This window comes from Pagrus pagrus, assembly GCF_965226575.1.
Source record: "Pagrus pagrus genome assembly, chromosome: 13".
Taxonomy (NCBI): Eukaryota; Metazoa; Chordata; class Actinopteri; order Spariformes; family Sparidae; genus Pagrus; species Pagrus pagrus.
In genome coordinates this window covers 21,162,421-21,270,806 of record NC_140197.1, presented here as the reverse complement: position 1 = coordinate 21,270,806, position 108,386 = coordinate 21,162,421, and the positions used below count along the sequence as shown (strand labels likewise).

The 108,386-nt window shown below is 43.6% G+C and overlaps 3 protein-coding genes across 9 annotated transcripts; all 3 read left to right on the top strand.

Moving 5' to 3' along the window:
- Positions 1 to 818: 818 nt before the first annotated feature.
- On the top strand, positions 819 to 37,407 carry syt3 (synaptotagmin III). The gene is made up of 13 exons (XM_084372108.1): positions 819 to 1,092; positions 5,922 to 6,289; positions 7,818 to 8,228; positions 12,413 to 12,799; positions 15,501 to 15,609; positions 17,046 to 17,222; positions 22,832 to 22,958; positions 26,470 to 26,688; positions 29,045 to 29,165; positions 31,032 to 31,203; positions 31,893 to 32,022; positions 33,519 to 33,612; positions 34,126 to 37,407. Exons 3-12 carry the CDS (start codon positions 8,078 to 8,080, stop codon positions 33,606 to 33,608), a joined length of 1,683 nt encoding a protein of 560 aa, XP_084228234.1. The 5' UTR covers positions 819 to 1,092; positions 5,922 to 6,289; positions 7,818 to 8,077; the 3' UTR covers positions 33,609 to 33,612; positions 34,126 to 37,407.
- A 5,531-nt stretch (positions 37,408 to 42,938) lies between these two features.
- Positions 42,939 to 61,873, top strand: med25 (mediator complex subunit 25). 3 transcript variants are annotated; one of them, XM_084370548.1, is made up of 20 exons: positions 42,939 to 43,076; positions 44,107 to 44,256; positions 44,360 to 44,405; positions 44,530 to 44,654; positions 44,775 to 44,873; positions 45,348 to 45,468; positions 45,629 to 45,785; positions 47,162 to 47,286; positions 47,438 to 47,513; positions 47,762 to 48,024; positions 49,308 to 49,409; positions 53,053 to 53,135; positions 53,225 to 53,282; positions 53,393 to 53,500; positions 54,097 to 54,273; positions 58,347 to 58,460; positions 58,676 to 58,747; positions 59,626 to 59,796; positions 59,916 to 60,036; positions 61,366 to 61,873. In XM_084370548.1, exons 2-20 carry the CDS (start codon positions 44,111 to 44,113, stop codon positions 61,467 to 61,469), a joined length of 2,268 nt encoding a protein of 755 aa, XP_084226674.1. In that variant the 5' UTR covers positions 42,939 to 43,076; positions 44,107 to 44,110; the 3' UTR covers positions 61,470 to 61,873. The 3 variants fall into 3 exon arrangements, with proteins under 3 accessions (XP_084226674.1, XP_084226673.1, XP_084226675.1); XM_084370547.1 differs by having other exon boundaries at positions 53,050 to 53,135; XM_084370549.1 differs by lacking the exon at positions 58,676 to 58,747 and having other exon boundaries at positions 53,050 to 53,135.
- A 5,042-nt stretch (positions 61,874 to 66,915) lies between these two features.
- Positions 66,916 to 106,440, top strand: lrrc4ba (leucine rich repeat containing 4Ba). 5 transcript variants are annotated; one of them, XM_084372615.1, is made up of 3 exons: positions 66,916 to 66,936; positions 96,079 to 96,616; positions 100,677 to 106,440. In XM_084372615.1, exons 2-3 carry the CDS (start codon positions 96,371 to 96,373, stop codon positions 102,642 to 102,644), a joined length of 2,214 nt encoding a protein of 737 aa, XP_084228741.1. In that variant the 5' UTR covers positions 66,916 to 66,936; positions 96,079 to 96,370; the 3' UTR covers positions 102,645 to 106,440. The 5 variants fall into 5 exon arrangements, with proteins under 5 accessions (XP_084228741.1, XP_084228742.1, XP_084228738.1 ...); XM_084372616.1 differs by lacking the exon at positions 66,916 to 66,936 and adding an exon at positions 68,105 to 68,156; XM_084372612.1 differs by lacking the exon at positions 66,916 to 66,936 and adding an exon at positions 68,428 to 68,651.
- Positions 106,441 to 108,386: the final 1,946 nt, after the last annotated feature.

The window sequence follows — 108,386 nt, the reverse complement described above, 5'->3', positions numbered from 1 at the left end:
TACGTTCCTCCCCTCTCTCCCCATATGAGGCCTGCAGGAATATCATAATCCAATCAGGACTCCAATAAGACTGTGTCTCATTCTAACTAGATCATGGCCTCCGTATACCTCAGCTGCTCTTCTCGTTGAGGTTTCCATGGTTCACACACACACACACGCTCTCACACACACACACACACACACACACACACACACACACACACAGGAGCCGTGTCCTTCTTTTCGCTCTGAGCCGAACAACATGGGCCCTCTACTCCATCTCTGCTCTCCAACACTTCCTCCTCACACTCCCCCATCCTCAGCTGCACCCCAAACTCCTCTCATCTCAGGGATGCTGTCATAAAACGAGGTAACATTTTATGTGCCCCCCTCCCTCGCTCCCTCGCTCCCTCGACCCACCCACTACAACCACCACCACCACCTCTCCAGGGGCATCTGCAGGAGTATTATTATCTAATCACATCTTTAATAAGACCAAACAACATCCTGGGTCCTTTTAACCCACCTATGTACCCTCCAGGCTGAGAGTGGCCATTACCCTCCACGCCATCCACGCCAGCCCCCCTCCTCCCTCTATGGGTTCCACACAAACACACCAGCACACACACACCAACTCGCATCCCTACACGCCCCACATACATCAGTATGTCTTTAGCATTGGCCGGGCTGTACAGGCAGTGAGAGGAGAGACACAGTATTAGTATTCAGAGCACAGGGAGGAAAAAAAAGGGAGGGAGCGAGCAGCCGAGTGAGAGAGAGGGAGAGAGAGAGAGGGAGGGAGGGGATAGTGAAACAGAGAGGAGGAAAAAACACAAGGAGGGGGGAAAAATATAAGAGAAGAATACAGGAAACGGGAGGGAAAGAGGGGAGGGCAGAGATATCATATTGTTCATTTCTCCCTCTCAGTCTGCCATCCCGGTTGCGGGGTTTATTGCTCGGTGCGTCTTGGAGAGAAGCGAGAGAGGAGAGAGGAGGGGGTGGACAGAGCGAAAGAGGGCGGAATGCCCCTTTACAAGCGTCGCATCTGACTAAAACAGCGGAGGAGCCCGTGCATCGGACAGAGAGGGAGACAGTGCTTTCTGCAACGCCAAGGTAGGCTGACATTCCCTTTGTGTTAGTCCGGTGGCCAGCATGCATTCGGGTCCGGCGGTATCTGCGAGGCGTGCGTTATTCGCATCATACCTCCTTTGATCCCGCATCCCGCACTGGGCTCTGCTGAATGTGCCCTAAATCCAGCAGCATGTGTCTGTTTCCCATTAATATTTAATGTATATTATTCGTGCATCACCCCGGCTCCTCCATATCGCGTTCTGCCATGAGTAGGTATGTGTTCCGAGCACATAGTGGGATGCATGTTGTGCGTGGAGGCTGTACCATCCTGTAGGAACAGAGAGCAGGCTCCTATCTGTATTACAAGTGTATCAATGGCTGACGATGGTGATTTAACTTTTTTTTTTTTCTTTCCCCCCCCAAGCAAACGCTATTAGATGTGAGGCGATCAGACAGTGGGGTGCGCGCACGAGCACGCAGAAAACACACAGAAGACAGGTTGACGTGCGTAAGACGTGCGTAATTCCCCCTCCACCCACACCCCCTTCACCCCACCCACCCCTCTCCTCTCCTCCCCCCCCACCCCTCAATATCAAAGGCACAGTTGCTCTGGCTTCTCACCACAGAGAACCATATTTATGCAAATGGACACACACACACACACACACACACACAAAAAAATCCCCAACGCACTGAGACACACTGACTCACCGACTCTGACATAGCAGTAGGTGAAAAATGAAGTGAGGGCGGACGTTGTCTGTGTGTGTGTGTGTGATCACACTCCCTGTCTGTAAATAGGTCCCACTCTGCAGCTACACTGGCTGTGCAAGAGACAGGAAGAGCAGCACCGATATCCCAGGGTTCCTGGCCCGCCACTTGCTCTCTATTTCCTGTCCCGAGTTATAGATAATTTAGACACTGGCAGCTTCAGCAGGCCCAGAGTGGTAGAAAGCTGTGAGAGCGTGAACAGCAACCTTTGATATGTGTGAATGTGGGATAGAAATAGGTAGAGATAAAAGGAGACAGAGTCTGCCTGGTTGTGAACGGGTGTTTGATTGCATGTTTATAGAGATATATGGTCTTAAGCAGTTATTAAGGCCCCCTCTCCCCCACCTCGTGTTATTTATTTGCTGAGAGGGTGTCCAGGAGCTATTATAGGACGGGCTAAATTGGAACAACCTCGAGGCTGAGGCTCAGGAAAGCTATTACCTCTAGTCAATAGACATTAATATCCCCATGCTCAATCTTGGCCTCATACGGTGCCGTCTCTGTCCCGGCTCTACTGGAGTAACCAAAAAGATGTGTTGTAGTAGCCCTATCTGTTTACCCCTGTGCATCAATCCGTCACAGTCGAATGAGCAGAGAGGAGCGATGATAGCATTGTCTCCGGTAGACATCGCCGTGGCCTCGAAAGGAAGTGATGCAGCACAAAAAGGAGGATATGCCAGCTCCGGTGGAGAGAGGTCACGACCTCTATGAATCAGGGATAGTCCTGACGAATGGCGGATGATCTAAGGGTACATGAGTACATCGATTTGAGATGGTACACAACATGATACGGCCCAGCAGGGTACGGCAGAGCAGATAGCATCAAAGTCTGGAACAGAGAGGAGCAGGTCACAGGGCAAAGTCGCCGGTCTGTAGCGCACAGCAGTCTGGGAACGACACGTCGTGCCGCTCATGAAAACACTGGCGTAAAGGCACAGAGATGGGAAGTGTGAAACTCGCTTAAACACTTAAGCAAATTCGCAGACTTTAAACAAAGAGCGACAACAAAAGCAGTCGTGGCAAGGATGAGAGGTTCAATTAGAGATGACTTCCAGGTACAGATGAAAACAAAAGACAGAGCGTGGCGGCGGATAGGGGGACTTGAAAGCAGGTTCAATGAGATCCGACTGAAACATCCTATTAGGTATAACCAATGGATTAGTCTCCTTTGTCTACAGAAGCGTTATGTTCTCACACAAAAAAGGGTCTGACTGTTCTCAGTTCAATTTTGCAATTATGAAGGTGTTCGGTTTCTCCCTATAAAGTAGTTTTGAGCGATACACACTGTAATTCTTATTAGTCCCAGCTTAATAAAAAGAGACGAGAAGACTGAAAGGGATTTTTATGAAACGTGAATAAGTATATCTTAAATCTTCCTCATTATTCAGGGATCTCGAGAACCTCAACATAATACTTCCACTACTGTATCCTCTGCTACAACTAATAATATTGATCCATGTCGTTCTGAACTGGGAAAAGCTAAAAATTAGACGTACTTTATTCGGCCGAAAGACAAATTCATCATTTGACTGGAAAATGAAATGCCGAGTGATGATACGGGGTTGCAACAGATCACAGGTTTGTGGTAAGCATCTGAATGTCGTCTGCTTGTTATTCAGCAGACAGCAGCGTTTCAAATGCCTTATCACTGTAATTCCCAAACCCAGCTGAGGTGTGTGATTCATCCCTCGGAGACAGATCTCACATACAGATTTCAGTCGCACTCTCCAACATGATCCTTGTTACTGAAAAACCGGCCCCCCCTGGGTTTTAGCAAATTCACATTCGCCCTGCTCCAGGATTTTTTGTTTGTTTGCGGCTGATTTTTCGCCGGAATATTCTGAGCAGCCGAGTAAAACCGCTGGAATTCTCGTACGAGGAGTGCAGAGCCGAGAAATAAGAAATGCAACGTCCCAAAAAAAGAGTGAGGGATTGCATTCAATATTAGATAAATATTTATCGGTGTGTGCCCCAGCAGTGTCGAGTTTATTTCCTCACATTCTGGATGTGCCTCCCCGCTCTAATTTGTATTGGATTTGTTGGGTTCTTCTTCTTCTCGGCTCTGCGGGCACCTGAGGGCGGCTCCGAATCTGTCCCTTCTGTGCAAATACGAGAATGATCCCTTCATTATGAGGGGATACAAACATAAACGCCTCATCTGCTTCATCGCCTATAAGCTAGATTGAGGATGTAACGGCTGGACTGAGTCATTAAAAATGAGACGTTTGGCTGATGCTCTTATCTTTAGTGATTAGCAGGAGGGGCCAGCCGGGGGGCTCATGGTCAAGGACAGCTGTTGAGGGTTGAACTGGCAGCCGTCTATTAACTGGTCCTACTTTCTCATCCAACTGGCCTTTGTTCCCCAGATCTAACTCGTGATCTGATCGGACAGCTTCTCCCATGATTGCCCCCTGATCTCCTCCGGTCCCCCTTTTTATTCTTGATTGGATAAGACCTCCGTATACGGATCCTCCTTTCTCCGCCGCGTGATTAGACTGTGACCTTGCACGCCGTCCTGTCTCCTCTGTCCGATCGGACAGTGACCTTACTGGTCGACTGGTCTGTGTTGTGGTGTATCCGTTCCCTGAGAGTATTGATCCCAGGCAGAACAGCAGTCAATGGAGCGTCTGTGGGAGGTTTAGTGTTGCTCTGTTCACTACAGTAGCAATGTGCGTTTCTGGGCATGGCACTATCAGAGAGGAACGATTCGTCGAAGGCGTGTGTATGTGTGAATAACAAGGCCCTGCAAATATTTAGCTTGAAGTAAATTGTGTCCCGAAACCCTTGATTACCATTGTTGCTGTGTCACCCTCGCCGCCAGCTTCCTATGTGTTGTTTCTGCCCTTCTCTGCTCCATTTTTTTCCCCTCCCTCTTTATCTGTCTCGCCACCAATTTAATGTCAGCATCTCTTTTATCCCTCTCTCTCTCTCCGTCTCCCTCTCGCTACACAATCGTTCTTTCTGTCTGTCTGTCTCTTCCATTTCTTCTTCGCCTCTCCCTCTCTCCTGATGCTCTCACTGGCATTTGAGGCGGCCAGTTTTGTGCCAGACAGCCATTCCTCAGATTGAGATATCCTGGGTTTTAAAGTCACTCAGACAGATTTACTATCTTAATGGGAGAGAGTGGCGGGGGGCAAGAGGAGGGCTGGTGCACGATGTTGGGTCGGGATGGCGTTTTGATTCACTAATTTTGGAGTCCTTTCTACAATAGGCTGAGCCGGAGATGGACAGATAAATAGACTCCGCATTATCTGAGTTTCCTTCAGACTGACAGACTACCCTAATGTGACAATCATCTCCTCAAAAGAGACAGAGACAGAGGGCGAACAAGAGAGGAAAAGTGTGTTCCTGTCTTCAAGAGGAGACTCGAAAGCGAGCGAGTGGAAGGATTTCTTGTTTCTGATCTTGTTCGGAGTGAAATATGTCTTTGCCTAATGCGGTGATTGATTGATGGGTGGGAGACAGATGGACACATAAGGAGCACTTTGCTAGGGAGGCGCCACTCAATACACAAAGACTGACGTTGACATTTTACAGAACAACATACATCAAATGATCAATAGTCCTTCCTCTGTCCAACCAGGCACCTTGCTTGAGAAATAGGTCCGCCGCTCCACAAGGACAGAACAGCCTGGTGGAAAAGTGAGCTGACCTCTCACCATGAACATTGTTTTGCCAGTGATTTATTTTCCAGCCCAGCCTGCTCTGCTTTTACACGATCTTTGGCGAGACATACTCAATGCCAAGGGTTTTTTTTTTTTCTGTATTATTAGACACAACTTTGCATACATTCTCCTCAGTCAGTGTCCCTGGAGACTCGCAGACTCTGAGAAACTGGAGTTTGGGCATTGACCTGCTTTTATTTAGACAGAATGAGTTCAAAAATAAAGACGGTGTGCAAAGGAAGTCTAGTTTCTCCGGGATGAAAGGACAAGGAGCGAACACATTAAACAGTCAGACTTAATACATCTAATTATACCTCCGTCTGATGTTTTAGGAGATCTTGTAGTCCGCAAACCTTTGTGTGTTCTTTCGCTCCATTAGTGTCCCTCTTGTTGTGCAAGTTCACCTTATTAATTGATTGATTTGTTGTGTTTCAGGTGACGTAGGAGAGCTTCAAAAGAGTCTCCACAAATCTGACAGTGGCCTCTGGTCCGTGCGGATGTGTTGGAGGGAGCACGGACACAACAGACGCATCCCACCGTTTACTGATGGAGCTAGATGACTAAGAGCTCAACTCTGTTCCCAACTTACAGCGGAGACAAAAAACCATTTGTCTGCAGGCTCCTGTTTCTGGTCTTGGAAGCATTAGGAAAATAACAAGCAAAAGGTTATGCACGCACTGCAGGCATAACTCCACTTTCCTCAGCCAAATCTGTTTGTAAAGAAAATTATACATGTGGAGTGCCTCCGCTCTGGCTTGCAAATTCAACATGGCCCAGAACGTCGAGAGTCCAGTTCAATAAAGGTAAAACACACAAACCATGGCTTTATGGCATTATTAAAGCTAATGAAATGCTTTAATTTGGATTTTTGCTTCATTTTAATGGATCCGTGTAGTAAAATGTGGAGCCAAATCTGAGGTAGTCGATGAATCCTCCAGGCAGTAGATTGAATGTGTTGAGTAATTTGGATGAATCTAACCTATCATTACAAATAAAAGAGAAACCAGTACTCAGTCTCCTTCACCCTCACGGTGTTGGAGTTCCTTCAGCATATTTGTGTTTTAGGGACTCAAAACAAGAGAGCTCATAATTATCTAGATTGCTCTGTAATTGTAGTAAGGAGTGTTTTACTTTGAAATAGTATGCAGATTTTCAGGATGACTAACCCACTGGTCAATTTCCGACACCAGAATCCTCCCTGTATCATCACGAGATTGCTGACAATAGAGCTCTCTGAAATTAAATAGGCACCCTGTCGAGTGAGCGCTCAAGCATTTGGAATTATGAATTGGAGTCTGACGATTGACATTTAAGTAAAAGAAACTCAAAATTGGGCTTTTGGTGCTGTATGTAGTGTGTCCAGTTATAAGTTTGATTTATATGATTTTAGCAACGCAAAGGTACCAGTCATTTACCTCCTTCACCTCCCGGATAAAGAGTCAAAGCTACATTTTTCTAGCTTGTAAGTCAAAACTAGGTTAAATTTGTGCCATATCCAGATTTCTATAAAGCGATCTTTTTGATATCAGCGTGGAATTGAATGAAATGTAATGCGAAGGGATTGCTCGTGGTGCCGAACCCAGTGTGAATCAACACCAAACTCAACACCATTCGCAAACTCCCTGCAGCTTTTTAATTCAGGCCCAAAGTACTTTTTGTACCTCAAGGGGTAGGTTAAAGCTTATTAACTAAATGGTAAAGGTCTTTTAGCCACACGCAGACTGTTATTTACCCCGGAGCCTTCTGCTACCAGTCCTATACAATTAATGTAAATGGAAATTAATTTGTGCTCCTCAAAGCGTTGAAATTGTAATGTTTGAGAAAGGACGCAGCAATATGCCGTGCCAGACACAACACTCTGGCAAATTAGGATAACCCACGGAGCTTTATAGTATTTCTACCAAACAAAAGAAAATGTAAAATAACCAGCAGTGAGGTCTGTGGTTTGTGGTCGCAGCAGAGGGCTCACCAGTGTGGCTAATATGTTATGTAAGACAATGTGTTTTTTCATATTATTGGTGAACCTTTGCGGTAAATGTTGCCAACCTTAACACAAATCTGCCAAATTTAAGCAACGTGATGTACTTGCAACAGGATTAACTTTTCTGACTTCTTACACGATGCCAGTTGCCTAGTATCACTCTTCATCGTGTACGCTAAAGTAATATGATTTAGCAGCGGAGCCAATGATCTATCAGGGACACACTGATGGTTTTGGCATCAGTGTTCTCACTTAATGGTTAAGGTGACCAATCTGCCAAAAAACTTGATTTGTACACTTTTATGCCCTTACACTCACGTTGCCAGTTTCTCTTCCTTTATCTCTTCCAGGGAAAGTGAGAGGGGTGGGTGTCGCTCAGTCACACATGGGCACTTCAGGCTGGTCTCTGTGATCCGGACCAAGACACCCTGCAGGCCCCCTCCCGTTCTTCCTTTATTGACGCTGCCCCCCTCCGCTTCCTCTGCCTCCTCCTTGTAAAAGGTGGACGGGCCGACACTCTACTTACCCGAGCGCCGTCCGATAGGTGAGGGCGGCGAGGGCTGGACTGTCATTGGCTGACTGCTGGTGAGAGTGCAATGCGGATTGGAGGATGTCGGGGGACTGGGATGAAGACCTGTGTAAGAAGGCGCTGGTGTTGGTGAAGGAGCTATGCTTCAACTCCCCGAGAGGTTACAGCCAGAGTGAACGCTGCAGGGAGTTCAACTACCTGGTGGGGGGTCATAACAGACATCTGGACCAAGGTAACTGACTGAAGATTTTAAAAGTGATATGAGTATATAGGAAGCTTTTCTTCTGTTTACGCTCAAAGAATTCAAAATACGGAGTTCACAATCACGCCAGGGGCTTTTGGGAGGCGCTGAAAACATGTACGCCTTGAGTTTCGTCTTAAAAATGTCAGCGGAGAGAGAACATTTGATTTAAACTGGGGGCGATTCCAGAGCATTGTATCTGCCACCACAAAGGCACAATCTCCCTTACCCGCTGGGCTTGTGGATCAGTTAAAAACAATTTGGAGCTAAGAGTACGAGAGTTGGAGTAAGAACAGAGAAGTTATGAAATGTACAGAGGTGCCAGCCCATGTATAGTTTTCAAACAGATAGAAGAACAGCTTGAAGTCAAACCTGTATTGGACAGGCAGCCAGTGCGGGATTGTGTCAAGCTGATGACCCCGAACCTGCGAAAAATCTTGCAAGAGTGATCATTTTTACTTTTAAGTTATGATCTTTCCTTAAGCCTCATCAAGTGTTTATTGCCTACGATTACTACGATTACTTGCTAGCACTGACTGCAGTTCAGGTATGCTCGTAGCAGAGCAATGCTAACCTGCTGATGTCAAGCAGGTGTAACATTTACTAGGTTGACCATCCTGCATTAGTGTGCTAGCATGCTAACATTTGTACACAGTGTACAGCTGAGGCTGGAGGGGTTGTACTTAGTTTTGCAGGTATTTGGTCATAAACCAAAGTGTTTTGACATGATGATGGCACTAACAGAAGAGTCAGGGGATCGCAAAGTGATTACAGTTCGTCCCGCGGGGAGCGTGAATGTCAGCACAACATTTCATGGCAATCCATCGAATAGCCATACAAATATTGCCACCCTGCCTGAACCTAATGTCAAATTAATGTGTTCAAACATCAGCTGAAGCCTCTCAAACATCCCTCATCTGTCCATATTGAGTCTTTTCCATCATTTAAAACAGCTAAAACTGGCTTAGCTTTTGGACCATCGCTGCTGTACTCTGTGAAATACGAACTCAACAGACACCTTTCAAGCCTACATGGGGGCGAGTCTTTGATACTGAAACGATTTGGGGAATTGCTTTATGGGACCCATCACTCGCTCAAAAGGAATTCATTGAATTTTTCTAACCCATTATGGTTTGAATCAAGCGTTAACACCCCGACAAGAACAAAAAATCTAGATCTGATGCTTCAAATATGGTGTGTTTTCTCATGAAAGTGCTCTCAGTCAGGATATTATCTATAGGAAGCTTCAGTTTGCGTTGTCAATTGCAGCAGCAGGTGATGTTGGTGAATGTTAAGAGGAGTGCTTATGTTCAAAGATAGTTAGAGGTACTGTGCACTCAGGACCACAAACCATGAAATATTCATCTGCAAGTTTGAATGGTACAAGTCCATCCCGTTCCTTTCACGAGCCCCAAAAGAGTCTCCACAGAATCCTACATTTGTTATCTCAGAGCTGGATTACCAATAATTTTTTTTTTTTTTTAAGTAAACTGAGTAGGTGCATCACGCTGCACCCTGGAGTGTATTGTGTGCAGAGTATTGTGTGTGGGTTCTCATTGAAGCATTTGGAAGTGCAATGCGCTGTTATGCAGATTAGCGTGGAATGGATATCTGTGGCTCAGTGTAGATTAGCCTGGATTGGCTGCATGTTGCCTCTGGAGATTTGGACGGCTCTGTGAAGAAATGTCACGGCATGGTTTTAGGCGTTGGCCCCCTCGCTTACCAGCTGTGATTTTTCGGTGTTTGCTGACGGAAGTCTCCGAGCCCTCCGAGGACCGCGACCGCCGAAAGCTGTCAGCGAATGGCTTGTGTAAGCAGCAGAGATGTGTTTGATGTGGAGCGATGTAGGAGTCCCAGCGGGCTTGCATCAGTCGCTGATTGACAAGGAGTCTCAGTCCCGCTTCACGGTACACTTCTGAGGCCTCCTACCCGCCCACCTACCTGCCCGCTGACTTTCTTTTATTATGCTTTGCGGATTAGCGATGGATCTATGGCAGGATCACACTCCAGGAAGGTACAGCTACTGCCCTAAAGAGAGACAAATGGAGGAGAGTGGTTTGGCCCTGACAGTCCCTGTGCACGTTTGATCACAGCCGTGTCTTATCAGTGCACCCTGATCTTCCAACCACACGCAACCTACTCCTCTGCCGCCTTGCTTTGTTTTTCCCCATCTAGATCAATACATTAACCTTTCTTATCCTTAAACCCCTCCCCTCTTTAGGTTTCGCTCTAAATCATTGTCAGCTTGTTTTCCTCCATCTCTCTGTTCCTGCGCTCCTTCTCCCTCAACCAGTGCCTCTTTGGTTTTCGACTCTTTCACACATGACGTGGTAGTTGCATCGACTTTATCAACCCGGCTCCCTCCCTTCTTCCTCCTCCTCCTTCTCCGAGGGAATGAAAAGGGGGAATAAACCCAGTCAGCTTATATGTCTGTTTCAACATGTGCACCAATCTGTTTTCAACCCTCTCCCTGTCTATCCCGGCCCTGCCGGCCATTCTGTGGTTTGGATCGTTTTTCCTTTCACTCCATCCTCCTTCATCACTACTGTCCTTTCTTTCGTGATCTCTTCCTACCTTCCCGTGCCCTCTTTTACTCTCCTCCCGCTCCATCACTATCGTCCCGTCTCCAGATTTCCATCGTCACGTTGCTCTCTCTTCCTCCTTTCTCTCCCATTCCATCCCTTGTTCATCAATTCCCACCCCGTCGTGTTCTCCGCTGAGACAGATCGATGTCCCCGCGCCCATCCCCCACCTCCGCGGCCCCCCAATCATATCTTTTGAACAAGTGCTGATTAATGACATACACAGACTGATGAATAATTCACCAAAGAGCGAGCGAAGGAAGGAGAGGCAGCGGAGGGGAGGGTGGAGAGAAGGTAGGGGTGACGAACAAAGAGACAGTTGCTGAGGAGAGGAATAAAGTCAAAGCGTGCAGAGGCAGACAGCATGGGAAAAGAAATGACAGCGAGGAATGAGGGGTGTTTGAGGGGATTATATAGAGGAGAAAGCGAAAGAGAAAGAGGGAGGGCGGGTAGAGACAGAAGGCAAACTGAATTCCAGAAGATGTACCCCAGGGCTGGAGGATTGGCTGCTGTTGTCTTGTTTTCACTCATTTGCTCTCAGTCTTGTTGCCAGCCTGTTACAGATAAAATTGCATTCTCTTTTGTGTGATTTAACAGTGTCTATGTCTTTGTCATGCCCATAAAGACACTTTGAATGGAAGCAAATTAAAGGAAGACTTGGTCTAAGAAAAAGCAGGCCTGTGTGTGGATCTGGTGGTGGTGGTGGTGGTGGTGGTGGTGGGGGGGGTTGGGCAACATTTTCCTCTGGCGCTGTTCTACACAAAGGTGATGTTTGGCCTGCCCGCAGACAGGAAGGACTGTTAATTGGTGGCCCTCTGGTCTGGATAGAGTCCAAGATGGCGAGAGGCAAACATTCCAGTTAGATGCTGCAAGGTGGGGAAGCGTACACGGTTAGCGAAATCTTCACACTGTGTCATAATGAGTCTTCTTGGTCTACTTACAAGCCATTAATATTCATGTTCAGAGCTCTGGGCCTATAGTTCATTTTGGGCTCTGATTGGTCCTTTTGTAAAGACAGTCATCAGACTGGAAACATGCTATTTATAAAGAGACTTCAAATGGATCAGGATAATTATAAATATTCATTGTATATTTAGTCTATTTATTATAAATATTCATGAGTTATTTATTTACAAATTTATGAATTCATCATGAATTTGTTGTATCATAGGCTCCGACACGTGCACTCGTGCAGGTCTAAATAAAACTACAAAAGTTTCCGAGTTCTGGAGCCGATGTCGACTCTCCTCTATTTCTGCTCTCTTTGACGTTGGCTGCTGCCGGAGCTGTCCGACAGTCCAGTGCTGAAGCTGTGCTTTTCTTTTATTTGTACACTTTTTCATCCGGATGAGTCATACTCCACCATCCCCGACACACACATCCTCTATCCCCCCATATCCACACCCGCACCCACCCCTCAGACACAGTCCTTGAGCCTTCACAGATTAAAAAGCTAATAACCATGAGGAAATGCTCGATGACATTGCAAAGAGACATCACTGTAGATGTTTCTCTTCTAACTGTTAAAGCTTCTGTTTCTCATCTCTCCACCTTCTTCACCCTCCCCTCCCGTCTCCCTCTGGTCCCCTGTAGAGATCTCTGTCAGTCTGCTGTCCGTCATCGTGACATTCTGTGGCATCGTCCTCCTCTCCGTCTCCCTCTTTGTCTCCTGGAAGCTCTGCTGGCTGCCATGGCGGGACAAGGAGGGCGGAGGCCTAAACCTGACATCGGGGTTACTGCCAGGAAGCGCCGGCGTCGGAAGCCTCGGAGGCACCGGCGGCTCATCGCTCTTACCGCCGCTGCTGCAGAGGAAGGAGGGCCAATCCTCGTCCTCGCTCTACCCCTCCTTGGGCCAGCACCACCCCCACTTCTCTGACCTGGTGGGGCTGGAGAGGGGGGAGGTCGGGGGTGTGGTTGGGGGACCGCATGAGACCCAGGAGCACTCCTACCTGGATATGGACTCCTACCCCAACAATGCCGGTGAGAGAGAGCGAGAGAGCAAGCTCACAGTCATCTCTTAATCCCAGTAATGTAATGCCTCAGTCAATAACTTCTCATTTTGATATACCTACAGAACACTGAATGTAATACAGTTACCTACATACAGAGGATCATTCATCAGTGCAGCAACAGTGTGATGAATACTGATCATGATTGTATTTATATAAATGGGTTTTCTTTCAGTCGTGCTACATTCAAGGAATATTAGTTTTTCTCTTATCACACATACTTAGTTATGCAGGTCATTTTAGAGAGAGGCACTGTGCAACGCAAAAGAGGAAGGATGTGTTTTGTTTGTCCCTTCGGGGCTACCGTAGTAACATGGCGGTGCAGTAGGCATGTTGCCCGGTACTTCCCAAACTTTTTCTACAGAACCGCAACTTCAGTTTGACATGTCACTGACGAAGCTAGATATGAAACACGTCTCCTTTATAGAGGAAGCATTAAAAGTGTCACTGCATCATGCGTCTCAAACTTAAACAGCAGTTTCATAAAGCCACTCCGTTCTGCAAGTAGTTTTTCTTTTTACTCTATTTTTCTGAAGAAATCAACAGGCTTCTCTTTGTGTTAAGGATGTGTAGTCTCCAAGTGGCATCTTACTGTAACTTGTTTGCCTTCGTACTGTCAGAGGCTGATATCTTAAGACACACAACACACTGCGGTCTCTCCGCATTACTCACAATCGTACTGGTGGAGCCGAAGAAGATATGCCTTGTCATATTTCCTTTTCTTTGTTTTGGTCTCGTTTGGTAGCCTTGCCGTGCCACCCCTGTAATCTCCGCCCCCCAGTTTGGGAGCCACTGTAGCCAAAATAGGCTTAAAACTCTTATAATTACACTAGAACATAGTGGAATCACTTTACCTTACATTTTGCATTTTGTTAAGAAGCAAATATTTGTATTGTCTTTGTGAAAAACCCGTGGCGGTCGTTGAGACTGTAGTGCAAAGTGGAGCTGTCGGTTCGCGAGGCAGACACCCTCCTCTGGCAGCTTCTGCAGGCTGGCAGCTCGTCTCTCTTTCGTTCTTTAGATTGGTATTGATAGTTTTTCCATACATCCGACTGACAAGCTGTGCCTTCAGTCATGGTGACAGGCTTAGGATTTTGGACTCTCTGGAAGATGTGGGCTACCTCCTTGTGGCTTTTCAAAATAAATCAGGAAATCAATACAGCACTTATCGAGCTAGACAGCTTTTTCAAGGCGCTCGTGTGAGGATATTCATAATTACCCTGATTAACGATTACTCCAATGACGGCAATACATTAAATTCAACTCATACTGAATGTTTTTTGCTGCTATCCCCGATAAAATCTTGAATTGTCCCATCCCTATCGTGCAACATGTTGGACTCCGTAGAAGGGGAACTGCAGGTATAAGGCTCGGTCTAAAGTAATGACAACACAACGTTTATTAGGTGATTATAATGAAAACATAATTATGAATACTATATTCCTAGACAGTGGACCTTTAACGTTGCTACGTAAGCATGCAGTTGCTCCAGACATTCACCTGGGGGAAAAATAACTAATCTCTGTCAGCTCTGCTCTGGTGTCTGAAAACCCCCGAGAAAATCTCCCTCTTTAGCTGCTAAATGCTCGTCCTCCTTCACCAGCTAGTTGTATCAGAGCGTGTTTGCAGAAAACAGCTGCCTGATTCCACTGAACACGAGGCTGATGTGAGCAGTGAAACTGAACCAAACAGCAAACGTGCCATGAAACAAAAACAATGAGCTTTAAAGCTCGCCAGAGCTGCCGAGTTGGCTCATGATTCTGTGTGGGTTTGTAACTGCAGGCAACATCGCACACAGTCATTTGATTTAATCTTCAGATGTGAAAAATGAATTCACAAATTTGAGCTGCAGCCATTTGTCGATAGACAGGACGCTAATCGACAAATTATCCTCAATTATTTTCAAAATGTATTTGTCATTTTCAGTCATTCTTCAGAAATAAGACATCAGACATTTGACGGTTTCAGCTTCTCAGGTGGGAAAACCGGCTGCTCTTCTTTGTCTTACATTATAGTAAATGTCATATTTTGTACTGTTGCTAGTCACCTTGAGCTCTAGAATTTCTTTTATTTCTAATTTTTTCATTTTTCCGAACAATTAAAATAAAGAAAATCATTAATTGCAGCATTAATTAAACAAATACATAAAAAGGCACCGGGTAAGGTAGCGTTGAGCTCAAGGGAACCCAAATAAGCAGCAATTACAACAGGAAGCCCCTTTCACAATAAGATAGAAGCTGTTATAAACTGATGTCAGAGAGGTATTAGATCAACCAGCTCAGGTAACTACTACGAGTCCTCAATCTGCTGCTGTATTTACGTTGGCTGTCAGAGCTGGTGCAGGTTGTTCATCATTATTCAGAGTCAAATGTTTGCTGGCTGCCTTTATTGCAGCTGGATGTACCTCCTTTCATAGCCTTCTGTTGTTTATGCCCTTCATGCTGCCTCATGTTGTGCTTTTATAAATACGTCTGCTCACTCCTTCCTTTCTCTCTGCTGTTAAATCACTCTGTTGAGTGATCAATACAATACAATCGATGCGATCAATGGAGCCGACCCTGCATTACAAAAACCCCCCTTTGCATAAGCCTCTAAGGCCACGCTAGCTCTCACAAAACAGACGTGTGAGTCATTAAGGCTTGTTTTTTTTGTCCGTTTTCTCACTCTGTTAGGAACTCTGAAGCTGAGTCAGACGTCTCCAGATGTCCCCAACTCAGAGGTTGGAGCCCAGCCCCATAAAGACCTGCCCAACGCTCATTCCCAGCAGCAGGTCACCTCACGGTCAGTACCGGCTTTATGAGCGTACTTGATGTGTGTATGGGTTCAAAACAGTATGCATTTTTATACATTTCTTATTTAAGTGGAGCAGTGGTTGTGTGTTTTTTGCTGTTGAACTCAGAGATGTAGTGGTGGAGACAAACAGAAGCTAATCTTTGCCTACAGCAAGTGATCATTAAAGAAAAATTGACTGGAAAACAAACGATTAGAAATTAAGGAAAAAAGCTTTAACATAATGTTTTTGTAACCACACTGGTAAAGACCTTGCTGGTTGGCAACCCAATCACCAGAATAAATGTTAGCTAAGAGCGCTTCTGTAAAACCACAGATAAGCTTAAACTGAACTTTTCTGTATGCTGCACGTCTGTTTAGGTTGCATTTTCTTTTTCTCTGTTGTCACAACACTGTGCTCGGCTCTGCTTAGCTGTAGGCACAAAATACACTTGGTTTGGCTTAAAATACCTGTTTTGGTCGCCACGATCTCAGATGGAGAAGGTCTGACTTTCCATGAAAAGTTGTCAGCTTTGGTCACCACAGAAATGATTGAAATGTCTGCAAGCCTTCTAAGAAAAACACCCATTTTTGATGCTACAGAAATGGAGTAAATATCCCCAGGTGTCCACTTGTGTGACTTGAACTGCGGTCGGCTGTTTGGCAGCCTTGGCTCTAATAAACAGACAATAACCGAGAGCTATGGATATGAGCTTCTACAAAAACAGAAACGACACCAGCAAGCCATTTAGCTTCTTGTAACCGATATCTTTAGTGTTTTTTTGCGGTTTTTACTCCAGAAGCACCTTCATCACACACGTAGCCTTGATTTGATTACACTTGTACCTCTTTCACACTGGACTAAAAACCCACTGACACCCGCTAACATCTGGCTTTTTCGCTTCAGTGGGAATAGGGTACAAGCTTTCATTTCCAGGTCATGACTCTGCAGTAGTCACCAGTATTTATCAGCTCCGACAGTGATGGAAACATGCCAGCAGAACGCATGGAGTATGAAAGAGAGACTGAAGTATAAGATATGAAAAATTACCCACCGTAACGTTGTCGCTTCCGGTTTTCTGGAACATTGGTGATGTCGAACGTGACACACCAGAAAGAAATAGAAAAAGGGAAACTCATCTCAGCAGTGGGAGAGGAGCCAATCGCCTATTTTTAGCACTCGCATTTAAAAAACCTGCACACACACACACTCATTGTGGTGTAGAAATGTTCATACTATGATGCATGCATGTGTAGAAAAGGTGTGTAAACTCGTATGCTTATAAAAACAGTGCGTGCACCCACCACTGCGTCCCTGATTAAGCTGCTGAATCACACTGTTGCAGAGCATCTTTTCCTGGTGTGTGTGTGTGTGTGTGTGTGTGTGTTTGTGTGTGTGCTGTGCTCAGTTTAATATTCACCCTCTGAGCTCTTATGTGTCTGTTTAGGCCCAAGCCCATGACTCACCAGCTCTCCAGTCCGGATTTCCACGCTGAGGAGAAGGAGCAGGTAACCTGCATTGGGCAGATCAAACCGGAGCTCTACAGACCCAAAGGCGACCAGGGAGAAGGTAAACAGGGCGACAACTGCGGCAAGATCAGCTTCCTCCTGCGCTACGCCTTCAAGTAAGTCTGCGAGTTTACACTGAGACGGCTTGTTTCCTCTGTCACTGTCTTCTTATGTTCAAAAGTGTTACATCAATAAGTGTTTGTGACGATAATATTAAGGTGATGCTGCACCAGCGTCTGTCGGGAGAAAATGCACACCTTCTGCTTTGATCAAAGTAGATTAAAACACAAAACTTTACTGTGGCTCAAACAGTGTTTTGCTCAGTTTTTTAAATATCTGAATCGTCAGAACTGTTACCCCCAGATCTATTGGGCCCGTTTGCTTCCCCTCACGGCCACGACATGGTCGCCTGAGCTAATTACGACCATTCTAGGTAACGCTGGTGGTTCCACGTCACGTTTCAGAAGCCTCCCAGAAGTGTCTCTGGGCTCTGCTTCATGGAGAATAAGTGCCAAGTCTATTTTCGACAGAAGCCACGTCTAACTGCACAGAGCCAGACAGGAAGTCAGACACAGGAACGGCACAGAGCGTCTGGCCAATTTTCAAAGCAAAACACCATATGCAGACTCTGGACTGTGCTTCATCTCACGACATGAACATTAAAGGGAAATTATGGTAGGCTGGAAGGCCGTGACACAGCTGCAATGGCTGCAGTGGCTGCAGTGTAATCCTTTGGGGCAACAGATTCCCAAATCTTTGGTTAGTATGAATCATTTACACACCTGAACATGTAAATATGGGGCCCAGGTATAAACTCTAAACTATACGGCCTGGTAACACATGGTAGAAGCACGGAAATCAGGGGGAAAATCAACACAAACTGAGCAAGTCAAAAATATGAGGCAGGCATGACACTTCTGAGTACTCCTGGTGGGGTCTGAAGCTGCATGGAGGATGGATTAAAGCCGCGTCACAATGCAAGGTCGGTGGAATCAAAGTGTGACGTGTCACCACAATCCACCACAGAGTATGAAAGCATTATATGGGATGATACACGTGGACCTGGAGCAATGTCTTTCACTTTAAATACCTTAAAGCAACCGTGTTCAGCCATGCTAACTGCTCAGAGATGCTAACATGTTCATAGTCAGACACCCTGTTGTTTATCCGGTGTACTGTTTATCCTGTTCACCCTCTTGAGTGTCAGCATGCCAACATTTACTAATTAGTGCTAAACAGCGTTTAAAACTGAAAGGTAAAACAAAAAAATAAAGAAATTCTGCATTATGTGGATGCTTGTGATAGCCGTGCACATTTCGGAAAAATTGTGACCTTAAAAAAATTACACCTGAGACGTCGTTTGATGAATCTGACACTGAGTTTCACTTGTCTCTCTGGCGAACGTCGATGCATCTGTTTGTGGCGCCGCTTTGATCGTAGCGGTGGGCGTGCAGCTCTTCAAACACGAAGTCAGGGGGCTGCAAACATACGCTGGTTTTTGCTGAATTTCTTCATGGCGGAGAACAGAGAGAGGGTGCTCCTTGGGAAAATGTCTTTCAGCGTGTTTATCCTCTTCAGCGGACACAGAAAGAAAAAACCTCTAACTCGAGTCGAAAAATTGAGCGTCTTGGGCTTCAGCGGCGGCTCGCATACCGCTAGCCTGAGATGCGAGAGGCTAATTGTTGTCTCGACTGTGGTCTCGTTTGTTTACGAAAATCACACTGAAATATTCATGTTTAAAAATAGGAAAGTGGTGTCATTAAACATACAGCAGCGTCAGTGTCTTTCATGTACTGTGCGGCACAGATTGCCGTAGCTACTTTCATTTTTGCTCCTTTGACAATTCTCTTGAATATTCTCTTCTGGAGAGCTGAGCACGTAATTGTTGGACGCCATGCTGTGAGGGCTGGATGTGTGTGCACAGTGTTAGTCGAGGTGGCTGCGGGTTCTTGAGAGTGTGCAGCTCGCTTGTGTGGCCGGTCTGCGGCTCAGCTGGCAGCCTCCTCCATTCCTGCCCAGCCCCGACATGTAGAAACATTACAACGGGCGAAAGTGCTGATGGTCAGAAAAGAAAGGGAGCGAGAGGCCGTTTGAGTCATGAATTATATATGGCGAGCCACTTTAAACAGCAGCCCCTGTCAACACATAATAACACCAGACTGTGTTATAGCTTGAGTTACAGATACAGAGAATTAGCAAGGGAGTTGGCTGGAGAGGAGGGTTAATGATGAAAACCATTCATGTGTCCCCTTTCTCCCATTTATAAAGTCACGAGGTAATTTATGTCGCGCTGTAGTCGCCTGTCATTACACACCGGAGGGGAATTGTTTAAGCGAAGGGAGTAGAAGACGCAAGTTTAGTTGTGTAGCACCGTTCAAAGTGCTTTACATAAGACAGGCTGGCATGAATTAATGAATTAATTCAGAGAGGGAGTGACTGAGGAGCGGAGAAGAAGAACGGCTCGGGTTTGTGGCTGTAAGACGGGCGTGTGGGCATGTGTGCGGATACACAGATGCAGAGGTGCGTTAGCGCTGGAGCTGTGATAAGATTGGTATGTTAATGTGCGAGACCCCTCTGTTCGGAGTGTAACAGTCGGAACAACAATGCCAATCTTCCTCAGATCCTCTGGGAAAGGCATTTCTATTGACAATCCCATTAAAAGCTGACACATTTCCACTGTGGGAATAACAGCTAGCTTTCGGGGCATTGTCTGCCAGGAATAAGGCTGTGAATTTCCCTCTCTGCCGGAGCAGTAATAGGTATACTCTCTGCACCATGCCTCATGGTTTGTGTATAAACCTTGGTTTTGGTTCAAGCCCACGTCTTGTTCTGTAATAAGACACGTGAGCGCGGGAAAACCTGCAACAAGACATGCAGGCAAATTCACCATGAGCCGAGAGGGGCGGGTCTGTTTTTGTTCACACGCCTTCTGTCATTTCCAGTCATTGTGTGTCTGAGCGTCGCTCTGAGCCACTGGCTAATGTGTCTCTCGCACAACTCACACTGGATTAAAGATTACTAGGATTATTACATTAGATGCATGTTCGAATTGGTCAGGGTTTTCTCGTTAAAATATTTATCTGGCTGAGCTGCGAGTGTGATTTCCTCCAGCAATTTGCCCTGTACGTCATCTCCATGATTTGATGTGATTGCAGAGTGGGCATGTTTATCCGATTGCCTTAATTAGATGTGATTCAGAGGTAAACACGTGTCTGGATTGGACACGGTTGTATTGTGACCAAAGCGCGTCTTATTCATGATTGGTACACATGGACAGAAGACATTATCGCCGCCGGGGTCACTGCTGGCATTTGCCCTGTTTATCCTTCCACAGCCCCAAAGTTCATGCTGCTCTCCTAAAGCAGCTAATGAAGTGCTGACACACTGGTTAACACGGGGAGACACAGTCTAACGAGGTCTGATTAAAGGCCTCCGAGCCGTCTTCATCTTCTCCTGGTAATTAAATACATAATAAACGGCGCGTGAGACGCAGCCATGACTGTGGATGGAGCATGTAAAGACGTGTGTGTTGTGTGTGCTCACGTGCGTGTTTATGCCGTGTCTGGTTTTACCTCTATTTGCCATCTGTAAACATTTTTTATGCCAGAAAATATTCTAGAAAATAAAGCACAAGTGTATAATAAAATATTCTCGTCACAGCTTGAGACAATAAAACGCATCTTAAAGCCGAAATCTGTATTATTTACACACAGAGTTTGACTTATCATTACTCAAGCTGAAAGAATTAGATGCTTAAGTGATGAGTGGAGTGGAAGAAAAATATTGTGCGACAATTATGATATATAATTAATCGTTTAAGTCATTTATTGAGTTAACATTCCCAAAAAATCCACTGACCACAGTGACTCACATTTGCTTTTCCCTTTTTTATGCCAAAATAATCTGATTATCTTCTGGATTTGGAAAATCACAAGGACGAAAGACATTAGAAGATTTAACCTTGGGCTCAATGACACTGTGATGGGCACTTACCACTTCTTGAGAAAATAATTAGAAAAGTACTGGCTAATGAAAATAATTAATGCGGCTTTGCATAACAGCATCCACCCGGAGACCAGATACTGTCAATTTTGGCATAGGTGATACACCTTTGTTCGCAGCTGGATTTCAGATTTAGGCTTTAAAAGAACATGGATAAGAAGAAAATACAACATAGGGGTCTAAATTTTAAGCAATTTCTTTCATCTATAGTCGGCTGCCTTAAAGATGCAATATGTAAGAACTGGCTAACTGGCAAATTCATGCTCCAAACAAAAAGAGGAACAGACCAGAGAAACCCTGTGTAGCTGCTGTTAGCTTAGTTAGCCATGCAGCTAGCGGTTCGGACTGGGAGCTCGGTGCACCGAGGGAGTGTTTGTCTTTACATCGCTAGCACAGGAGCTTTGGCTAGCTGGCTAGCATGCTAATTTTAGTAGATATCTCTGCAACACAATACATAGACGTATTGATTGATTGTTGTTCAGAAATTCACCTTAAACAATCGATCACGGGTTAATTATTAATAATGTGAAACGTTTTTAAATTAGAAAAGCCTTTCAACCACTGACATGGTATATGTGCGATGCTACATCAGAGTAGGGAACATTGGGAGTTAAAAGAACAGACAAAGTAAACACCAAAAATACTTGAGTGATGAACTTAATAACACAAAAAATGACTTTGTTTTAACTGAGTAGCTCCCATCTGTCACTATTCAACATCTGGCCAAAGAAAATCAATAGTAAAGTATAGTAAATGGCAAAAAAAAGTAAAATGATTGTATTGAATGTGTTTTTGTATTTTTTAAATCACGAATAACCAGTATTTAAATCAAATACCTTTCTCTCCTACCATTATTTTGTAGCTTATTTTGATATATTTGATAGAAAGTATTTGTCATCTGTAACAAGATGCTTTTTAATGTATTTGTTTCGCCCATCTCTGATTCTCTCTCATTTTTCAATAGTTAAATGCTTAACTTTCATTTTGCTCGTGAACCTGCAATATAAAGTCTACTCGTGTGTGACCCCTCGTTGCTGAATGCAGATTATTTAATTTGAATAACTCTCGAGCCCTTGAGAGGTAAAACCCTTTCATATTTAAGGAGAGAAAAAAAAAATCCCCAAAAATTAACATAATATTGCGCAGCGGTATGTTTTTTGTATTATTTTCGACCGTATCAATTATCTGGCGACCCCTTAGATTAATCTCAGGACGATTAAAATATACACGTGTTCAAATGTTGATGACGGTGATGGTCGAACAACAGCGTGGCTTTGGTTATTTGTTTGTTTGTGCATTAACTACTCTGCATATGTGTGTGTAGAATCCAGGCTGCTGTGTTGAGGATTATTAATGAGCTCGGCGTCGGCCGCACTCGCTCGCTGGCTCTACATCTGTGCTTACTGTTCATTTAGCATCGCTGATATTGCAAACCACGATACAGCTGCAGGGATGAAACACAAACACACGCATGCACACACCGACACACGCATGCTATTTCGGCGATTCCTCGCTTCGGAGACACAGATCCTCCCACGCTGTTATGTGCGCATAAATCCTGCACAGGTGTGTGTTTGTGTGTGGGCGGGTCGATCCTGTCTGGGTCTTGTGGAGTATTTGTCTAAATTTGTGCGACCCCTGCATTTTTTATGAGCGTGTGAAAGTTTAATGGCGCTGTGTGTGTGTGTGTGTGTGTGTGTGTGTGTGTGTGTGTGTGTTGCAGTACGGAGCAGTTGGTGGTGAAGATCCTGAAAGCTCTGGACCTGCCAGCGAAGGATGCCAACGGCTTCTCTGACCCATACGTGAAGATCTACCTACTGCCAGACAGGAAGAAGAAATTCCAGACCAAGGTGATTCCCACTCCCACGACTCTCGCACAGAAACTGTCTCTGCGCTGCGGAAAGAAAACAAAAATCCCTCCAACATTTCATTATCAGGTCTGCCTGTTTCCTGCTCCTCTTATGACCCGGCCTTCCCACGGGGGAATCTTTACAGTTTCACTAATGTAATCTAATCTAATCTGCGACATCATTTATTCAAGATAATGTGCTTCAGACTATTACAGGGCGCTGCTGCTCAGCTCCCGTGTTATTCTGGTGTTTGAGGACAGTCGAGTCAATATTTGAGTGCGTTTCAGGATGTTCTGTACCGGGAAGGAAATGTACCCTTAGCCCTCAAAAAGTTCCTCCTCGCTTCTAATTTATTCTCTGTGGAGAAGCTCAAGACTTACGTGCTCAGTGGCCTCACAAATGTGAGCTGTAGATCTAATTTTTTTTCTGATACAGATATGGGAGAAATTCAGAAGCAGGAAGGGTCAGGTATGATATTTGACCGTATGTCAGTGACCCTGCCACCTTTCTAGTGTCAAACAGTGTTCTGGGAACCTTATTTTCCTCTGAGGACAGCTTGTTTATTCAGTTATGGACACAAATAAATATTTCTGAGTTGATAATTAATATTGTAACTATTATAATTCTGAGTTTGAATTTCATCTGGGTCGTCAGTGAGCGTTCATGGCTCTAGTCGCGGTGGTGTGTTGCGTTGAGCCTGTAGAATCGGCGGATGAGTGCACGAAAAGGTAAACGTCTCTGTACGCATCCATGATTCCAACCATTTAGCATAGTTTCACCTCATTTCTCCTCTGCCTCATCAGACATTTTTTTCGACAGGAAGCGGCTATACTAGCGAGTGAAAAAAAAAAAACGCTGCTTGATCATCAACGGTTTGTATATCACACGGGCGCAGGATGTACAAGCTTGTCGGCCGCCCGCTGTGGTCTTTGCGGTGTGTTCGAGTGCAGCTTTTTGGCATCGCTACAGTCGGCCTTCATCTGAGCTAGTTCTTTGATGTCACTTTTGTGTGTCGGGGCCTTTAGAGATAAGATGAGGTGCTCGGACATCCAGGATGGAGCTCGGAGTAAAGCCGCTGCTCCCTTGGCGGTGCTTAGGGCATCTGATTAGTATATCTCCTGGGCGCCACACTTTGAAAGTCGCCCGGGTAGGGAGGAAACCTCAGGGCAGAGTCAGAACCTCGCTGGAGGGATTACATATCTCATCTGGGAACGCATCGAGGGTCTCTCAGGAGGAGATGGAGGAGAGAAGGACGTTTTGAATACTCGGCTTAGCCTGGTGCCGCCGCGATCTGACCCCAGATAAGCGGAAGAAAACTGATGGATTGAAATGGATATCGTCGTATTTGATTTTGTTGCCCAGTCCTAGCAGGAGGATTCAAAATATCTACGTATCATGTGACATAAAAGAGCCTAAAAATATAGCTTTTCTTGCTATTTAGAGTCCATATCGCCCGGCTCTACTACTGCAGAGTACGTGAAGTAAGCGTTTAGTGATAGTGATGCTGTACCAATTTGAAATTCCTCCCCTTTGTGTGATTGTCTCCTGTATATAACAAAAGCCCTTTCAGCTGCTGAAAAGTGTGAACGCTTCAGTCATTTGCATAATACTGCTCGTCTTTTGTGCGGGGTGTAGATGATTGTTTCATTTCAATCACATCCTCATTAACATGGGATTTTTACACCTCTCATATTTTGCCACGCTTTCATCCCTCCGACTAATTTCCAAAAAATGAAACAGACCTCACCTTCGAGTAGATGTTCGGGCTTTTGTGCGTCTGCTTTTTCTAAAGGCATGCCGTCTCCATCAGCATGTTAAATCCAAAGCTAACAAGTAATCATCAAGTGCTAATAAGCCTGAGTGACAGACCCACTCATGCAGCGACAAAAGTTGAAACTGGAAAATCGAGCGTGTGTCACATTTTAATTATCGCGGGCTTTATTGCATGACAGCGTTTATATCAAATGCTTTCATAGCAAATAAATCCAAACAGTGAATCAACAAATAGGAAGAAATTCTGTGTCGGGGATTAAAGACGTATTCACAAATGTCGTCCGCAACGTGTTAAAATATGATGAGCAGGAAATTATAGCCGCTCCGTCAGACTGTATTCTCTGATTTGAAAGGATCTGTTTAATTTGACTCGTTGTAGAGGTGACTGATGGAAAAGGCGGTAAACACAACATACAATCCAAATAAGAAGCTTGAAATAAATGTAGTTACCTGTAGGAAATGTGTCGTGAGCAGTTAAAAGAAAGAAATCTTGTACCTTGTTGGATTTTTAAGATTTACTTTTAGGACTTTATTTCATTTCAGCAGCCTTGATTAGATTCTTCATCCCACGAGTAAAGGTGCAATTCACTTTTCTCCCCCCGGCCGAGGAACAAGGTCGGCGAGTGTGGAAGAGGTTAATTATGTTGCTCAAGCACATTTCAGCAGGTGTGGCCACAAACCCCCTCGAGAATAAACTCATGATGCGTCTTGTTTTTTGTAGATCAATTTGAAAACACTTACATTTACATTTAATAATGTCTGTTTTGCCGCTTTCGGCATAATGCGATTCATCCTGCAGGCACTTAATCAAAGCTTCTCGGGTAGAGCATCTGCGAGTTAAAAAAAAATCAAAAAAAAAAAAAAAATCATTTGCCACACAGGAAGGGATGACTTTTATGTTTCCAATTTGTTTTTGGATAAAAACAGAAGAAGAACTGGATCACTTTGCAGGAGCAGGGAACAGACAGGAAAACAAAATAAAACTAAAAAATACGGCTCGCTATGAATCCTCAAAAGTAATGAGAACGATTCAGTGCAGGAAACATGGCAGCAATGACGGCTCAGTGAGTTAAAAGAAAAAAAGGAGAAGAAGAAACAAGGATCTTTTCGATGACTGTGACTTCGTGTATTTACCAAATATAAGTCCAGTTTTTTGCCACTTTAGTTTTTGCATATGAGCCTTTTGCCTCGATGGACACATTCAACAGCCAAAACAAACTTGAAAAAAAAATTTTCTTCTGAAGTCCAGAATCCTCAGTGACTTTCATATTCTGCTGGTATGAAAAACATCCAGTTTGTTTGGTTAGAAAAATAGAGGCGCGCCTTGTAAAACAGGTAGAAAATGTACTTTGTTGTGCAGCGGATGGAGTATTTTTCTTACCAGCAGAACACAGAGGTCTTTGAGGATTCTGGACGAATCTTCAGAAGAGCCTTAAGTGTTGTCAAACAAACCTGCTGGGTTTTTTAAAATATCAGCTTGGAAGTCGTCTTTGAGGAAAGACTCTATTCATGTGCGTGACTGGAATGCAATCATCAACGGTCACATGAGAGACACAGACTGACTGCGGCAAGGACGTAAATTTGGTGACGCTTTAGATTATGGTACACATTATGTTAACCCCCTTTTCACTGTGACAATAGTGTCATCAAAGGCTACTCAGGCCAGAAGATTAATTTGCTACCTATACTGTAGCTGTGAGCTGTAATGTAAACTCTCTACACTCTGTCTCTCTCTCAGGTCCACAGAAAGACCTTGAACCCAGTGTTCAACGAGACGTTTCAGTTCGGCGTGCCGCTGAATGAGCTACATTCCAGGAAGCTGCATTTCTCCGTGTACGACTTCGACCGCTTCTCCAGACACGACCTGATCGGCCAGGTAGTGGTGGACAACCTGCTGGACTTCAGCGAGGGCAGCGGGGACAAGCCCGTCTGGAGGGACATCGTGGAGGGCACCGCGGTAAGGACGGGGCTCTGCTGCAGAAATAACCCAGAATCATCACATTCATTTGGAGGAGATGGCCCCGAAAGATGAAATTTGAATGAGCCTTGCGGCGATATCAGACCGTCGCAGTGGAAAATTATGGGCCGAGGCCGTGATAGATAGGAGAGAATGAGGAACGGAGCTTATCAAACATATAACACGGGTGACAGTTTCAATTCTAGTGTTAAAATGAATCTGAATTACAGCTTGGAAGAGAGAGAAAATGAATGCGAGATAAAAATTTACAAAAACTGCACGGCAGGAATCAAATGGCAAGGATAAACACAGTGAGACATGCAGATGTGAGTGCATATGAGAAGTTAATAGAAATATGTGGATACGCGTCTAAGAATCAAAAACTCTTCATTTTATGAATTATATTTAATTTACAGATATAGAGAAAGAGCTAAATGATGCGCAGGCTTTGATATGTGTTGGACAGTCTGGGCACCGCTCCCTATCGCAGCAGAGGTGACTCTATGGAAGCAGAGAAAGGCCAAAAATGAATGAATTAACTTTAACCATTACTTAATGCCCCCTTTTTTTTTTATGGGAATACATTTTTAAAGTAAGTAATCCTTGGTAATTGGTGCGCCGTATCATTCATTCATGAAGATCTAGGTTATCGACACTCTAATGCCAGTTTACGTCACGCTTCTAAAGTCCTGAAAGTGCCGCAGTTGCATCAGTTATTATGAATCTTTGTTATTTTTACGCTAGTTTCGCCGAACACCAGAAGTATCACCTGTAATCTTTCCCCCCAGTAGCCTGTAAAATCTGATGAAATGACTTAATTTGAAAGAAAATTGAAAATTACCAAGTAGACTAATAATTTTAGGTCGTTAAAACTTTTAGCTCGTATTATTTAAACGTAATAGCCTACTTTACTTGGTAATACTGAAGTAATGGGTTTCCTGAGGGTTTCCTGAATTTTTAAAGTCGAGTTGACTTTTAAAAATTTTGCAGTGTAACCTCCCAGGAAACTGAATTTGAATGGAATTAACTGAAATATTTAACTAATGTCTGTCTGAATTTATGCAGTTTATATTCCTGACTTTACTAAAAAAAAAAGTCATTTAAATTTGCGGAAGTTGAAAGACGAGATTTGAACGCTCAAATCTACCAAGTTGAATTCAAATTTCTGAAAAGTCACGTCGAGTGGGAATATCAAACTGCTCAGATTGGATTGGTGAAATTGGAAATGGGAAAAATATTTAAAAAACCAGAATAATCAGGCTACCGGAGATAATGAACCGAGCTTTAATGGGACCAATCACACCTCTGTACTCTGAATCACACTGTTATGTTAGTCGGATGTGCAAACGGAAGATCTGGAGATGAAAAAAGTTTTTTAAATTGCAAAAACTTTAAATGACTTTCAGGGAAATTGCAGGGATGGGAATTCAAACCATGTAAATTCATTTGGTTTGGGAAATAAAATTGCATCAGCACGTCCTAATTATCTTGTGGTGTTTTCAGCGTCGTGATGGATTCGAATGATTGACTCGAAGAAGCATCTGCGTAGTCATCTGCTGTCTGAAGATCATATACTCTTACTGTATTCAGAGGATGCACAGAAATTGCGCAGGATGGATTAATTCAGAGTCAGTTTATGTACAAAAAAAAAACAGCACAAGAGAGCCCAGATAGATTACTGGAAAGGCACCGCTGGCCACATCCAAACTTTTTATCACGCAGCGGCCAAGTAGATTTATATGAAATATTCATAGACGGCTATTAGCAAATTAGATGGAGCGGAGTCTTAAAATTTTTTTGGCACGGATGTTTCATTTATTAAATAAGTTTAAAGCATCAGCCTCTCAGCGTATTTCAATGTTTCACCCGGAGAAGTATTGATTAGTGAGTCTCAAAGCCGCTGAGGAGTCGTCATGCCACAGTGTGACCTGAATACCGCCGGTGTCATTACCGCGGTGCCACTGAGACCACAGGCAGCGAGAAGATCAGTAGATGGGAGCGAGGGCAGAGATATAAAAAGCCTGGAGAATCGTCACCTCTACTTAACACTTTCCTCCACTCGGGGACATCGACAGATTGGCATATGATTCATTTACAGTGACGGCACTTCCCCTCTGCCTAAACACTCTGCCTGTCCACATTAGGACGCCTGCTGTCAGCCGCCGTCAGTCACAGATGTAGCTCTTTTCTGGCCACAGACAATCATCGCAAACTAGAGGATATCTGTCAGTTAGTGTTTTTCCTCTCTGGTGCTGGAGCCATGTGTGTGTGTGTGATCACAGTGTCCCTGCTCCCCATCTGATCCCTGTCTCTTTGTATGTGTGTGTGTGTGTGTGTTCGTGTGTGTGACCTACAGGAGAAAGCTGATCTCGGGGAGCTTAATTTCTCGCTGTGTTACCTGCCCACTGCAGGCAGGCTCACTGCTACAGTCATCAAGGCCACCAACCTCAAAGCCATGGATCTGACTGGCTTCTCAGGTAAAGGATTAACACACACACACACACACACCCACATACACATCATGCTGCTGAGAGACCTCCTGCGAGCGGTCTGACTGGAAACTCATTAAAAGGAAAAATATGACAGAAAACAGCTTTAACACTGTCTGAATAACTGGCTACTGGTGATGCTGGTTGCTGTCTTGAGGTTTGTGTCTTATTCTGGGGGGAAAGTGGCAAAACATGCAGAAGAAGAGGAGAGTGCATACCTCCGCCAAAGCCCAACAGTCCCCTTTAAGTCAATCAAGCTGAATACAATATCAAATAAAGCATTTTTAAATCATCTTAATCTGGATTTTTATTCAGATCCGCATCAAATTGTACTCATTGATATCAACCACCAAAATACACCTGTTTTTTTCCATCAAGATCAATGCATTAGAAATGAACAAAAATGTCAAAAAATGCATTATCTTGCAATGTTTAACAAAGTGAAAAAAAACTCCTGAATCCGTCCCTTTGTCCAGATCTGCACCAAAAGTTATTGGGGTCTATTCTGGGCTGAGACACATCCTCCATCCAAGTTTTGTGGGAATCCGCTCAGTAGTTTTTGTGTAATCCTGCTGACAAACCAACAGATCAACAAAAAAAACCCAAATTGACATGGACGAAAACATAACCTTCTTGCCGGAGGTAGTTACTGGCATGAAACTTAGAGTGTCTTGGGATAAAAGAGTAACTTCTATGTTATTTAACACTGAATGAAGAAGCACAGTTTTCTCCACCAACAGCAGCCTCCATGGACCAGAATGCAATGCAGCTGCAGGAGACAGTGTCGCATTTCTACTGAGGGATGCAACCTGTCGTTTTCTGTTGATTTTTTTGTTTTTTACACGTCTCTTGCTTTTGCTTTCTTTACCATCACTGTCCCCTCACCCTGCAAGTAAAACCAACAGGTTTGTGCCCCAAAGTTTTTTTAGTTATACATTTTTCAAAACCTACTAAATCACTTACTGAAGTAGAAATAGATGAGGCATGCTACGGGAAAGTGCCAAGAAGTAAATTACCATCAACTCCTGAGGTGCATCGAGCTTCACCAGATTGATAGTTTCTGAGAATCTGAGGGTAGATTTTTCCTTCAAGAAGTCGAGGTAGAGTTAATACATTATGCACACATCACCCGAAGCCCTAAAATCATTCGCTACAAACACAACAACCAGTAAAAAATTGTCACAATGTGTTTCAGCTGCAGGTGCAGCACCAATTATGTCGCAGAAATCATCAAAAAGAGCAATAGTTTTTACCCACGAGACTCAAATTGGATTGCTAATGCTAATACTGAATTAACGAAGGTATTTGTTATGTTGTTTTAGTCTTTACTTATCCTTCACTTAAAGAGTCGGATGATTGCAATGTCCTCTCGCATTAAATGAGATCTCAGATGATAATGACCGCATCCTGTTGTTATTGCCCGCGCGGTGCTCCCAAGATGATTGCCGGGAAGATGCTTAAAAATGCAGCATAAACATGGAGTCGTGGATGTGTGTGTGTGCGTGTGTGTTTGTGTTTGTGTGTGTGTGTGTGTGTGTGTGTGTGTGTGTGTGATTCCCCTGGCTGCTGTCAGTGCGCCGCACATGTTGAATGGATAACTGGAGTGATTCAACCTGTGCTGCTTTTCTACCTTTTGTGTTCTTAATCCAGCTTTGCCAAGGTGACTTGATTTTCATGCCTTTTATGTGTTACAGACGCGGATACCTGTGAGCATGATACCGAACAGTCCCGCCTTATCTTTTTCTCTCTGCTTCCTCCCCCCCTCTGTCTTTCTCATTCGCTGCTTTTTCATCCCACCTCCTTCCCCCTCTCTCCTTCCCCCATCCATTCCCCTCTCTCTCGTCTCTCCTGCAGACCCGTACGTGAAGGCCTCTCTGATCTGTGACGGGCGAAGGCTAAAAAAGAGGAAGACCTCTATTAAGAAGAACACGCTGAACCCCACGTACAACGAGGCGCTGGTGTTTGACATTCCCAATGAAAACATAGAAAGTGTATCCGTCATCATCGCGGTGATGGACTACGACTGGTGAGCGGGCCGAGGCGTTATCATAGAGATGGAACCAGTGATTGCTGTGAAGCGTGCTGCTTGCTGAATGCTAGTTTGCACATGCAGCGTAATGTTTGCTGTTACTTTGAGGCTGTCGCATTTCGATTGGTGTTGCGGCTGTGTTGAACATGATGAGGGGCCTCCTCGTGAGTCAGCCTCCTGGTGGACGCTCCCTGTTTTACATAGACGGGCACCTCATGAATAAGCATGATTTATGCTAATGGCGAAGGAAGAAGTGTAACCCTGCCAGTGTTTGACTGTCTGCCGCTCGCAGCAACACTTGGCTGGTTGATGTGTTTGTGTATACATGCACCGCCTCCCTATTATGTAGTCTGCCCTCCGTTTGGCATCTCCATAGGTGTGTGCTTTTGTATGTTTGCGCTCGTGCCTGCTCCCCCGCTGACATTAAGCTTTTATGCGGGGTTGTGTGTATTTGTAAGCTGCTATTCAATATCCTTCCTGAGTTGCTGTACTCTTTTCCCAGTACTCAAGGTTGATAAATGAGACTCTCTCTGCCTGTTTCTTACAAGCCCTGTCTCCCTCTCTCTCCCCCTGCTTTATTGCATCCTCGCTCTCTCCCTTTTCTCCACCCCCCCTTTCCCCTCTCTGTTCTCTCCCTCGCTCTCTGTCTCCCTCGTCCTTGCTTCCATCCCTTTGCCGCGTGTCAGTATTGGTCATAACGAGGTTATAGGGATGTGTCGTGTGGGCAGCGAAGCTGAAGGTCCGGGGAGGGAGCACTGGGCAGCCATGCTGGCCAATCCGCGCAAACCAATAGAGCACTGGCATCAGCTTGTGGAGGTAATGAGCATATGATCATGTGTGTTCATGTGTGTGCGACTGTGTATGTGTGCATGAATGAGTATGATCTCATACAACATATGTTACGTTCACTTCTGCTACTCGTTCTGGGCCTGATAACCAAAATGACAATATTGTCATTAGAAATAGTAACGGGAGCAGCGGTAGGTGGAGAATAGCAGCAGTGGGAGTAGTGATAGAAGAAGAGTAACAGTAGAGCAGCAGTGATACAATTATTTCAGTATTTTACTCATGAAAAATAAGCAACATTAAAAAATAGCCCATCACAAGTGAATGGCTCGCAGGAGTAACAGGAGCAAAATGCACTTAATTAGAAATCAATTCATCAGCTCGTCATGAAGCTCTGCTGAAGCCTGATAATGACCCGTTCATTTGAATCAGATGTGTTGGGGCAGGGAAACGTCAAACACACGCAGGGCAGGAGGCCCCGAGCCAGGATTAAAGATTAAATGTACCAAATAAGCAGAATGGGTCATAATTTGGAGCAAATTTTAATTATTTTATGTATGTAATTATTTCATACAGTTGTCCTTCTCTCTGTTACAAGTGTTTTTTTTTTTCTTTTTACAGAGATGATGACATTGATGTCACTCTCATATTTGTAGCTATGGTAAATATGAAGCTAACGCCAGCAGCATAGGCCTGGTTAGCTTTTTTTAAAACTTTCTTTGGAACAAATGAGATTAATATCTTGATTGTATAAGCTTTAAAGGTGCTGGTAGGATAATTTTATTTTCTTTGGACTGGCTAGCTGTTTTCCTCGATTTCCGGTCTTTGTGCTAAGCTAAGCAAACCGGCTGCTGGCTGTAGCTTTTGTCATGTTTTAGACAAAGCAAGACACCAAGGCAGGCCGGTTGAAAATAAAAGTTATATTGACGCAAACCCCCAAAAAGTCCAAAAAACAACAAAAGCAAGAAATCAAGAGCAAAAGCAACTAACCAGGATAATATAAAGCAGCAAGCCGGGGAATCGATGTGAAAATGCAGACTAACCAACAAAGTATGAGGGGAAAAAATGAATTAAATACGCTGAGGTGAACAGGATAAAAGGTAGGAAAAAGACAGAGACTGGAAGTGTAAAACAAAAGATGACACATCGTGAGAGTCTTTCAACATAAAACAGAAAAAAAACCTAAACCAACCCAAAACCATGACAGCTTTATATTTACCGCACTTAGAGTGTTTCCATCTTTTTTCCAACTCTAGGCAAGAAAGTGAGTCAGCATAGTTCCCAAAATCCCTTTAGGTACAGGACTTAAGTGAACATATTTAGTAGCTTTCCACCTCTAAGCACAGTAGTAATAATAGTATTAAGTAGTGGTGCACTAGCATAACAGTAGGCTCATAGTGGTAATAGCAGCGGGAAGAAGCATATAATATCATATTAAAATTTCATTTATTTCAACTGGATGTATGAAAAAGTGATTCCTTTTGTCATGAAGTATTCATAAAAGCAAAATCTCTTTTTCCCCGCAGGAAAAAGCAATTGGCACATTTGTGTCGAAGACTGCTACAGCATCCTCCCCTAAGCCGCACATCGTGGTGGACAGTCCTCACTCCGACTAAAACTGTGAGCTTCTCCTGCTTTAGATTGACATGTGCTATATATATATATATATATATATATATATATATATATATATATATATATATATATATATATAGATAGATACATTCATCTTATCCGCATGCTCTCATACGTGGGATTGTTTTCCGTGTGTCGGTATTCCACACATTCCAGTGCGTCCTGGCTTTAAAACGGGACGCGCTGTGCTGGAATCTTAAATCCACGCTCCGTGCAGCGGATGCTCTCAAGTCAGATTTACACAGGAAACTGAACGAGTGTTTAAAAGCATGACCTAACTGTGAGTGTGTGATAAAGTGGAGGCTGCCGAGCTGTCAGAGGAAGGAGCTCTAAGGCAGAAGCATCTGTATAATCTAGATGTTACGGGTTATGTAATGCATCTCCCCCCCTCCTCCCCCCAAACTTACAGTGCTGCATACTGTTTATATATTCTCTCGCCCCCCTACTGTCTCTCTCTTGCCTAATCCGCCTCTTCTCCCTTATTCCCTGTTTCCTCAGGTCATTATCATCTCTCCAGCTCCAGACTTTCCTTTCTTTCCTCTCATCTGTGAATAATTCTCTCCATCAAAGAAAGAGAGACGCGGAGACACTGCTAGTGTCCGACTGCTAGTGCTGTTTTGCTCCTGCTAATGAATCCTCCAAGTCCTGTGCTTTCTTTACCAAGCCGGGGGAACGAAAAAAAACAAAAAAAAAACAAACAAAAAAAAACAACATCCATCACGAGCTACACTTTGAGCATCGAGACTACACATTTTACAAACACACGCAGACACAAAGTGGACCAGTAGGACTGATAATCGGGTGTAAATTTGGGATCTAGCAAGGGGAACGCACACGCATAACTCACACACACATACACGAATACACACAGAGTTTGTAGTATGTGCGTAGTTCATGTGTGCTTCAGATTAGTGTAGTGTTTCATCTAGGAGGAGTGTGATGTGACAAACTTTTCTCTCTTGAAATCCAAAAAAAAAAGAACAAAAAAAAAAAAAAAAAGAAAAAAAGAAAGCCATCCTAGAATGGTCACTTCAACCAGGACCAAAGGTTCATGCCCTTGTACAGACTCTAAAAGAAGAAAATCACTATGTCGATATTTTTCTTTGCAACATTGGTGTACAGTATACGCCGTACTGTATGGGGAAAACATCTCTCGTTGTACTTAGCAGGACAAAACATCCGAGGTGGATTCTCCCGGCCATTTTGGACGCCTCCTCGAGGCACCGTACCCTCCTGTTTCAGACTTTACTCGCTTATTTTCCCCAGTGGAAAGACGACAAAGCGTCCAGTGGTCTTTATTGATGTCAGAGGAGTGAAAAATGAGGACTGACTCATTGGTTTAAGCATGTTAAGCAACTTTGAAATGTGTCCCTCTCCCTCATGCTTTTTGTCACAGCCCTCATGGTGCTCATCAGTATCCTTTTTTTTATTTTTTTTTTATTGTTTCACATACATGTAACCATCGGAGAAGGAGTTTATCATGCCATTTTTTACACTCCACCGAGGATGCGATGGTGCGAGCTTCTGAGAGATGTGGACTAGTCGGTCGGCTAGTTGACTTTTCCTAACACGGGACTACACGGGTTTAACGAAACCTGAGTTTAGGATCGGACCAGCATCTGTTTGGATTGCACTCGCTGGAGGATGTATTCCACAGGGAAGGATATCACCACTCCACTTTATTTTTCTACCATTCCAGGACTTTTTTTTTTTCTTTCCTTTTCTCAAGAAGACGTCCAGCTTCGACGGAGAAAACTATTATCTTCCACGTCATCATCCCTGACAAGACTCTAGAAGGACACACACGTCCGTGTTGCTTTTATTAGTGTGTGTTTCCGTGTTTGTGGGCGTGTTTGTTTTGTATTCGTGCGCGTCTGTGTGTGTGTGTATGCCTGTGTGTCACTGTGACCTTGTGTGTGACACGTTCCTGTGCTCACCGCCTCCCCTCGTCCTTTTTTCTGTCTTCGCCTCCCTCACTCCCCCCAAAAATCCCGGCATCCGCCGACTGAAACGCTCGTCTCGGGAGCCAAACGTGTCTTCTGTCCCTTGTCTTTAAGAGGAGCCATTTCTTGTGTGTGTGTGTGTGCGTTTGTGTGTGCGAGGATGTGTGTGCGTACTATACGTGCCTCATTGCACTAGGTGGGGAAACACTGTCTTTCATAGACATTAGTTTGTATTGTCTATGTCGTCTCTGAAATCAGCTGCCAATCATTCAACCCTCCTCTCCTCTCTAACCCTTTGCCTGATGTAAGTAACTGTGTTGATCGTGTACTTCTTTCAGTAATTTGTGTACTGTATGTCCGAGGGAAAAAAAAACAAAAAAAAACAGAAGGCACAGTGGTTGAAAAATTAAATCGTTGGGTGTGTTTTGATTAAATTTTACGAGAGGAAGAAAAAAAAATGAAGGAAGAGAAAAAAAAAAAAAAACCCATCTGAGGCTCATTTGTTACGGCCTACAGATCATGACAAATTTAGATCCCCTGAAAGCAAGACAACAGGGAGGAGGAGGTGTTGTGAGAAAAAAAACAAAAACAAACAAACAAGCGCCTGGAATTTCTGCACTTCCTGTGTAAACCGATACAGACTTATAAAGCCATGTCTGTCAACGCTACTACGACTACTACTGTAACCTCAGCAAAACAACAGTACAACACCTCACTACAGCTACTTGTATTGCTACCGTTGCCATCTCTCTCTCATCCTCTCTCTCTCTCTCGCACACACACACACACACTTTCAACCAAGTGTGTGTGTGTGTTATTCAGGGGGAGGGATCCAGTTTCTTTCTCTTTGCCTTTGGATCAGGGTGTGCTCGATCGGCTGTAGCGACACATTCGCATCATATCGGCGAGTATTGAGCGCGGGGGGATTATCGACCAGCTTGTATAAGTAGATATGGTATTGATCCATCGGTCTCGAGGCCCCATAACTCTCTCTTTCCCAGCCTCTCTCTCTCTCTGCTTGTGTCTACCCTATTTAGCCCCTTGTGATAGATTACAGAACCCATAGTGGAACCAGCACATTCTCTCATTCGCTTCCTCCCTCCTCCTTTTCCTTTCTGTTTCTGTCTGTCTGATTACTGTCTGATTACTCATTCTCTCCTCCAGCAACCCTTACCTTTTCCTCCCGCTCCACTCCTAACCTTCACCTATCCATCCCTCGCTCTATTTTTTTTCTTCTCCCCCACCTTCCCGCTCCCTCTCTCGCAATCTCACATCCCTCCATCTTGCCCTCTTTCTTTTTTTCCGTGTATGACACCCCCCTCTCTTCTCTCTCTCTCTCTCTCTCTGTCTCTCGCTGTCTTCTCGTGTTAGTGCAGTTCTGAATGGTCATGGGGAAACATGTTTGCATGCTTATATTAACATGAATGATGTCAACTTGATGCAATGAAAAATTATATAAGTGATGCTTTAAGCAAAATCTGACAATGAACTTGATACTAATACTACTAATGACGACTCAATGGAGACCTAGCAATTGTTTAATCTCTGTGGTCAAAAACAACGATGATGAAGTAACATTGTTTATGCTGTATTTATCTTTCTCGAATTGGTATTCTTTTTTTTCTCTTTTATTTGATTTTCAATTGTTTTTTTTATATTTAATTTACTCAAGAGGTTTACTTTTTTATTGGTTAAAGCTGAGAATTTGAGTGAGGGGTTCAGTCAGGGCGATTGTTTCAGTCAGGACAGCTGTACCGGGTCGCAGGATTTAGGTGAATGTGTAAGTAACAGTGTGGCTGAAGCAATGATAATGGAAATAAAGGATATGTATCATCCAGCTTCGTGTTTTCTGACTTCTTTTGAATCCACGGGAGGGAGAAGAGGTGGTGAAGCTGCTGTCACACATCCCAGGCAGTGTGCTAAATATATAAAATGCAAGGCCCCGGGGATTTCAGATGTACACAGTCTATATTTGACTCGGGGGCCTGGAGAGGTAAGACACTCTACCTGGACAGACGCAGCCTGAACTTTTCTGAGCTCTCTGACTTTTCTGCTGTGCATTACGTCGTGCGTAATTATTCAGCCACTTTGTCATGAATTCTTTATTGTGGCCGCGTTTTGCCTAAATGCAAAATGGAGCACGGCTGCCCGGCCCTGTGCGCCTCTCTCCATCTGGCCTCCCCGCTTCTCTTCTGTCTGCCTTTATTTTTAAAACACTCATATTATTTGTCATGCGGTTATTATCTCCCGTTAAAGCGAAGGCACACACCAGCGGCAATCGGCAAAAAAAACGCCAGCGCTTCGGCGGAGAGAGCAGGGAGAGGAGGAAGACCGAGCTCAGATGTGCAGGGGTATGACAGAGAAGGAGGAGTGGGAGAGGATTAAACAAATGAAGGAGGATGAAGAGCGGGAGAATGCCAGTGAGGAGGAGGAGAGAGGAGGAGGAGGAATGGGAAAAACCTGGAGAAGAGAGGGGGATAGCTGCATGCAGGATGTGTGTAGTGGGAACAGGAGGTGGAGGAGGATAGCTGTATATAGACACACTCATCATGGGGCACCTGCAGCACACTGACAGCGTTCACAGTTCAAGAAGAGCGAGATGCACACACACACACACACTCACACGTGCACGCACACATGTGACGACGCACCAGTTAGCACAGCTTTAATGCTGTAGACTGTTGAGAGAGAAAAGTGGGAGGAGGGGCTGAGGTGGGGGGGCTGCTGTCTCCATGGCAACGTTCCCACCGTGCAAAAAAAAAAAAAAAAAAAAAAAAAAAATCATTTAGTCGGAAAGACATTTCACTCAGTTCAGTGAGCTGAAAGAGGCAGAGAGGGAGGGGGAGCAAGTTAGAGACTGGAGGAGGTTTGTGTGTGTAATACAGAGCTGTTTGCATCACACTGGATGGGTTCATCTAAAGTAAGCTGACAGTAAGGCATTAGCTCTTATTGCTAATATATCTGATTATTAAACGTAATGATAATGAATCGCCTTGCATCATTAAAGATGAATGCACTAGCTCTGGGTGATACTTTGCTATTGCGGTCGTGTCGACAGGACCATCTGCGTGTATCTGAATCTTACGTGACACGTCAAAATTCGCTTCGTACCGCGACCACTTACGCGCCGAGAAACCTTTCGTGACAGGGCCCCCAAACTTGTGTTTTTCTCGTCTTGAAAGCGCAGCGCAAAGGGACTCCCGACCTTTTTATACGACCGCTTATTATGCCACGTACGCAGTTTTTAACATTTTATTTTCCAACACTATAAATAATACCCCGAACCTTTCAAAATAATGAATTCAAAGAATGCATGCAAGTGGAAACCTCAACCGGTGGAGGAGTATTAAAGTAGCTTGCCTCTGCAGGGGGAAAGTGAATTAATACGGGAGCCGGGCCCCAGGATGTGACCTTCTCTGTAAACTGTTTTCATGGGAGAACTTCTGCGAAACATCCTTAAACATTACATCGTGTGCTTTCGTGGCTTCGAATGAGGAATGACTCATTTTCTTTACAAACTGAGTAAAAGGAAGATCTTCATTGACTGACTGATTTTTTTGCCTGAAGAAACTTTCTCCGTTTAGATGACTGAATAAACAAACAGACCTTAAAGGACAACACAATTTCATACTGTTTTACTTTGTTTATATGTGGCGGACCCTGCCACCTTTCTATGTTCAAACAGTGTTCTGGGGACCTTATTTTCCTCTGAGCTTGTTTATTCACTTAAGGAGAAGATAAATATTTCTGAGTGTGTATTATTACCTCATTGATATGGGTTTGAATTTCTTCTCCTAAACTACATAGTGCCCCTTTAAAGTATAAAAAACCGACTAAGCTTTCAAGGCTTCAAATGAGAAATGCCAAAGAGGAATTTTCTTTACAAAGTAAAAGAATGCAGTTTAAGGAACGAAGGTTGAGTTTTATCCTTTTCATACCTCTGCACAGCACCGGTGTCAAACTCAATAGTAAAAGCCCCAGAGACTGGCAGACGAGGGTACTATCACAGCATCCCAAATGCTCTGGGTAGTTGTGGTAACCCATTTGTGTGGATGTCAGTGTATCAGCATGCTGGCTGTGATTACCTGTTGTGAGAAGACCATCTGGCCCTCAGCGTCCCAGCTGGGTACCGCGGTCAGGAGACGGATTGTCTTTACCACGCCACCTGGACCTCGCAGACATGGAACGGCGAGGCACCGACCATATTTCTCATTCATATTTTATCATGTCATTCTCGGACCGAGCAAAAAAAACAAAATGGGAAAAAAAAAAAATATCGTCTGGTTTTCCAGAGAGCCGGCTTTCTGTAATTGCTTGGCAACTACTAGCACTGTGTGCGTTGAAGTTCAAAGCAGCGAGACACACAGTATATCCCTCTGAGCAGCAGAAAGCATCAGAGTTGCAAAGTTAAAGGGTGCCTACGCATGCACATTCACACACACACACACATTCACGAAACATTCTGTCAGTTTAATTTGGCCACGTAGCTCAGTCAGAATAAAAAGCTCTGTGGGTGGTAGAGGGGTAATGTTTGCATCTAAGGGCTAGCCTTGGGCATAAACCCTCCCTCGGATGAACTTTTCTCCGGGCTCCAGATGTGGCCCTGTTTGCTGACGCCCCAAACGGAAAAGCCTCTTGAGCCCACAGCTTGTTGCCCTCCCAAGAATTTGGGTTAAATTGATATGGAGCATTGTTTCTGTGGGAGGTTTTGAGTTTGATGAGCTCTGAAACCCTTCGCTGAACGCTGTGCTGAGCTGACTGGCTGCCAGTGCCACAGGGGACGAGATGCTATTGTTGGACCCGCACACACACACGCGCGCACGCACACACGCACAAAATGCACCGATGTGTTACAACTACAGGTTAGCCTCTGGTGTATTGTGCCGATCTGACAGCGGGTTAGCGTGCTGATAGCTGCTGTGGTAATTACGTTTCTTGTTTTCAGATCTGAGGTTTTGGGGGAGATGTGCAAGTGTTGGGTTACATGAAAAAAAAAAAAAAACAGGATACAGGAAACATGCAAACCAGCTAAACCTGACAACCACATTCAGTGTTTCAAGTCAAATCACGATTATGTTCCTTTGAATATTATCAAGTGAATGTTTGGACGGTACAGAGCATGACGGTTATCGTCCCTGAGATCTTTATAGTCTAAAAATGTGACACATGCTGTAGATTTACCATCTCAAGGCTTTCTGACGCTCAGTGAAGAAAAGGCCCTTTAAGTCACAATCTGTAACCTTGGCTCTCTTGCACAGAGCCAGCGTCTGCTCTCCTTAGTGCGGATATTTGCTGACATCTCCTGGAGATCTGGTTCAACAGCACTTAAAAATTAAAAACAGCATCGTTGCAGAGAGCTCTGTTTCAGACAGAAAAGGAGAAATCACTTTACCAGGGCTGCGGGCAAAAGACTCCTAGTTATAAATGACTGTTCGTTATCTGACGACAGCGGGCAGTGACGCTTTTTGCACAAGTCATTCAGTTAAGGGAACTTGTGATCGTAGTAATACAGAAGCCCTGAGAGGCGAGTGAAAAAAACGATGTCAGGAGCTTCAATAGAAAATCCTGGTAAAGCTATTTTTCTATCTGTTCTTCAATCATAAACACAGAAGAGAAAACAATACAACACTAAGCTCCAGGAAGTATTTTGACAGGAAATCTGTACATTTCTGATGACATATACGTCAACTAACTTCAGATTTGTGAAGCCTCACGTCTCTCCTTTTAAGATTTAATCGAATGGACATTTTTTTTGAGGGCATGTTTCAAACTTTCAGTGTGCTCACTGCAAGAAACATGCTGAAGGTGAATATTCAGGAGGGGCAGGAGTCTGGCAGGTCTTCTAGCAGCATCGACTCTGCTGCTGTTCACGCGGTGCCTGGAACATGTTCAGCTTTATGATTAAAATCTCTCCCATCCCGACTGACTATCAGACCTGCCCCGGCTCCATGGTTTAATCAAACATGTTTGATTTTTATCGGACAAATCTGAACATGATCTTGAGCCGACTGTGTGATGCGGGTGCTTTCACACACAGGATTTTCAGATTTTTACTGTACTCTGGAAGAAGGCTGTCTGTCGGCCCGCTGCTCTCTCTGCCTCAGGATAGCCATTAGATGGATTTGAGGCAGATACAATAACAGATGACATTTCTCATGACTGGCAGAGCGCTCGCAAGAAGAAGTGAGGTGAAGAGGTTTAGGCCAGGATAATATTCAGTGATGGCCTCATGCCTTCAGTGAGGCCACGTGAGACTCTAGGGGATGCATTTGTTTTACAGGTAGCTCAGCAGGAATGCAGCCACAGATTTTGAATAAATCGAACTCCTCTGGACGCACAAGAATAAACAGAAAGCTGAGTTTAGCCTAAGAATATCAGGCTGTCGTCTTAATTAGGTGCAGTCGGGCTGTCAGAATTTGTAATTTGGCCTAATTTCTAACATTTGTTATACAAAAACTGTTTAAAGAAATTGAATAACTTCTAGGATTTCCCCTCTATAGCAGGCTAGAGTACAGCCAGAGTACATCAGTACATTATATTTAAGCAGGCTACTGAAGTTCAAATCTGAGGTACCTGCATTTTTCTTGACTCTTTTATTTTCCTGCCACTTTCCACTTTGACCCCTCTATGTTTCAGAGAGAAATATTGTACTTTTTACTTCATCTGACATTTATATATAAGAGCACAATACAAACAAAGAACAATACACATAAAACACATTATAAAATATAGTGTTTGCTACTAAATTAAACCACCAAAAAGTTTATACAAACACAACATAGATTGAAAGAAAATTGATACATTGACAAATATTTCGATGATCACAAAAGTCATCTTTCATGTAAAAAAAAAAAAATGTTTCCAGCTTCAGAAATGTGAAGGTTGCACTGATTTTATTTTTTAATATTTTATTTTATTATTGTATTATTTTATTATTAGTCCAAAGTATTTTGGACTGGACAAAACATGCACCACCCCATTGATCTGAAAAGACATTATTTACACCCTCGAGGCATATGGTCAAACTTAGTACAAGGTGTGTGCTAACGCTTTTAGCTTGTAAGTGTAACTGCACAACTTGGTGTCTCATTTTGTGTTTTTTGTGTTGCCTTATATTTTCCTCTGTATCTCTTTGATGTATAATAAGCCATTTTAATTGCTTTAATAAACAAAATGAGTTGTCCTTACCTTACTTGTGCGATGATAATACGGTGGCGACAAACGTGAGCTCTAGAGCTCTTTTCTATGTTCGGATGTGAAAATGAGGTTGTTTTTATGATTTTGACCTGAAGGGGGCAGCACTCCACCCCGGGGCGAAACGACGAAGAAGATGGCCGTGACGTCACATTTGTGGGCGGGTCTGCTTGTCACTTCCGGCAAAAATACAACAAACGCTTATGCTAGCAGTGCTGTAGAGTGACAAGTTCAAGCTATTTCAAGCTGATTTTCATGCTGTATTTGTGTCCAACTGATCCTGCGTTTCGACTGACGGCAGCATACCACCAGGTCTGTCCGCATCACTTTCTAGCAAGATGGCGGTTGGCTAGTTCAGGTTATTTTCCACCATGTTAGCTTAAACCGCTTATTGACGTTCATGCTACATTGCTAGCACTAAATGAAAGCTCTGTGCAGCTCAGTTGTTTTAGCTGTTCTGAATGCTTTTACTTTCGTTTGCATGCTTTCTAACTTACCGGGCCACTGAAGTGGGCTCATAGGTTTGATTTAGTATTGAGTTAGGTTGGATAATATCAACTTCTTAGCCAGGCTAGCCAAATAGCACATCACTTTAGCTAGCTAACTTCTTATTTTCTCAGCAGAACTTGAAGCAGCACACAGGGCTTGTTAGCTAGAATTGTAATGGTAATCGCAATATTGTCAAGTGCAATACCCATATCTCAAGAAGCGAAACTGAAAGAGACTGTAGTACTGTACAGGTGCTGCACATCTTGTTCACTACATGTAGGAAAACGTGTGTTTGGTATAGACCCAAACAAGTGTCACATCATCATGATTTTTTTAGTTTTTTCATTGGAAATGAAAATGTTCATTTCCACTAGTCGTGAATCATTCGTCAAAAAGAATTGCAATTGTAATTTCTTTTTTACCATATCGTGCAGCCCAAGTGCTTCTTTTAATAGGAGTTCAGCTTTTACAGTGGTTCATTGTCGCTGTTGCTCACCAGTGTAATATGTCGGATGAATGTTGCAGGAATAAGAGCAGATCGTTGGTTGAAATGTCCTTTATCTACATGTGTGATGTTTTATGTACGTGTTATTATTAACGGATAGAAAAGTAACCAAAGCAAAGTCACATTACGACTTGAATGTGTTTCTCTGTATCCTACATAATGGCACCGACCAATATAATTGCAGTTTTTCAGAGCAATAAGTAGTTTTGAGCCTTTGAATGCTTTTTAAAGAAACACACAATTTATGAACTTTACCTGAAATGAATGTAAAGTTCTTGGTCCTGCAGTAGATTATCCATGGAGGTCTCTCACATAATTAAGTTACATCTGTCCCCTCTTCTTGTCCAGATCCATGGTGGCAGGCTCGGCACTCATGGAACCGTCCACTAAGCCTGGGACCAACCAGGTGGCTGATGTGGTGTTTGTCATCGAAGGGACGGCAAATCTTGGACCTTACTTTGAATCTTTAAGGAAAAATTACATACTTCCAGCTATTGAGTAAGAGTGCTAAAAGACCCCTCATTTGCTAAATTATTACTTTATTATTCATGTTCTTATGTCTAAAAGCCTCTGTTTTTTTCTTTTTTTTTTCCCCCTGTAGATATTTCAATGGAGGGCCCCCAGCAGAAACAGATTTTGGTGGAGATGTGAGTGTTTTTTATGTTTGAATTCACATTCTTTGGGGCAAAGTTTTTAGAGAATAATTATTTGGGAAAACATTTTTGTAATATTGCTAACACAAACATTCCCCCGTTTCATTTGTCCTTCTAGTATGGAGGGACACAGTACGGTCTTGTGGTGTTCAACACAGTGGACTGCGCTCCAGAGTCGTATGTCCAGTGTCACGCACCAACCAGCTCTGCCTTTGAGTTTGTTTCGTGGATCGACAGCATCCAGTGAGTGATTTTTACAAATTTGACATTCTCGTGGATTATTGCCTTTTTTCTTAAAACAGAGATAAATGATACAGTACTGTATGTTTTGCAAGTATTTAATTATCCTGTTTTTTCACAAAGGTTCATGGGAGGTGGCGCAGAAAGCTGTAGTCTGATTGCAGAGGGACTCTCTGTGGCCTTGCAGCTCTTTGATGACTTTAAGAAGATGAGGGAGCAAATGTAAGTAAAGTAAAATCACTTTACTATTGCTCCTGTTTGGTCATTATAAAGTAATTCAATCTTTGGGAGCGTGTGGGGAAAGACCCGTGTTAATGGACAACATTGTTGTCATTTTTTTGCTTGGTAATGGCAAAGTACTGGCTCAGTGATATAGCTAAAGTACACCATTAAAATACACACGTTGAGTCTTATTTTAAGCAGCTGTAAACACATTTACAGACTGCACTTTGGCTTCTTGAAGTGGCAACTGAGTAATGAAGCCAACATGGATGTGTTTGACCTGTAGCTCCTCTGGTGCCCTCCATAGTCTGGTCATAATAAACAAAATATCCTCCAAATTCTTGCATTGAATGTGAGTTTTTTAAGAAAAACTCATCAATAACTTAACAAATCAATCAGTAATTTATTCCTACAGGGGCGCTGTCAGTGATGGAAATCTCAACTCTTTGCTTTCTCTCTGTCTACCTTTGCCAGAGGTCAAACCCACAAGGTGTGTGTGCTGCTGTGTAACTCTCCTCCATATCTGCTTCCTGCTGTGGAGAGTGTCAGCTACACCGGCTGCACAGCAGACAACTTGGTCAAAATCATCAGAGATGTGAGTTATCACAACTTATACATAACTTATTTGTGTCATAATCTTTGTCACAATTATCCTTTGAATGAAGCTGTATCCATGATATTTGTATATGACTTACTGAAAAAAGCAAAGGGAACGTGTTTTGCTGAATATGTTTATTCTTCATATTTCTTCTCAGAGAGGAATTCACTTCTCAGTGGTGGCTCCTCGGAAACTGCCCGCACTAAGAGCTTTGTTTGAGCGAGCGTCTCCAGTTGGAGGTGCAGTTGAACCCCATCCAGACTACAGTCAGGACCCCTTCCACATGGTCCTCGTCAGAGGCATCTCGCTTCCTGGTGAGAGACATCATTTAACAGCTTGTTTTCTGTGAGCTCAGACAACTCTGTCCAAATGTCTTCTGAAAGAAATAGATTTGCCTTAGACTGTGAGGTGATTTTAACAATATTTACTGTATGATTATAGCCCTTCAGTTTGAAATCTTATCTTATCCCGAATAAGCAAATTTTTGTGGTTCCAGTTAATTTCTTCATCAATGCCAGTACCAGTAAACATTATCACGAAACTCTACAGCTGGCAGTAGATACTTGCTTCACAACTGAGAAGTTTTGCCTTAAAAAACAGCGTTTGCGAGTAGCTGGTGAAGAAGTTGAATGTTTAGCAGCTGAAAAGACTTTTTTTTTTAAGGAGTTAGTGAAGACCAAACCACAGAAAACAAGGGTCTGTGTTATGGACTTGTATCCTGTCCAAATGAAAGCTGTTGTTGCTCTGTGTCTGCTGGACGGACAGGTTAGCCATAAAAACTTTACTAGGAGATACCAGTCCCCTCTTCCAGCTTGTACATCCTCTATTCTTCCTCTCCTCGCATCTTAGTCACAATATGTATCTCAATATGGTGATTGATTTCCAGGTCACGGGTAGGAGACGAGGACACAAAAATAATAATACATGCTACATAAATAATTCCCAACTTACTGACATTGTGGAGACAGAGACAGGCACACACCTTCTCAGACAGTTTTGTAAAGCTGGTACAGTATAAAATTGTTTATAATCAACAATAGTGCAGTTCAGGTTTACAGTTTCTCAGTTGTAGCAGCTGCATTCGTGTAAGCTTCTTATCTCCAGACACACCTTTGATAGGATGTTACACCACTTTCTCTTTTCTTTTCTTTTTTTGCATTCGTCAGCACTGGCAGATGACAAGAGTAAAGCCGGCATTAATGTTATCTCTTTCCATGCATCGCTGTGGAGCTAAATTCCTCTCCTATTATTGGTTTTTCTTTGAGATACCTCCTCTACCAGCAGCACAGTTTCCTCCAGTCTGATATTGCTTTTGTTTAATTCTGGCCAGTTTCTTATAATCACATCTTTACTAGTATAGCTGCGAGATATGAATTGCTAATTTCACATGTGTTGATGTCTTTTGGAGATATTAAAAATTTGACTCATTTCCACTGTAAGATGATGTTATGGATCATGAGAAGTCATTCTTTAGTTTGCCGCAGTTAAAGCTGTTGTAAATAACAACTTTATGAGCTATTCATAATGGTTATTCCTGCACTTTTCTGTGAGTAGGAGTGAATTCCTTGTTAAATATGTCTTTTCTTTCACTTTCAGCAAAGCACTACACTATTTTACTCCCACCGTGGGAGTAAATACGCATCTTAGAACTGTGTAAAAACTCTAAGCTCATCCCACTGTCTGTCTCCAGTTTCCTTAGGTGGAGGACCCGGGCCGCTCAAACCTGTCCTCCCTCCTCAGCCGCTGCCTGTCAGTCAACCTCTTGGTGGAGCTCCACAGGCCCCTCCACCCATTAACACAGCCCACCCTTATCAGGTAATGGGGACAGCAGCCACACAGCGTAAGGCTGCCTGGAGACTAATTCCTGCCGCCTGCTTTTGGCTCCGTTTCAGACAGCGGTGTTTATGTTCTTTCCCCCTAAAACGTTTTCACCCGCATTGTCTTCCTTTAATCTGCTCACTGACAGAATCCTCCCCCCATGACTGCTGCTCAGGTGGCTGCACAGATGGCCGTGGAGGCAGCCAACAACCAGAAGAGTCGCTGTGAGTTACTGGTGGACTCTGCGGGCCTTTGTGAACAATTTATGTTAGCTGAGCTTTTTAGTCTCTTAAGTCTGGCTGTTGAATATTACAGTAAGACAGATTTTTTGCTCTCATCTAGAGGGATCTATAATAACAGGATCTTTTGATTACTAATAATTAAAGTTACCAAAAATAAGTGTAAAGGTCAGAATGGATTTTTCAAGCAATGTTCTGTATCTGTTTTCTTACGTTCCCGCTCCTTCCTCCAGTCCCAGGAATGGTCAGTCAAGGTGCTCCGTTCACCAGTCAGCCCACCATCCCATCAGTCCCTGGGGTGAAGCTCAATCAGCCCAGCATATCCACGGTCACTACAGCAACGCAGCCCATGATGCCGCAGCAACAAGTTACTCCAAATCAGCAGCAGCCAGTCCCGCCCCCAGGACAGCCCGTACCCAATCAGCAGCCGCAGGCACCACCTCAGCAGCAACCCACGCCGAATCAGTCCGCGGCGCCTTCAGCACAGCCCAACATGGTGAGTTATGATAATCAAAATGAAACCAGTAACACCTTTATAACCACTGGGGTTTTCCACTTCAGCAGCTTAGTGACCTGTATATCCAGTTATAGTCCATTTCCTATGTAGCAAACACAGCAATTAGGTGAATAGTTCAGCTTTTTGAAAGATACACATATGTGAGTCTGTGCCAAGAGTGAGATGAAAAGATCGATACTACTCTTATAACTGTCTGTTAAATAAAAGGCCAGCAGGTGATTAGCTTACCCTAGCACAAAGAATGGAAGCAGGATTTTTTTTATTTAAGGTCTTTTTTGGCGGGGTTATGTAAGCAGAGACTTAAGGAAGTCACTGCGCCTGGCCAAGAAACACTCTGGTAAATTATTAACCGCAAAACAATATTTGTCCTTTTTACACTTTTGTTCCTGTACAGATTAAACAAACAATATATAACTTGTTAATTTGTTGGTTGTAAAACAAGTTCAGACCCAAGATTCACAACGAGACAAAAACATTTTATTATTTTTAGTTTTAATTCTTAGGATCTGAATACTTCTCCCACCACACGGGAGGGCTCAACACAACTCACCAGCAGTAGGGAAACATGGGTTGAACGTGTCACCTTTTGGATAACCTGTTTCTGATTGGTCACTGACTCCTTTAATGCTACATTTTTGCTGTTACCTCTTACTTGATTTGTAGTTCCTTGGTGTAAGTTCATCGTAGCCACCCTTCAGTGGTGTTTGAATAACGTCACGACACCCAACTGAGGACTTCATTTGCTTTTCTCGCCCTGCTGTAAACACTATCAATGTTTAAGCCATATTGATATTTTCAAATGTAAGTTAGAAATAATGCAACCAAGACTTTAATCTGCGACGCTGTGGCACCAGCAGCCTGGGGCTGAGTTTGCAGACGAACACACTGTCTGAAGTCTAATATCAAAACGAATTTTAAATGTTAGCGCTACTAACAGATCAAAACCACACACGGCGTTCCCTTTTCCCTGGAAATCATTGTGGGTACAGTCATTGTTTTTGTCTGTTTTCCAGTTCATTCATTAATTCTTTCTTTAGTAGTAAAACATACTTTGGTTAATATAAATTCAATTTTCTAAAATAAGCCAAATCTAATAATTTATGACGATCCAGTTCAGTCAGCTCGACAAAAATACACGTTTTATATTAGTAAATCTATGAAATCATCTGCTAGTCCCTGTGTTCTTCCCCCTCTGAATTCACAAGTATTTCTGACTCTGAGTCAACCACATGTAATCTTCTCCACCTCTATCTTCCTGACAGCCTGGTGTGTCTGGACCTCAAGTCAATGCAAATCCGATTGGACAGCAGCAAGGTGTGGCCAATAAGATTATAGCGTGGACCGGTGTTCTGGAGTGGCAAGAGGTAACGCTCAGTAAAGTGTGAATCACTTACAGCACTAACAACTGAATCTTAACTGGTCTTTTTTCCCCACACAAAACTAGCATAAAGGATTAAAACTCAGAGTTTTGGATGAAGTGAAAGCCGTCCTAGTTCAGTGGTTTCCAACGTTACTCAGGAGAAATGTACTTATTTGCTTTCATGGCGAGAATTAGATGAGGAGATTGTTACCACTCAAATCTGTACGTTAGATATATGTCTTTTATCTTATTTGTTTGTAAAACTTTGGTATCTGTGTTTGGAAGTTGTAGCTTTGTTTTTTATTCGAGAACAAGTTGTGGTTGTCAGGGGTTTATGTGAACGTGTTTTTTCTCAGTGTGGCGTGGTTTTGCAGGACGTAGCGGTGCACCCTTCGGCGAGCTCTGTCCCCGTCACAGCCCGTGCTCTGACTGCATGTTGTTTTTCAATAATTAGTGTTTTTGACCTCTATGTGCAGAAATAGTGACGGTCTGCCTTCCAAAAACATTTGGAGAAGTATTGTCCCAGAAATCCTTGAAAGGGCAGGCCTTTAGGCAATAGAGTATGAAGCTGCACAAAGACTGATTACACACACAAGTCGCGCTGGATGAATGGATCTTGTGCTTGACTTTCATATGGCCAATATTCAAAGCCAAACTAGCTGTTTCCCCCTTTTTCTTGTCTATATGCTAAAATAGGCTGACCGGTTTCAGTTTCTATGTGTTCTGCACAGATAGGAGCATGGTATCGATCTGCTCTGCAAGAGGGAATAAGTGTGTTTCCCAAAAATATCTAATTGTTGGTTTAGTAAAGTTGCTGGCATGATATCCCAGCTGTAAATCGGTCTGTAATAGACAGTAGGAATTAAATCCAGCAGGACCTGATCACCGAACTTGTGATCATCACCGTTGTCTAAGACCTATCACTGTTGTAAGTCTTAATAACCACCTGTCATTGATTGTTCTACGGTATGATTAATTGCACATCATTTCACCATCCTACAACAATTTGTTGAGCCCAAGGTCAAATCGATTTAGTTTACAGTGGCAGTGCTGAGCCAGGAAAAGGGATGTTAATGGCTTTTATGCCACAGACGGGAGGCCTTCAAGTGTTTGTGTTTGGTGGACGGACTCGGATCAATCGCCAGTATCGACTCCAGTCTCGTCCTCCCTCTTCTGTTTGTCAAAATTATCTAAGTCAGTTAAATGGGCAGGAATAAAAGTGTGAGCATGTGCAGCTGCAAACAACCTGAGTGGACAGATTAGGAGCATGAAGCATTGCTCTTAATCTGCCATTTCCACCTCCAGCTCACTCATTAAGCTTTCAACTCTGTAAGTGATTCTCCTCTGGAGTAATCTGTAATGTTGCGGAGAATTACACTACAGACACTGAAACTCATTTGAAGAAATGGTTGTTGATAAAAACTCTCAAAGGGATGCCAGCACACTTGGCTGGCTCTTGCTTTGAGGACAGTGTTATCAATATGGTTCCTTCTGTTTTGGCTGAATTTCAATCCATTAATTCTTGAAAGATTTTGTTGTCTGAACCGAGGACTCTTCAGATTGGTTATGCTAACATTATTTTTTTAATCCACCACTAATTTAAGGCAGATGTAGGATTGTTTAATAGCTGTCTACATCTTTCATTCCCTGGAAATGAACGACCCATTTGTCTGCACAGAAAGTCGAGCACAATACGTTTGTAATGGATAGCGTGGGGACTACAGAGGGTCTGACTAATATGTGATTGATTGATCATTGATCCTGTATCGATGCCCTGAAGATGAAGAGTGCTGGCTTCCCCCAGTGGGGTTGCCATATCGATGCGCTTAGAAAGTACTTCTTTTTTTTCTTTCACTCTTGACATTTTGCAAAGGAACAGGTTATCTGCAGGTCTTTAAAAGTCCATCCATCCATCCATTTTTAATTGCTTGTCCTGATTGGGGTCACGATGGCAGAAAGGGTGAGCAGGGCTGCCCACATCTCCTTTTTTTTTTTCTCTGCAGTATCTTCCAACTGCTCCAAGGCCAGCTGGAAGATATAATCCCCCAGCATGCCCTGGGTCTTCCCTTTTGTGTTCAGCAGTTGTTTTTTTCCCAGAGACGGTTGGAAGGAATCCTTAGCTGAGACTTAACAACACCTGACCCTCCTCAGCTGCACCTCCTTCACTTTGATTGAACAGATCAAGCAGATTCATGTAGGTTCGGACCCAAAAACAGCTATCCAGGTGGCGTTCACTGACAAAATGATGATTCCCCTCCCTGTTGTGTCCTCCCCACACCGCTAAACAATCCCTGATTTGGTGTGAATGAGGCCTAACTTCCACCTACTGTCAATCCTGTTGGACACACGAGCACAGCTGCTCTCTCCGTTGGAAATAATGGGCTTATAATGGGCGAATGTGAACACAGCCCTCGCCAGGAGTTTAATGGCTACCAATGGATCACAACAGCCACCGATGCACCCTGTGATCAGGCAGTTCCTCTGCCCTTATAAGACATTTAGTAAACACGTGTAGACGAAAGAAAAAACTCATTTCCATTTAATTAAGTGTGAAAATCTGAGCTTGCACATTCATTTGGAGTCTCCTTTTATCACCAGCATTGATGAGTTTCATGAGAAAACAGTCTTATAATTAAGTTTACAGCTCAAAAACGATGTTGAAGTGTGCAGCACCTCTTTAAGGGGCGGTTGTAGCTCAGGAGGTGGAGCGGGTCGTAGTGATCGGAAGGTCGCTGGTTCGAATCCCCGGCTCCCCCGGCTGCATGTCCAATCCTTGAGCACCTTGCATGGCAGCCGCTGCCATCAGTGTATGAATGTGTGTGTAAATGGGTGAATGTGACAAGTGTTGTAAAGCGCTTTGAGCGGTCAGTAGACTGGAAAAGCGCTATAGAAATGCAAGTCTATTTACCATTTAAGCCTTCTTCCTCTTCCCTTGCTGGAGCATGCAGCATGTTATGTTACAAGCCTCCTGTAGATGCGTCGAAGAATTGAAAAGTGTGTGTTGCCTCACCTGCTTGCACATGCATCCTTGTGTGCATGCACAAGACAAACAAAACTGAAAACAACTCCAACTTTTCAGCTTAACACTTGAAAATGAAATATGTAAAATTTCTCCATTAAAATGTCTAAACCGACTAGACTTTAGTCGTGTATTTTGGAGTTATGTATTTACATAATCCCAAGTGTTTTCAATAACGTTTAAACCCAGAGAAATTCTCATTTTATTTATGGTGGCGGTGCATTTCATCCAGTCGCCTGTCGCTGTAGCCTCCAGGAAAGAGTCAGAGTGAGGAAGGAAGTCGATGAACATGACTAACTATGACCTGACTAAAACTTAAATACCAATTAACAACAGCACATTCCTCTGTGAACATTTCTACCAGTCATGAAGATAGATTTTCATCAGCAATAGTGGTGGTTTAACGACAACAACATTGAGAGAGCCTCTGTGGTGTGTTTAAATGTCATTTTATCCTGTCCTTGTACCCGTACTGTAATGTAAACTTTTAGATATTTGAGTACCTTGTTGAATTGAAAACAAAAGTTGTACTTTTCATGTGCTCCTCAAGGTGTTCTTCATACTCGAAGTCTAACGATGCACTGCTTTTTGTGTCTCTCCTATCTCACTGTATTATTCCCCACAGAAGCCTAAACCCTCTTCCATGGACTCAACCACCAAACTCACGCGTTCTCTGCCATGTCAGGTGCACGTTAACCAAGGGGAAAATCTGTGAGTATCCAATTAAACCACTTTCATCCGTTGTAAAAAGTGGGCTTTTTGTACTCGCTGCTCAATGCTGCCGTTGTGTGTCTAACCAGAAACACAGACCAGTGGCCACAGAAGCTCATCATGCAGCTGATCCCACAGCAGCTACTGGTGAGACCGCTTTTTGGCCGGCTTTTATTTTTGAGTGTGAAAGTGTTGTGTTGACTCTTTTTTTATGAATGGTGCATAACTGAGTCTTTCTTTGCCCATTCTTTCCGTAGACAACCTTAGGTCACCTCTTCAGAAACTCTCGAATGGTTCAGTTTCTGTTCACCAACAAAGACATGGAGTCGCTGAAAGGGCTGTACCGCATTATGACCAGTGGTTTTGTAAGTTGTTTGAGCACTCTACCTTTCCCTGAGCCTAAAACTTGTTTTTTCCGGCTCGTCCCCAAACTTATCCATCATTCAGCGCACCTCAATACATTTTCCCTGAGTGGCAAGTGAGTGCAGGTCCCACCTCTGTCCACTAGTTCATGAGGCTGAGTTGCAGTGTTGCGCTATAGACTCTAGAGGGGGTTCCAGGCCATACATTTACTCGCTGTCAAGCAAGATAATATGATTTTAAACATGCTTTGCAGACAAAATCTTGTGTTGTTTAGTCTTGATTCAGTACCATTAGTGTAATTATAGTGGTTTTGTCAGTGTGGTGCATTGTTAGTCAGGTAATACCAGTGGGAAATAGTAGAGGCTTTAATAGAATCAGTCCAGCTGAGCTCTGCCTCTTTGCCTGAATTTGATTTACAGCCCAGAGAAAGCACAGAACGAATCAAGTTAAAACTATTTGGATTCAATTTTTAAAACCGATATGTTTGATTGGGCAAAAGAGTTCAGGAGTAGGTGATGTCCCTAAGCTCGTGCCCATCCTATAATTACGCCGGAGTCCCTTATCAAGGTCTTACTCTGCCCTGTGACCCTCCCTGCAGGCCGGCTGCGTCCACTTCCCCCACACGACGTCGCCCTGTGAAGTGCGGGTGCTAATGCTGCTCTACTCATCCAAGAAGAGAATATTCATGGGCCTCATCCCCAACGACCAGAGCGGCTTCGTTAACGGCATCCGGCAAGTCATCACCAACCACAAGCAGGTCCAGCAGCACAGAGCGGTGAGTGGAGCCAGTGGGGAGAGAGGAAGGTTTCAGTGTGGTGTGGTGTGGTGTGGGGAGGGGGGGGACCAAAAGGCGGCGATAATGAGAAGGCATTATTGAGGAGCACCCGGGAATTGAGGTGCATTGTTTACGGCATTAAGGTGCATTGTTATTGACATTTCATTTAAGCGAGCCCAGTATCTTCACAGCAGCCACTAACCTCTCTCTTTCTAGCAGCGGCTAATGGGGCTAGCATTAGCTAAATTCCTACTGCAACATCAGCTCACTGTTGCACTCGCACCTTTTTATTCCTGCTTAAGTCAAGTAAACTGTACTGTACATTTTGAACGGTTTAAAGATGCTAAAGATCTATTTATACACTCAGTGACCACTTTACTGGGTACACCTGTAAAATCTAATGTAATCTAAAACACCTGTTCTTATATAAAGTCTACGTTTATGTTGTTGTTATGATCAGTTTCTGGTGATTTTGCCGTTGAGGTGTTTATCACACTCTATGCTTTAGCACGGAGGTCGTGGTTAGCAGCAGTGTTGTGATGGAGGTGTTTCTAAAATTCTGCCTTCCTCGTGTATGTAAATGAAAACAACAAAAACATGAGAGATATCTCGATGTAAAACAGTCCTGTACAACAGCACCTTTGACTAAGACTTCGGGGTAAACACATCTTTACAACAATATCACCACAAACTGAGCATTATAAATGTTGCAAAGGTAGAATTTGTTTCTGAGCTGTTGTATTGAATTGCAATAGATTGTGTAGGCGTACCTTATAAAGTGACCACTGAGTGTATATCAACGAAAATAACAAGTTTATTGTCTAAACTACAGCACCCAAAACAATCTTAAAGCTTCAATTTGTCTGTGTTTTTACTTAGTACATCTATTGGATTGAATCAGATTAGACTGATTTATTATTGTCCATCTCAGTAGAAATTCCCCTTTGGCTTCTCCCAAAGTACATAAAGGTATATGCACTACACATAGCACAGCATACCATTAAATATATACTTATGTGTTCCCACTGACCTTTGGGATGCTGAGTCGAAGGCCAGATGGTAGCAAGTCAAACTCTGAGCTCAGTGGGTATGAGATATCTACACTTATCTAAACTAAAGGTTTTTATTTGTGACTTTCCAGTCACCTTCCCTGCAGTGTTGACAATTTTAGAGAGCTTGTTTTTGCTCTTTATTTTAAAAAGAATAATCGGCAGATTAATCAATACTGTAGTAATTATAAGTTCCAGCCCTAGCCCTATTAGACCTTTAAACCTTGTTTTACAATACCCGTGCAGCGTAATGTCATCACAGCAGTTAGAAATACACTCATGTTACTTTGTCAGCTGATGGCATTTCACTCTACACTTATTGCTCCGCCATCTTTGCTATATTATGAAAAAATGTGGAAAGTCGTGGATTTCAGCTTTAAACAAAGAACAACTGGGGTAGATATGAATTTTTCAGCTCGGCCTCCCCAGATGTTAACATTACATGAGCCACGCTGTAGGAGAAGCTGTCCGTGCGTCCCTTTAGGGGACAGGAGAAGGATATCTGGAGACACCAAGCCCCCTCCCTCCAGCCTCTGTACTGAAGGTAGACCAGCTCTTTTCTCTGACTTCATCACAGGCAACAAACGCTGCTGCCTTGTTGACATGACATGAAAATTTCACTTCCCGTCTTTGTTCATCTTCATCCCTGGAGACAGGGGTGATTTTAAAATGTGTCTTCTGGATTAGCCGTCTTTTCCATCACAGGGCTCTACTCCAGCTTTTGGCATCCAGTAAAGGAGAGGGGGGGGGGGTGCTGCATCCCTCTGAAACAATGCAGCATCCAGTCACAGAGAAGCAGTATGTCTCCATTTAAAAATTAAGCTTGTTGTCCCGTTTACATGACTTAGATTACATTTCTCCTCGCAGTTTGCTGTCATCAGCGGCGATAACGTTTGTTTATCCACCCTGCTAATTTTATGTCTTCGCAAAAGCGCGTTGGCTCTATATGTCACTCGAAGCAGCGTGTGTGTATGAGCATCGGGGCATTTAGAGAAGGCAGAAGACATGAAATTGTAATGAAGATTTTTTTTTTTCTGCCTCTTGTGTATCATCACATATTCAGTGCTGCATTGCTAATAGGGAAGCGCTACAGCAATCTTAACGTAATTAAAATTTCAATTTGGACCAGTAGTTAAGGTTTCTCTGCGCAAAGCCCTGGAGTGGCATTCTTCGGGAACGAGATTGCAGCGTGTTCTGTTTACAGCCAAGACAAAACTGAATGTTTTTGCCCTGAAAAGAGCGATGCAGGCCCTAAATCGCGATCCGGGATTTTACAGGTTACTGGGTTAAAGACAGGAGATAAATCACCGCGAGGAGAAGAGAGGAAGAGGCAGCCGATTTGTTAGTTCCCTCAAAAGACCTAAAGCTGTGTGCTGCACTGTTATTGTTGGTCAGAAAACACAGCATGCATTAGCGCAATCCCAGGGTGATTTGTCCCGATTCAGCAAGATGGATGGGTGAATGTGATTTTTTTTTTTTCCCATCACGCTATTTTTTATCCGAGTCTGTAGTTAATAATTTGTGCCTAAAGAAGGGATGAACCACCTTTTATTCCTCCCTGTCTCTCCCTCACAAAAGCCACCGCAGCTCAGTTTCACATTTTGCCTTTTTAAGCTTTTTTTTTTCTTCCTTTCTACAGAACCGTGCAATTAAAATGTGAAATAGAGTCAGAGTTTTGAAGGAGGACTGTGCAGATTTTGGGGAAAAGGAACGATTTTCACTGACTGATTGTTTCATTTGTGCCTAAAACCAACTAAATATATAAACTTTATTTTCATGAAAGAATACACTGAATAAACCTGTGGACCCTGCCACCTTTCTAGCTTCAAACAGTGTTCTGGGGACCTTATTTTCCTCTGAGAACAGCTTCTTAACTCACTGATGGAAAAATACATATTCTGAGTTTGCAGTATTACGTCATTAATATTGTAAATATTAAAATCCTGCGTTTTAATATATTTCTGAACCTTACAGGTGTGTTTCCAGAATCTGTCGCCAAGTAAAGCAACAGGTTGCTCTCTCTTTTTTTTTTTTTTACTCGCCGTTTAAACACAGGATGGATATTGTATACGACTTTATTCACTCCAGATTTTACGAGCAGCTTTAGTCATCAAGCTTCAGTTTGTTTTAAACTGTGAAATCCAAAATAGCAAACACCTCAGCAGGTGGTGCTTGAAGTTAAATCTCCACTGGTGTATCATCACATCCTTGTTTGTGTTTGCTTACTTACCATCTGCACACTCTCGAACAAAGGCAGTGAATATTTGGTTTTAACCCAACACTCTCAGGGCTGTTAGCACAGCAAACATCCATTACATGCAGAAAATATGTTGACTGGAGATATTATAGATTCATTATGACGACACAAACATCAGAATTTATACATGTGTTTATTCAGAAGAAGGCTGGTCAGCTTGCTCTTCATGTTCAAGTGATGTGGGATGAGATCCACAGTCCGAGTTTCATGCAAAAATCCAGAGTTTGATTTGTGTTACTTACTTAATTTCACAAAACAATCACTGAGGGTTTTGTCTTCTGTCACTCACATTGAAGGGTCTCTTCAGCTTTGGAGACCTTCTTACTACATTACTGAATGAGTACTCACCACACACAAGTTACATACACAAAGCAGTGGTTACACATTAAGAAAACACGATCACAAGTATCATTCAAAGTGCTTAAGTCTGTTTGTAAGGAGGACTGTGAGTAAGTGCACTGAGGTGCAAGGTGCAGTGAGGAGGACTGACCTGATTTGGGGATTAGACCTTTGGTGTTGAATGCAACTTCTGTAGAGCTATTTCAATCTAAAAAAGACCTTTTAAAACTAAAGATGACAGAGAGGAAAGAGGAAAAACGAAGTATTTATACTGAGTAACTTCAAGGTGTTAATGAGTACAGAGGTGAAGCGGAACAGTGGTGGAGAAGAGTGGCTGCTGACTCCATAAATAAAGCTGATAAAACGTTCTATTCTTATGTATGAGGCTGTTAGAAAACTTATTGCTGTTTCACTGTGTCTCTAAGCAGCAGCTGGGCGGTGGAGGTGGTCCGATGCAGGCCAGTCAACTCGCCCCCAACCAGAACTTCCTCAACAGGCCGCCTGGCCCCATCCCTGTCTCCCACGGCAACGTCCAACAGCAGGTAAATAAACCCACTCGGTGCTGGCATGTCCGCCTGTGTCTCCACACCGGCTCTCCTCTCACGCGGCCCTTTGTCAACACCTTTACTGCTCCGGTGCTCGCTGAATTCTGCATGCCTTACTGGTAACCCTTTCCTCCACTGTCCTCCTTTTTTTTTTCTCACACTTCCACCATTCTTCCCCACTCCTCCTTCTCTTTGATCTGTCCTGTGTCCAGTCTGTGGTGGTGGGCATGCCCCCTGTTAGTCAGGTCTCTATGATGGAGGAGCAGCAGAGGCAGAACAACATGGTGAGACCTGCAGTAGCCTCTCAACATTCAAGAAACATGTGTTCAGGGTATTGATTGGTTCTTAGCTGAAATTTGAAGTGCTGTAAAGTATTATATCATTATTCGGTTACAGATTTTAGTTGCATAGATTAGCACACTGCAGATGTATCAGTACAGTGTATATTTTCCACCACAGGGTTATATACTGTTAGAAATAAGTGCAACTAAACACTTTCATTGGTCGCACCAGTGTGCCTGATACTCGTTCTTGCAGTGAGTTTAGATCAAGAAAAAATATTTTCAACTTTTTTAAGTTAAATTCAAATGTATTATAAGTTGCACCTGAATGGAGTTGGGAGCACCAGTGGGAAAAGTTAGTCTGGAGCACTAAAGCTGCTTTGTTTTTTTTTAATTTAAATGATGTCCCAGTCTTTCCTGTCATTTTTCACATGTTTAGGAACACTGTATTAAACATGTACAAAAATCACATTAACACGCACACTGTCACTCCCATCCCACTGCTCAGCATCACGCTGGTGGACAATTTCCTCTCAGCATGTGTTGGCTTGTGTTCCTCTTGCAGCATGACATTGAGGAACAAAAAACATATTTCATTGACAACTTGCATGCATAAGTTTGTACTGAGCATGAGGTGACATGTACAAAACCAACAGAAAGGACTGTCCTTTCCTGTTTATCCTTAAAGACTGCAGGTCATCCTCTGATAATCAAGTCTAAGTATGATCAGGCAGGACTCGCCTACTAGTTTTCAAGTGTAAAAAAGTTAACTACAGGAAATCTACAGGGATAATCCTTGTATTCTCATTAAATAACCGGTCCATAATTGTCAGTCTTGTATGATATGAATGTGGTGTAAAACATCTTAAACTCTCCTTCAGATGACAATGAGAGCAGCCGGACCAGCCAACCAACAGCCGCCAGTCAGCGGCGCTCCACCCAACCAGGTCGCGCAAAGCGGTCAAGGCCAGCCCCAGGGTCCCGTCCTCCGCCTCTCAAACCCAGGAGCCAATCCACAGCTCCGCAGTCTCCTCCTCAGCCAACAGCAGCCGGTGAGAGCGCAACAAATGTCTTAGTGAATCAAACAAACATGTCTCATTGGTTATTAAGTGATTGTAAGTGCTGTTCTTGTCGAGGTTGACGTGGCTCTTCTGTCTCTGTGTCTTCGCAGCAGGGTGGAGTGTCTCACATGTCAGGAATGATGCCTCACCAGGGTTTAGGGCAGCAACTGGTCCATCCCACACCAGGAGGGGGGGCTCAAATGCAGGGCCAGTGGAGGCAGCCCTTGGCAGGTCAGCAAGCACCCCCAACAGAGGTGGAAGGAGTTCAGACATTAGACTCAAGTAGACATGAAACTTGAGGATATAGATCTGGAAATGTACTCAGTGCAAGTTAATATCTAAAAGGCAGGCCCAAACAGAATCTGCAGATTTCTTCGGTGGTGATCCAGAATGAAAATCTTAAGCGCAATGTTTTTTTTATTTTACAACATTCATTTGAAATAACAAAGACTGTTTTTGAGCAAAAAAGGCAAACATAATACTTAAAAACAACCTAAAATGACCTCTACAAGACTGAAATAAATATTCAGTAGATTTTAGTTGGACCTTTTTGAATTTGAGATGTTATTCCATCATCAACATGAGGGACTCAAGATCTCCACCTCAGGTAGTCCACCACGTGCTGACACACTTTACACAACAGCACTCTTTGCCCGATCCCTCGCAGTTATCCATGTTGACAAATGTCCCCACCCCCGCCTCAGTTCCTCTGCAGTAAACCTAATTTTTGACATATCGTCACGCCGCGCCACTAACTTTGATCTTAAAGCTAACCGAAAACAACACTTGACTGTCATAAACATGCACAAGGGGGTGGAGAGGTGTTAATGCTGAGTTTTAGAAGCAGCATCCCTGTTTGTTTAAAATCTGCGGTAAATCTGCAGAGGTGTCGTTAGAGTCCTGCCAGCGCAGATTTTGGATGTGCCTGCTAAAAGAATTTCTAAACGCTCACGTTGCTAGAAAAGTCCCAGGAGTCGAGTCCTTTTTTGGTTCAACACAACTGCAGCATCAGACATCCAAAGATGGAGACTGAACGGCCTTAAAGAGCAGTTGTGTTTTAATTTCTTTTTATCGTACTTACTACACTGCATGCCTTTTCTACATTACTACACACTATCTTCCAAGCATACAGTACTTTTTTGTTCATTTTTTATGATCCATTCAAAACAATCCACATAATCCTTGTCTATGTTTACTCATCATGTGTTGCTCAGGTTTGATTTTCTGACAAAACAGCACAGGAACATGTTTAATCCAGTCTTTTGAGGTGGTGCGTCCATGTTGATGTTCAGCTACGTCAATTTCTTTTAATATGATTTATTTATTTATTATATTTAGAGAGTAGCTTGCGACAGAAAGTTAAAGATTAAAGGAACAGTTCACCCAAAAATGACCTCACCCGTATTTCCATTGGCATGAGGCTGAGATGATAATGACTGACTCTTCATTTTTGGGTGAACTTTAACCTTTAAAGCCTGATAGCACTTGTATCTTTTACCTATCACTATCTTCCTCTCTCTCTCTCCACCCGGCTCCCTAACTCCCAACCCCTGTGTGCAGGTCAGATCCTGATGTCTGGAGGTCAAAGAGGCACTGTACCGCAGCCCGGGATGCCCCAAGTCTCCAGTGTGATGGAGGATGAAATCCTCATGGACCTTATCTGAGTGAACATTGTGGACTCAGGAGCCGTGTTCTGAGTTGAATCGTCGCCTGCTTGAGCACATACATCGACTCTGTTGCTTTATTACAAATACTCAACGTAATTAAGAGACGAATCATGAGTAGTTTCTTCTTCTTCTCCTGTTTCTACGGCACTGAGCAGCTGAAGTTAATTGGGGGCAGACAATGCAAGCATTCGTTTTTCACGAGAATGGTCAAACCGACGGCACGCTAATCCTGGATGAAGCCAAACCAAACAACTATGTTACGCTTCTGGAAACTCCTTTTCTATAAGTTTTGCATTTTATCTGAAAAAAGTGGTATTTTTTCTGTTAGATTTCTTTTTTATTATTATTGACAAAGTTGTTTTATGAGGATTCAATAAAATGATGATGCATAGACGACTGAAGATGTTGATCATCATTGCTGCTGATGCCTGCACGTGATGCTGCTGTGCTGCTGACGGCCAGCCAAAGTCTCCACAGTCCTGCTTCCTCCTGTGTGAATGCAGCTTGGACCCTTAAGGTGAGAGAGAGACTGAAATAGACACGGTAATAGATAGTTCAGTGTCTTTTTCTGCCAAATAGTGTCACAGTGTTAATTTTAACTACTCCAATATGTCGTGGAACCATAGAGAGTCCCCTTGTGCCAAGTAGTCCTACCAGATGGTATCAGTTGGCCATGATTCCCTTGGCATAACGTACAATGAGGCTGACCGCATGCGCACATGGCAGAGACTCCACATATATGCCCACAGTCTGTTTTCTAAACGTGCATTCATGTGCACAAATGATGCGTGCAAGTTAAATCCTGCTCACCGACGGCACTCTGCTGTCATGTACCTGATAGTGACAGGTGTGCTGAAGCTGCAGAGTCGAGCCGGCCGTGCACGAGCACGGCACGCACACGTGAACTTCTCTCAACCTCGCACGTACGTTCCTGACGCATTCACGTATCAATTTGTGCAGGGTTTTTTTTTTTCTTTTTTTACACGCTCGGACATTGTGTACACACACACATGCACACACTCACTAACAGGAAGTGATGTCAGTCCCTGTCACCTGGGAGACAGAGACGGTTGCTAAGATACCGTGACAGTGGGTTCTTGTTTCTGAGCTTTTCCTCGGCCCCGCTTTCTCATGGACTCACACAGATAGACACTAGTCCCTCAGTGGCTGGTGTTCATCCCTCCCATCCCTTAATCAGTGGCCGGCCCTCGGAGCCCGGCTAAGCTTCACTCTCTCTCTCTCACTGATGCTCTCTCCATCTCCATCTATCTGCCTCTATCTCACTATCGAGCTATTAGCGCCTGCCTGAGCTCACAAGTTTTTCAGTATCACTTTTATTAACAGCGAAAATGTCCATATGATGAAGTGCAAGGGTAAATACAGTGGTGACTAAAATGAGCTCCAATCATGCAACGCAATCACGTCATTCTGCAAACATCCACTGGGATGATTTAAAAAAAAAAAAATACTAAAGGAATCAAACTTCAAGAAAAGCATTATTTTATGTTTTCCTACACCCTACCAAGGGTGCTGCCACCGTGGTGTGACGTCAGAAAAGTGCTCCCTCATGAAGTCGAGACATTGAACTTCGATTGATTTAAAAGTAACTGTCACTTTAAATCTTGTACGGCTTGGCAATAATATGAAAAAAAAATCTGAATTATTTTCCTCTGTCATCAAGATTTGGGTTGTAGATGAGGCAATGTACCCCATGTCATTCTCTCAAGCCATTTCCTCCATCTTCTCCCAGTGGATCCACATGAAATGTACCATTGTCTCAGGCATTGAATGATGGTTTATGTAAGATGACAAAGAGTGGGAACAGGCGCTCTGTTTTAAGTTTTATGTGAATGATAAGAGGGTTGTTCTACATGACCTCTGGCATTAAAGCCTTCTCAAAGTCTGTGGATGTGATCCTGGACAGGATCCAGTTTTGCTGATGGGGACAACGATGGAGCAACCTTGCAGCAGGTTTCTGTAGAGAACATCCTGCCTGCTCTAATCTACAGTGATGCTCTAGTAGTGGATTTCTGAAAGAGCAGATCATACTATCTGATCTACATCCATATGTCTTTGACAGAGCTGCCGACAGGTCTCCATCTGGCAGTGAGTTGGATCAGGTCCGATAGACGGAGCTGGTAAACCTGAATGTGCAGCGACTGAGAGTGAGCTGGGAGTGTGCGGCTGAAGTCCCTGTTCAGGACGGCCTTGCCTCTCGTTCCCAGAGGGATTTTTCTTTCATTCTTGAGGAGTATGGAAGAATTGAAACTGAATGGCTAATGTTCAAAGCCTCCATTGTGGAGGCAGCTGTCTACATGTGCTTTGTGGGCTTGGAGATCGTGCCCCCCTGGGGTGTCATGTGGGGGTTGCTGGGGAATATGGGGATGCAGGGCTGTTCAAAGCCATCTGGGCCTTGTACAACCAGAGAAATATAGAGAGCATGTTCTCCATGGGTAATGGGCTCTGCCAAGATTCTCTCACAAATGTCAGACTTTTATTATTGTCTCTGAATTAAAAGAAAGGCATCATTGTAATATGAAGAGTGAATCAATCTGCTGGGCTACAAGTGCTGCTCTTTCTGTTTCTTGAGGCAGTAAAAAAAAGTTCACATTTCCATAATTCTGATTCAAATGGTCAAACAAAACAAACCAAACCAAAACTTCCCAATTGAATCTTGCTAATGCAGATACAATGTAGATATTCCACCACAACTCAGTAAGCGTGCCAAGAATGTTTGAGCCTCACAATAGTACTTCGAACTTCACTGACTTCTCAACCCTCACTCCAAATCAGGTCTGCAAGTGTGAAATTTTAAGATGATTTTGTGTAATGTCATAAATATGTTTGAGATGCCGTAGATTTCTCATAATCAGCAATTATCTTCTCTGGAGATCATCAGGAGGACATTCCCACGGTCACATGCAGTAAACTAGACTTCCAGTCTTTAATATAGTGTTCAGGTTCTGTATATGAACTGCTAAAATCATTATGTATTATTTTTTATTATCACTATTAAATACTCTATAAGGATCATTGACTGTCTAAAATATGGACCAAGTTTCTGAGTCTGAAAAGTGAAGCCAACATGGAAGTGCCGTAAACCTGCATTCTTTCTATTGGCCAGCAGGGGGCGACTCCACTGGTTACAAACAGACGTCTGATTGTATGTGAGCTTATGAGAAAATGACCCTACTTCTCACCTGATTAACTACCTCAGTAAACAGTCTCCTAATGCGTTCATGGTCTCAATCACTAGTGTTAAGTCTTCTTCAATACAGCATGATGTTCCTCTTGTACATTTTAGTCAGATTTGGTGTAAAATAGACGATATATGAGGGTGCGCTTTTGGACGTGGCTACCACAGTGTGTCCTTCATTTATTGGCTTATTTAAAGCAGACACAGTGTACAATGAATGTATTACATCAGATAAAACACAGTGCTGTCCCTGAGCATGTATGCAATGCACATATAATAATATAAAAATGATAAACAAACAAAATAAATACACCTGGAGGACAGAGTCCGTCTGATCCAACCAGGATATCGTCCCCAGCTTTCCCTTTGGTCCAAGTATGGTCACTTGTGGCTCCAAAAAAACAAGATGGCGTCGACCATAATGCCAAACTCACAGTAGTTTACAAACCAGCGGCTGACGTCACAGTAGTTTACGACTTTGACACAGAAATGGACTCTGAAAAAAGTAAAATGTGTCGGTCTGACGAAATAACTCCTGGAATTAAACATCTCAATATGAAGCTTCTAAGTATGGGAATTTCCTTTTTATGTGCCTCATAAAGATTAATGACATTTGCATTAAAGAATGTGATTAAACACATTAACCTTAGCCATTAAGTCCCCTGACACATCCCTCCATATGACCAAGTCCGAGCTGTGTGACTGCTCCGCGCTGCACGGCCATCAGCTTCAGAGCAGTGGCCTAAAATTAAAAGGTAATTGTTGGGCGTCCATGTTGTCACCACGAGGACGGATGCACTGGACCGGTTTAAGGGGCAGTTAGGCGAGGCTATGGGCTCGAGATGAAGCTTATACAGCCTGGTGGCAGGAGCGCCGCTCAGCATAATGGGGTTTATAGGCCTGGGGGCAGAGTTTGTTTTACGCCCTGCCGGAGGAGGTGTTGACAGGAGCCAGCGATGGAGGAGCAGGAGAGACGCTCTTATTATTAAGCCTTGCCACACGGAGAGTGAATGTGTTGTGACGGTCGTGGTGGTGGATGAGTTTAGCCTGCACGTGGAGAGATTAGGAGGAATGGTGCGGGTCAGAGGAGCATATAACACCTAAAATTGGATTTGTCTTCGGGGCTGCTGGTTGAGGTCCACTTGGCCTGGGTGTGGGAAGATCAATGGCACTATCGGTCCTAATGGATGCGGTTGCCAGATAGGGCTGTTTCTGATAAGGGAGGAGTATTGGCTTTAGTGGTGGAGACACAAGCTTGGTTAACTCTGTGTTTAAAGGAGCTTCTTCTCTCTCTGTAGGTGAAAACACATTGTTTCAGGGTGTACACAGGCGTAATCGTTGGAGCGTTCAACCCTCGCTCGCTAGTCACGACAGCCAGAATGTTCAATTTGGTATCACACAGGTTGGAATCTCTGCAGCCGGTGGCGTGCTGTTTCGCCATCAGATACGGATCAGGGCTCAGTTAGGGCCTCGGAGGCTGTGGAGAGTTCAGTCTTGAGTTAGCGTGTGAAGATGGAGAGGGGGGGAGATGCAGGAACAGTAGGAGGAGAAAGGCAGGCGGTGTGTTCTCAACCCCACCGGCGTATTTGCCCCACTTCCTCTCGCCACGCCGTTCCAACTCAGCACGGCGATGGCAGAGGTTTCGGCCCGGCGCAGCAACTGCCGCCGAGGCCCCGGGACCTGAACATAACCCGGGGCAGAGAGAGCGCCTGCATGTCTCTCAAACTAATATGCCAGCACAGCATAACACACAGCAACGCAAGGCGGAGCACAGGAGGAGAGAGCAGCCTCATCCACAGGGCAGAGGCAGGAATACTAGATGGCAAGCTCTCTGTCTTCATATGAGGCGCATTAATCCTCACAGTGGCTCCCATCTTTATTCATTCATCGGCCTGTGGTGTCCACTCAATCAGTCAGTTAAAGGCTGGCCTGATGGAGCGAGCCCTGCACACCCACCACGGCGAGGGAGGGGAGGGGAGAGGAGAGGAGAGGAGGGGAGGTTGTACTCCACGCCGTATAGCCTGAGCAGACACTGCAGCACAGAGATACAAACAGAGTGGGTTGGGGAGGAAGAGGAGGAAATGTAAGGGGGGGCTCGTTTAAATAATGAGGCAAGGAGGTGGAGTGGGGGGGTTGAGACAACTGGAGGTGAAAAGAGAGCAGAGATTGAGAGGTTCAAAGTGAAGGAGGGAGAGAACCGTCAGTATCAAAAAAGCAAGCGATAGGGAGAGATCCAGGACGACGACAACACCTCCACAGACTACTGAGGTATGTATGTGTGAGAGAGGGAGGGAGGGAGGGATGTGGTGTTGGAGAGAGTGTGTGAGAGTTAGAGAGAGGGAGGGATATCCACTGCACTGTTGTGTGACTGGAAATTTAATAGAGAGAGGGAGGGAGGGAGGCAGGAAGGCAGCAGGGGAGGGAAGAGGAGGAGGAGAGAGAGAGAGAGGAAGGAGCGACGCAATGCAAAAGCAGCGAGCGAGAGACACTGTTGTTGGAATTACAGAAGAGCGGGACAGACAGACAGACCGCGAGACCCTCACTGCAGAGTGTGGGGGTGTCTGGAGGGGGGGGTTGGGCTGGGGGGGGTCAAGTGAGCGAGAACATATAGTGCATAAAGTGGAAAGAGGGCGGCCGGGGCCACGCGGAGTGTGCGGGGAGGAATGTTTAATGAGAGAGGAACAGGTTGGCCACCCTGTTGCTGCTTCTGCTGCTGCTGCTGCATCCAGACTAAACATGCAGGGGTCAGCCATTACCTCCCCCACCCCCCCACTCCTTTAAATCGTGTGTGTGTGTGTGATGGAGGAGGACACGTGTGTGAGGAGTGTGTGTGCGGGAACACGTGCCGGTGATGGAGAGCTGGCGTTGAGGTGGAGAGCGATCCTCTGAGTCTGGATATAGAACGTTATCAATCCAGCACTAATCACCCGTCTGAGCACACACACACACACACACACACACACACACACGCACACACACACACTTCTCTCCCTCTTCCATCCCCTCTGCTATCTGACACACACACACACACACACACGTCCTCCTCTTAACATCCTGCTGAGGTGATTGACAACTCAACCCTGATCAGAACCAGCAACCTTAATCTGACCTTACACCTCACCCCCCCTCACCCTCATTAATTATGCAACCTCCCCCCTCCCTCCCTCTACTTTCTCTCCCACTTGAACCCAATAAGAATTTCTCACATCTCTCCACATAAAGCCTCCTTCGACCACCTTCCCTCGCCCGCTCACATGATGGCAGCTGCAGTGGCAGGCGGTGCTGTACAGGTGGGGCTCGGCACTGTGTGCTTGAGCGTTGCCAAGGGAACCGGCCAAGCAGCAAATGTTCCCTGTGAGAAGCTGTAAACACCACCACCAATATCATACTATACTATAGAGAGCATGTGAGCGAGAAGAAGACTGAACTGGAATCGCTATTATCATAAACAGTGGACGCAATTGTTAATGAAGTCATCTCATTAATATGTAAGTCTGCGTGCAACCTGCATGTTAATGTGAGTACTGTGGTGTTTGTTTGCATGACGTATAAGAAAAATGGAGTGAATAAATGAAGTTGCATGCAGAGTCAGAGGTGGTGGTGGTGGTGGTGGTGGTGGCTCCATCATCCACCTGAAGATTTCTGAGACAATTCTCATTACCAGCGGTGGCAGCGCAGCGCCTGGAAAGGGTGAATCAATCTGAGGGAGAGGGAGAGGGAGAGAGAGAGAGAGAGAGGGGAGGAACAGTGAGGGAGACAGAGAGAGAGAGAGAGAGAGAGAGGAGGAGAAGACAGCGTCGGCGGCGGCTCTGCAGTGGAATACGCTGTTATTTGAGGGAAGGTGAGAGCTTCCTCTCTCTCTCTCGGAGTAAAAAAAAACAAAAAAAAACCCCGACCAGCGCGCCGCTGCCGCCGAGCGTCTTTCAGTCAGGAGGACTTTGAACGCAGCATCCTTCACGACACACTCTCAAAACAAAAAAAAGGTGAGAGCCTCGATGACATTCACGTTCACACGGGCATGCAGATTCGCGTGTGTGTTTGTGTGCGTGCGTGTGTGTGCGTGTGTGTGTGTGCGTGCGCTGCTCTCGTGCTGTTGTTTGTCTGGTGTGCGCGTGCGCGTTCGCTCCACGCGCAACAAACTACTAATGCGTTTGGGAATGACAATCCGCATCCGTGAGCTGATGTGTTGTGCGAAGTGTCCTGTAATCCGGTGACTGCAGGGGCTTTAAAAGGTGGCTGATATCCAGGAATTACATGTATGACGAGACAGTGTGTGTGTGCGTGCGTGTGTGTGTGTGCGTGTGTGTGTGTCAATGTGTGTGAGACAGAGAAAGAGAGAGAGATGGGTAAATAAATTGATTTGCATTTTGTGCACAATTCAAACTTTTCCCCATCTTTCTCTGTATATCTGTGTGTTTGTCAGTAACCTTGGCCATGAGAGGAGCATCCACTGGAGCACAAGCTGTTGACAGGGCTCATAATGTTTGATCCAGCTCTCACTCGGACACGCTCCCTGATCGAGCCATTTTTTACACTGTTAATTTGTGTGTGGGGGGTTCAGTCACCCTCGCTGGCCCCCGGCTGATGACCCCCAAGATTTGGTGAAAGGAAAAAAATGCGCAGGCACCTTGCAGCTTATGCGCGGTGGGTTAAGCTCTGAGTCAGAGCCCGGGGCCCCTCCGGCTGAGAACAAGGAGCAGATAGATTAGGACTGATGAATGAAGATCTAGTGCCTCTATCTGCAACACAATGATACGGTTATGAGAGGATTTAAATGCTAATGTGCAGTGTTTCAGAGAAATCCGAACAGGGCTGGGACTGCTGGCGGGAGGAGGAGGAGGAGTAGATTGCTTGGCAGTGTGTGTGCTGTGGACCAGCTGGATGATCTCCTGAGTTTTAAGATAGAGAGAATAAGTTATTAATGGGGTGTTGGAAGGTGAAGTGGGGCACTGGGGCAGGATTAGACAAGAGAGAGGGATGTGGTGGTGGGGGGGAGCACTGTGAGTGAGCCCCCTCCAACACCGGAGAGGAAGGAGGAAGGAGGAAGGAGTCATTTCTGTTGGACACATTACTGTAAGATGGCTGGTGTCATTTAAAATTTTTGTTATCCCTTCAGGCCGATTAAGCACTCTACTGTTTTGCTGCTTGCATTTAACATCCTGTGATTTTTATTCATGCAGCCGTATTAGATTTAAAGCTCGTTACAGCACCTGTAAACTTCTCCCCCATCAAGAGAATGACCATGACACATACCATTTACGGGCCCCTCGCTTCACGGCACATTCTTCCCATTAGATCCAAAACAGGCCCCGCAGATGTAAAACTTTAAGAGGACGGTAAGCTTTTATGTAGCCTGTAAAAGTATGTATTTTATCCAATCATATTTTGAGCTTTATGTTCAAACAGTGAGGACGCGAGGCTTCTTTTCCCACAACAGCACCAGCATTTCATGCGAGGGGCCACGGCTTGTCACATGATATCACATTTAATGGCAAGGTCCTCCAGCTCAGGGCAGCGCTTCAAAATATCAAGACGTCTCCGTGCTGCAAAAGCGAGGCCAAAATGTCAGTGGAATTTGTTCATCTTGAACTTTGTCGCTGCCCTCCTCCCACGGGCTGAAACAAAGTCGGAGCGGGCCAGGTGGTTTCTAAAAGGCAGACGTTTATGCACACAAAAGCAGGAAAGTGGTAGGTTCAGCGTTTGTGAGATGTTGTTTTATGGATGTGAGCTCTTACAAGCCTCGTTCTTGGGAATTGGGTGGCAGAGAAGCTCTGCTGAATTAGTAAAGGCCTGGAAGTCACACAGCTTAGGTCGAAGCTCCTTTTAAAGCCTGAAGGATCAAAGTCTCTTGACTCTCGATATGCATGTTATTAAAATTGAACACTGTCATGATTAACCAGGAAAGGTTAACACAGATGCAGGTGGAATTTTTTATTCAGTTTGTTTCCCCTTTAAGGATTCAGCAGCTGTAACAGGCTCCATGTTTAGGCCGTTCCACTGACGAGTTGGCAAGTCCTTCTGAATTCGATGTGTTCGTGTGCGCCATGTGGGAGCAGCAGGGACGCCAAAAAGAAGTTGTTTTGTGTTTTATCGCTCAGAGGGTTTAAACGACATGTTGAAAGCTGTTTCCAGTCCCTCAGTGACAAGGAGGAGTAACAGAAACAATATAGTGACTATACACATTTTCTTACCATCAACCCAATATTTACTTTCGTCCGCCATGTTTCAGCGTCGTATGATGTGAACAGGTCAACTAGTGAGGGCATTCATGAGAAACTGATAATTCCAACAGCACATGAACACACAGCAAGCTCTTCACTGTGGTCTACCAAAGAAAATACCTTTTATGTTGACCTGTTGAAGAAAGCTGAACCTTTTCACAATTAAATCAGCCAATCTGCTTTTTTATTCCTCAGCAGCTGAACTACTAAAACAAAGGATATCCTGAACCTTTTCACCAGAGAGAGCACACACTGTCAACTGTCACCCGTTAGAGGGGGACTGTAGTTTTGCAGAAGAAATTAAAACTCCGAATTTTCATATTTACAATATTAATGAGGTTAGAATAAAAATGTTTTTCCATAACTGAATAAACAAGCTGTTCTCAGAGTAAAATAGGGCCCCCAGAACACTGTTTGAAGCTAGAACGGTGGCAGGGTCCGCCAAATATAAACAAAGTGAAACAGTATGAAACTGTTGTCCTTTACGGTCAGTTTGTTTATTCAGTTTTCCGGTCACGAAAAGAAGAGAGTTTGTTTATAGGCATATCAAATATCTTTCTCTTCTGATTAAACTTTCCTCCCCAAAACTACATACTGCACCTTTAATTTCCAAACATAAACACACATGTCCCACAAAAACACACGCCAAGTCCTTCCCGTGTCGCAAATTAAGCCCCGGCTGAGCGATTTCAGTCATTTGAGGAATCAGGCCAGGCTGCTCTTTAATTTCCGAGGCACACCACTTATGCATGGCCGATGAGCTTGATGAAAACAAGCAAGCAGGTTAACAGGGACATGGTAAATTACACCTGCACACCTGGCCTAGAGGGAAGGTGTGACTTTGAGATAATGCTCAGCCCCCTACCGCTCCGACGCTGCTGGAATTGAGGAGCCGTTGCGGATTATTTCCGGGGGAGACGTTGAAAAGTCACAGCAAATCCTCCCACAAACAAACACACGAGGTGGGAAAGGGCACGAGAGGAGTCCGGCATATAAATGATTACCCCCTAAAATATTGCCCAATGTCAACTATCTGTGCGTCTCTACAGCGAAGCCGCTATGCTCCCAATCTGGTTAAAGTATGGTTCGCCTTTCCTCGTCCCCTTACTGTACATAAAAGGACAAAGGACCGCATTAATTCTGAGGGACGTCTCTGCTGCAACATTAGAATGCAAAGAGAGTAACTGTTGCCCTAAATTTGGTGTCTGTGCGAGCGTGCGTTTGCGCATGCATATGTGTTGACGCACACACTCATGTCTCAGGCAGCGAGCAAGAGCGGGACAGATTATAGATGACACTAAAACCGCTCTAATCAGGGCAAGCTGGTCGCTGATCTCTTCATAGGGCGAGGGTGTCATTGATTGATGGCCGCACGACTTGCTGATGTACACAGGTTGAAGGGTGAAGAGGGAGAGAGTCGCTCATCAGCCGACGAGAAAAGCTGAGGATTGTGGGAACAACCTCCGGCTGTCTCTTAATAATGCAGCACGACGAGCCCCCCCATCTGAGACGCTGGGATCATATCACACATGTCCCTGCCGGTCGCCACGTGCTCGCGCCGTGCCTCAACCCCGGGACGGAGATCTGAGATTCTGTTTTTGCGCATGATATAACACAATTTGAATCTGGGTAACCAGAGGGCTGGGATTGCATGAGCACTGACCCGTCCACGGCAGAAATGCGAAGCGGCCCATGATGGCGGGGTGGATATAATTAGCTGTGATTGGTTTGATTGAGTCTCCCGTCCAGGCCTGGGTGTTGGCCCTTTGGGGATCATGATGGCTGTCCGGGCATTAATTATTGAATAATAGTTGGAAGAATGGCAATGGTTAATGACACAAAATGAATGCTATAATCCATTGAATTGACATAATTAGAAATGGCGAGATTTCCCCCGAGGAATATATTCTCATCATGACCTAAAGTGCAGGGGGATGCCTGAAAAATGGACAGAGGCGATTCCTTTCCTCATGAGCTCGTGAATGCGCCGTGAGAGAGCTGCGAGGCGGTGCTCGGCCAGATATCCGATCATGTGTTAGTAAAGATGGTTAAAAAGTAGCGACTCATCGCAGAGAAGCAGTCAGGACACGGCTCGGTCCGGGCTGTTTGAAATGAGCTGGCCAGAGAGAGCGGTCAGCCCTGCGTGTCTCATATTGAGTTTGGCAAAGAGAAGCGATATTATCTTCTCCTGGTTAGATTAAGTATTAGTAAATGTGATTGGCTAATGAAGGCGGTCAGGCCTCAGTGACCACCATGCTCTGCAGCCACTGCCGGCTTGGCTGCATATAGGCACAGAGTCTTGAGGGAGTTTGTTTCGGGTCAGTGGCGGCATAAGAGCTCAATACAGCATTGCAGAGTCAGGCTGGGGCCTTTCCTCTGTCTGCCTCACTGACTGGCTGCGCTGGCTAGAGGCACAACAGTAGTAGCATACTGATGCTGACGATGATGACAGTATAAATATTGATGATATAGATGGCAGCAGAAGCCGTAAACATGAAATTATAACCCTTAATGACCAAAGTGTGACGCTTAACAGTTTTTTTTTTTTCTCTCCTCGTTGTGTTTTTGTTTTGTTCACTGGTTGTGATTCAAGCCTGACACAGACAGGTTTGGCTTTCACGGCGCTCCGAGAGATCACGATGAGACGCCTGGAGAGGAGTGTGGGCGCACTGTCGCACAAGATGACACGTAATCAGACGTCCTTTTTTGGATCCTATTGGAGGTTGCCGTGTTTTAAGGGAGGGGTGGAGGTGGAGGTGGGGGCATTGCTGATGTCACGGTGAGATGGTGGCTCCAGAAGAGGAGGATGAGACATGCCAGCAGTGGTCCCTGGAGGCCGCTAACAGCCACAGAGGAGATAGTTAGTGAAGCTACGCGTCATTGCTGTGATAAATCACAGATTCAGCCGCGTGGTTAGGACGATTACTCTCAGTGCCATCACGTGAACCTGTACATGCCTTCACTGTTTGTTTTCCCACTCCCCAGACTCTCCGCGTTATGTGTAGAGTGTTGACTCAGTTGTACTAGTTTATTTATATATTTGCCCCTCTTGCACTTTTCTCTTGTGGTACCTTTGGATTGGGTGGTGCAGCGGTGAGGCGTTCAGGCTCATATTTCCCTGTGTGGACTATTGAAACAACAGCTGTTAATTGGCGTGTTAACGTTGTAATACCTGAAGCTTGAGTGAGCCCTAATTTGATTTTCTCTTAAAAAGTTGGAAAAATGCTTATTAAAAACATTCAGAGAAAATGTTCCTCTCAGATGTGTTCCTGTGGTGACTTACGCCTAGTAATACATCAAACTCACATGTGTCATTTACACTAGGGACACTGGGGACATGTCCCCACCACTTTTTGAAATGGACAGTTTTGTCCCCTAAAAGTCATACCTGAATAAAAATAAAGATATTATGCTTAATTAGTACTTTGGTAAAAGTGAAAGTCACCAATACGAATAGTACTTGAGTAAAATACTTGAAGTATTTGACATTAAATGTATTTTAATATTTTATTATATATATTTTAATTTAGGGTATCTTCTAGCAATACATGAATGTACTTAGTTATCTTGTACAAATAAGTACAAATAACAGGAAATCAAAGATATATATGTGCTTTATGTACTGTTATACTAAATATATTATATTACTGTGAGTTGACCCATTATCAGCAGATAATATCAGATTTGATATTCAGTGTTTTTCCGATCATCAGAATCCTGGTTTGGAAGCACTTTATAAAAACCATCATTAAGAAATGATACATTTACAGTTAATTAAACTTTCGTTAATAGTTATTCCAACGTTAACAAACACTGAACGCACTCATACATGTTTATAAACATCAGGTGCAACTTTGCAACAAACCATTGCAAAATAAATGGTTTATGAAGCATTTCATTCCTTGTTAACTGTGAAATAACTATGAACTAAAGTTTAACTAAAGGTGCAATAGCCTATGTAAGGAATTGTAGTTTAAAACATAAAAAAATAAAACTAATGTTTTTAACAGAATGTATGTGCAGTTATCACGCTAACTAACTGCTCGCCCTAAGCTGCTTTGTAAGTCAAGAGGTGATGATGGTCCGACAGTAAACAACTGTAACATCCCCCCAGTGGTCCGAACTCCCAGTCCGAGCAGAGTCTGCCAATTGGTAGCTGCATGGCTAAATGAGCTAACTAGCTAATGGCAGCTACTCTTAGCATTGTATTGCACCTTTAACTGTAAATTTAGCATTTTATTAGTGATAGTTATTATAAAGTGCCACTCAATCCGACAAATAACTAGTAACTAAAGCTATCAAATAAATGTAGTGAGTAAGTTCAATACAGTACGTGCCTCCATAATGCAGCGGAGTGGAAATATAAAGTAAATGTACTTAGTTACATTCCATCGCTGGCTGCAGATCACAATAATTTTGTCAGTCATCAGTGAGAAACGTTGCCTTGTGGAAGTTTTGTGAGGCAAACGCAGACTCGATCCAGGGACTTTTTCCACCACACTGCAGGGTTTTCTGAACTGACGCCCCGCTATGGGAGCTGCAGAGCAGGGCCGCGGACGCCCCGAGCCCCCGCCGACGTGACAGAGACACGCAAGACGGTGAGTGGTTACTATGGCAGGTTACTATGGCAACCTAAGGTCTCTGTGAGAGCTTCCATTTCGCACAGCGTGGGAGAGAGAGGGAGAGAGGGAGAGAGACTGAGGGGTGGAGAGAAGAACCCGCAGAGAGGAGAAGGGTGGAGAAATCAGCAGAGGAGGTGAGGTGTGGAAATAAACATGCCTTAGGTGAAGAGGAAGGGGAAAAGGGGAGAAGATGCGGAGGAGAGAGGTGGGGTGGACGGGAGTGTAAAGGAGGCAAAGTGATGGAGAGGTGTAAGTGATGGGGCGAGATTGAGGTGTGAGGGGAGCAGATCGAAGGGCAGCGGAGACGGTCACGTGGCCCGTTAGACCAGATCTGCACTGCATCCACGCGCACGCTGGAACATTTCAACGTCGGTTTGTAATCACTCGCTGCTGCACAGTGCGTCTCCACTATCTCCTCCTTTTCTTTTCTTTTCCCTCCGTCCTCACCTCTCTTGATGTAGTTGGCACGGCGCTCGGCTGCGAGAGACACTGTGTCAGTCTTGGTGACTGGTCTCCATGGAGACGTCCATCAGTCAGTCCGTGTCAGTGTTTCGTGGGCAAAGCCTTATCGTGTTTGTCAGTGTGAGTGTTTATCTGTCTGTGTATTAGTCAGTGTGTCACTCATAGGGAAGGCTGGGGCGAGGCCTGAATGGATGGAGGCCAGCGGAGTGTGTCTTATCACGCATGCACGCACCGTTTGTTTGTTTGTTTGGAGAACGACAGCCATTTATACATAAAACTGTAAAGTCTGGAGTACAGTCATGGAGCAGGAGATGTGCAGACAGATGGACACGGTATTAAAGCTTATTCAGCACTGCTCCACATGTTGCACCACACAATCCGAATGTTTGTTTCTCTTTTTCACCTCTGAAATCCTAATTAAACCCTGAGCCCTGTTACAGTGTGAAATCTGTTGGCTGTACGCTGCAGAGGGCTGCTGATGTGGCACTACTCCTTTTTCTTCTGCATATCTTTAAAGGTGCACTGTGTAGTTTTGGGGATGAAATGTTAATCAGAAGAGAAAGATCTTCATTGACTGATTTTTTATTTGCCTAAACAAGCTAAATAAACAAACTATCTTCGTTTTCATGACTGAATAAACAAACTGACCTTAAAGGACAACACAATTTAAACGGTTTTACTTTGTTTATGTGTGGCGGACCCTGCCACCTTTCGAGCTTCAAACAGTGTTCTGGGGACCTTATTTTCCTCTGAGAACAGCTTTTTTTATTCAGTTATGGAAAAATGAATATTTCTGAGTTTTCATTATTGCCTCATTAATATTGTACATTTTTAATATTCTGTGTTTGAATTTCTTCTCCAAAACTACACATTGCCACAATATGCTACAATGTACAACAGCTGACACTGTCACAACATTATGTTACTGATTCATTAAAATGCCATTATGTTTTTTTGGCCAAATTTTTGCAAAGCCTCTCTTTTTAACTAAAGATACCCCAGCGTGTAACTATTATGATGCCTAAAAATCTGTCAAATGTGCCTCAACATTTTTATTGGTTGCACTAGTGCACCTGAAATTTTTTTTTATTGTTATTTCTTGTTACTGTGATTTAAGAAAACAAAAAATTCCACCTTTAAAATGTATTATGGGGTGCACCAAAAATATGTGCTGGTGCACCTCAATGAGGAAGTCAGGCACACCAGTGTAACCAGTCCAAAAAAGTTTTCACTTGTCCCCATATTTCTATTTTCATTTTGTTTGTTTTGTTTTACCTCCAAAGACCTAGAAAACTGTTGGGGGCACCTGACTCTCCTGTATATTTTGTTGTTTTCCTACCCTGTTCTAGCAGTCAGCATCAAGTGCCACACATTATTTGATTCAGGAGAACCTTAAGTTTCAGTCGGGTTCATATAAAGTCCAAATTTTACATCTGAGAGTGGATGAATTTACCAGAATTTTAAAACACATCAGTCAAAATGTGGTTTGTTTTTTTCCCTTTGAACTGAGAAACAGACTCGGGAAGTTTATTTTTCATATCTAAAAAGATGTGGATGTTTTCAACTCAAAGTATTGTCTACATCTGACCCTTCCTAAACAAGTTCGTCACTTATTAGAATATTATCATATTACATGTAGAGGCATCTAAAAACCATCCAGAGAGAAAAGAGAAAGGTTATTAAATCATAACAGAGGACACTGAAGCCAGAGAAATATATTATCTGTTAAACACAAACAACAAAAGTAGCGTGGCTACAATCATTTCCCATTGGCCCAGAGGAAGAAACTGCGTGGGCTCCCTTCACCAATCAATGTGGTGTCATCACGGTCACTACTGAGCCCCTGAATGCCCTAACAAGACATGCCTTTTTCTGGTTGTTGCAGTCATCACATTTATTCGCGTTTAGTCTCATTTCTTTGTCTAGAATATGAAGCATGAAAAGAGGCCACGACTCTGTCTGCACGATCCCACATGATAACCTTGACTTTGACCTTGAGCAGTAAAGCAACACGTGTAATGACATTACTTATTGTCATTACAAACAAGTGTGTTTGCGCTCGGGAGGTGCTCAGGTGGAGCAGTCGGGCTGAGTGTGTGTGTGAGTGCAGAAGTGAGTGAGGCTTGACTTAATGTTAACTTTAAAAAACTGTTAACTCCAAAGTGCTGCTGCTGCACAGCATCAGTGAGTGAAGTGACTTCCCTGCTCCAATTAGAGAATCAGTGAGCCGTGTCCTGGTATGTGCCTCTGCGCCACCTAAATTGTGCAAACTATAAAGCCCCTCAGATGGAGAAATGCATTACACTTTTCCATTTGCACTACTAAAGGATCAAATATTTACTGTAAATGCTCCCCCAGAGAGTTTACGAGATGTAACCGTAGTACGAGATGGTGCTAAATATTAAATCTGGCAGAGCACAATGTGTTTTAGTCAAATATTTGTATTTTTAAGGTTTGTGTGGGAGTAGTTGTAATTGCTGTAATTGCCAAGCCCAATTTCTTTGTGCTGCTGTGAAACATTAGCCATGAAACTAATGACACTGATTTCAACACTATATAGTAATCATCATTAATAAATGGTAAATTTATAGTTAATTAAACTTGACTTTATAGTTATTTCACTGTTAACAAATAATTAAAATCCTTTATAAACCATTTATTAAGCAATTGTTTGTTGCAACTGATGTTTATAAATATCTTTTTTAAAGGAGACATATTATGCTCATTTTTTTAGGTTCATAGTTGTATTTTGGGTTACTGCTAGAACAGGTTTACATGCTTTAATGCTGAAAAAACACATTGGTTTTCTCATTCTGTTTAGTGCTGTCTGAAACGCTTTGTTTTAGCTCCTGTGCCTTTAAGGCCCCTCCTCCTGAATACTCAGTCTCCCCTGATTGGTCAGCTCACACGCGCCTGAGTCAGCACCCCTAACAACATCAGAGAAACTGCGCTAAATCAATTCTTACATGCCAAACTTAGCCGCTATAGCCATAAATTACGCAAGCGTGTGATCTGGTAACGTAGTGTGATGTCACAAAGTCACAGAATTATAGGCGGGACAACTGTCGAGGCGTTTGAGGAGCAGTGTTTTCTGTGGGAGAGAGGAGCGTCTGTTGAAGTGCTTTTTTACTTTTCAAGAAACTAAAACACTGGGGGTAAAAAAAAAAAAGGCATATTAGGTCTCCTTTAACTTAAGTTTAATTAACTATAAATTTACCATTTATTAATTATGGCTATTATAAAGTATTGCCATCTTTGTTTTAATGTTTATAAAAGCCGACAACTTGATTTATATGCGTTAACTTCTATCAAACATTAAGCTTTTACTTGATGACGTGAGATCAGTGAGAGCTGCAAATCATGCTGCATTCACAAGCAATGCTATTTTGTTGGAAAATCCAACCCCGAGGAGGCAAATATATATATAGTTAAAAGTATCATTTGAACTTGACAGCCAACTGTTTGTTTCTGCTTTTGTACTTCAGTATTATCATGAGTGATTGTAGAACAATCACTTTAATGCATCAATAATCCAAGTGAGTGTCAGCGAAAGAAAAACAAACAAAAACAGTTTTTCTCTCTCAACAAATGCACCCTGTTATATTGCCAGAAGAGCAAACAGACATGTGAAAGAAATCAATGGATTGTTTCAGAAAATGACTCTTATGTTAATTCAAGCGATGATACATTTGTGTTTTGGAGCAAATTGTATTTTTTTCCTCACCTTTATTAGTAATCTGAGCACATTTTTAAAGCAACCTCTGCTCATATGAGCCTGCTCATACACAGGCATGAGCATAAAGTCCTGTAGCTTGTACTCTCAGATATATTACAGCAACTTTTTTTTTATCATAAGATACACACAGTGAATGCAGCACAGGCTGACCCCATCAGAGCAATGTCACAGAGCACACATCGCATGGAGTCAGAGTTGACACGCCACAGTTTGACCTCCCGAAAGCAATCGCGCACACACACACACACACACACACACCCTCTCATGCTTTCTCCTGAGCGAAAAAAAAAGGAAAGCGAGGGCAGCGTGAAATGCTGAACCAAGTCCTCCTCTCCAAAACAGCTGGGAGCAACAAACGCTCAGCTCAGAAACACTGGGAAAGGGTTTTAGATCAACCCAGAAATTGTGCAGTTTACACTTGCTCTGTAAATGGCTGAGAGACATTTTGATTAGCTGCTGGCTTTGGCTTCCCCCTCCGCACGCAGGAACTGAGTGTATCAACACACTTAACAACCTTAAATACGGATTAATTGTTCACAAAATCAGCGTCCCGACCAGGCAGTGCCACAGAACGGACAGTAATAACTGGATTTTATTTGAAGTTGAGAGCTGGCGTAGTGAATGTGAAGATGTTAACATTAAAAAGACTTTTATCCCAGCATGTAATGACAAGTACTGTGAAGCCCCCAGTAAGGGATTTGAACATGTGGGGTAGGTAATGTGATGTCTGTTAATGGGAGTGCTTTAGCAGGGTGATGAACACAGTGACTTTTAATCTGCAGCTCTTGGCCCCCTCTGAAGGAGAGGAGGTCCCCGCTCCTGTAGGAGCAGTTGTGAATAGATCAGAGCTTCTCTCTGCATCCTGCATCCTAATGAGAGCAACGGCGCGTCTTTGGACATTTTGAGTGGGAGGGCGAGGTAGGAGACGGATACAGTGCAGAGGGGGCTGCAGTATATCCTATTTGACAAGGATGAGTGGTGATTAAAATGTGGAACGCCGAATGCTCCGGTTTAAGGAACCTCATCAGGCTGTTTGTGCCGGTTTCTAAAAATAAGCACTCATTGTAATATTGCTCCAATAACCGAGCGAAACCGCTTTTTGTTGCGGGAAAACAAGCGCTAAAATGTGAGGGTGTAACTGCACGTCCTGTCATGAGATCACATTAAGGAGCTTAATAAGTACGCAGGGAGGAAATGAGGAGGAGTTTCTGTCTAATTAATAGTTTATCAGACAATCAGAAGCTCAATTGACCTTCTGTACAGTCGGTTGCGGAGTACAGAATGACAGATTAGCTCAAGTGCTAACAAGGCATCAAAAGTGCATTCACTGCATTATGGATATGTATTACAAAAAGATTAAACCATATACCTTGAACAAGAAATCAGTCTTATCATGAAGCTTGTGGTAATCTTATATTAAGGAAATACTGCTGAGCATTATGACCCTCTTGAAATATATTATAATGCATTTTAAAGGATAAGTTCACTAAAAAATGTTCATGATTGACATACTCACGATCATACCGAAGGAAAAGTCAGGTGAAGTTTTGTGGTCCTCAAAACATTTCTGCCGTCACAGCATTCTCCTAAACAACTGAAGTAGATGGGGACTTGTTTTTAATTGTAAAAAACAATTGAAAAACAAACATAAAATGCTTCCATACAGCTTGTGCGACATAATCTAAGTCTCCAGAAGCCCAGAGATCCCAAATTAATTTGAATAGACAAACCTTGACATGCTGTCAAGCTCATACACCCACTTCAGACAGGCTGCACGCTAATGCTTTTAGCTTAGTGGCTACAGTGAAGATTTTAACTTTAAAAGGTGTAAAAAAAAAATAAAAAAAATCATGTTTTCAAATCAATTTGGGGTAGATTTGAATTACACCTGATGAACAGTATGGAGGTTATTTTTATTTATTTAATATTTTTATATGAAAAATGTTTCAATGTCCATAAAACAACGGTGTTCATTCTGAACAACTGAACTAGATGGGGACTTGTTTAAATTATGAAGAAAAGGGGAGAAAAGAAACCCCAAGACTCTGCACCAGCTGTTCAGTTAGTCAAGTCTCTGGAAGCCCCAAGACCCTGAGTTGCTTTAAAAATACTTGATTTAGTGTCGCTGTAGCTGCTCAGCTAAAAGTGTTAGCAGTCCCGTCTGAACTGGGTGCAGGAGTTTGACTGCAAGCCAAGGTGTAAATCACATCTTTTCAAGATCCTGGGGCTCCCGAAGGCTTGGATCACACCGGACAAGCTGTATGGAGCCATTTTATGTTTCCTTTTGGTTGTTTTTTTTTATGTTTTAAAACAAATCCCCATCTACTTTAGTGGACTACGAACACACTTTCCTTCTGAGGTGAACTCTTCTTTCACACATGTATTTGGAAGAATTTCAAAGTAAATGGGACTTTGAGAGAATCTTGTTTCCATAACTTGACACATTTCCATCCAAAACTGAATGTTCACATAGTTATATGATCAGAGGTGGATGGTAAAAAAAGACGAGACTACTGGGAGGAAAGTGTCGACGTAGTGGCGTGCCATCAAATCACTATACCTTTGCCAAGACTGTCAACTATTTGTATAAAATGTTGCATCCGCCTGTCGAGCCAGATATGTATCAAAATACACACAGTGATAGAATATTGTGTGATATAGCCAATGTTTTTTTAATTAAGTCAATTTGTTCATGAGGAATAGACTGAAATGTTACGAAATGTCCTTAAAACACATTTCCTGGACCTGCATCAAAAACCAATTACTTGTTCCTTGGCCATTTGCTCTATCTTCTAATTTGAATCGTTTCAAATTCATCCTCCAAATTAACAAAAAAAAAAAAAAAAAACCTCTTTTCTTTTTCGTTCACAGGTTCTGGTTTTAAAATAACAGTTTTGCCTATTTTTGGCTTTTATTCTTAACAATGTTTTGTTCAGAGCCTGAAAATGAAAATACTTCAAATAAAAAAACTGTTGTTCTGATGACAGTCCTGATCCATTTTCAAAGCAGTTTATTGTCAAAAATTCATTAATCTAAGTGATACTGAACCAAAATTGAAGAGGCTCAATCATTTCTCTCGCCTCTTGTGTGTTATTTTTTTCAGACCTGTATTTTGCCTGCTGCTTGCAGTATTTTGATTGTGACTTTAAAGTCCTTTGACATAGATTCCCTATTCTTCATAATCTGTGCACATGACTCTGTAACTAATTGTAAAACGTAGCTCAGGATCAGAGATTGGCAGTAATTTAATTACTTTAGAGTATTCTGTAATTTATATTTGGCCTGGCAAACACAATAAGATGTCATTTGTAACAAAATACTTTTAGAGCTCGTATTAGTGCATTGAAATACTTAAAATACATTATTTTATGTAATTTCATTCTCAAATGAGACACATTTTTATCCTCAAGTTTAAACTGTAGGTTCACTTCAGATCAGCCTGTCTCTTGATCTGTTTTGTACTGTATCATACTCACTTTAATGGTACTGTTTTGTGTCTTTTTTGATTTACACTGAACTGCATTGCCCACAATTACAGTGGGGGCCGTAAAGGAATGTTTTTTTACCGAGATATGCTGTTGTTTGCTTGTAAAGTTGGTGATTTAAATGACTGGTCTTATTGTCTTCTGAAGGAAGTAGTGCATCACCATGGCCTAAATGTTCAGCTCATTTCATTTGGCTGATCACTCAGTCAGTCAGTCAGTGGTCACTTGGACTGAGAGAAAACACAGCATGCACCCCTGAGTCAACGGCCTCCCACCTCAAAAGTATCCTGATGGGTGATTTTAAATCTGTGAAATTAACAGAGCACATCTAGTAAAGTTTATTTAGTTTGAATCTTTACAAAATTAGCTCAGCTCGTCTTCTCAAATTCAATCAACTTAAGGGCCTGTGTCCACATAGCGTTTGTTTCTGAGAGCCAGTGTCTTTTTTTCAATTGTGTTTCAATTGTGCGACCGCTCAGGGCGCTTCGTTTGAACATCTCTCAACTTTTCAGAAAGGCTCTGGTGACGCAGTGTCGATCGCACAGCGGCGGTTCTCAGAGCACAAACGCTTCGTCCCAGAGCACCTGAGCGCACAGCCAGCACTTTTCTGCCCGAAAGGCACTAACTTTGTCAAATTAAGACAAATAGATTTTTGTTCCATGGAAGATGTCCCCATCAAGTAAAACCTCTTGACCCTCTCAGTGTATATTTAATCTTTTTGAGTTCAAAAACATTATATTTTTATACATTTGATGAGCCAGTGTCTGTAATTTATAGGTACTTTTTGATGCATTTGTGCCCATCTCTGCTGATGCAGGTGAAGGTAGTGCCATGCTGCAGATGCTCGTCTCCCCTTCGGCGTGCTTAAGGTGTTTCTATTGTAGGTTTGTTTCATCAGTCATAATAAGGAATGTTGCTCGAAACCATATTCACCACGTCCTCCCCCACTCCCATTCTCCAGCTCGTCCCATTACAGCCGCTTAATGGCCTCAGCCATCGAACGCAGATTGAGTTAATAGGTAGGCCGACTCAAATCTGTTCCTGCATAAACCTACTTGTGGGGGAAATCACTGCGTGTCATATCATGGAGGCAAAAAATCAATATCAAGTACAATAGTTGTGTTTTCACCTGAATCTGGCTGCGTGCTGGCATAACACACCCCTGTCCCTAAATCCCTGTCGAGGGGGGGAGTTATCGACGGGCATCATTGATTCACCTGTTCTAACATCTGACGTCTGTGAATGTTTCAATAACCTGGGGGGGCTCCTTCCCCTGAGAGCCAGACATGAATCAGGTAAAACTGCAGCAACACAAAGGACGTTAGTACGCTATTAGTCACACTGCTTACAGTGTGTTTGTGTGTGTGTGTGTGTGTGTGTGGGCAAGTGACGTCAGGGCTTCATTCACCAGCAAGGCCAGTGCTCGTCCGGCTTTCTTTCAGTGCCAGGGGGTGGGAGGGCAAACACAGCGGAGGAGGCCGGCAGAAGAGACAGAGGGAAGGAAGTGGGTGGCTTCCTCCCTCCTACCCGGAGACAATACGACACAGCGGCGTCCCCCCCCCACCCCTCTTCCCATCGCTCCCTGTTTAATACCAATTCACAAGCACCTTCTGTCATCGCCCTGTATTCCCCTACCCCCAGCCTCCCTCCACGATCATTAAAAAGAGAAAACCCCCCTGCGTGACTGGGCTACTTCTACAGGAAAAAAAAGCTCTTTTTTTTTGTTTTCCATTAAATCAGGGCTTCTGTGTCCTGATGCAGAATTCCCCTTTTCATTTTTAAAAGCCCCCCCTGGTCTTTTCATCCCAAAGTCAATTTTGCCCGGCAGTTAGTCACATGCTTTAAATGTTTATAAGTGCCTGTGAAGAGTGTAAGCCTAAGTGTGATAGACTACCCTGGGACCAGGACGGGGCTGAGTGTGAAGGAAAAATGAGGCTAGATGAGCAGACTGGGCTAAAAATTAATGCCGGTTGATAGCAGACGGTGGACGGTCTGGATGGGATTATAATGGGCTGATTATTGTGAAACTGTGTCCGTGGCGGGATTAGTATCTGACATGACTAGAGGAGGGCGCTCAAACAAATGAAATGTGTTTATTATTTTAAATTCTTACTGCAGTTTTTTTTAGCTTAGGTGGCACAGTTTATATTTAGTCTGGCCTCTGTGTACTGTATGTTATTCTGCATGAGCTGCTTTGTTTCCCTGCTCGGGACAAACAAGATATTGCAGGCTGAGTGAGGAGCGCCTGCCAAGTGAAAATTTAGAGGTTGTTTTATGTTAACTAGCAGGCGCTGAGGGTATCATATTAGCGCTGATTTATCATATCCTAAATTTGTCTGCTTCTTATGAGCCGCGCGGCATGGAGATCACACTTGTGATAGAGCAGCTCCGCCTCGACCCGGGGAGGCCCGGAGAAATTAACGTCTGGGAAAGTGAAAGACCTCACTGGCAGCCTCATACTCGATTGTATTGTGGTACGTCAGAGTCCCTCCTCGTAAGAAGCAGTGAGATGAGACTGATTTGGTTTGGCGCTTTGTGTTCGAATACAGTTCACTGGAGGGGCCAGCGCCTCTTTGGGATATCTGAATCACTTTAAGAAACGATGATTGAGCTGATCTGGTGTTCAGAGGACGGTTGTGTCTGCCGGTCAAATCACTTTCAACTGATGAGAAGTCTGACATCCGACCAGCCACCGTTCCCTGGTGGCCATTTGGATGTTGCAACTCTTGACCAATCACAACTATATGTTTTTAGCAAGACTAAAGTGAGAACTAAAGACGTGAGCTTTGTGTACCTTCAGTGCTAATTTACAAATGTTACAACTAGCAACCAAAAATCTGTATTTTGTATCAACACTATGGCTGGGTGACCTGAAGATAATACTGTGATACATGTTACACATCTCTCTATATATTTTTTTAATCTAAATACCTATTACCAATATTGACATAAGAACAATATTGTCAGGATGATTATGCATATTTCCACAAAACATCACCACAATGAGATTTACAATAAATAATCATCAGTAATGTGGATATAAAATACGAAAAGGCAGCTACTAGAACAAATAGAACATTCAACATTCATCCTTTTACCGTAATGCAGCCGGGAAAGACAACACTTATGCCCAAATGATATACATCATTATATTAAATATCATGATAACAATATAATATTGGCATATTTCCCAGCTCTAACTAAAAGGGTCACTTGTAATGATGATCCGGTCTGGACTCTGCAGTCCCCCGCTGCTCTACGGAGCTTTACAGTGACTCCGTATAACTTTTGACAAATTCTTCCTTTTACAAATGAAAAGTTGAATTCACAAGCAATGAAACGTACTATTGCTCAGTTTACCTCCCTCAGGGGGTTTGCTGTTACTGCTGTTACAATTGCAACACGCTAAACAGTTGCTTTGCTTTTAGCATTACGCCATAATCGTAGTTTGTAACCATGAACGCCGCTGTTGAGCGAACGTAACATAATCTCCCTTAAGACCTCTTTCAGTTGGTTGTATGGGGTCTCTGATCGCCAGTTTTGCTGTTTTTGTTAACTTTCAGGGGAGTTGCAGCGTCATGTACATTTGCTTACCTATGATATTGAACTCTACTGTATTGGGGTTATTAAAATATATTTATTTCAGGTTTATATCGAGTTTCATGTCTGGCAGGATGTAATATTTGCTGATATGAAGATAAAGCGTGTGTTTGACAAAACCCTTCTTTTTTCATTCCTTACAAGGTCATTCTGACTGATAAGTATAATAATAATAATAATCCTGTAGTACCCTTATACCATGACCGTGAAACCGTGATATATACTCAGATGGTTATCGTACTGTGAAACTCTCATACCGTTGCGACCCTTCTCTCACCGCTCTCTGAGCTTTGTTTTTGCCCACGGCAGGCAGCTGTTTCCAGTACAGACAATCTAAAAACCCACTGTACATTAGCGGCTCAGCACCACATAGCAGACGGATGTGAAAATAGAAAATACTGGGGGCACTTATCAGCTATAAGCTCATGTGTTTTTCTCAGGAAATGGTAGAGACCAAAACAGATCTAAAAGTGGAGTAAGACTAACATTTGCCATTTGCGGGAAACAGGTTAGTCATCGACTTAAAATAAAATAATGTAAAAATAAGTCTAATGTCTTGTTCACCCAAATGGGGAAAAAGTATTTTGTTGTGCGTTTAAAGCAACAATATGTAACTTTCAAGAGAAAGAAAGTCTGTTGAGTCTCATCCAGAGGTCGTCTGTGGTTTGGGAGCTTCGCCTACCCAAAGCCTCAGTGTTTGAAGATCTGGGGATGATCAGGCCTGTGTTTTGACAGAAAGTAAGCCTTTTGCATTAGAAATAAGTAAGAAGTAGGAAGACTTAAAAGCCTCCGGAATTCTTAGTGCGAATTCACAAATAATTCAACCTGTTTTTATGCAGCTGATTCAACCCCTGCTCGCTCCCAACATCTTCACTGAAAACAAAGAAAGTAGCCACATTATAACCCATGAGTTTGTGTTGTCAAGACACTCACCCTCTATCACTCACATAGTGTATAAAACCGGACAGGCCAGCGACACAGTCAGTGACCCAGTGAGTTGACCGTTGGGATAAGCGCCTGAAAATGTGTTGTGAGAGGGGATCATCCTCTGCTCCACAAAAGGAATTCACTTCCCCCCTGAGACTTCGCCCCCTAGCGATGCCTCGAGGTGCCAAGACTGTGTCCGTGTATGCGAGGAGACATCCACTCGTCGCTGTTGGCATTCATACCGAAGTGGGAGGCAGAATGGCTGGAGAGAACGAGGCAGGAGGTGGATCTGGGTTTTTGCGTTCGCCCCCTTCGTCAGCCCGGCTGTACTAACCTGCTGCCAGTCGTCAGCAATTAGACCACAAGCTTTGCTCCCATTTACAGACATCCCGCGTGCTGCAAATTTCTGCAAGATTGTTTCTGGATCGCTTTTTTTATTGGTGACTGTTATGTGGCCTGTTAAGGCCGATATTGATGCTGTTTATATCGAAGGAGCCAATTTCCCTCAGAATTGTATTTTTCTCACTGTGGCAAAGCCACTGAAACAGCAGTTACTGTAGAACATAAAAGTCTGCACCGAAACACAAGATATTAACAAAAACCTAGCAGCTGTGTGTTGAATCCGATCACTGGATTCAGTCCAGATTAAGAGCTTCAGACAGCGTAATTGATCAATATTGATATTGATCAGTGAAACCTCTTCATATCCATCGTATCAGACATGGATCACCACGAACTGGATTTTAATAAAAAGTAAATTGATTCAATTGATTCTGTAAATTGAGTGAACCACCACACCGTCCCTGCTATAACAGAGGGATCAGCTGTTCTGGTACAGTAGGTAAACCTGCTCCCTGCTTTTTGGGATAAAATCTGTCGTAGGTTATTATTTTAAATGACTTCCTTGTCTCCGAAATTGGGGTGTGCGAGAGCAGATTTTCCACTGTCTTAAAGCCTCACGGGCACCACCCTGATTGCCGAGATGTCACCGCGATCGGGAAAGGTCATGGCTCTATTCCCCGCCGCACACAACCGACATGATGAGCTTTTCTCGCTCTCTTTTTCCTCGTGGCTGCATGAGCTGCCATCTTGGCGTGTGCCGAGTCATTATTGATGGGCCTCCACGCTGGTGTGCAGACAGGACGCTGGAGAGAAAGAGCGCACTGCTGTCTGTTGGACTCGGCACATGTTTCTGGTTATCTCTCCTCCTGTCGCTTGCTCTTCGTATTGGTTCGAAAAAGTTACCACCTTACCATCTGCTGCGCCGTGTTCGTTATACTCCTTATTCTGCTTCTCAACCCTCCGCTCTTTAATTTCTCCCTCTGTGGTCACAGGTAGAGATGAAGCGGAGGGTAAAATTATCCAAACTCAATTACCCTACCTTTAAAGGGCTGACATAAATCTTTATGCAATAAAATTCACTGGACACATCGCAGCTAGGATCAAAAACACCAAGATAGGGGTCTCTTAACCTCCTCAACCTTACACAGCCTTTGGCAACTCAAGCATACTGAGCAAGCAAGCATGTCTCCGTTGCGTAGAACTTCATTTTAAATTCCTGTTGAGATCTCGGAGATATCTGATATGTCAGACTGAATTACGGGGAAGTACGGTATGTTTAAAATGATGCACGGGACATCTAGTATTTTCCATTTGATGGAATCATTTAAAAAACGGGTCTCGAATGTTAATATTTTATACAACAGAGAATACTGTATATGTAATGTTGTCTAACAGTGTGGGAAAAAATGTTTTATTTAACTTTAAAGCTGTTTGAAGCTTGGGGGGAAATCTAAGAGGAATACTGGGATCGTGCTGGGTTGACGATTAAAGAGGGGAAAAGCATGAATTAATTTTTTTTTCTGTCATTACATTTAAAGCACTGTAACAGTCGCTTTGCATTTTTAGCTACCAATCTTTTATTTACATCCCAATGAACAAGAAATGTGAATATTCCAAGAGGCCACTGGTTTCCGTTTTTTTTATTCCTGGAAGAAAATATCAGCTTTCAGCCATGTGCTTTTGAAACTTGTTTGAGTTACAGTACTATTCTGCATTGCTTTCCAAATCAGTGATAATGTAACTGGCAAAAATAAATGCAGACTTCATGTCCCTGTGCAGAAATTAATGAAAAATAGTGGCTGCCTGGAGCTGTAAACAAAAAAAGTAAAATTATGAGTAAATTTCTACAATTTTAGGTATTTTTGACCAAATAAGCAACAAGTCAAAGACCCCATTCAGATACATATTGAAGCAAAAAGATGTTAATATTCGTATTTCGTGCATTTTGCCGCCCCCAACTGTTTCTGAGTGCAACACGACTGTCGTGAATACAAATCTTAGGTTTCTGTAAACGCATAACTATAAAGAAAACTTTTATAGTTTACAAGTTTTCTGTCCTGAAAACTTAACTTGACATACTAAACTTGAACTTTAAACTTTGTACTTTGCATAAGCATTGCACACGTCTCAGAGCAGCAACAGCACGCCACGTTAGCGTAGCCTGAACCAGAGACAGTAACACCTGGATATTACATGCTATTATATGCAACCGGCCAAACCGCCATGAAATCGGCTGATTTGGCTTATGATCAAAAACTAACGAGTTGCTGACACGTATTCAAACATCAAGTCAGTGCAACAACACAAGCCAGCTAATATTACTCACTATACGACAGCAGCAAGTCCAGCTCAGCGTCTGTCTGCAGCCTTTTATTTAGCCAAGCTGCCGCCAACGACTGAAAGCCAGTATGAGATTTACTCCTGTCTCTTATCTCTCACTCCGTCACTGTCTCTTTTACTACTCTTAGCTTCAGTCGTCAGCTCGCTCTTTGGTCTCTTCACCTCGTTCGTAATGTCCGTAGAGGCTGGGATAGTCCCCTCGTGGTCCCCACAAGCCCTCCTCCTCCCGGCGGTCCAAAGCTGCTGCGAGAGAAGAGGGAGCACCAGAAAACATTTTCTCCATAAAATATGATCCAGTTTCACCATAATCAGTGCTGGCTGGGGCTGTGTGTGATGTACTGCGGTAAAACGTTAAGCCCCTGTGATCCTTCCCGCTCTGCAAAGTTATATAGTGCAGAAACAAATGATGTGGGGTGGAGTGGCTGAGAAAGAGACACCTATCACGCTATTACAAGACACTGTGCCATCAAAATGATTTGGATGCTGTTATTTTAAGATCAAATAGTTACATAATGTTGCTTTAAAGTCACGAAATATATAATTCACAGGCATTGTGCACCTGGACACTCAATTGTTTTGTAACAAAAGCACTTTGGTTAAAGTAAAATATATTATGAGGTCGTGTTTATGTGTACAGTCGGTTTCACTGTAGTTCAGGTTAAGCCAAGGACATGTTTCAGTGTACTGTTGGACGGGACAAATAACAGAACATTTTCTCAAGAGCAGTTCCAGAAGGTGACACTGAAGGTGCCACCAAAAGTGCTGTCAAAAGATATATAACTTTCAAGTAAAGTTAAAAGTACATATTTATGATTTAACTGTGCGGTAATCGACTGAACAAAATGCAGCCTGGCTCTAACTGCAAATGTATTTTTGTGTTATTGAGCTGTAGAAGTAAATAAAAATGTCACACACGTCATTTGTTTTAGTAGCTTCTTACTAGAGGTCAGTCACTCCCAGAGTCTCCCTGAAATACTGACTAAATTCATCTTTAGGATTCATATACTGTACATGGACAGGAAATGCCATGATACTGGGTTGAGCAGCTGTGGTAATTATGATGGGAGCAAAGGAGGAAGTCAGGTGACGGCATCTCCGAGCGAAGCGACATGTATTTTCAATCATCACCATCCCCTTGACCACTGGAGACTCTAAAACTAACTGAGTCATGTTGTTTTCACATCAGTTCAGCAGTGACTTGTAACAGTGTTGACGGCACAGACACATTATTTTGTGCTGCAGATGGGGGTGTTGGATCAGAAAACACTTCCTGGGGTCATGGACAGTAATTTAGAGGATTTATTGTAAAAAGCAGATTATCAGTTTACTTCATTTTTTTATTTTGCCAGTAAATTATGACTCACAGGAAACACGACCCTGACCTTTGCACTCGTGATTTGTGGCTGCCTGTCATTTTGTGGCGACACACTGTCCAAAATTAAAGTGCGCTCTCCTCCTTCACTGTAAATCCCCCCGGATCACAGTATCATCATCATCTTCGTCTGTAAAAAACAAAACAAAACAAAAAACAGCAACGCGGCCTGCTGTTAATGCAGCCTCATGGTTTTCCGGCGCGTTGATGTCACTCTCGCTCATGTTCGCTTCGTGCCATTTGTATAAGAGTGTGTATAGGGTGCTAATGAGGGAGGAGGAGGGTGGATGTGGAATTGGTGGGATACAGCTGGACAGAATGGGAGACTGTGGTGAATGGGTAACCATGGTAACTCTGTTGGCTAAGATTTGAATGCAGAGAAAGAGAGAGAGAGCAAAAAAAAAAAAAAGGGGGGAAAGGAAGCTGCAGTGTGTTTGTGTGCAGGGTAAAGAGAACGAGGGGGGGTTAAGGGTTAATATGCATCATTGTAGCAGGTTAATCTTTCATCAAACTGCGAGGTCAACGCCGCGTTTACCCCCACAACTGGACACTACAGTGCGCCACACAAAGGATGAGGAGGGGGGGGTGAGGAGTGATCCAGGAAATAAGTAGTAGTAGGGAAAGAAGGAAGGAAGGAAGGAAGGAGGTTTGGGGCAGCTGGGAGGGAGAAAAAGAGTTCTCAGAGAGGAAGGAGGATGTTCCTACTTTTATAAGAGGAGATAACAGGCGAGATAGAGAGGAGGGAGAGTTACAGGTAGAGACTATTGTACCATGTGGATAGTGACAGCAGCGAGGCAGAATACAATCAACCAGCCTCTAACCAGCTGTCAGCTCCAACTAGTTTCACTCTCGTCGACGGAGTCTCGCTCACCAATCGCGCCCCCAACATCTGAGCTACCATCTTAACCTCAGCCTCCACCAGCTCTCCTCTCTCCTCTTCCCTTCTCTTTCTCTCTCCATCCGTCTGTCTCTCTCTCTCTCTCTCTTCTTTTTTTTTTTTTTTTTGCACCTTTCGACTCTGCTCAGATGCCGTCTACCTGAAATAGCTCTGGCACTTAGTTCTCGCTGGCAAGGGGGAGGAAAAAAAAGGTGGCTGGAAATTAAAAAACATAAAAAAAAAAAGAGAGAGAGAGAGAGAGGTGAGAGTCGTTCCTAAAAATAACACTTGAGTGGCTCTTTATCCATCGCCCGCCGTCCCTGGTGACTGTTGCATGGTTGCCTGCGTGGCGCCGCAGTTGCGGTTGTTGCCCCGTTCTCCGCTGTGACCAGAGATGCTGCTGCCGATATGATTTATCATAGTGTCCTTGTGTGTGTTTTAATGTCATTGAACTGCTGCGTACGCGTTATTGATCAGACTCGCCCCCTCCCATCCAACCTCTCCTCCCTCCCTCTCTACATCTCCACCTGTTTCATATTCATCCCTCCGTATTGTCTTTTGCCTCCATCTCTCCATCGCTCTCTGTTTTATATGCGTCTAGCTGTGTTGTCATTCCCCTCCCTCCATCTCTGTCTGTTTTAAATTCATCTCTCTATTGAGCCTCTCCTCCTTCCCCTCTCTTTCTCTCTCACTGAGCGAGAGATTATTAATATTAATGTGTCTCTTCTTCTCTCCCTCTTCCCTCTCCCACTTTTTTTTTTTTATCCTTCTTTTACTACTGATCTCTTTTCTGCTCTTCCCCACTATTTATACCTCTCTCTGGGTCTTTATCCCTCATCATTGCTTTCACTCAACCTTCCCTCCATCTGTCTCCATCTCTATCTCTTTCTTCCTCTCCCTCTTTCTCTCTTTCTCCGGCCCGCTCTCTGCAGCTGTTCAGTATTCATCTATTACTGTAGTGTTGATAATTCCCTTCTCTGCCTGCAGCCATACAGTCATCTATCAGATTAATAATCCTTCTCTCCTTCTCATTCCTTGTCTCTCTCTCTCTCTCTCTCTCTCCTTTCTTACTGTGCCAAGTGAGGATGCTCAGCGTGTCAAATGAGTTTGCGTGTCAAAGTCCCATCATTACAACCATCATCATTAATACCCGTATCTAGATTGCTATATGCCCTTATTAAGGTTATTCAGGTCTAAATAACCTGCAGAGGGGGGAGAGAGGCTCTCTGCCTCTCCAGGCTGCTGGAGCCTGACTTGAGCCGGCCATCTATTAGTGTTAATGTAGACTGCACCATTCGCTACCATTCTCCAGCCCCCGGAGCAGCATGCAACGCTGTGCTCGTACAGGAACCGAATTAGCATTTCAGTCGCACCACCGCGTCGATGCTGCTGCGAAAAGAGTGGCTACTGGATTCTTATTGTTGTGTTTTTTTTTTATTGTGCTAAGAGTTTACTTACAGGTGCCGAGGATAGCATGTTCAAACATTAATTAATCATCGTCCTATTAGCTGTGATACCTTGGCATAACTAGCGTTAACAAATGGGAGCTTTGCTGGGATGTCTGGAAGCTTCTTTCTCACACCAGTTGTGTTATTAATGGTTCTCATATTTAAGACCACCTGTCCCATAAACCCTGTTGCTTCCTCACTGGAGAGGATGTTAGAGAGTTTTTTTCTCCCCCATCATCTACCATTGCAAGAAAAGTTTTAGCTTAATTTGCTCAGGGTAGATTCCCCTTCAAATCCAATATTGTTTCACACTTAAAAAGTATTTGAGCCATGGGTTCATGCAGAAGGAAGAGATCCTAAATGACATAATATGACAACCGAGACTTTTCAGTGGTTATTTTTAGGGCAAAATATCATCAAAATGACGAGAAGCTGCATTTTTTTCTTCTGTTTGTTTGTTTTTGTTTTTTTAAATTGAAAGCACCAGTTAGTAGTTGACTAGTTGACGAGTCATTGAACATTATTCTTTTCCCTTTATTGACTCACAAAATACAAACAAAACACAATGAATACACAATTAGGACAATGAATCAAATGAATCCTCACATTTTTACGTTACAAATCTAATGAGTTGTGCTGCAGAGGTGTCCTGGCCTACAAATCTTGTTCTTCAGATGTAAGAAAACATGTTTGCTCGGTACAGCCCCCAACAAATGTCACTTTTTCACCATTTCAACAGATTTTTCACTGAAAATGATGATGCAAAAGTTGTCATTCCCACTATCCGTGAACCATATCACTACTGCGATATCTGTCAATATGATTTTTCAACCATATTATGCAGCTCTAGTTATCGTTCTCTTTATTTTAATTGCATGTGGAGATTATTTTGTCAAACGAATAATGTGCAACTGTGCATAAGTCGTATTTCCTTTAGGCGGTCTTTTAAAAACTCAATTAGCGCGAAAAAGATTTGCCAATTATTCAACAGGAATTATTTTTTATTACTTTTTTAAATTATGATTTCATCATTTAAGTCATTTAAGTAAAAAAAACAAATCAAAGCTTCACAATTCTGAAAACTTGCTATCAATTTAATTAATATGATGTAAATTAAGTTTACAGCTAAAGTAACATCTGCTGATTAAATCTAATTGTTCTTAGACGTTTTATTAACTCAGGTAATGAACGTTAGCAGCTCCCACTGGCTGTCAACACATATTGTAAATGCGTTGTTATGTCAGTGTACATTTTTCTAACTTGATTCGCAGTTATACAGGCGTGCAAAGAGCACCTTTTCTGCAGTCGTTTTTTTTTTGACTACCTGATCATAGAAAAAAAAAGTTTGAAGAATGAAAACAACTGCAGTACTTTCCACGTTAAACCCAGTCCAAAATTCACATTTAAAATCTGCCTTGGCAACCTAGAGTGGGACCTAAACGCAGCCATTTATTGTAATTTCTGAGCTGCTCTACGGAAAAAACACATTACTGCTCGACTGTTTCAGTGTGATTGCGTGTGATGGAGCTCATTTGTTTACAACACCAATTTTTCAAAAATTAATGTCCTGCTGATTTATTCATGTTTACATGCTAAATGCAGTCCTGTAAAGGCAGAAATACCTTGTTGTCCCAATTTTGTTTGCGTGTTTCCACATTTCTGTGCCACCTCCTTGAACTGTTAATTACAGAAATCGGCTTCCACCTGCCCTCGGTGTAGGGATTTGATTTCTGACAAAATGTCTGCTCGGGGATTATGTGGGATTTGATATGAGCAGTGACACTGAAGTTCTTATGCTTCTGAAAGATTTTTTGACAATTCCTCCCATGATAAGCCATACTGTAGATGTCTACCTATTATTTGCTCTATTCATTCTCTGTTGGTGAAAACATGAAGCGCAGTCTGTGTTGTGTCTTTAATATCTGCTCTCTCTCTCTCCCTCTCTCTCTTTGTCTCTCTCTCTTTTGTTCTTCCACAGAAACTCATGGGTTCTTCTCATTTCACAAAGAGCCTCAGTCAAATCCCCAGACAGCACGAGAGAAAAAGGGAATAACATCTGTTTATCTGCATATTTCTATGTTCAAAAAACAAGAGGAGAAAACACAAAGATCGACAGAGGACGAAAAACTTCTCAGAGGATGCAGAATTAGAAAGAACAAATTGCCACTGGAGGACGAAAGGGAAAACACACCTTTTCTCTCAGATCCACCAGCGTGGAGTCACCTCACCTGTACCTTCGGATTAAAGAGCAGGGTCATGTCCCAGTTGCCATGCGCATCGCCACGCTGACCTGCCTTCCCGGCCCTTCCCCCTTCCTCTTTCTATTGGCCCAGCTGCTACTGCGGCTCCTCCTCCCTGGGCCGGAGTTGGTGGGAGCCGCCTCCTCCTGCCCCTCCCTCTGCACCTGCTCCAACCAGGCCAGCCGAGTCATCTGCACCAGGCAGAACCTGGAGGAGGTGCCCGAGAGCATATCAGTCAACACACGTTACCTCAACCTGCAGGAGAACTCGATACAGGTAAATACTGGCTGGAGGAAGTTGCTCATCAGGTCACATCATGTCACGTCAGTGTTGATTTGTGTTGTGCATTTCTTACAGGATACTCTGCATGGAAATAGATATCAGCTGACAACAAGTTTTGTATATAAATATCACAGAGACATGATATAATAAGCCTTTAAGGAAATGTGAAATTTACCGATTCACATGTGAATACCACATTTTCACATGCGATTGGCTTTTTCTTTTTTAAACATGTGAACAAAAATTTTAACATGTGGGCATAAAATAACGTCACATGTGAACTGGACATTTCCAAAAGTGATGGGCTTTTTTCACATACTGTATAAACAGAAATGTCCACATAAGAAATGCACATGCTCACGTGTGAATTGCATTCGTTCACACGTGACATGGCCAGTGCGTAATTTGTAAATCAAGAGGTCACTGAACACGGAGAGGGTGATTTTCTGGAGGGTCAGGGGGAGAGCAAAAGTCACGAGACGCATCAAAATCCACAGTGCCTGCAGCATATTGCTAGCTGTTAAAAGTAAACAAACTAAAGCCGTCGTCACAAATAAAAACTGTCCCTTCACTGTCCTGTCGTTTCCTGTCTGTCTGTGGATTGCTACAGTGGTGGGGAAATGGATTTAGTGCATTTACAACCACAAAAAGCAGCAGGCTAAGAAACTGTCTCATGTTCTGTCTGTCTGTCTGCTCAGTTTCAGTACTATGGACAGCGCACACCTTCTGACACACACATCCCAATTTAGACCAACCTCAATGACCCATTTCAAAGCACAAACGTCATCATATGTCAAAATATTTATAAGAAGCATTAAACCACATGCCAGTATAGCTTGTATGACGTGTATACACTTCAAGTGTCACTGTGTGACGTGACCGCTCTCTCTTTATTTAAAATCAGTTTTAAAAGGCATCAAAAATCCACCATGGATCCGGCACACATGAAGCCCTGGACACGGCTAATGAAATCACATGGGACTCACATGTGGATTCCACATTTTCACATCGTCACATGCAATTAGCTGTTTTCACATGTGAGTGAAGATGTCTGAAAAATAATGTCACATGTAAACTGGACATTTTCACACACATAAAGAGTTCCACAAGAAATGTCATCTTCATGAAATGTTTGTGTAGGATTGGATTTTATCTATAACTGTAAGTCACAAGTCAAGTGTAGGTTAATTGTTGTCTAAAAATACATTTATATATATATATATTTTACGACTGCTGGTTGTTATTTGATGATGATGAGTGACTGGAGGTTGTGGTTAATATTGACGTTTACATCACAGCATAAATTGTACAGAGAAAACGCATGTTTTATCATTTGATACATGTCAGTCCTGTCATGTCTCATTTTCACAGTTTCTTCTCAGCACATAGCCTATTGACACGTCTTCTACAGTTATTGATTTCATTTATTACAGCTGCTGCTGACGGACAAATGCTGTGTAGCAGATTCAAAGAGCACATACACAAATGAAATCACACAGACACATTAATATATGTGTCTTAAACAATTGTGTGTGCCATTGTTTTGGCCCGTAATCAGAGGAAACCTCTGCTTTTCAAGCCAGTTTTTGTGGATGTCAGGATTAACTTGTTGATACAGGTTTTTTTTTAGAAACGTCCGAGAAAAGACAGAAAAGTAAGCGGCAATAATGGCAGAAAAAGGCACTTAAGCCTCTGCTGAACTGAGGGAATATTTTATGAATTGAAAGCCAGGCATATTTCCATGACACCGTGCTGCCTTTTGTATGCATTACCAATTTATCTAGAGTCCCTAGACAGCGTTTTGTGGCTTTACAGCTGCAAGGGAAGATCATTTAACCACAGACCATCGATACAAAGCACACAAATCTCTACATTTATAAACAGAGTGGGTTGATTTTACTCTTTGCAGCAGCATTTGAAGTAATTGGATCCCTCCTCATGTTGCTGACAGTGCTTTGTTCTTTTGTGGCTTTAAATTCATTTCCATCACATTTTATCTCCTCTAATGAAAAGCAACAAGTATCATAAACAGCGTTAAAATTGTCCAGTGCATCTCTCATCGTGTCAGACTGCACTGTACATCGGGCAGAGCAGTCCGACATCCTCTATTCCTCTGAGATAAACATCTTATGTGACGTTAACAGAGAATAAATGGGACATCATGCCACATGATTTGGTACGAGAGGCTTCATAAAATGCAGTTCGCATGGAAGGAAATTAAAAGAAATAAAAACAATATTCTTTGCGTTTCGTTTTTAGCCTACAAATTCCGATTCGGTTTGTTGTATCCTGCAGCCCCACTTGAAATGATTAAAAATCTAAAAATGTTTTAACACCTGAAGGCATCCTAGATTCTCTGGCTTATTTTTTCCTTCACTGAGTACCCTGAGAGTAAAGCCTTGACAGCTCCCACCCCCTCTTAACAACCCCCACCCTCCCTCTCTTTCCCCCCCTCTTCGCCTACCTCCCCCCCTCCACGCCTGCTCTACATACAGAAGAGGCGATGGCCCGACTCCAGGAGTCTCTCTGTGTTTCACAGAGGGCTTTGGCCACACATATCTCAAACAATCACAGATTTAAGGGGCTTTTAGTCGCGCTCACTAGCTGTGCCTTTGACTTCTCGCCAAATTATCTCCAGTTTGGACCGCACCGATGCGAGCGTGAGCTGTCCAGAGCCCGTGGCCCCCATGTTTCTCAGAAACCATGTGTTCCTGCAGAAAACATCCCTCATGGTTGTTCATTTTTAAAATGGATTAAAGAAAAGTGAAGACATTTCTCAATGTCTTAATTTAGTATCACAGTTTTGTCTTCTGTGGTGATTTGTGGTGACACTTGATGTGAGTATTCCAACACTGATAATCAGCTTATTATCAAGGGATTATGATGTGTCAGTAGAAAGTCCCCCGAGTCTCACTGAAACAACAGTGTGAAAAGCACTTTGGTGTCTGGAGCAGACACTGAAATAAGGTCAGGGTTAGGGAAAGGACTGGGTTTACAGTAGGTGTAACAAAAAGTCAAACGTTTAACACCGGATTTTTGTTGTGATAGTTTGTTGAATATTGAACTACAACGAAACAAGTTATTTATTAAAACTGTCGTCATCAGAACCCTGCGAGTTTTGCTGCGCCATGGTGCCATGGAAGAATGGATTCATTAGCAAGTTAGGCTGAGGTTTAGGGTTAACTTTCAGGGTAAAACTCTAAATAAACAACCTTTTTGTTACAAAGTTTTTAAGATTGCTTGAGGTAGAATCTTAAAAATGTGGTTTCAAAATAAGTTCTTATGTAGCAAACAATTGACTCACAAGACTGATCTGCTGATTCCACTCTGAGAGAAGTCAAAGCTGTTTGAAGAAGCCAAAGACCGCTCTCTATTTTCTCACAAAGACGGCCAAGGCGACTGTCGATTGATTCGTCTTTGGGGTTTATTGGCAGTTTGCGAACAACTGGATTTGTTTCCACTTCTGCGGCCTCTATTTCTTGTTCCCTGTCTATTACAATGACCCATAATTAAGCCCGTACTGCCAACCTATTTTTTATTGCAGCACCTTTAAATTTGCTTAACAATAGTTGAACACATGGCTATGTTTATCTAGTGTGTGCCACTTGTAGTCAGTGTCTTAAAAGCCGTCTGAGCCCTGCAGACAGTGGGGTTGAAGGGTTAGCTGATATCAGGAGAAAGATTATCTATTTATACTTGTAAGGTCTGTTTATTTAAACATCTGTCTGCCCATGTTTGTGCCATTTAATCATACATTGACATTGTTTTGTTTTTTTCAAGGTTTTGTAACATCTTGCACACCCATTCCATCTTTACATTTAAAAGAAATGTCGGTATTAAGGCTGCATGTCTGTTTAACGTTGGTATTCTACGATAAATCAAAAACAATAGAGTAAATAAAACCTGTACATTTAGGAAAAGCTCGTATTGTATGTGATACTACATTATAAGACACATGAATCAATACAAATGAATATTTTACTGTATTTTTTTGTCATTTAAACACAAACAACACGTGTTGAAACTGTAACCATGTCTTTATCTGTCCTTCCAGGTCATCAAGTCCGACACTTTCAAGCACTTGAGGCACCTCGAGATCCTCCAGCTCTCCAAGAATCAGATCCGTCAGATCGAAGTCGGAGCATTCAATGGCCTCCCCAACCTCAACACACTGGAGCTCTTCGACAACCGCCTCACACTGGTGCCATCACATGCCTTTGAGTACCTCAGCAAGCTGCGAGAGCTGTGGCTGCGCAACAACCCCATTGAGACTCTGCCAGGCTATGCCTTCCACCGTGTGCCCTCGCTACGACGCCTGGACCTGGGTGAGCTCAAGAAGTTGGATTTCATCTCCGACGCGGCCTTCGTCGGCCTCATCAATCTACGATACCTGAACCTGGGCATGTGTGGGCTGAAGGACATTCCCAAACTGACAGCCCTTGTGCGTTTGGAGGAGCTGGAGCTGTCAGGAAACCGGCTGGAGATCATCCGACCCGGTTCCTTCCAGGGCCTGGTGTCTCTCCGCAAGCTGTGGCTTATGCACTCGCAGGTGTCTGTCATTGAGCGCAACGCTTTTGATGACCTGAAAAACCTGGAAGAGCTCAACCTGTCCCATAACTCCCTGCACTCTTTGCCCCATGACCTCTTCACGCCCCTTCACCAGCTGGAGAGAGTACACCTAAACCACAACCCCTGGGTCTGCAACTGTGATGTCCTTTGGCTTAGTTGGTGGTTGAAAGAGACAGTGCCCAGCAACACCACCTGCTGCGCCCGCTGCCATGCCCCCCCATTCTTAAAGGGCAAGTACATAGGAGAGCTCGACCAGAGCCACTTCACTTGCTATGCGCCTGTCATAGTGGAGCCACCTACAGACCTCAATGTCACTGAGGGCATGGCTGCTGAGCTCAAGTGTCGCACAAGCACCTCCACAACATCTGTCAACTGGATCACCCCTAATGGCACTTTAATGACCCATGGCTCTTACCGGGTGCGGATATCCGTCCTGCATGATGGCACACTCAACTTCACAAATGTCACTCTGCGAGACACGGGCCAGTACACCTGCATGGTCACCAACGCTGCTGGCAATACCACGGCGACGGCTGTCCTCAATGTCACTGCAGCTGACGCCAGTGTCAACTACACCTACTTTACAACTGTCACCGTGGAAACAGTTGAGACACCGGGAGAAGAAGAGTCGGCATTAATAGCCATCAATGAGACCTTCATCCGTGTTCACCCTGGCCCCACTCCCTCGGGACACCTGTGGACGGAAGGTGTTTCCACCACAGCCTCCTCTCTGTCAGCCGGCTGGTCCTCCTCCTCTCCTCGGACCACTCGGCCCACCTTCACTGTGCCCATCACTGAACCTGGCTTCTCGGGGCTAGATGATGTGATGAAGACCACCAAGATCATCATTGGCTGCTTCGTAGCCATTACTTTCATGGCAGCGGTGATGCTGGTGGTGTTCTACAAGCTGAGGAAGCAGCACCAGCTGCATAAGCACCACGGTCCTGCTCGTGCCATCGAGATCATCAATGTGGAGGATGAGCTGGGGGCCGGGGCCAGTGGTCGGGGCAGCGGTATCTCAGGAGGCTCCACGATGACGCAGACCGGAAGCAGTGGAATAGGAGGGGGCCAGAGCCTCAGGCTGCACCACCCGGAGATAGTCAACCTGCCGAACCTGGCCCGATCGGAGCACCTCAACCACTACTACAAAGCCCATCACTTCAACAACAACATGATGGGCCTGGGCATGGGCACAGGCACTGGTGTGGGCCTCAACAACAACAACAACCCCTCACCTTGCTCTCAGTCTCAGAACACAATATCGTGTTCCCAGATTCCAACCTCCACCAGTGGGGGAACACCCATAGGTGGCACCCTGCCCTCTCCCATGCCCCTGCCCCTGCCCCAGCTGGGTCTCCACAGTTCTCTGAAAGGCCTTATGGGGAAAAGCCAGAACGAGCCCCTGCTTTTTAAGAGCGGCTCCAAGGAAAATGTGCAAGAGACTCAGATTTGAGTAAAAGTGAGAGTGGAAGTAAGAGGTAAGAAGATGCTGGATAGAGAGACAGAAAAGAGCCTGTGAGACCGAGTATATGAGACTGATTGTAGCCTACTGTCCTCATGGGCAGATTCCAGAAAAGATTATATTTCACATAGTCGCTGCTTTGTGTTGTCAATCTGTCGACAGAGAAAGGCAGATAGGAATACTGAAGGAGACAGAGAACAATATCTGATCAGCACTAGTCCCACCAATAGCGCCTGCACACACTTTTACACTAAATCAGACAAAAACATGTATGATGTAAACTGCAAACATCAGAGTCATTCTGTTACCTGTGCAACCTGCTGTAGGCTTTGCCAAAGTCCAAGATCAAGCCAACTCTTCATTTGCCTCCACATTCACAGTGGAAAGCTCTGAATAATACACATGTGCAACGAGCCTCTCTAGGTTTTATACAGATTGCTTCGTATATTTCCAGACACATTCAGTGTATATATTTGGAGCGAGACATAATATTGGCCATTGAACATGTTGTCAGATTAGTGTTTGGCAGAGACACTGAATAACAAACAATGGTTTGGGTGAGCGCTACGGTCCCAGGTTTCCAGGAAGCACTAAAACAAAACAGAGGAAGCAAAATTAGAGCAGTGCAGTGATTCTGTCCAGGACACAAGCATCAGACTAGCATTTTGCAGGGAGACAGAGCAACAACAATTGTTTTTTCAGAGTGTTTTCACTCTCACTTTCTCACTTTTTCCCTTTTACACCTCGCTGGCTACTGTCTTCTTTAACGGAGGAGAGAAACAGAGCGGTCTATCAAGGTGTCAAGGACAATGAGAGATATAAAAAGGACCGAAAGTACATATTATATATACCGTAAATATATTTTCATTCAAAGAAATAAATTATAAAGAATCTTTATCGAGCTTCTGACTTAAAACTACAACATCTGAAGAATATATGGAGAAAAAAAAAAAATACACGCAGCTGTTGTAGTGACCCTCCCTTACAACTTTTCCGAACTTGGAACAAGATGGCCGCTCCGACTGTGCAGCGTAAGGACACACACAGGGAGAGTGGCGTCCGTTGTTGAGAGGGAGCTAAAACAAAAACCTGGCAAGTGTTTGAGTGAATTTATTTTGGTCTTGACTTTTTTGTAGCCACACAAAGTGTTTTCCCTCTCCTGTCGTATTCACATAAACAGGGTCATCGGAGGAGGGAGATCTTTACGCTCTGCCGCGAAAAATATGAAATATGACTACAGCTCTTCATCATTTGGTATACAGTATAGCTATAGTATTAATAATAATGATCATAATGGTAGTAATGATAACAAGCGTTAGCTTTATTTGTCATAATGGTCATTTAATGAGGAACTCATTAAATGATAAACTATATGTTACAATATTTTACTGTACATATTACTAAAAGTTGCACATGCTAGTTTAGCATGCTCTAAAAACAAATTCTAGATTTTCTCAACATTCGGTTTCAACATATAGCGTAAGATCTATCACAATGATGATATGACATTATTGTTATTATGTTATCATTATTATCATTCATATGACTATTATTATTACTACTTGTGCCTACAAATAGCTGAGAAGTACTTTTTTTTTCATTTGTATATGACACTGAAGTTGTTTTATGACTGATCCTGTTGGACTTCGGCTAATGAACGGCCGTGGGACGAACTCAGCGTGCCGCTAAGTGAACTCCACATGCATCAGCAGGAAATAAACCTGGCCCTCAAAATGGCCTCCTCAGTCCAGCCCTCACTGACTCATCTGCTCTGATGTCTCAAGCAGTCAGGACCCCTCATGCTATCATGCATTAAAGACAGGACATGAACCTTTGATGAAGACTGCTCCTCTGCAGGGGATTATTTCACAACTGTATCTCAGTGTTATCGTGTGTGAGTGGATTTCATGGCAGCAGGGAGCTAAATGGACGACAGGCATTGCCAAGCATTTTTAAAGGTAAGCGAAGCTCGTTCACTGAGGGAGAAGGTAACATACAGTACAGTATACAGTGGTGGGTGAATTTTTTTCTAAAGAAAAAGGACAATTAAATGAAAAAATATAGAAGCTTATAGATCTCTTTTAAAAAAAACAAAATTATTATGATAAGTGTTTTCATTTTGGGTTTTTATCTAGTTTGATTATTTTCTGTTTTTTTAAATCAAGTATTATCTTTATTGTAATATTGTTATTGTTATTATAATTAGCTAATTACACTGGTTATAATTATGAGAGATGTTCTGTTAGCAGAGGTCACTTTGAAAATTAAAAAAACCTGGCACATAAAATGGCAGTTGAAGTTTGTGAAATTTGGTGGCAATTTTTTTTTTCTTTTTTTTTCCCTCTTTTCTGTTATAATCAACTTTAATTGTAGTATCACTGTTTGTATCCCTTTGGCTCTGCTTGAGATGAGACATAGCGAATGTGAAATTGGTCAGCACTGGGTCCTATTTTTTCTGCACAGGGGGACAGGAAAGGCCCTGCTCTGGTTTACAAGCTCACTCACACTCGCTCTGTGCTTTCCTGAATGTCATCGCAGCCATCACAGTGTTCACAGTGCGATTGCGCTATGTCAACACCTCGTTGCCATGACTACACACTCAGACAAATGCGCCAAAACGGCGTCACCGTCGGCGTCTCGTAAGGCACCCCGTCGCCCTTTGTCAGTCACGTTCCTTTTAGGTGCCATATCTCGACGAGACGGCCAGTGTTCCTTCAATGGTAGCAAATCAACCTGAGCATTGTGCCCATGTCCTCACATAAAACGCCCCCCCCTCCCCCTCCACCCCTCAGCATCCTGCCATCAGGTTTCCCTGGCAACTGTTGCCGCTGCGACAGCCCTTATCACAGCGTCTTGATTTGGGTTTCGAATGCTAAACAGACGGGAGCAGACAGTATGGAATCTCATCCGTGTGTGTGCACGTACAGCCATTCATCAGATCTTTTTTTCCCCGTCCATGTGTTTGATTTGTTCACACCAGCAACTATATTTCTTACACCGCTGACTCTCTGTCACCGAATCACGCCATTTACATGCCACCGTCCCCTATGCATTTAATTTGCGTAGGCCTCACACCGTTGCTTAAACGCATTTATGCACCCTACACTTGTGATTAACGCTCATACCCTGCATCAGTCATTAACATATTCCTTTCCCAGCACAAGGGATCCATATTCCCCTCACAAGTTATTTACATATTCATCTGCCTCTGTGTGTGCAAATAATGGAGAAATTATCATGTGGGCATGCTGGTGGGTATGAGTGTGGCTCCTGTGTGTGTGTGTGTTTCCGTTTTGTGTACATCAGTGGCTGAAAGCAAGGACTGTTACAAAAGCTATTTACCCCTAATTCCTCAGATACCGCGTGCCCTGCCCATCGCCTGTAGTAGCTCATCACTTTCGGAAAGCGTTGTGTAGCCCCTATAGCTCCTGTGAAGTGGCACAAACCAGAGGCCATGTTATTGAGGCTGTGTGTTAGAGAGAGCAGCGGTTGAGCTGGAGACACAAAGTCACAGTGCTGCAGTGTCTGAGTCACAGAGCACTGAACACACTCCCAACACTTTAATGGAAATGCTGTGTTTACTGTGCAGGAAGGGACCCGCTCGTTCACCCATTCAGGGAATAGGTGAAAAACACCAGAATATATGTGTGTGTTGATGTGCGTGTGTGCGTCTGGATTATAAAATGCCTGTTGTACTGTTGTGTAAGGCAAAGAAATCAGGGCATTTGAAGCTGTTTATGGCAAAGGATGTTACACCATTGTTGATGCAATACTGCTCAGTGTGTGTGCGCGTTCAGGTGGGCTTACGCTCGCTAGGTTGTGTAAGGAGGGGAAGAGGGAGGAGGGGCGGTCAGACCTCCATTTTAAATCCCCAGTTCAAACCAGCTCTGTCTGTCTCCCTCTGCTTCAGGCTACTTTTATGATCCTCTCACTGACACTTAAAGTAAAAACAGGATTTTTTTTTTTTTCCGCTTAAGCAGCTCCCCCCTCCACCCCCTCTCTTTCTCTCGCTCTCCGTCTGCATATTGGGATAAACCCAACTGATGAAAGGTCCGTTCAATCAGGCCAACCTCTCCTTTCAGCTCTCCTTTTCACTCCTTGTCAATCTGCCACAACAAGTCGAGGGTCAAGGGTCAAGTTTGCTGTTGGCTTTCATTTGCTCAGCCAGATAATCAAGGTTAGCCTTCCCATTTTGCACTGTGCCATTTGTTTTTATTGTTTTGCCCTGGCTCAGCTATACGCGAGAGCAACACCTGTTGGTGCACCTTAAGTGATTTTTAATGTGCGTTTTCAGTTAATCGCCTCGACAGAGATGTGACTTTTAGTCATAATGATGCACATGGTCTGCTCTCTTACGGTGGGTGAGGTTTGGTGTTACCGCGGACATGAGACGAGAGCCTGCTGCTCGGCGTGGCCGGCAGTGTGAGAAAGTAGTGACCACACTAGTGCCAGTCCCCGGGGGCGGTGTTGCACACATGTTAACCTTGGCACTACAAGCCCTGTGTGAGCTCCACGCTGCTTAATTTCTTTTCTGTCACCACCACCCCCTTAAAAATAGCATTGAAGCGACAGCAGAGCTCAATGCATTATTGATACGCGTGGTGTCAATGATGCATGTGCTTAGGCGCCAGTGCTAATTTTCTCCCCGTTGCAGAGGCCAAAAGAATCAAACTGCTGTAATTTATATGCATCGTTATTGCTAATATTTCTCGCACGGCCATCAAGACGCAGAGCCAAACGTCGCAGCTTGTCTCCTCGCATGATGGCTGCTGTGATTCCGTTAAGTGCAGCGGTGTTTTGTGTGCCACTGTGTCACCGAGGCCACCCACCCTCCACCACCCACCCACCCACCCAGCAGCAGCAGCAGCAGCAGCAGCAGCAGCAGGCCTGTCTCACCACCACGCTTCGTTGTGCCTCTGCTAAGGAATGTTTGGCAGTCGGGGCCTGATTTCATCACCATCACGCTGGTCCAAGGCCGATTTGATGGCACCAGTCTTGGGATGCCTGGGTCATTCTGTTCAGTCACGTTACGGGAGAACGAAGAGATTCATTCTTTCTTTCTTTTATTTATTTTTTTTTTTTTCTCGCTGCGATGTTGCTTCTGCTCAAGCAGGAGATGTGATGCGCACGGACATCTTTCTGTGTCATCACTGCGAAAACCCTGGCCTGGAGCAACTTATCAAACCGTAGCACACACACATGTAGCAGCCTTGCGCACACACACACGCTGACACTGACTGACTGAGTGATTCATTGATTGAGGTGGAGCTCTCTCAAACAATTTAACACAACTGCTGCCATTGTGCTCCAGCACACACGTTTTCTTTATATCCTGTGAAGGTGTCCTTAATTTGAGAATGGCCGGGACGTGAGCGCATGGCTTATTTCCTTGTTGCCTTGGTAACCGTGTCGTCGGTCACAAGATGTCCGTTTTGAGCCGTGCGGAGTCGGAGGGGGCTTGTCAGTGTGTGTGGGCTGTGACGTGAGAGTGATGAGTGGTGTCTCAGCCCAGATGACTATCTCCTCTGTGTCACTCAGCTGTGGGTCAGCGGGCCCGTGAGCTGCAGCTCTGTGGAGGAAAAACCGAGAAAAATCCACACAGCCACTGAAATAGTAAAATGGGACACGCTCACAGCCCATGTAATTGTAAAGTACCGATTAATGGGAATAGTGAAGCCGGAGTGCTGCTTAACACAGAGCTTCTCATGAATGCTTTATAAAGGAGGATATCAG

Coding starts and splice junctions, on each gene's coding strand:
- syt3 (XM_084372108.1), top strand. CDS start 8,078: ATGTCGGGGGACTGGGATGAAGACCTGTGTAAGAAGGCGCTGGTGTTG. Junction 8,229..12,412: donor TAACAGACATCTGGACCAAG/GTAACTGACTGA, acceptor GGTCCCCTGTAG/AGATCTCTGTCAGTCTGCTG. Junction 15,610..17,045: donor CAGCAGCAGGTCACCTCACG/GTCAGTACCGGC, acceptor GTGTCTGTTTAG/GCCCAAGCCCATGACTCACC.
- med25 (XM_084370547.1), top strand. CDS start 44,111: ATGGTGGCAGGCTCGGCACTCATGGAACCGTCCACTAAGCCTGGGACC. Junction 47,287..47,437: donor ACACAGCCCACCCTTATCAG/GTAATGGGGACA, acceptor GCTCACTGACAG/AATCCTCCCCCCATGACTGC. Junction 49,410..53,049: donor GTGTTCTGGAGTGGCAAGAG/GTAACGCTCAGT, acceptor TATTCCCCACAG/AAGCCTAAACCCTCTTCCAT.
- lrrc4ba (XM_084372615.1), top strand. CDS start 96,371: ATGCGCATCGCCACGCTGACCTGCCTTCCCGGCCCTTCCCCCTTCCTC. Junction 96,617..100,676: donor TGCAGGAGAACTCGATACAG/GTAAATACTGGC, acceptor CTGTCCTTCCAG/GTCATCAAGTCCGACACTTT.